Source organism: Phocoena phocoena, chromosome 11 (genome assembly GCF_963924675.1).
Source record: "Phocoena phocoena chromosome 11, mPhoPho1.1, whole genome shotgun sequence".
In the NCBI taxonomy this organism is placed as follows: Eukaryota; Metazoa; Chordata; class Mammalia; order Artiodactyla; family Phocoenidae; genus Phocoena; species Phocoena phocoena.
The window spans coordinates 22,733,653-22,851,616 of NC_089229.1; the positions used below are offsets into that span (position 1 = coordinate 22,733,653).

The 117,964-nt window shown below is 39.2% G+C and overlaps 2 protein-coding genes and 1 pseudogene across 7 annotated transcripts; 1 reads left to right on the forward strand and 2 right to left on the reverse strand.

Annotated features, from left to right (window-relative positions):
* Positions 1–9,416: 9,416 nt before the first annotated feature.
* On the reverse strand, positions 9,417–95,123 carry APAF1 (apoptotic peptidase activating factor 1). Of its 5 annotated transcripts, XM_065887180.1 has the most exons (27): positions 94,971–95,123; positions 91,939–92,112; positions 91,619–91,805; positions 90,765–90,962; positions 77,077–77,260; positions 74,786–74,898; positions 74,563–74,694; positions 72,567–72,805; positions 71,647–71,814; positions 70,268–70,399; positions 66,425–66,538; positions 65,794–65,978; positions 61,620–61,746; positions 60,226–60,351; positions 58,151–58,282; positions 54,793–54,918; positions 45,981–46,142; positions 42,282–42,410; positions 39,539–39,664; positions 35,181–35,300; positions 33,031–33,147; positions 31,251–31,376; positions 19,001–19,120; positions 18,562–18,687; positions 16,566–16,691; positions 14,226–14,372; positions 9,761–9,942 (listed from the first exon to the last, which is right to left on the reverse strand). In XM_065887180.1, the coding sequence occupies exons 2-27, from the start codon at positions 92,074–92,076 to the stop codon at positions 9,796–9,798; spliced, it is 3,747 nt and encodes a 1,248-aa protein (XP_065743252.1). In that variant the 5' UTR covers positions 92,077–92,112; positions 94,971–95,123; the 3' UTR covers positions 9,761–9,795. The 5 variants fall into 5 exon arrangements, with proteins under 5 accessions (XP_065743253.1, XP_065743252.1, XP_065743255.1 ...); XM_065887181.1 differs by lacking the exon at positions 94,971–95,123 and having other exon boundaries at positions 9,417–9,942; positions 91,649–91,805; positions 91,939–92,076; XM_065887183.1 differs by lacking the exons at positions 42,282–42,410; positions 94,971–95,123 and having other exon boundaries at positions 9,796–9,942; positions 91,649–91,805; positions 91,939–92,076.
* On the reverse strand, positions 85,441–85,554 carry LOC136131704 (U6 spliceosomal RNA; annotated as a pseudogene).
* A 348-nt stretch (positions 95,124–95,471) lies between the features above and the next one.
* Positions 95,472–114,113, forward strand: IKBIP (IKBKB interacting protein). 2 transcript variants are annotated; one of them, XM_065887609.1, is made up of 3 exons: positions 95,472–96,015; positions 102,105–102,222; positions 106,567–107,606. In XM_065887609.1, the coding sequence occupies exons 1-3, from the start codon at positions 95,840–95,842 to the stop codon at positions 107,401–107,403; spliced, it is 1,131 nt and encodes a 376-aa protein (XP_065743681.1). In that variant the 5' UTR covers positions 95,472–95,839; the 3' UTR covers positions 107,404–107,606. The 2 variants fall into 2 exon arrangements, with proteins under 2 accessions (XP_065743681.1, XP_065743682.1); XM_065887610.1 differs by lacking the exon at positions 106,567–107,606 and adding an exon at positions 113,167–114,113 and having other exon boundaries at positions 95,762–96,015.
* The last annotated feature ends 3,851 nt before the right edge of the window (positions 114,114–117,964 follow it).

A 117,964-nucleotide genomic window follows, 5' to 3' on the forward strand; every position in this document is an offset into this window, starting at 1 on the left:
TCCCCAGGGAGCGTGCAGTTCTCCCTCTTGTTGCCTCTCGTCAATAAGACATATGAGGGACTTGCCTGGTAGTGCAGTGGTTAAGAATCTGCCTGCCAATGCAGGGGACACGGGTTCGAGCCCTGGTTTGGGAAGATCCCACATGCCGCAGAGCAACTAAGCCCGTGCACCACAACTACTGAGCCTGCACTCTAGAGCCTGTGAGCCACAATTACTGAGCCCACGCGCCCAGAGCCTGTGCTCCAGAAGAGAAGCCACTGCAATAAGAAGCCCAAGCACCGCAACGAAGAGTAGGCCCCACTCGCTACAATTAGAGAAAGCCCACGTGCAGCAATGAAGACCCAATGCAGCCCAAAATAAATAAATAAAAATAAAGACAGGGGCTTCCCTGGTGACGCAGTGGTTAAGAATCCACCTGCCATGGGCTTCCCTGGTGGCACAGTGGTTGAGAGTCCGCCTGCCGATGCAGGGGACGCGGGTTCGTGCCCCGGTCCAGGAAGATCCCACATGCCACGGAGCGGCTGGACCTGTGAGCCATGGCCGCTGAGCCTGTGCGTCCGGAGCCTGTGCTCCGCAACGGGAGAGGCCACAACAGTGAGAGGCCCGTGTACCGCAAAAAAAAAAAAAAAAAAAAAAAAAAAAAAGAATCCACCTGCCAATGCAGGGGACACAGGTTCGAGCCCTGGTCCGGGAAGATCCCACATGCTGTGGAGCAACTAAGCCCGTGCGCCGCGAATACTAAGCCTGCACTATAGAGCCCGTGAACCACAACTACTGAAGCCCGCGTGCCTAGAGCCCTTGCTCCACAACAAGAGAAGCCACCACAACGAGAAGCCCGCACATCGCAACAAAGAGTAGCCCCCACTCACCACAACTAGAGAAAGCCCGCACACAGCAACAAAGACCCAATGCAGCCAAAAATAAATAAATATTTTTTTTAAAAATGCGTGCACAGTTTTCTCAGAGAAGAACAAAAACCAAAAAGCCCAACATGCTAGTGTTGGGTCAGGGGAGACTGGGAAGGAGGAAAGGCACAGGAAATTCAGGAATCCTGTTTTAGCAGACCATCTCTGGGGTGCGCCCTTGGCAGGGAGAGGGAAGACTGCAAACTCAGATACCTTCAGGCCACACAGGTGACATGAGTGAAGGTGGACTGTGATGATCCACGCATCCACCATCTCAGGGGGCGGCCGATGCTCAGTTCCAGCTGATGGCTCCCAGGAAGAAAAGACGACCCTGGCTCAATAGATTTTCTAAGGAATCAGGATTTTTATGTGAAACCACCAGATTTTCAAATGCTGGCAACAAGTTCAGTGTTTTTTCAAAAATTAAGTGTGGGCCAAACAAAACTCCTCTGTGGACTGGGCCTGGTCCATGAATCACCTGTCTGTGCCTTTCTGAGATTCCACCAAACTTCAACAATCTTCCACCTTGGTTTCTAGTTATTAGAGGAGGTACGGTGGGTGGCTAGGGCTAGGGGATGGAAGAGACAGGGATGCAGGGGTCACTGACATTTGCTGAACTGTTCTTATATACTTGGTTTGTTTATGGGAGTATCAGGAGCTGAATTCAGGGACTAGTAGCAAAGACCAGAGATAAGAGTCTCTTAAAACAAGGGAGAGGTTGAATATTTTCTCATGTAACATGAACTTCAGAGATAAATAGTACAGGGCTGGAATGGTAGCTCCACAGTTGTCATCAAAATCCCAAGCTCCTTCTGTATTTCTGCTCTGCCACCCTTAGCTTGTGGCATCCATCTACAAGGTCACCTCATGGGCACAAAATGGCTGTTAGACCATCATTCAGCGAATCCACATTCCAGGCAGGAAAAAAGATGGTAAGGAATGAAGGGCTCCTGCCTCCCAACTGAGTAAGGCAAGCTTTTAGGAGCTTTCCTGGAAGCTTCACCCTACAAGTTCTGCTTACATCTGCTACCTCTAGATAAGCAATTGGAAAATGTAGCTGTTGTTGATTTTAGCTGAGCACACTGCAGCTCCCAACAATACAGCAGTTGTTAGTGAGGAAAAGGGAGAGACTGGATATTAGGATGGCCACCAACAGTATCTGCCACAAAACAACAACAACAAAAAAAACCAGTATCTGTCACAATGGGAATGTCACAGCACTAGGTAAAAGGTGAAAGCAAACAGACACAGGTGAGACACCTGAACAGAGAAAACAGTGACTGGAGGAGGAACTGGTAATACTGGTAATACTCCAACCTTGGCAGAGTTGCTCTATAAGCTAGCCATCAAATCCAAGCAGAAAACACCCCCCCAGCTGTGCTAATATGCACACCAGACATCTGTGCTGCTCGGGACGTTCCTGAGAGTGTCACAGCAGAGCAGGTGGACAAACCATGCTGCAAAAGCAGACATCACAGGCACAGCTGGCTGTGGCACAGGAGTGGGACTGGCAATGGCTTGGTAGGCCATCCAGGGCAAGGGCGGAGGACATGGGTTCTCAACCTCTGCTGTGCTCTGGAATCACCCGGGGAACTTTCAAACATATGGATGCCTGGGTCCCATGCCTGGCAACTCTGAGTTAATTGGTCTGGAGTGAGACCTGAGACCTCACAAAAACCTTGCAATTAGATGTTGCAGTCCCTATTTGACAAATGAGGAAACTGAGGCTCTGAGAGTTGACACCTTTTCAAATGTAGGGAAAAGGAGAAAAGGTTTGGGGTGGGGGGCGGTTTATGCAGTAAAGTGTGAGAAGCTTCACTCCTGGATGGACCAGGCCCTCCAGATCCCCTGAGAAGCTGGGTAGCCCACGTAGATCCCCACATCCGAGGCTACCACGGAAGTAGCTCCTTGAGAAGATTAAACCATTTGCTGAAGGCCACACAGCTGGGATGGTAGTGCAGCCAGGATTTGAACCTGGATCCACTTGACAGCCAAAGCAAAGCCGCTGTGGCCCAAGGTCTTTTCCCCAACGCCACTCCTAATCCTCCACCACTCAAGTCCATGCATATCCCGAAAAGAATAACGTCTGGGACAGCTTTCCTGCTGAGCAAGGTCTGTCTCCTGGGAGCCAATAGCCATGAAGACAGATCCACCATGAGGTAGAGAAGGATGCCTGGAGTGAGGTGTGTTCTATGGAGCAAAAGCCGCACAGTCCCAATTTGTAAACCAAGGAAATGTGGGCAGCAAAGGAATAGCAATTTGTAACTGGGACAAAGGTAATTCTACTATTGAGACCTGTGTCAGATGTTTGACATATTTTTCAAGCCTCACAAAAACCTTGCAATTAGATGTTGCAGTCCCTATTTGACAAATGAGGAAACTGAGGCTCTGAGAGTTGGCACCTTTTCAAATGTAAGGAAAAGGAGAAAAGGAAATGAAATCAAGATGGCAGAAGAAACACATGGATCCACTAGCCCCAGGGCTGCCACTAATTTGAAATGAACCCCCTAAAAGTTTCGAAGTAGAACAGGCTTCTCCACGGACCAGGTTGCCGTAGGGCTGCCACCTACCTTGCTCAGTGTTTGAATCATTTGTGAACTGAGACTAGGTTGAGCCGTGGCCAAGTGCTGGCAAATCCAAAGCATCCCCCAACCTCTGCTGTCTGTTTGGCTCCCATCAGAACGGCCCCTGCTGCTTTTTTTCCAAGAGCAATCCCTACGGGCACAGAGATGGGTTAGCCAGGATAACAGAAGGGGAAGCTCTTCAGCAGCAGAGACCACCTTTGACATCGTCTCTGAGAGCTCAGGACTTAAGATCGGTCATGCATGACCCATGATGTGAACAAGTGAAATGAACAATGAACTAAGTGCAGAGCTGAAACGATGCTCCCGGATCCTCCAGCCCAGGGGGCTGTGGTGGAGGCCAACAGCCACGGACCGAAACTACAGCTCCCCACCTTGCCTTTGGGGCCCTAGTGATTTAACCTCTCTACACCTGTTTCCACATCTAGACAACAGAGATAACGGCTTGCAGCCTTGTCGTTAGGATTTAATTAAATAATGTGTGGAAAGCGCCCAGCACGGGGCCTGACACATAAAAGGCCCTTAAAAAAATAGTAGCTCCTTCTTCCTTCCTCCTAAAAAGGACTTTTTATGTCTCAGAAAGTTGACAGAGTGCAGCAAATAAATCTGAAATGAGAAACACAGATCTCCAAAATCTTCCCCAGCTGCTGAAACTCACACCTTGACCCCTAGTCTGGTGTTCACTGGCCACGTTTCCAAGAGGATTCCACTTCCAACCGAAACACTCAACACATAGCCCAGTGGGTGTTTCCATAAAGAAAAGAAAATCAGATTTGGATTCTGGCCCTGGCTTTATCAGATTAACTGCCTGGGATGTAGTTCTTCCCCTGTAAGCTAGGACTGCATAGTCTGCAAACGCATCAACTACTGTGAAGATAAAATAAGGGCTCGGGAGGGGAGGAAGATTTGAATCTGATGAATGTGAAAGTTTGCTCCAACTCCTCAGAGCAGCCACCTTGGTACTAAGCAGGAGTCTTCATTCACTGCTGGATGTTTCCCAGCTGATCGGTTGCTCAGAACCACCAAACCCAAACTCAGGCCCAGAATGCTCTCTCTAGACACTCACTCTAGCCCTGGTGATGAGAAATTACAGAGACAGATTTTTCTTTTACTTCCACGTGATAAGCAGTTCTGAGGGCCTGACCTCATAAATGAAGTTACAATTAACACCAGCGACTCATTTTCCTGAATCATAACTGTAACGAAAATGTCCCAAGTTTTGGTCTGCTCACAATGCCATCTGACAGTAAGTCCCTGTTGATGCCAAATGACTTCAAAGGCCTGGTCTCTGTTGAGTCCCATGTTTGATGCAAATTCTTCTGCCCCTGCCATGTGAATATATACAACTACACAACAATTCTTCGAGGGTTAAACTCATAGCCCCACAGCAAATGATTTTCTAATTTAGGTATTTTAATAGCTGTATGGTATATCCATAGTCTTAAGGATAGAGGTTATGAGCAAGGAAATCCATTCAAGTGCTCTTAAGAGACTAAGAGTTATTAGAAAATCATTTTCTCCTTCTCTAAAGGTCGGTAAGTAAATTACAGTAATAACACAAAACATATGTAGAATAATAGACTGCCATACTTGCCAACTTAAACACTCCAGGGATATGTTTATTCATTTCATATAATTTGGAAGCAGATCTTTTTTTATCCAAGTAAAGTTTTACTTTCCCCTAACGATCCTTCACAGCAAAATGCCAAACTAAAATGGGAAGATAAAGAAAATGCTGGTAATGTGCTACATCTTAATTTGACAGCCTCGTGACATCCTAGTGCAGAGGGAGAACACAGAATGCACTATGGGCATGTGGGCATACAGGAATTCCAATCATTCAGCAAAGATTTACTGAGGCTCCAACTGGAGCCAGGCTTCCGTTGGACTCTGGTATAAAACACCTAACAGACCTGGCTTTCATTGAGCTCACAGTCTAATGGGGGACTCCATTAAATAAATGATACAGGTCAAAAAAACCACGACAGAGAAAAGAGGGGGCTACAAGAGGGCAGGGAAGCCTTCAGTAGAAGGATCATCTCAAGGAAAAAGATAAGAAGGAATCAGGGAAAAAAATTAGGTGGGGGAGGGCAGTATAGAAGAGAGAACCGCACATACGACGCCACAGAAACAAGAGAGCACAAGCAGGTCCAGGATTTTAAAGACAACTGACATGATAAGATAGGCACTTTGGAAGGATCACGCAGAGGCATGACTGCTGGGAGAGAGAGTGATCGGGGAACTGTTGCCACGCAAGAGGATGGGACCCAAATAACACCAAGGAATGTGCAGTGAGCACTTTCTTGGTCCAAGCACTGAGATAAGTAAGCACTCTGTGAGCATTATCTTATTAAATCCTTACAACAATGCCGAGAGGGAGGAACCCCTACAGATAAGCCAACTGCTGATATTTTCTGGGTTTCTTATTATCTCTTGTCCCCAGTTTCCCCCAACAACTAAAATGTGTTTGTTTATTGCCTTGGCTGCTGCTGAAAACAGTGCTAGGCATAGTAGATATTCAAGACATAGAGGACACACAGGTGGCTGCACGAATAAACCCATAAAGGAATTTTGCCCAAGAGCACACTGAGTGAAGGACCCCACACCCGCTGCACTTACCACACACTAAGCTGTAACTGTTAGTCCTTGCTGGTTCTTCTCGGTGTCCTGTGCCGGTCCCTCAGCTCACCAACCTCCACACTGCCCTGGGCTCAGTCTGGGGTCTCCTGTCTTGTCTATCTACACCCATTTGTTGCATCTGGTCCTGTGGTTTTAAATACCATCAATTCACTGATGACTCTCAGATTTTTATCTCCATCAGAGACTTTTCCTATAAAAGAACCATCTACTCAACAGTCCCAGGTGTCTTCCTAACACCTACCTCAAACCTACTTTGTCCTAAACCCCGCTCCTTTTACATAGTCTTCTCATCTCAGCTAACAGCAACTCTATTCTTCCAGTTGTTCAAGCCGGAGGCCAAAACCTTGGTATCATTTTTGACTTGTCCCTCTCACAACCTATATCCGATCCATTAGCAACCCTTATTAACTCGTACCGTCAAAGTATACCCAGAATCCAACTTGTCACAGCCTCTCCTGCCGCCACCCCAGTCTAGCCGCCTTCATTTTGCCCAGATTATTGTAAAAGCTTCTCATTGGTCTCCCTGCTTCCCTCCTCACCTGTCCTCCTTTCAGCTGATCCTCAACTGGTCCCCACCGCCAAAGTGATCAAGTTACAGCTTACGTCAGATCTCCCCACTGCTCACACTCCTGCGCTAGCTACTATCTCAGGGTAGACATCCTCGCCATGGCCTGGGAGACCCTCCACAGAGCTGGCTGCACCTCCTACTAAGCTCCCCTCGCTCAGTCTTCTCCAGCCACACCAGCCTCCATGCTGGTTCTGGAACAGACCAACCCGTCCCACTTTCCAGTCTTTGCACTTGCTGTACCCTTGCTTGGGGACTCTCTCCAGATACTTGCCTGACTCACTCCCTCCCTCACCTTTCAGGTCTGAACTCAAGTGTCACCTTCCAAACAAGCAGCTCCCTCTAGAACTGTAGCCCTCCTCCTCTCCTCACTTACATACCAACTAATCACTATAAATTTGACTGACTGACTTTTTTTCTGTCTCTCCCTAGCCCCCAACTGCAGGAGGGCAAGGACTTTGTTTTGCTCACTGCTATATCCCCAATACCTACAAAACTGCCAGGCAGTTCTCAACAAATATGTACTGAACGAAAAAATGAATAAATGAATTCTCTTCCTTACAGGATCTTCTCCATGCCAGCCACACCAGGCATCAGAGACAAACTGAGGAAAAAGAAAATTTTGATAGAATTAAATTACATATAGCTGACAAAGCATGGATAGAAGTTGATGACTTTAATTTGAAGACTCTTTCACATTCGTTTTCTGATCAACAAAGGACAAGGAAGGAGTCTGAAACAATCTGAAAATGTTTTTCAAAAATATTTTAGAAATTTTATTTTTATAAAATGTTTTAAATTCGTGTATTAAAATGTATACCAACACACACAAAAAAATTATGTAAGCTGTATCATAAATACAAAACTATCAGTTTTCAAAACATACAAGACACATCGAATGTAAAAAAAAAATCTTATATATACAAAATGCAATGTATTTCCAATACAAAAAAAAATAAAGGGGGAAATGCTTGAAAAATGCTCAACCAAAAGTACAAAACAAAACCCTCCCCTTGACTGGCCACTTAAGCTGCTATGAAAGGTTTTTCTTCTTCCTTATGTTACCTGGTCTTTCTTCTCATTTTTCTTTTTAATTTATTTGTAAGATAAGAGCCAATCAAGGTGTTTTAAAAGCTGATGTTTGTTGTTATACTTTTACAGCCAGGTGACTTTTAATTCCAAAAGTTAATACTTTATACTCTGAGTTATAAATGAGTTCCTAAACATTGTATGCAAATCAAATTATGATTTGGGTATTCTAAGGAGAACATATCATTTACAGAAATTTCTTTTTATAAAATTAAGATTTTCATGTCACATTTGCTTATATCACAGTAAGCCCCTAAATTAATTCCTCAACCCACCATAAAACAAAAAAACAAAAAAACCTCCTTAACAATGTAAAATATTTTATTCACTCTCTTTATGGTTCCCTCAAATGCTAAATAGGAACATCTAATCTAAAATACATCTGGAGGGGTCTGTTCCCTCCCTACCTACCCCACATCTACTAATATGCACCAACAACAGAAACCGGCTCAGTGCTTACCTACTGTTAATGCTAATACTCATCTGATTTAGCTGTTGTTGCAGCAACAAAAAATTTTGAATTTTGGTTGTTTTTTTTTTATGTAAGAACCACATCTATTACTAATTTATCACCATTTCCCTTAACAATATATTTTAGGGAAAATGTTTAGATTTAAGCTACAATTAAAGTTTCTAATCAGGAAATCAAAAAAGCTAGTTACTGATGCTGATATGCTTTTTCCCGGTCAAAACTATCTTTCCTGATTAAACTTAGAGGGAGGGAGGGAAGAAGAGAAGGAGGGTGAGAAGGGGAAGGAAAACAGACTGGCTGGAAGGTTAAAGGTGACATCTTGCAGTCACAATGACTCTTCCAGTACTGTGTAGAAAACCACAGAGAATTCTCTTGAAATTCGCTAAGAGAAAAGCACTGGCAATGACGTTCATCTAAAAGTAAATGGAATTAGAAGACATTTTTTTTTTTTTTTTGCGGTACGTGGACCTCTCACTGTTGTGGCCTCTCCCATTGCAGAGCACAGGCTCCAGATGCGCAGGCTCAGCGGCCATGGCTCACGGGCCCAGCCGCTCCGCGGCATGTAGGATCTTCCTGGACTGGGGCATGAACCCGTGTCCTCTGCATCGGCAGGCGGACTCTCAACCACTACGCCACCAGGGAAGCCCAGAAAATTATTTTTTACTATTTTCTATATCTTGGAAAAATTCTGTTGTTAAAAATTATGATTAAAATTGGCTCCTCGCCAATTATTCAGATTTACTAACATTTAACTGTGGAGCAATTACTTTAAAAAAAAGAGAGAAAAGTGAGGATTAAGAAAGGTTAATTTCAGTCAAGTATATAGTCTGGTATGTAAAAAACCAGAGAAAGCAGGAGAGTGCCCAGTTCAGAGACTGACTGCTAGAGTCCAGGTCCAGCCCGGGGCTGCCATCAGCTAATGAGAAAAGGTAGACCAACAAAATCTACTCACTCCAACACACGTAACTTTTGCTTCACAGAGAGTACTTTTGAAAGCTAAGACTCACTTATCAAGTGAATTAAAGGAAATTTTGCAAACTGTGCACGTAGACACAATATTTTTAAAGCAAGTTTAAGGGGTGCACATAAGTTCTGAGATATTTGTGAGAACCATACCCCCTTGGGGTAAATGTGGTTCAGAAATCAAGCCACTACTACCCTGAGGCACAGCCTGCATAATAATAATATTATTAAAATATATATTTCCTTCAAATTATTCTCATTAATTATGTCAACCAATTTGAATGCATCGAGGGAGAATTTTACCAGTGGTATAACAAGGTACATATTTACATTTTCATTTGTATCTTAAGGACAAACTGTTAAAAATGATGATGATGACTATGAAAAGTAAGATTAAAGGTGTGTTCATTTGGGAAAAGCTACATTAATAGTATTCATCCAACCACAAACACTTTCGTAATGAATGCAATACTGCAAAACAATTCACAGCTTTATAAAAAGTTGAAATACAGTTTCATTAGGATTTTTTTTTCCAATTAAAAATTAAAAGAGTTCAACTTACATCGCTGCTTAACTATTTTACTCTAAAATCTTTAAAATATATAAAATGCCAAGATTATCAACAGTCACATATGTTTTGAAGTCAGGGGACACATGTATTTTCTTAAGATTGGTTCCATTTGTGTAGAAGGTCTGTGAGGATTCCCCAGTGACAACATTCCACCACTGTTCAGAGAAAAATAAAATTCTTATTAGGTTGGCAATTATAGTGTGAGACAATCTGCAGTGCCAACTGGATCCTTCACCCCATCACCTCCCCACTCCCAAACTAAAGCAAACACCAGGAAGGATGTCTAAGGGTTAATGCTGAATATAGTATTATCAACCCAGTCCACCATTCCTGATTAACCCTGGTGACTGCCTCACAGCTACCCTACACCTAAACCCACTGTAAGGCATGCTGGAGAAACATGCAGCCTACTCAGAGCTGCAGACAGAAGGCTACACAAAGCCCATTATGGCCATGGCTGGACTGAATTCTCCTGTCCGCATATCCTTCTCAGTGGAATGGAAAGAATGACCCTCTCTTCTCTAAAAATGCCCCTTTGCAGAAATGGACAGGAATTTTGGCAGATATCAAGACTACTGATAATACGGGCTGCAGGATAGAATGTTCTCTCTACTGAATCTTCCCTTTCACCAGGAGTGATTCAAGAGCCCATGACCAAGTTTTTTATTTAAAAGTCTATACATTTATTTACTAAATAAATACTGAACATCTCAAATGTAGCAGGTGCTCTGGCCAAGTCCTTCCTTTCTCTTCCCAATTACTGAATTCACTAAGATTATAACAATATTTATATTCCTTTACTAAATGGAGATCATGAAGTTTACCTACATATCTCACAACTAAGATGAAGGCAAAAGAGACCATGTACATGAACACCTTTTGAAAAGGCCTCAGGTACATCAAGATTCTGAGTATTATGAATGCAATGATCACTTCTGTGTCCGTGGCAATGCCTAGCATTCCGCCTTGCTCGTGTGACTGGGTCAACTATTCATTAGTTATTAGTTACACTAATATTAGTCATTAGTAATGGTAACTGGTAAAAGTATACCTTGTGGACTTAAGTAAACCTCAATGAAGCAATATGTACTAACTTGAAATTTTCCAGGACTAACAATTTTGCTTTATAAAATAGCAGTCGCTAGAGGCAAATCGTAGAGGTAGTAAGGCCCTTAGAGATCACCTAGTCCAACTGCCTCACTTAACAAGTAAGGAAACCAGGGTTGAAAGAGAAGAAAGGCCTTGTCACTGTGGACAACACCACTAGCAGGTGGCAGAGGTGGAAGAGTTATCTGGCTTCCAAACCTAGTGCACCCACTGCCTTTCCCTCTATTAAAACAGACCACTCGACTTGGAAACACTACCCCAGCCACTAATGTGAATATGGACTAAAAGACAATGATATTAAATAGGACTTATGCAGGGGACTTCTGGGCAGTGAAACTACTCTGTGTAATACTACAATGGTGGACACGTGTCGTTATACATTTGTCAAAATTCACAGACTGTACAACACCAAGAGTGAACTCTAATAGAAATTACGGATTTTGGGTGATAATGACATGTCAATGAACATTCATCAGCTGTAACAAATGTACCCTCTGGTGGGGGATGTTGTCAGTGGGGGAAGCTTGCACGTGGGGAAGGGGTGGGTACATGGGAACTCTGTACTTTCCATTCAGTTTTGCTGAGAAACTAAATCTGCTTTAAGGAATAAAGTAAATTTAAAAAAAATAGCAGGGATATTTTTGGAAGGAGGGATAAATTGGGAATTTGGGATTAACAGATACAAACTACTATATATAAAATAGATAAACAACAAGGACCTACTGTATGGCCCAGGAAACTATATTCAACATCTTGTAATAACCTATAATGGAAAACAATCTGAAAAAGAATATATATATATATAATATTATAATATATATATTATATTGTAATATATATTATATATGTATATATCTGAGTCACTTTGCTGTACAACTGAAACACTGTAAATCAACTATACTTCAATTTTTAAAAGATAGATAGCTAACATTTACTCAGGGTACACTATGTGCCACCATGTATAAGTATTTTACTTGTATTAACTCCTTTAACCCTCCCAACCCTATGAGGTAGGTGTTATTATTACACCCATTTTACAGATGAGAAAGTAGAGGCTAAATCTCCTTGTGCAAGATCACAAAGCTACCGAGTGGCAGATCCAGGCTTTGAATTCAGGTAGTCTGCCCCAAGTCTCACACTCCTGACCTTTATATTCTGTCGCCTCTACGTAATGGAAAACCTGAATTTATCATCATGTATTTCATATTTCAAATCAGCCTTTCTCCTCATGAGTATGAATTAATGTGGATTTCTTGTCATTCTAACAGTATGTACTCTGTGGCATAACACAAGTAAATTACATTATTTTTTACTTATAAATAGGAATAATTTTGAAAGTTAAGAGCTTTTTAGCTACTGGATACCTACTTTATCTTACTGACATTCAATTCATACAGTTTGGATTATAAAGTAAACAGACTCAAAAGGCCTATTTTCTTGGACATTACAGCAGCTGTTCCTTTTTACTTTTAATTTGCTCTGTGCTCTTAGATAGTCTCATGAACATGCTGGGTAGATGCAGGCTGGGCTATATCACAACCAGTTTAACCATGCTAGTAATCAAACCAGAAGGAAGAACAGCCTGATTGCCACTGAAATATACAGACTGAATATATAGGCTATAGGCTCTTTCACCCTGAAGATATAACTTCAACAGTACAGACATCGATTCTGCTGTTTATTTTTCAAGGTTCTCCAGGAACTCTGGAAATCTAGTCACTGATCTCTTATCATATCTTGTAAGCCAGACTCACAATTATGTGATACCCTTCTATGGTGCCCAGAGCATCAAAAGACATGGTCTCTAGAAGCTCAGTGTCAAAGCTGAGCAGTTAAGTTTTTCAGCAGTTAATACGGCTGAAGACTCCCAGCTTCCAACACAAAGACAGCAATGTCGCTCCTCTAAGAATCATCCTCAGAACAGACTAAGAGTGCAGTTTATCTCTACACTAAAGGAGGACAAGTGGTGATAGTCTCACAATCCCCTAATAACTAAATAAAGGCGTACCTTTATTTAGGTACAGGTTAATGCAACATCTTGTAAGCAGCATTGTATTTTCAATGTAAACTTGTAAAGGAATCATAACATACATCCTCTCATAGAGCTAAAAACTGCCCTCTGATTTATCTTTTTTATAAGCTAGATTTTTACATTAAATAAAAGTGCATCTACATAGGTCCCATATAACCAAAAACTTCAATTCAGTCATTCAAATATTTTTGAACATCTATACTGTATTAGACAATTAATCAGAATCATCTCCTACAGTTGAATGTTTTCAGTAAGAAAAAACAGTATCGTAAGATCTAATTCATTAGGTTCTAATTCATTAGGGATCTATTTTAAGTGATCAGTACAATACACAGTATCATCTTCAACCCCTTTTACAAGTAAATCACTACTCAAGACTCAGCTCAAGCATTCCCCTCCAATGGAAGCCTCTGCTAACTCCCAAAGGTAGAACTGTCCTCTCCTTTGTGCCTCTACTATCCTTATGCAAATGTGTCCCAGAACCCCTCTTAGACTTAGAGACTTTATTTATTTACTGTCTGCTTCCTCCAAAGACTGTCAACCACCTGGGCAAGAACCAAGTCTTAAACATTGTGCCACGTAGCAGTGCCAGCACACAGTGGGCACTTAATACATTCTTAGTGAGTGGATGGATAAAAAGATGCAAGCACCAAAAAATGACCCTGAGGCACCACAACACGCTCAACTGTGGCCTCAGTATTTGCTAATAATAAGTTTGTATAAGGCAATCTACTAAGTAATTTTAGGAAATTCACAACCTCTGTGAACATCAGTTTCCTCACCTACAAACCAAGAATGATAAAATTTAAGCCTCACAAAGCTGGCTAATAAGATGATGTAAGTAAAGCATTTTGTAAACTATAAAGCAACATGCTGCCGCTGCTATTTTTATTATTACTACCACAACTACCACTACTATTACCACTAATACTTAAGAAAGGAAATTTCACAAATAAATTTTTTTAAAGACTCAACCAACATAGCTCACAATTAGTGAAGTAGAAAACCAAATTAAGTTAAACACCCCACTTTCTAGTCATTCTGATCGCCTAAGACTTTGTTTGGGGCAGGATGAGAGCTCTGGACTCAGAACATCCCTAACACTGTCATCAAAACTTCCAAGAGACCTGAAGAATGCAGCCTTGCAGATCTCAGTTTCATCACTCAGAACGGGATAACAGTAATCACCCTTCCTCTCTGATGGGTTGTACGAGGCCCAACTGAGACACAGGAAGTGAAAATAATTTGGAAAGTAGGATACAGGCTGTTCTTTTCTTTCAGTCTTTGAGAAACCCTTACCTTAAGATATCCTCCAGCAGAAACAAGCATTTTGCTATCTGGAGAAAAGCAAAGGTCAGTCACCCAGCCTCCGTGAGTAGCAGCTCCTTCTTCTACTGAAATCGGAGCAAACAAATGAAGAAGCTCACCATTTGAGACATTCCATATCTATAAAAACGATACACAGTTCATTAACAGGGTTACTCAGAAGTTTTATATATCTATCTCATTTGGAACATATTTGGAAATCTTTCTTAAAAATATAATTACAATTCAGTGATACCTTAGGAATTTTTTTAGATTACATTCTCTCCTGTGCAAATTTTTAAAAACTACTAATTATAATTAAAATGCATTACTTACAATATTTATCATTAACTATACTCCAAAATATATAACAAAATGACTTAGAGTGACTGATTAGAATACTGTGACTCTTCCACTGAATAAAAGGAGTATGGGGCTTCCCTGGTGGCTCACTGGTTAAGAATCCGCCTGCCAATGCAAGGGACAGGGGTTTGAGCCCTGGTCTGGGAAGATCCCACATGCAGTGGAGCAACTAAGCCCGTGCACCACAACTACTGAACCTGCGCTCTAGAGCCTGCAAGCCACAACTACTGAGCCTGCGCTCTAGAGCCCGTGAGCCACAACTACTGAGCCTGCGTGCTGCAACTACTGAAGCCCACACACCTAGAGCCCGTGCCCTGCGATGAGAGGCCACCGCAATGAGAAGCCTGCGCACCTCAATGAAGAGTAGCCCCCGCTCGCCACAACTAGAGAGAGCCCACGTGCAGCAACGAAGACCCAACGCAACCAAAAATTTTAAAAATTCAAAAAAAAAAGAGTATGATGGGAGAAGCAAGGAATAAACAAAAAAGGCCTAACAAATAAACTACCTCAAAAGAACAAAGAATTCTAGTTCAGGATCTACCACTAAGAATACTGACAGACACTATTCAAACACCTAAAGTATATATATTTTAAATAGTTAAGTCCCAGTAAGGTTATATATATGTATTTTTTATATTTTATATGTATAAAATAAACAAGCAAGCAAGCATATACACATACATTCACTAAGATTAGTTTACTAAGCTCTTAAAAACAACTCAATTACTTATAGATACTAATATTTTCATTTATTTCCAGTGATACTTAATATATGAGCAGTACTCTAATTTTTCAAAGAAATTATACATCAGAATAAGAAAAACAGAGGCATAAATAGCAAAAGAAAATAATCAAAATCATCATTTGTAAATGTCCCCTGGGAAATCCAAGAGAATCAAATGGAAAAACTGATTATAAAGAATTCAGTAAGATAGCTGGATAGAAGATATATATATAAAAAATTAATAGCTTTCCTATATTTTGAAAAATCAAGAAAAACAGAAAATTTTTTTAATGTACTAAAGAAAAATTTTTAAATAACCCTTATTTAAAGAGACAATTTTTACCTTTAGGGGTTTCTGGAAAATGAAACACTGCCTCATAACCAGTAAAAGAGCCCTTTCATCCAGAGGCGAGAACTCAGAGCAAAATGAATGTTCCCAAAGCAGTCCTGCCCCTTCAGCTGGCATGGCATTTATGAGAATGGTATACAAAAGGTTGGTTACTTAGTCCTCAAGCAAGAGAATCTTAATTTTCCTGGAAAGCCTATCTGATAATGCCCCTATTCCTGCATAATGTATACTGTCTCATTCTTCTGCATTATACACCTACCTATTCCTTGAATTTTAATTCCTGCTTCGTAAAAAACGAACAAAATAACATACAAAAAACAAGACTCTCCTGATTATGCGAGTTACCAAAGCAGCCACCCCCAATGCCCAAACTTTTTCCATCAACCGCCCAATCCTTCTAACACAACCAGAGGCAGACAATCCCACGAGGATGGCAATAGGCTCCACTCTAAATGTTGACTACCTAATGGATATAGTGCTAAAGAGACCTTTCAGTGCAGGAAACAGCAGAATTGCAATTCATTTATAATCTAGACAACAATTTACAAAAATTATTTTCCTCACATTCTGCCACTAAAAACAATCTTTGGTTCAGGTCCAAGAATTTAGATGAATCATTCTCAAGCTAACAGCACAGAACCAACTGCAAATAACTAGGGCATCTGCCTCCTCACATACATGGGAAATGCTTCACTTTAACTCTAAAATGAATTCTTTTCTGCAGTGAAGTGCAGCTGTGAACACAACGTGCATAAGAAACAGAACAAAGAATGCCTCATCCAACCAGAACCCTAGGGCCTGTGCTTCCCTGTCACATTAACAAAGGCCCCAGATATGGTACAGGGGGCTAGCCAAAGCTATAAGGAGAGCAGTGCTTTCATGTCAGCAAACACCCTACCCTGATCTCTCCGTTGTCATCTCCAGTTGCCAACAGGGTACTGTCCACAGAGAAGGCAGAGCAGCGCACGCAGCCTTTGTGGCCTCTCAATTCATGAAGAGGGGAAAGGAGTTCAAAACTCCAAATCTGGAAGGCAATTCAGATTGTTTAGGGATAGTAAATACACTCGAAATAAGCATCTATAAACCCTGCCTCGAGTGCTAGCTAGCCATAAATTCAATCATATGAAGTTCTAACATTCAACAGTTCATAAACTTTCATGAGAGGCCCAAATGCCAACTAGCAACCTGGTTCATTTTTTAGAGTTTCCCTTTAATTACTCAAGTAAACTTAAGCTCAAGGATCAAAGTCACAGCTTCCTTAACTTTAGACTTAGAAGGAAGAATAGCAAAGCAGTCTATGGAGTACAGCAGACTTGAGTGGAGTCCTGGCTCCACTATTTACTAGTTCCTTGGCCTAGGACAACCCACATAAGCTTCTCTGGCTTCAGTTTCTTCATCTGTATGATGGAGACAATAGCACCTACAGAGTGAAAATTAAATGAGATAATAGAGACTGAAATTCCTAGCAAAGGGCCTAACGTACGGCAAGAGTACTTTAAAGGTTAGTCCCTATACCATCCTACTATCTTAGCAGCCAAAGGCTGTTCTTTTCCTTCCAATATTCTCCCTGGTGGTTCTGTCATCACCATTTAACAAGCTTAAACTGAAAATGTGTTCCAGGCACTGTGAGCAAAGAACTGGTGGTGCAAAGATAACTGGATTCAGTGTCTGTCCTTGAAAAGTTTCTAGTTTAATCATAAATGTTTGAGCCAACAGTGGTATGAAGTAAATTAACATGAGTAATATGTAATAGGAACACTGAGGGTGGAGCAGCTAATCCTGCCTGAGGGCCAGGAAAGGGTTCACTGAAGGACTGACCTTAAATCTAGGTCTAGAAGAATGAGTCATAATGCTTCCAGGTAAAAAAGGATACAAGGGGGCTTCCCTGGTGGCGCAGTGGTTGAGAGTCCGCCTGCCGATGCAGGGGACGTGGGTTCGTGTCCCGGTCCGGGAGGATCCCACATGCCGCGGAGCGGCTGGGCCCGTGGGCCATGGCCGCTGAGCCTGCGCGTCCGGAGCCTGTGCTCTGCAGCGGGAGAGGCCACAGCAGCGAGAGGCCCGCATACCGCAAAAAAAAAAAAAAAAAAAAAAAAGGATACAAGGTTGTATCAAGTGAAAGTTAACAGTGCACACAAAAAGATGGAAGTAGAAGTAGTCTGGTACAGAGGGAACAATGTAGCAGAAAGAGGTGGTGATGGGCTAAGGAGTTGAGCTTATAAACCATCAGGTCACAGAGGAGTTTCAACAGGGAACTCGGGCAGCAGTAGGGAAGATAAACCAGAGGAAGTACAGACCAGTGGCAGGTCCACCAATAAAAAAGGAGAGCCTGTTCTTCAGGGTGGAGACAAGGAAGAGAACAAGGATCCAGGAGACACTGAGGAGTAATCAATAGAGCACAAAAGACAGGAGAGTCCCAGGCAACTCCAGTGTTCACAGTTTGGAAAGACGGGTAGATAATGATGCCATTAACAAAGATGGAGAAAAAAAGAAGAGAATGGAGAATGGAGTATTCAATGTCCCCAACCAGGGAGCATCATTTCACTGGAATGTGATTTTTAAAAGCATCGATTTACATCAATTACAAAAAAATTTACTGTGGGTGTACAATTAAATGTAAATCTCTTTCAATGCTTTTTATTGCCTAAAATATTCAGTAGACACTGCCTTTGATTACTAACAGACAAAAGTTATCAGTAAGGGAGAAATCAAAAATCCTCAATGTCATTCACTTAATCTATTTGACACAAACTAAATGTCAATGGGCATCCTCCAAAAATTCACAAAATGAGACATGTAGACAGAAACTTATTATTCTGTTTTACACATTAGTTGGACTCATAATACATAACAAATACCAAGGTCTTACTCATGCACCTTTCAACCGACTGGCCTACCTTTGCAGTCTTGTCAGCAGAGGTAGAAGAATACTTGGTTGCATCAGGAGAAATATCACAAGAAAGAACTGTATCCCGATGACAGACAAAGTCTTTTTCTATTCTTCCAGTAATAATATTCCATACCTTCAAAGAAAAACTCAGAAGTTGACAATTAAGAACATTTTGTCTTACTGAGCATAAACAGCCAGAAGACATCCTATAAACCAAGAGCTTTAGCACATTGGTTGTTCTGACCTCGTTAAGTGCCTTTTATTACAAATGCTCATAAACACACAGCAGATAGATGACTGCAGTAGACAGAAAACAGGCATTTCTATTTTAGAAGTTTAAAATTTTAAGTATTTACATATCAGCCACCTGCTTTTGGCTGTCATGATATAATCAATGTGATCAATATTAGAATACTTTTTTAAAAGAAATGTGTGCTTCAAATTACCTTCACTGTTCCATCAAACGACCAGGAAAGCAGTCTTGAATTTTTCAAGAGTCTAAAGTCTTTCACAGTTTCCTGATGGGCTTGCAGAAAGACATATTCCTCTGATTGCCAATTCCATACCTGAATATCAGAGAAATAAGTCTGCTATAACCCTTTCCCCATAATATCCCATTAGAGAGGTGGAGGTGTATCACTCGCTTGTCCAAAGTCTTTCATCCTCATGGCACTTCAGTAAAATAAAGAAGAGAACCAAATAAGAATACAGTATTCCCATTTTACAGACAGAGAAGAGAAAAGCTGGGGTTAATTAACTTGACTATGGGCAAAATAAAATATTTTTCCTCCTAAATAAAGTCTGTTTTCTTCAGTTGCTTGGAGAGCAGTTAATTATACCAGAAGATAGAGAAAAGTCACAATATGTTCATGAGCTCACCATCTGATTAAATTTTCCAAAGAAAATTATCCCAATTACATATTCACAGATTTCTAAACTTCACAAGTTAGGCCAAGTGTCCAGATTCTGGCTCCACTGAAGCTACTGAATCCTACTGGCCCTACTGCCTGGGAAGGTCAGTTGACCAGAGCAGCTTCAAACCAGGTCGTGGAATTTCTGAGCTTCAGAGATCTTACCTAGCCCCTAATGCAATCCTCAAAATGACAAAAGTGATATAGTACATTATTTTTCACATGGCACTCCAGGAAGAACTCCTCAGATACAAGAGAAAGAGAAGAGATTGCAATGTTGGAGACAATGCGTTCAAAGTAGACTTGAGAAATGAGCTGGAACTATGATTCACAAACTGAGAAGGGCACTTCAAACAAAGAGAATGAATGCTAGAGTTAAAGCACAGGAGCAGGAAAATGTAGAAAGATTACAGGTACCTGTTCATAGTTCAATCCGACTGGAACAGGATACACAGAAAGAACAGTAGGGAAAAAAGTTTAGAAAGATATTCAAAGAAACAGCCCAGAGAGCCAGAGAGCCTGAAGCTAGACTTCTGAGCTGTGGGCAATCAGGGAGTCTCCCACAGAATTTTCTTCTATTTTTTAATATTAGGAATAAAAAGATAATGAAAAAGCAGCCACCATCTCAGGTATGCACATTAGTAATATTCTGGATCTCCTTTTTGACTGGTGAAGGTTAAACAGTAGAAATGCCTTTAAGGCTTTTCTTACTGGGCTTAGGCAAAATTGTAAAAGAAATTCACCTCTCTTACCCCCTTTCTTTACTCCTCTGTCCTCCACATTTAGCAATCACCCTCCCAGCTCCACCAAGCCCTGGCTCTCAGATATCTCCATCTTTTCTGTCTGAGTGTTCATTCACAGAAGCAGGGTATCTTGTATGAGAGCAAGGGACCTTAGAAGAGGAGCTGGAAGTGAGAGTAGTTCTAAAGAGGATGAAATGGGAACTTCAGTATTTTAAGAGCGCAATAAGATATGCTGAGGTAGGGGGAAGAAACAGAAGCTTTCTGGCTCCCCAAATCATATCAGGAAAAATGGCATCCTGTGTGACTAAACATAAAATACACTGGACCGCTACCACTAGGAAACTTCTGGCTCCCTCCTCCTACTGTCTGGGCTTTACTGGACTAGAGGATCAGTGGCTGTTATTAACAGCTCTTCCAGGTTGACTGGCACTGCCATTCCCAGCTGTGTCTGATTCAATGTTCACTCCTGACTGAGGTTCTTATTGCTACCCTCCACACACCAAGAAGTCAGAGAGCCTTCCTGAGCAGATATAACAAAGAATTTGACAATCACTGAGGGGAAATGAAGACTAGCCTCTTAGCAGCTTTTGTTGCAGATGCTTTCTGATAAGGCAATGATGACAAGGATACCTTTTTTGTTGACCTCAAACATACTGTGCTAGTTGAATCACCTTATATAATAGCTAAACTTCCACTAGCATTATCAGTCACATGTATAAAGGTTAAGTTTGGGTATGTCTCTACAATTAGCTATAATTTTTGCAATGTATGCACACTGGAACTTTTTCAGCTATATAAATTTAAATTTTAAAAAATGCTAAAGAATCTTTTTATACTTCTAAGAATCAATATATTCTCATTCATTGGCTCAGGTAAACACAGCTACTACTTGGGCTTTATTTACATCAAGGTAAAAGATCAAAAACTACCACAACAGGGCTTCCCTGGTGGCACAGTGGTTGAGAATCTGCCTGCCAATGCAGGGGACACGGGTTCAAGCCCTGGTCTGGGAAGATCCCACATGCCGTGGAGCAACTAAGCCCGTGAGCCACAACAACTGAGCCTGTACGTCTGAAGCCTGTGCTCCTCAACAAGAGAGGCCGCGACAGTGAGAGGGCCGCGCATGGTGATGAAGAGTGGCCCCCGCTTGCCACAACTAAAGAAAGCCCTCGCACAGAAACGAAGACCCAACACAGCCAAAAATAAATAAATAAATAAAATTTTTAAGAAAAATTACCAAAACAGACCTCAACTTTCACAACTCTAGGTGCTATAATCAAGAGAGCTGATTCTTCAAATTTTGGCAATAACTTTAATTGAGCTTGACAAAGATTTACCAAACCCCTACTACATTCCAGGCACTGGGGATACAAAGATGATTAAAATAAACCTCTAAAATGGCAACTATGTGAGGGTTTTCAGATCTGTTAATTAACTTGATTGTGGTAATTATTTCACAATGTGTACATATATCAAATCATCACATTATGTGTCTTAAACATAATACAATTTTGCCAATTATACCTCAGTAAAGCTGCGGGGAAAAAAAACAAACCTCCAATTAATTATTTATTAAAACATTAAAAAACTATAAAACAAAAACCCAACCAGTCAATTCTTGGAAATACCTACCAAGAATTTTGTTGCATGAATGTACACGCATTAAAACATTTACAATGTAAAAAGTATTCTGAGTAGAGCAGAAAAAGAGGATGAAACACAACTCATTTCTACAAATAATCTAACTTGGATCCTAAAAATATTCCTAGAAATTATTTCTCCCTCTGGCTAAGAATATCTGATCTTCAAGGAGGTCATAAAACCTGTGAATTTAGCTGTTGACAGAAAGACTATACCGTATACAATGTCTCAGCAGAATTTCATCAGATGTAGCTTAGTTTTCAAAGCCATCTAGAGAGGAAGAAAGGTGAATATTACACTGAGTTTCAGAGCTAATACACTAGTACCACGGGAGCCTATAAGAAGTAAGTTTCTGTACTAAAGGCAAATTTCATTCCAATCATATAGGACTCATAGAGACATAACATAAAAAGATTTTTTCCAAAACAGTTTTTAACAGTGTAGTTAAACATTGCCACTGTAGGAAATATATACATATGTATAAAATAAGAGAATACATACTAACTCCTGTTTGAACATATGCGTTTATCTCCTTCTCCTTCACTTCTAAAACCCCACTAAAATGACAAAGTCAAGAATGAGAAAGAAGGTAACAACAAAACATTGGAGACTGTATCGCAGGAGAATGGTAACCAAGAAAACCAAATCTTAAAAGCATTAGAAAGACAAAAGCAACAAAACTGACACTACAGAACTCCCAAAATGCTCAGAAACTGAGGTCACAAAGGACACCCAGAGGTGGGAATGAGGGTGGGGCTAAAAAAAGATGTATCAGGAGTTGTGGGAAGATGGCAGTGATGCAGGCATCTCCTTGAAGCCTCCGTAAGAGTAGCAAAGCAACTAAAATAGCAAATCCAAAAATGCACAGACAATATCAACAAGACTAATATCAACAAGACTTAATATCAACATGTTAAGTGACATAGTATCCCCCAAAACCACAAGATACAAGTAAGTGGGGACAAACTGAGAGCTGCAAGATTTGCACAGTAACAGCATCTGTATGGGTGGAAGCAGAGGGAAGCATAATGAGTCTGACAAACCTAAAAACAGGAGAATCCCAAAAGAGCCAAGTACCATCCACTGAAAAGCGCAAAGGACCAACAGGGAACAGCAGCAGAAACTGAGTGCAAGACTGACTGTACTGTGTGGCACAGTCTGGAAGGGCTAAAGCAGTCTAGACCCTATGAACTCTCAAAAATAACCAGGACAATCCTACAATGAGGAGACACTGTTGGGAATAGAATCTAAAGTAAGAAAAACAAGGATGATGGCAGCAAAGGAAAGGGAAGGTCTCCATAAAAATGAGGGAAGGGGATAGAACAAAGGGATCTCATCAGAACAATGCCATATTTTTAACACTTCATGAAAACAACAGAACATGGAACCGCAGAGCTGTGAAGAAAGAAATGTTGTCCTTCCCAATCCCTTCAAAAAGTTCAGGAAAACTAATTTCCTGTAGAAAGAAAAGAATCACTATTGAATCCCAAACAATGTTATTATGAGAAAAAAAAAGAATAAAGTGCTGAATAATACTGCTAAAACAAACCAGAAAGAAGAATCTCTGGATTAAAGGCCACCAGGACAACTGAGGGTAGGATAGCAATTTTGAGAACAGGGGGATCAGTGAAGGTTTACACACTAAACGCTGAGACATTATACGATCCACACCCCCCTTCCCGCTCTCTTCCCCCACTTAGCTCTAAGAACCTATCTGCCAGGTTTATAACCTCCAGGAGAAGACCAGAGATTCCTCTCTAGGAATCTGACAAGACCAAGACAAAGACCTAAAGACACTGACAACAAAGTTTCCCCATCCAGATCACCTTTCAGAGGAGGTCTCAGTCAATACACAGAGCTCCCAGTCAGCCTTTTAGTATCCATCTCTGGGTAGTGAATGATCACCACACAGCTGAGGAAGGCCTTTAAAATAAGAGGCCAAAACATCCAAATAGAAAAAAAAAAAATTGGAGGGAAGAGCAACTATGCAGGAAAATGAGATTTTGAGGGAAAAAATATATGTAATGTATATGACAAAATTTATACATTATTTATATACCCATCTATCCTCAGAGAAGTAAGATATTTCATCTACAAAACAAGAACACATGCTCTACAGAAAAATTAAACAAACATTAGAAAGGACTCTCCAGCATTAAAAATATAATGGTAGAAATGAAAAACTCAATGAAAGGGTTGGAAGATAAAACTGAGGAAAACTCCCAGAAAATAGAGCATGGTACAGAAAGATGAAACATAGAAAAAGAAAACTAGATGATCAGTCCAGGAGATCCAATATCTGAATAAGGGATGTTACCAGAAAAAGGAAGCATATGGGGAGCATGGGGGGCGGGAGTGAATCAAAGAAATAATTCAAGTAAATTTCAGTGAATTGAAAAACATAAGTTTCCAAACTGAGAAGGGACAGTGAAAGTTAAAAACAAGGGATGAAGCAAACACACAAAGGCACATCATCATGAAATTTCAAAATTCTGGGGACAAAGAAAAGATCCTAAAATCTTCCAGAGAGAAAGATTAGGAATCAAAATGGCTTCAGACTTCTCAACATGAGCTTTGAAACTTGGAAAAAAAAAAAACACAAAGTCTTCAAGGATTTAGGGTAAAATAATTTCCAACTATTACCAAAGGTAGACTTTTCCTAAATTGCACTAAGGCAGAAAAGGCATTCATAGTGCACTTCATCTACTTAGTCATAACAATGACACTAATGACCTAAACAAACTGTCATTGTGACTGTGTCAGGATGACAGGGATCCACAAAAGGGTGTGTGCATATGTTGGAGGTAGGACAGGTGGGAGGAGAAAAAGAGCTAAATTTTCATCTTAATATAAGCAATTCAGTAGATAAACCCTCAAACCTAAAAAAATCAAGAATTAGCACTACAAGCATGCAGTATAGGGTCATGAAGGTAAAGAGCAAAAGAAACACCTAAAAGCTAAAAGTGGTGCTTTTAAGAGAAAGAGAAATGGGGGAGTCTATTTTTTATAATGAGCCTTGTAATACTATGACTTTTAAAAGTATGTGCACTGGAACTTTGATAAATATAAAGTAAGTTTTAAAAGAATGTACATACACACAAGTGCTTCCTCACGGAGGGGTTGCAGCTGCGGCAGACGCAGCCCTGGGCAGCCCCTTCTCTGCCACCTCCTTCTCTTCCTGAGGGCTCCCCACTCCTCTTGCCCTCCGACGCTACCCAGATAACACTGAAGAAAACCTCTGTGCATAAATATTTCTCCATACTTGATTATTTTCTTAAGACAGGAATAAAAATGCTCAGTCAAAAGCCACGTGGCTAACAGGGTCTTGGTGCTCCGGCCAGGTGTCAGGCCTGTGCCTCCGAGGTGGGAGAGCCAAGCTCAGGACACTGGTCCACCAGAGATCTCCCAGCTCCACGTAATATCAAACGGCAAAAGCTCTCCCAGAGATCTCCATCTCAATGCTAAGACCCAGATCCACTCAACAACCAGCAAGTTACAAAAAACTAGCAAGACAGGAACACAACCCCACCCATTATAAGAGAGGCTGCCTAAAACCATAATAAGGTCACAGACACCCCAAAACACACCACTGGACGCGGTCCTGCCCACCAGAAAGACAAGATCCAGCCTCATCCACCAGAACACAGGCACCAGTCTCCTCCACCAGGAAGCCTACACAACCCAATGAACCAACCTTAGACACTGGGGACAGATGCCAAAAACAACGAAAACTACGAACCTGCAGCCAGCGAAAAGGAGACCCCAAACACAGTAAGTTAAGCAAAATAAGAACACAGAGAAACACACAGCAGATGAAGGAGCAAGGTAAAAACCCACCAACCAAACAAATGTAGAGGAAATAGGCAGTCTACCTGAAAAAGATTTCAGAGTAATGATAGTAAAGGTGATCCAAAATCTTGGAAATAGAATGGAGAAAATACAAGAAATGTTTAACAAGGACATAGAAGAACAAAAAGCAAACAAGCAATGATAAACAACAAAGTAAATGAAATTAAAATTTCTCTAGAAGGAATCAATAGCAGAATAACTGAGGCAGAAGAACTGATAAGTGACCTGGAAGATTAAATAATGGAAATAACTACCACAGAGCAGAATAAAGAAAAAAAAATGAAAAGAATTGAGGACAGTCTCAGAGACCTCTGGGAAAACATTAAATGCACCAATATTTGAATTCCAGGGGACCCAGAAGAAGAAGAGAAAAAGAAAGGGACTGAGAAAATATTTGAAGAGATTATAGTTGAAAACTTCCCTAATATGGGAAAGGAAATACTCAATCAAGTCCAGGAAGCACAGACAGTCCCATACAGGATAAATCCAAAGAGAAACATGCCAAGACACATATTAATCAAACTATCAAAAATTAAATACAAAGAAAAAATATTAAAAACAGCAAGGAAAAACCAACAAATAACATACAAGGGAATCCCCATAAGGTTAACAGCTGATCTTTCAGCAGAAACTCTGCAAGCCAGAAGGGAGTGGCAGGACATATTTAAAATGATGAAAGGGAAAAACCTACAACCAAGATTACTCTACCCAGGAAGAATCTCATTCAGATTCAAGAGAGAAATTAAAACCTTTATAGACAAGCAAAAGCTAAGAGAATTCAGCACCACCAAACCAGCTTTACAACAAACGCTAAAGGAACCTCTCTAGGCAGGAAACTTAAGAGAAGGAAAAGACCTACAATAACAAACCCAAAACAATTAAGAAAATGGTAACAGGAACATACATATTGATAATTACCTTAAATATAAATGGATTAAATGCTCCAACCAAAAGACATAGACTGGCTGAATGGATACAAAAACAAGACCCGTATATATGCTGTCTACAAGAGACCCACTTCAGACCTACGGACACATACAGAGTGAAAGTGAGGGAAAAAGATATTCCATGCAAATGGAAATCAAAATAAAGCTGGAGTAGCAATTCTCATATTAGACAAATTAGACTTTAAAACAAAGACTATTAGAAGAGACAAAGAACGACACTACATAATGATCAAGGGATCAATCCAAGAAGAAGATATAACAATTGTAAATATTTATGCACCGAACATAGGAGCACCTCAGTACATACGGCAGATACTAACAGTCATAAAAGGGGAAATCAACAGTAACACAGTCATAGTAGGGGACTTTAACACCCCAATTTCACCAATGGACAGATCATTCAAAGTGAAAATAAATAAGGAAACACAAGCTTTAAATGATAAAATAAACAAGATGGACTTAACTGATATCTATAGGACATTCCATCCAAAAACAACAGAATACACTTTCTTCCAAGTGCTCATGGAACATTCTCCGAGACAGATCATATCTTGGGTCACAAATCAAGCCTTGGTAAATTTAAGAAAATTGAAATTGTATCAATATCTTCTCCAACCACAACACTATGAGACTAGGTATCAATTACAGGAAAAAATCTGTAAGAAATACAAACACATGGAGGCTAAACAATACACTACTTAATAATCAAGAGATCACTGAAGAAATCAAAGAGGAAATCAAAAAATACCTAGCAACAAATGACAAAGAAAACACGATGACCCAAAACCTATGGGATGCAGCAAAAGCAGTTCTAAGAGGGAAGTTTAGAGCAATACAATCCTACCTCAAGAAACAAGAAATATCTCAAATAAACAACCTAACCTTACACCTAAAGCAATTCGAGAAAGAAGAACAAAAAAACCCCAAAGTTAGCAGAAGAAAAGAAATCATAAAGATCAGATCAGAAATAAATGAAAAAGGCAAGAAGGAAACAACAGCAAAGATCAATAAAACTCAAAGCTGGTTCTTTGAGAAGATACACAAAATTGATAAACCATTAGCCAGACTCATCAAGAAAAAAAGAGAGAAAACTCAAATCAACAGAATTAGAAATGAAAACGGAGAAGTAACAACGGACACTGTAGAAATACAAAGGATCATGAGAGATTACTACAAGGAACTATATGTCAATAGAATGGACAACCTGGAAGAAATGGACAAATTCTTAGAAAAGCACAACCTTCTGAGACTGAAACAGGAAGAAATAGGAAATATAAACAGACCAGTCACAAACACTGAAATTGAAACTGTGATTAAAAATCTTCCAACAAACAAAAGCCAAGGACCAGATGGCTTCACAGGCGAATTCTATCAAAAATTTACAGAAGAGCTAACACCTAACCTTCTCAAACTCTTCCAAAATATAGTAGAGGGAGAAACACTCCCAATCTCATTCTATGAGGCTACCATCACCCTGATACCAAAACCAGACAAAGATGTCATAAAAAAAGAAAACTACAGGCCAATGTCACTGATGAACATAGATGCAAACATCCTCAACAAAATACTAGCACACAGAATCCAACAGCACATTAAAAGGATCATACACCATGATCAAGTGGGGTTTATCCCAGGAATACAAGGATTCTTCAATATATGCATATGAATCAATGTGATATACCATATTAACAAATTGAAGGAGGAAAACCATATGATCATCTCAATAGATGCAGAAAAAGCTTTTAACAAAATTCAACACCCATTTATGATAAAAACCCTCCAGAAAGTAGGCATAGAGGGAACCTACCTCAACATAATAAAGGCCATATATGACAAACCCACAGCCAACATCGTTCTCAATGGTGGAAAACTGAAACCATTTCCATTAAAATCAGGAACAAGACAAGGTTGTCCACTCTCACCACTATTATTCAACATAGTTTTGGAAGTTTTAGCCACAGCAATCAGAGAAGAAAAATAAATAAAAGGAATCCAAATCAGAAAGAAGTAAAGTTATCACTGTTTGCAGATGACATGATACTATACATAGAGCATCCCAAAGATGCTACCAGAAAACTACTAGAGCTAATCAGTGAATCTGGTAAAGTTGCAGGATACAACATTAATGCACAGAAATCTCTTGCATTTCTATACACTAATGATGAAAAATCTGAAAGAGAAATTAAGGAAACACTCCCATTTACCACTGCAACAAAAAGAATAAAATACCTAGGAATAAACCTACCAAAGGAGACAAAAGACTTGTATGCAGAAAACTGTAAGACACTGATGAAAGAAATTAAAGATGATACAAACAGATGGAGATATACACCATGTTCCTGGATTGGAAGAATCAATGTTGTGAAAATGACTATACTACCCAAAGCAATTTACAGATTCAATGCTAACCCTCTCAAACTACCAATGGCATTTTTCACAGAACTAGAACAAAAAATTTCACAATTTGTATGGAAACACAAAAGACCCCGAATAGCCAAAGCAATCTTGAGAAAGAAAAACGGAGCTGGAGGAATCAGGCTCCTGGACTTCAGACTATACTACAAAGCTACAGTAATCAAGACAGTATGGTACTGGAACAAAAACAGAAATATAGATCAACGGAACAGGATAGAAAGCCCAGAGATAAACCCACGCACAGATGGTCACCTTATTTTTGATAAAGGAGGCAAGGATATACAATGGAGAAAAGATAGCCTCCTCAGTAAGTGGTGCTGGGAAAACTGGACAGATACATGTAAAAGAATGAAATTAGAACACTCTCTAACACCATACACAAAAATAAACTCAAAATGTATTAAAGATCTCAATGTAAGGCCAGACACTATAAAACTCTTAGAGGAAAACATAGGCAGAACATTCTATGACATAAATCACAGCAAGATCCTTTTTGACCCACCTCCTAGAGAAAGGGAAATAAAAGCAAAAATAAACAAATGGGACCCAGTGAAACTTAAAAGCTTTTGCACAGCAAAGGAAACCATAACCAAGACGAAAAGACAACTCTCAGAATGGGAGAAAATATTTGCAAACGAAGCAACTGACAAAGGATTAATCTCCAAAATTTACAAGTAGCTCATGCAGCTCAATATCAAAAGAACAAACACCCAATCCAAAAATGGGCAGAAGACGTAAATAGACATTTCTCCAAAGAAGATATACAGATTGCCAGCAAACACATGGAAGGATGCTCAATATCATTAATCATTAGAGAAATGCAAATCAAAACTACAATGAGGTATCACCTCACCCCGCTCAGAATGGCCATCATCAAAAAATCTACAAATAATAAATGCTGGAGAGGGTGTGGAGAAAAGGGAACCCTCTTGCACTGTTGGTGGGAATGTAAACTGATACAGCCTCTATGGAAAACAGTATGGAGGTTCTTTAAAAAACTAAAAATAGAACTACCATACGACCCAGCAATCCCACTACTGGGCATATACCCTGAAAAAATCCATAATTCAAAGAGTCATGTACCACAGTGTTCATCGCAGCACTATTTACAATGGCCAGGACATGGAAGCAACCTAAGTGCCCATCGGCAGATGAATGGATAAAGAAGATATGGCACATATATACAATGGAATATTACTCAGCCATAAAAAGAAACCAAATTGAGTTACTTGTAGTGAGGTGGATGGACCTAGAGTCTGTCATACAGAGTGAAGTAAGTCAGAAAGAGAAAAACAAATACCGTATACTAACACATACATATGGAATCTAAAAAAAAAAAATGGTTCTGAAGAACCTAGGGGCAGGACAGGAATAAAGACGCAGACGTAGAGGATGGACTTGAGGACACGGGGAGGGGGAAGGGTAAGCTGCAACGAAGTGAGAGAGTGGCATGGACTTATATATGCTGCCAAACGTAAAATAGGTAGCTAGTGGGAAGCAGCCACATAGCACAGGGAGATCAGCTCGGTGCTTTGTGACCACCTAGAGGGCTGGGATAGGGAGAGTGGGAGGGAAACACAAGACAGAGGAGATATGGGGATGTGTGTATATGTATAGCTGATTCACTTTGTTATAAAGCAGAAACTAACACACCACTGTAAAAGAATTATACCTCAATAAAGATGTTAAAAAAATTAAAAAATAAAAGAACATACAGTAGGCTTAAGGCCTCTAGATCCATAATCCTTCGTTATGGTAAACTATTCTTTTTTCACAGGATTTTATCCCTGTAATAAACATCTTACTCTTAAAGAAAGAACGAAATTATTTCAATTAGATTTTACTACTGTAAAGTAAAATAGAAATTACATAAATGTGGCAAAAAGTATATTTATTGATTCAAATATGAAGGCAGGTAGGAGAATTCAAATGAATGCTTCATTTTCAAAATAAAGAATCTCCCACTAGAGGGTTCTGAGTCAAACTGCCTGCCTCACTCACAGAAAAATATGGGTTTCATTTATGCCCATGTGCATAATCTAAAGGGAAGCCCAAAATAATCTGATCTGAAAGTTTAAAATACATATCAGATTTGAAGCATAATCGAAGTGTCCCTTCATTAGAGTCAGCATTATGTATGTTAGAAGTTCAACCTCCCTCTCACCTGAAGAAGTTCAACCTCCCTCTCACCTGAATTGCAGAGTCATCAGAGCTTGAGATAAGAGTCTTTGCATCAGCTGTGAACTGGATGTGCCGTACAGTGTTCTTGTGCCCAATCCTGGATTGGAAGATTCTGTTGTTTAGGAGTTCTAAAATCTTCAAAGTAAAAAACCAGAGAAAATTAATACGACGAAATTCAGCAACACCCAGGCATTACAACCCCAAAATATTAAATCGAAACTAGACTACAGAAGGGTATAGAATTTCCATCTCAGTGCTTTCAGTTTAACTAAAGATACACAAATGAACGGCACAAATACAGACATGCACATCTAGGCACGCACACACATACACACCCTAAAATAAAACATTCACTGGAATGACCAGATGGCAGTAGGAACCAGTGGTCCTTCTTGAGAATTCAACTACCCAATTCATCAAACAAGTAGCAGTCTGAGCTCAGCCTCCAAAAAGAAAATGACGTTTAAGATGGATGAGAAGAAGAAAGAAAAAAATCCTGGATGAGAGACAAGGCAAGCTCTTTATAAAACAACACAGAGACAATGCAAGATAAAGGATGATGAGGGAGACAGGTAAAGGAAAAGAGCATACGAGCAGGCTGGGAGGCAGTACACTGAGGAGACTTGAAAGGGCTAAAGATTAATATGCCAAATACAGAGAATAAGAAAGTAGAAAAGAACTCAAAAAATAACAACTATGTCAAAAAGGCTTTCAAATAAACTCACACCAAAAAAAGTAAATATGTACTAAGTAAGCACTAGGGATGTAATGTACAACACGATAAATATAATTAACACTGCTGTATACTCTACATGAAAGTTGAGAGTAAATCCTAAGTGTTCTCATCAAAAGGAAAAACATTTCTCTGTTTCTTTGATTTTGTGTCTACGTGAGATGGTGGATGTTCACTAAACTTACTATGATAACCATTTCATGATGTAAGTCAAATAATTATGCTGTATACCTTGAACTTATACAGTGCTGTATGTCAATTATACCTCAATAAAGCTGAAAGGTAAAAAAAACTCCTCTTTGTAGGGCAATATGGACTGGAGAACATTTGTGTAATTCCTTACGACAATGAATCCAAAGTAAAATAAATGTGGCCAGTGGCATAATTAATAAATTAAGAAACAATTCCAAAAAGCTCAAGTGAGAAAAGGAGTCAATATTCTTTTAAAAACTATTATGTAGCTACAGAAAATGTGCTTTTGTGATGAATTTCACTTGTGATGAAATCACTTTTTTCCAAAATGATTTTTATTATACTGTCTTTTTTTCCTTACAAGCTGATTTTATTTTTATTTATTTGATAAATTAAGGATTTCAGGTGGTAAACTGGTGTACTTCTAATACCAAAAGTAGAACAGCAAGGACTGGTGAAATAGGTAAACATAAGGCACCGGCACTGATATTCCCGATGAACCTGATCAGAACCAACATGGAAACAACTTACACCCCTAAATGGCCAAGTTTCTAAGAAGAGAAAAAATGCTCTTTGCATAGTTAGCTAAATCTCTGAGAGTGTTTGATATATTTGGAGAACAGCAAGACAACTGGGCAGAGAATAAGGAATACAAAAAGACAAAAAGTATGAGAAAGAATAATAAAAACAATATGAAAAATATACAACTAATAGGATTGTAAGATTATTTTTAATCTAACAGAGGAATAACTAATTATCATAGAAAGATTTATTTAGTATATAAGTCTACAATGCCAGGTGTATCATTAATTTTAAATAAAAACTATACTGCACAGAATGCCTCTTCAGAAGAGAACTGAATACCTGAATGGCTCCATCTTCGCCTCCAAATGCAAGGTACTGAAGATGTGGACTTAAGCAACAGCAACTCACTTGGGCTTCAGTCAGATAATCAATCTGACCTGTGTTTCCATTAATGAGCTAATGAAAAATAAGTCACAATCAAGTATTAGACTGTAAGAGCAGTTTTTCTTCTTTAAAACTGAGACTTCAACTGAAAAAATTAAAATGAATACAACCAATGAGAGCTCCCAGGGGGAACAACAAAACCCTATTCTATTCTCAGCAGCTGCATTTAGCACTTCACACTTTCGTTTCATTTCACTTTTGTGGTTCATATACATTTTCGTAAAATAAAACAAGCTTTAAAAGGTTTAAAAAGCAGCTGCTGTGCCCACCACCTGAGACACATCTGTCTGATTTGCAATCCCACAGCTAGCTCCACACTGTTTCCCATTTCTTCACAAAGCCCATTTTAATAGGGCTATCGTTTATTAAAAAACATTTCCCTGATATTTTTCAAGGGGTTTGGTGAAACACGACTGAGACAGACATTACATAAAAAGACAAATTAAAATTAAAATGGGTTTTATATCCTCCAAATTACTCACCAAACAGTATAAATTAAGATTTTTTTCCGCTTTTTCTTTTGGGAGGAGGAAGCATTGGAGAACAACCCATTAGCACAATTTGGGTTGTAATGCATAGACTAAGAGTACCAAGTTTCATAACCTGTACCCAAACTAATAATTATTCTTTAAAATCCCACTAATAAAAACACCTTATCACTCAACTAAAACATGTGACCTGGGAAAATATTTCTCAATCTTAAATAAACTGTCAGATCTATCTCTCTAACTTCAATTACAACCTAAAAGTCTTGAATTATTTTTCAATACGAAATAAGCAGTCACCTTCATTTCAGGTACAAAGATTATAGGGTCAATCAATCAAGATAGCTTTTCCTTTACAATATTTTACCCGGCATGTTCTGATCTATTAGACATTCAAAATGAAGACTGAATTACTAAAAGGTGATTATCTTCTTTCCCTCAAAAATCAATTTCCATACTTTTTAAAGCAGTGACTAAAAAATGTATGTTCACTTAAATGGAACTATTACTTGTCAGTTTAATTGTCCTCTAAACTCTCCCACAATCAATGACATAGAATAAAATACTTTTATAGTCAGATGACTTCTTGAAGTCTCAGTTATGACAACTATTAAAGAAAGGTTGCACAAATTTAATAAAGGTAATATAAGCATTGAACCTGACAAGAAAACTGTAGTGGAAAAAACCCCAAGTGGAAGAATCAGTCTGCTAAAAATCAGTAATGAGGAAATCACATTCAATTCCACATCCCAATTCATCCCAGAAATACAGGGCATTAGGAGTTCCTCATCGACACATTCAGGACAATAGTATAACTTGTAAAATACAAAACAAGCCATATTTAGAGGAGTCTCACAGCTTGACTCTGACCCACACAGCAGACGAGAAGAAATTACCACACGCCATAGACAATTTATTCCCAGATCTCTGCTTCCTGAGTTTGGATTCCACCTTGACCCTATAAAGCAGCTTACAGATTTTTGAAAATGAAGAGGACCTTACAGGTGAAGAAAGTGAGTTTCAGAGAAGTGATGCTATTTACTCAACATCACAGAACTGGCTGATGATAAAGCTTGAACTTGTACCTTGGTCTCCTCAGTGAACAGTCACTATTCCCTCTACTACATCAAGCTGAGCTTTGCAGCTTTAGAACTTGTTAAGCTCCATCCTACCCTGTCAGTCTGTCTCAAGCTCTTGCTACATTTCACACCTTTCATGTGCGTGCTCCATTTCCCTCTCCTCTTCTCTATTCCATTTCTCTCTTCACTCTAGTTCCATTCCATTATCTCATCTCATTCTCTCACATGTTCTTGCTCCCTGTCTTCCAGTTACTAACAGGAGAGGAATGAGGTAAAGCAAGGTATCACCTTGTTTAATTCTAAATACTAGCATATGTGAGCCTCAGCTCAAGACCCACATATTTATAAAACTGATACCTACTGATCATCTGTTAGATACTATACAATTACGCATGATCAAGTCCAAAAACAAACAAGAAAAATTTTGAATTGAGAGTTCAATCAAAACACTTTTTCCAACTATTTTCTAAAAAATACTCACTTGCAGACGTTTTATATCATCAACTGCAAGAACCATCACTTCATTTTCTTGAAACACAACATCTATTTCTTGCTTTAACGCTATAGCAGAGTTCTTACATACTTTCTTTGTCTCCCAGAGCTGATTGAGAAATTAAAATACTAAAGTAAGATAACTGCATTCTCTGAAATAATGCAAAGACAAGTCTTAGTCTTAAAAACAATATACAATCATACTTCACTCTCCAAATGCCTATAATGCTAGAAAATTTTCAATTAGATTATAATTCAACAATAAAAATTTATTAATTACATAGTATAGGAAGAAGCAGTTATTATTAAGAGTAATGAATGCTAGAATCAAAATGCCTTAGTATGAATTCTAGTTCTACTGAAAGTTGTGACTTTGGGCAGATTACTTAACCTGGTGCTGCTCAAAGATAAGGACCTCCTGCTGTTTCTCACTGCCTGATACCAAGATAAGGAGCAAATCAGCTATATCACTAAACACACTGTTAACAGTATGCTTATGATACAGTTGATTTTTTTAAACAAGACTTTCTTGATGAAGGAAGCAGTGCATTGATTTACATTCTGGCTCAACCTTATTGAGACTGGCACTTTAAACAGCACTGACTTAACCTTTCTGTGACTGTTTCCTCAGCTGCAAAAAAGGATTGCTATGAGAATTAGCAAATTAACACAGGCACAGTACTTTGCCCAATGTCTGGCATACAGTAAACACTAAATAAATTTTAGCTAAACACAAATTTGTACAAAACACTGTATTAGATGCTACAGGGACAAACCAGGGTCTCAGGCCTCAAAGGGCTTATAATTTAAGATGTGTGAACAAGTCTGAGGGGCAGTGAAGCATTAGTGGTAAAGAGTTTTAAAATAACTCTGTGCTGGGAGATCAGCTGGGTGCTTTGTGACCACCTAGAGGGGTGGGATAGGGAGGGTGGGAGAGAGACGCAAAAGGGAGGGGATATGGGGATATATGTATACATATAGCTGATTCACTTTGTTATACAGCAGAAACTAACACACCACTGTAAAGCAACTATACTCCAATAAAGATGTTAAAAAAAAAAATAACTCTGTGCTTAAATTCAAGGCACAATTTGATAAGTATCATAAGAAAATGACACACAGTCACATAGCATTAAAGGAGAAAGACATTTCCCCAAATGAAATACTAGGAAAGGCTTCACTGAAAGCTTGAGGGGACTTGTAGGGCTGTTAGGTTTTCGACAAGGAGAGATACAGAGAAGTAGGTTATTCCAAACATAAGAAAACACATAGGGCTCCCCTGGTGGCACAGTGGTTGGGAATCCGCCTGCCAATGCAGGGGACACGGGTTCGAGCCCTGGTCCGGGAGGATCCCACATGCCGCAGAGCGCTGAGCCTGCATTCTGGAGCCTGCAAGCCACAGCTCCTGAAGCCCAAGCACCTGGAGCCTGTGCTCTGCAACAAAAGAAGCCACCGCAATGAGAAGCCCGTGCACTGCAACAAAGAGCAGCCCCCGCTCACCACAACTAGAGAAAGCCCCTGCACAGCAACAAAAACTCAACGCAGCCAAAAATAAACAAATAAAATAAATATTTTTTTAAATACCTTTTAAAAAAAAAAAAACATAAACAAAAGTACAGAAGCAGGGAAGTACAGGGTGTTTGGGGAAATGTGAGCAATTCAGTGTAGGTTACTTGTAGGAATAAAACAGAAGACAGACTGGTACAGAATAGGCTGTACTGTAGAGAAGTTTAGTGGCAGACTCTGGAGTACGTATTTGTTGGGTTGGCCAAAAGGTTCATTCAGTTTTTTCTGTAATATGGCTCTAGTAGCACCTAGTTGTCTTTAACTTCATTCGAAACAATTTTATTAGACTATATGTGACAACTGCCATATCAGCATGCATTTAAAAAAAAGACTTATAAAATTGGTGAATTTTTGTGTAGCTATTTTAATATTGAAGATGGAAGAAAAAAGCAACATTTTGGGCATATTATGCTTTATCATTTCAAAAAAGGTAAAAACGCAACCAAGGGCTTCCCTGGTGGCGCAGTGGTTGAGAATCTACCTGCCAATGCAGGGGACACAGGTTCGAGCCCTTGTCCGGAAAGATCCCACATTCCGCGGAGCAACTAAGCCCATGCACCACAACTACTGAACCTGTGCTCTAGAGCCTGTGAGCCACAACTACTGAGCCCGTGTGCTGCAACTACTGAAGACCACGTGCCTAGAGCCCACGCTCCGCAACAAGAGAAGCCACCACAATGAGAAGCCCAAGCACCACAACAAAGAGTAGCTCCTGCTCGCCGCAATTAGAGAAAGCCTGTGCACAGCAAGGAAGACCCAACACAGCCAAAAATAAATAAATAAATTTATTTTTAAAAAAAAGAACGCAACCGAAACACAAAAGAAAAGCTTTGTGCAGTGTATGGAGGAGGTGCTGTGACAGACCAAACATGTGAAAAATGGTTTGCGAAGTATCGTGTTGGAGATTTCTTGCTGCATGATGCTCCACAGTTGGGTAGACCAGTTGAAGTTCATAACGATCAAATCGAGATATTAATTGACAACAATCAACGTTATACCATGCGGGAGATAGCCGACATACTCAAAATATCCAAATCAAGCACTGAAAATCACCTGCACCAGCTTGAATATGTTCACTGCTTTATGTTTGGGTTCCACATAAGTGAAAAAAACCTTCTTGATCATATTTCCACATGCAATTCTCTACTGAAACGTTCCATTTGGGACGAAGTGAGAGAGTAGCATTGACATATATACACTACCAAATGTAAAATAGCTAGTGGGAAGCAGCTGCATGGCACAGGGAGATCATCTCTGTGCTTTGTGACCACCTAGAGCGGTGGAATAGGGAGGGTGGGAGGGAGACGCAAGAGGGAGGGGATATGGGGATATATGTATACGTATAGCTGATTCACTTTGTTATACAGCAGAAACTAACACAACATTGTAATGCAATTATACTCCAATAAAGATGTTAATTAATTAATTAATAAAGCAAATTGTGACAGGCGATGAAAAGTGGATACTGTACAATAACGTGAAACAGAAGAGATCGTGGGGCAAATGAAATGAACCGCCAACAACCACACCAAAGGCTGGTCTTCATCCAAAGAAGGTGATGTTGCATATATGGTGGGATTGGAAGGGAGTTCTCTATTATAAGCTCCTTCCGGAAAACCAAACAATTAATTCTAAGAATTACTGCTCCCAATTAGACGGACTGAAAGCAGCACTCGACGAAAAGCGTCCAGAATTAGTCAACAGAAAACACATAATTTGCCCTGAGGATAATGCAAGACCACGTTTCTTTGATGACCAGGCAAACACTGTTACAGCTTGGCTGGGAAGTTCTGATTCATCTGCGTATTCACCAGATGTTGCACCTTCGGATTTCCATTTACTTAGGTCTTTACAAAATTCTCTTAATGGAAAAAATTTCAATTCCCTGGAAGACTGTAAAAGGCACCTGGAACAATTCTCTGCTCAAAAAGATAAAAAGTTTTGGGAAGATGCAATTATGAAGTTGCCTGGAAAAATGGCAGACGGTAGTGGAACGAAAGGGTGAATAAGTTGTTCAACAAAGTTCTTGATGAAAATGAAAAATATGCCTTATTTTTACTCAAAAACCAAAGGCACTTTTTGGCCAACCCAATACTTTGGTAGACAAGGGAGCTACTATCTGTTTTGAGCAAAAATGACATGACTGGGGGCTTCCCTGGCGGTCCAGGGGTTAAGACTCTACACTTCCACTGCAGGGGACACGGGTTCGATCCCTGGTTAGGGAACTAAGGTCCTGCAAGCCACTTGGCAAAAAAAAAAAAAAAAAAAAAAAATTACATGACTATATTGTACATGAGGAATATACCTTGCAAGCAGCATGTAAAAAACCAAGAAAGAAAAGACTTGTAGCAGAGGCTAATACAAGAAAGGCAACAGCTAATGAGCACCTAAACTTGAAATGGAAAAGTAGAAAGAAATGATAGAAAATGGAAAGGTATCAATAGAATCCATTAGAATTGGCAAGTAATTGGATTTGGGAATTCAAGGTAATGGAAAGAGTCAAAAGTTACTCTGAGGACTCAAATGTAATATATTTAAATTAACCAAAATACAGTTTAATCATTGGACTTCTCCAGCACCTGGACCATGGTAACACTCAATTAACATGTACTGAATGAATGAGACTGCTATAGTCCACGTAATAGCTCTTTTCAAGGATAAATATGAAACCAGCAGTTTCCTGTTTTACTTCCCTCAACACTGCTGCCCATCAATTTCTTAACTAGGAGATTTAGCTTACCATCATTAAATGTCTAAAATGAAAATCTCAATATATCTCACCCTGATTGTCTGGTCATCAGAAGACGTCAAAAATGATGATCCATCAGGAGAAAACATCACACAATGGACCCAACTTAAATGTCCTCTACAATCAGCTACTTTTAAACATGAGTCCATATTCCACAACTACAGAATAAACACAACAAATAGGAAATCACATTCATAAGCATTTTGAATAGATCAAGAATATTAAAAATAGCAAGAATGATCCAGCAATTCCACTTCCATGAATATAGCCCAAAAATACACTAGCAAAAATACAAAATAACTTGTGTGGATTATTCACTGCATTGTTATTTTTAACAGCAAAAAACTGGAAACAACTCAAATGACCATCAATAGGGAACTAACTGAATAAACTGCATTAATCACAAAATGGGATAATATGCAATCTTAAGAAAGTAATGAGAAAAACACCCTGATAATGACTAGTCTCTGGGATATGTTGTTTACACCAAAAAAGCAAAGAATGGTATATACATTTCTGCAGAAGGGTATATATGTTTCTCTCTCTCTCTCTCTCTCTCTCTCTCTCTCTCTGTGTGTATATATATATATATATATATATATATATATATGCAAGCTATACTAAATGAGATAAAAAATGTGACTCTAGAGATGTGATATATATATAGATGGATATATAAGGCTATATATTATACATATAGATATCTGTTTATACATGCAAAAAGAAACATTAGGATGTTAAGACAAAAACGGTTACCTTCAGAAGGTAGGGAGGGAGAGTGGCAGGGAAGGGATAGGGATGAAAGTCAGACTTCCCTGAATAAAATTTATTATAAAGCTTTGATTTGGAGTCATACAAACGTTTTATCCATTTTTTAAAAATCAATCTAAAAAAATAATAGGATGAACATAAGTGGTTTCCATATTTTACTTTCCACTGTCATCTAATCCTCATTTCAAATGACTGCAAAACCCTAAAACAAATGAATGTGCTAAGTGTACATGTATATACTTCTCCTGTTATTCATGCTTATTATAAATTGTCAATGTCTATCACTAGCCTGGCTGTATTTTGTCCTGAGTTCTGCTGCAAATTACTCAAATATATTCCAGTCTAATGAAGTACCATATGTGCCTGAGTTCCTCTCATTACATTCTGAATTACAGACCTACTTTATGATTTCAGAACTAGCATGGACAAAACAAGTACTTCATCACATGCCCAGTAGTTTTCAATCAGTGAGTTCTATGGTTACCAATTCGTTATGTGAAATTTTCTCTGCCTTATCTCTGGAGTCCAATCTGGGACATACAGAGCTAAAGGCCAGAAATGAAAGTGGTTCCACAACTGAAAAATCTCCCTTGAAAATCTTTCTTTCTCCTCCCTTCTTGCTCTCTCTCATCATTTCTTTGTCACTCACAGCCTCCAAAACTAAGTCCCTATATTTCAAGAAGAAAGATAATGTTTCCAGGAGATTTTTAAGAATAGCAAGGGGTAAGGATTTTAGAAGTGACAGGAAAGGCCACAAGAAGGGCTGCTCCTCCACTCCTCCTAAAATCCAGACAAAACCCAGGAAGGGGAAATTTCCAAGCACGCCTACCTTGAGGATCTACGGGTGAGGTGTGAGATCTCCTAGTAGCTCTGAATCTTTCGATTCAAGGCCTCTGCTGAAGAGAACACTGCCCACAGCACCTACTCTCTCCCATTGTTGCAAACAGGACTGGAGCTCATTCACACTCATTGCCTCTGCTTCCAATGGGAAGATTCTCACAGGGAAGTTATTCAGTGTTAGTTGCACTGCTGTACTCAGAATTAGGAGGAGCTTACAGAGCTTATCCACTCACTCTCATCTTGCTTGTACCTCCACGCTGAAGGGCTATATAGCTCAGCCACTCTCCAGCCATACCTTCATGTATAGGGCAAGGTTGGTGAACTCACTAAAAAGTCACTGAAACAGGCTCAGAACACTGAAGAAGTGCTTGCCATAGTCAAGCTTCCTTTGAAGGTAGCCTGTGAACCAAATGAATTTCCCTATTTTCCAAATAAAGGCCCAAACCCATCTTCTTGGACTGTAATCACAAGGGGCTTCAAATTACTTGGTGGTAAGATAAACTCAAGGAATGAGTAGTAACAAAGCTTGGTAAAACTAATCCATCTATGGAGAAAAAATATCAGGGAATTCATTGCTTTTGAAAAAATTAATACAGCAACTCACTGGGTAGAATTCTTCTAGGTATAGACACTGAGTATAAAATCCATCAGGTTAAGGGCAAAATTATAAATATAAACAAGAAATCATTTTATTCATTAGTGCTTAGCAATGAAAATTCTAGGTTAACCAATTCTAATTTTAACTTCCATCTTACCTTTCTCAATGATCTAAGAAATGTGAACTGGACTCATTTCTCATCGTTTCTTTTACAGAAGAGTCTGTGCCCATATTTAAGAGATGCCATGTTTCTGCCTAGGAAACCAATGGTCATGCCATTGTTTCCCCAGACCTTGGCACATACTGACTGTTCGATAAATGCCTGGTGAATGATGCTGTCTGTCATTCTCTGTTTACTGTCAAACCAATTCTTCAATCACTGCTAAAGTATTAAAGCTGTTAATGCGGCTTAATATCCTAAAGCTAAAGGTCATTATGCTATGAAGAAAACACTCTATAATTTCTCAAGCAAACATCCTCAGCAGTTAATGCTTTAAGCAACACATTCTTTGTCATCCTTGTACCTCTGAAGACCCAGACTTCACAGAGTAAATTCAACTACTCACCTCCACGCAGTACTGGGGCAAAGCCACCACTGCCAAATGGTTATGGGGGGAGAAGTCACAGTACTGGACAGTGCTATGATGGCCTGTGTGGATTTCTGCCAACAGGCCACTGGTGTGAATGTCAAACAGCTGTCAACATAAAATAGAGAGATATCTATAAAAGTAAATATGTTAAAAGATAAGCTATACCCAAAGTGAATCTAAATTTATTTCTAAAAGAATACCCTCCCATTTCAAACATAGTATAAGTCCTAAAAAAATACAATTACTGATAATTGGCAAAATTATTAACTCATTAAAAAGATATAAATTAATATACATATACTTTTTAAATACTGCTCATCCTGAAACATGTTTCCTATAAAGGAAAACTTATCACAGATGATCATGCTAGCCTAGGGAGAAATAAAACCTTTGTGAATACATGAATGGACTAGCCAAATGAATATACAGAACAGTTCTCCCTAATGCTCGTTTATTCAAAAGAGAAAATGCCTACTCATAAATGAAGATAATCAAAATAATATAGGGCAGAGGCTTACTAAAATGAAATTAGTTCAATCATTTCTATTTCTCTTCAGAGCCTAAATTACTCCATTATCAATCATTTTCCCATTTTTGAACCAAAAAAAGCTATTTTTGAGTAATTCAAACTTCATTTCAATTTTTGAAAGATGTTTACATGATGAATATACTCTTCCAAAGTTTTTGCCAAATGATAAAAACGTTTATACCAATATACAGTATAACGATTTAAGGCCAAGCCATAGTCTTCAGGAAGGAAAAAAAAAAAGTTTCCAGTGGAAGCCATGAAAATGTTTTGTGAATGCACAGCCCTGTGAGCACACATAGACGGTAAGCAGCATCAGGGGCCAACAATAAATGAAAGGAAATCATACTTAAAATGCTTCCCAGGACAAGCTGTTCTTAAAAATTAGTGGCTGACAGTCATAGAGGAAACTTGGCAAGTACAGAATAGGCAGCTGTCCCAATTATTGGGTAGCAAAAAGACCTAATAATAGGAGTGGGCTAATAACACAAGAGAATTGGAAAGAAATAGAGCAGAAGAATAGAGAGACCAAAGAGTAAGAACTGGAATCTGTATGTAGTAAAGGGTAATCTTAGGGTAGCTTTATTTTAGCATGGTAAAATAAAGAGTTGGCCTATAGATTTTTAAAACAGGAAACCATTTCACACAATATAAAATTATTTTCCTCTCTCACTGGACAGATAATTTTAAACATTCAAATTTTGCTCAACACCATTAGTCATTAGGGGAATGCAAACCAAACCATAATGAGATGTCACTTTACACCTAATATGACAGTTACAATTTTTAATAATGGAAAAAAGCAAGTGTTGGCAGGATGTAAAGAAATTGGAATCCTTGTACACTACTAGTGGGAATAGAAAATGGTATAGCCACTATGGAAAGGTCTGGTGGTTCCTCAAAAAGCCCAGTATAAAATTACCATACGACCCAGAAATTCTACTCCTAGGTATATACACAGAAGAACTGAAAGCAGGGACTCAAACAGATACTTGTACACTAGTTCTTGTGGCATTATTCACAATAGCCAAAAGGTGAAAACAACCCAACAACAGATGAATGGATAAACAACATACAGTATATCCATATAAGATTATTACTCAGCCATAAAAAGAAATGAAGTTCTAACACATGCTACAACATGAATGAACCTTGAAAATGTTATGCTAAATGAAATGAGCCATACCCAAAAGGATCAATATTGTACGACTCCACTTATATGAAATATCTGGAAAAGGCAAATTCATAGTTTAGATTAGAGGTACCAGGGGCTGAAGAGAGAGAATAGGGAGTTACTGCTTATTGGTTACAGTGTTTCTGTTTGGGACAATGAAAAAATTTTGTAAAAGTAGTGATATCTGCACAAGATTGTGAATGTAATTAATGCCACTGAATTGTGTATTTTAAAATGGTTAAAATGGCAAATTTTACAAATCTTCACATCTTGTAAATGTAGTGGTTCCTTTCTGTTCTTACAGACTTTAACATACTTAAAGACAAAAGGAGATATTTTTCTTTGGTTTCCTGCTAAAGGGGTAAAAACCTATAAGCAACCAAGATCCAAGGGTCATAACTACTAGATCAATAATAATAATATAAATGGCCCCTCAGTTTTTATACAACTATATGTATATATTTTTTCGATTTATTTTATTAATTTATTTATTTTTGGCTGCACTGGGTCTTGGTTGCTGTGCACAGGCTTTCTCTAGTTGTGGTGTGCAGGCTTCTCATTGTGATGGCTTCTCTTGTTACAGAGCATGGACTCTAGGTGCACAGGCTTCAGTAGTTGTGGCGCACAGGCTTCAGCAGTTGTGGATCGCGGGCTGTAGAGTGCAGGCTCAGTCGTTGTGGCGCACGGGCTTAGTTGCTCTGCAGCATGTGGGATCTTCCTGGACCAGGGCTCAAACCCGTGTCCCCTGCATTGGCAGGTGGATTCTTAACCACTGTGCCACCAGGGAAGGCCCCAACTATATGTATATTTCAACTGTGTTCTTTAAAACTGTAATCTCTTGGGTGGGGGAAATAGGGAGAGGTTGATAAAAGGATACAAACTTTTAGTTATAAGATAAATAAGGTCTGAGGATCTAATGTATAAAATGGTGACTATAGTTGATAACATTGCATAGTATAGGAGAGTAGAACTTAAATATTTTCAACAAAAAAAAAAGAAAGAAAAAGAAAAAAAAGGCAAATACATGAGCAGACACGTGTTAATTGGTTTGATGGGAGGAATCTCTTCACAGTATACGTTTATCAAATCATCACGTTATACACTTTAAATATTTTATAATATGTCGATTATACCTCAATAAAGCTTAAAATGAAACAGAACAAACTTGTAATATCTCTTATTTAAGTCTTTAAAATTACCATCAGAATGGAATGGCACTGTGCCCTAAATTAGAAGAGCCGGCTCTCCAAATCACTGTGTAACTTTGGATACATTATTTGGCTGCTCTGAACCTCAGCTGCCTCATTATTATCATAGGGCTATTGCAATCTGCTGTGCCCTTTGTATATTTATATCAAAAGAAATTATACGTAAGAGCACTCTGAATACTACAAATGTAAACTATCACTTGTATAAAGAAGAAACATTTCTTTGCCATTTACCTTTCTTTGCATATCTTCCTCATTTACTTCATAGAAATTTCACAAACTTCTTCAGTTGTTAAGTATTTCTCTCAGTCACCAAATCATAAAATTTTACAGCTAAGAAATAACTTCGAAAATCAATGTATTTCAAATGGGAGAAAGGGGGGAGAGTAGTGCAGAAAGCATTCCATCCATATTTTAGATAAATTTGAGAAACACTGGTTAAACAACATAAATTGTTTCTTTATTGCAGGACTCCGGAGTCCTTAAATATGTTTGTACACACTGAAGTACCTCTAATAGCGGAAAGTAATACATAATATTTCCCAAACCTATGACCATGGAGACCTTTCCTCACAAGGCCTATGGACATTCCCTGAAGCATAGTTCTGAGAACTATGGGAGGTTAGAGCATCTGCCCAAACTCGTTCAGCTATACTTTATATCAATAAACAGTATAAAATGCAAAAATCAATTAGATGTTTCAATTTTCTTTAAATTAGACTAAATTTGGCTTTTTAATTTTGGCTTTTTAAAATACTGGTACTTACAAAGACTTTATTTTTTGCTGCCACCATTATCCTAGCACCATCAGCAGACCATGAACAGCATTTCACTATCACTTCCATATCCTCTTGAGGCTCCTCTGAATTTAGGAAGAACTGCTTCACATTAATGCTCTTCCTCTCGTTTGCTGATTTCACATCCCAAAGCTTCAAATTACAAAAAGAAAAAAACGTTTAAGTTTGTTTTGATCTCAAATCACACCTCTAGAATTCTACCTGGCCTAAATATCACACAAATTATTCAGTTCATCTAATGACTTATTTTTAATTATGCATAACTTTTCATAAGGCTTTTAAATTAAATATTCCAGTTTTATTCAGCACCTTCCTAAAAAGAAAAAACTTAAGAGCACTGTCCAAAATGCAGAATGTAAAACGACACAAAATGTTAAAAGAGCCTTGCATGGTGTGGAGGAGGCTAAAGATCAGATGTTGACAGCAAGAATGAGCGTGGAAGAAAGAAGAGACTCACGACTTGCCACGGCTGCCCTCTGCTGGGCCAGGCATGAGGTTTGCTTCACATGCACAGCACAGACACTACACACAGGACGCAGCCCAAGCTGAGTTATAACCTAGCAGAGCATCAGAGACATAAGGAAGTCCCTGAAAATAGAAAACAAAAATATGCTGAAAGGAAGCAAGCCACCTTGTGTGCTTGGTGGGGTCAGACAGGGCTCTAAAACAACTGGATCCTGAGGAATGGGATACGAAAGACCAAACCTCACTCACTAACAGAGCCACCTGAGCAGCCCAAATGACAAAGGCCTTCAAGAAGATCCATCTTCACTCCCCTGGGCCTTGAGCAGTGTCCCAGTTCCACAGAATGATAATGGCTGCCATACACAGACCAAGGGTTGGCCAAGGAAAAGGATTTAAAAACAAAAAAAAAGCTGCTTCTCAGGCTTTAACTCAGCTTCCAAATCACAGCTCCCAGGGTAAAACCCGATTTGACTGGCCAGGCACACGTTTAAATCTCTCTTGAGTTTAAAGATTATGTACACTAGAAATACAGCCAAAACCAAAACCCTTCCCCTTGCAATAACTATAGGTAAACTGGATGAACCAAAAGAGACATCTAAAGTAGTTAGCCCTCCTTGACACTGAAGAGAGAAAATCTGAACATCAGTGCCAGAAGCTTCAGTCACATCAGTCAGATTATATGAGAAATCACACTCTGTTTCCTCTTAATACTAAAAACAAAGCAATCATTGCCTGGATTTAAGAAAGAAAAAGAAAACTAACACAATCCAATTTCACTACATCTATCTAAACTACATCTTCTGCATGTGGACCTGACATTAGCCACTATCCAAGGAGTGATGAAATTCCACATACTGAGGGACCAAGTAAATACCAGCATTTCATTTTGAGCAAGTCACTGCACTGTATCCAAGGCCCATGTGCACCCTGGTCCTTGTGTGGTTCAAATGGCAATTTTTAAATAAAACTCACATTTTGAAACAGTTTATCATCAAGGCCTTAAAAACACATGCTTATCAACATGATATGCTATAAAACACTTAGAAGATTACAGAGCCATTTGGGACAGGAAATAATTTTATGGTTCTTCATCCTCTCGGAAAATAAAAGCTTTACAAGACTTTGACCTTGAAATGCTCTTATCCAGAATCATTTTGCAAGACCTCTGCTTAGTAAACGTCACTGTATCAGTGCGAACCAGCCAACGATACTGGCTTAACAGTAAAAGCTGCCACAAACACGGCAGTTCTTACCAAGAGTGCAGCAATGTCTGTCCCCTGCTATTAGTGCTCTACAATCATATTCTGATACCCATACCTGAAATCAAAATCCTGTCCCTGAAGACTTTTAAATTGTTTTTCTTTTGAGTTTTGAGAAGTCTTAATTCAATTTGAAGGGACACAGCAAAGGTTTATCATCTTGAACACATTTATTAACCACGATGCTAGTCACTTCGAGATTATATAAGTGAATCAGATACAGACACTACTCTCAAGGAGTTTATAGGCCAGTAAAGGAGGTAAGACAAACATATAAATGACTCTAACACAAGATATGCCAGATGTGTCATTTGAGAGGAAAAGATACAGCACAGTGGGAGTGCTTTACCAGAGCCATGGGCTTGAGGAAACACTTGTTACAGAGGGGGCCACCTCACTCTCCTCCCAGAAGATCAGCCTACTTTATACCAACTTAAGATGAACAACTTAAGATGGACTTAAGATGGATTTCAATACCAAAAAATACCAGAGAGTCTAGGCTAAGGGGTCACCACAAGCTAAAGAACAAAATGGAAAAGCACAGACAATGAAAAGGGAGAACAAGTGCAGTCTGGGTGCAGCAGCAGGAGCCTACACACTCCCCAACAGAGCCACTGCCTGCTCTGAGCCCCCTCCACATACTTTTACTGTTTTCATGGTTTGCCTATTCACTTACCTTTCTCCCCAGCTAGACCCTGAACAACTTCAAGCCAGGAACTATACTTTTTTTTTTTTAAGTGTTTAAAAACCAAATGCCTAGGGCTTCCCTGGTGGCACAGTGGTTGAGAGTCCGCCTGCCGATGCAGGGGACACGGGTTCGTGCCCCGGTCCGGGGAGATCCCACATGCCGCAGAGCGGCTGGGCCCGTGAGCAACGGCCGCTGGGCCTGCGCGTCCGGAGTCTGTGCTCCGTAATGGGAGAGGCCACAACAGTGAGAGGCCTGCGTACAGCAAAAAAAAAAAAAAACCAGATGCCTAGTACAGAATCTGGCAAATAGTAAGTACTCAATAAATGATCAATAAATATATTTTAAGTGAAAAGACAAATTATTCCCATGTTTCAAGCACGAGTAGAGACAATAGCGTTACTGAAAGAAACAGGGTTCTGAAGATAGAACACATACATTCATCTCCACACCCTCCCAAAACCCATGTAAAACAACAGTAAAGAGAATTTTTCTCTCTAGGCATAATTCACAAAGTAAAGGAGAATGGAGGAAGATATTAGAGCGACAAAACTATAAAGGCTAGAAAGAAAAAAGACAAGTGATAAGGGGACTCCTTAAAATTGAATCCTAAAAAAAAAAAAAAAAATTGAATCCTGAGCTCACAGTGGAGAAAGCCAAGAAGTAGCCCAATTCACACCAGAGAACCCCCAAAAGGCTCAGGAAGTGTTGGGCCTAGCACCTTCCAGTAAAGATGGAGCTAACACAGGAGGAATCATCGAAAGTCCCTTGAAATCCCTTCCCCTACTCTGCCATCCATATTGCCCTACTCTGGCTGAAGAAAAGAGGGTTAATCTACACCCAACACAGTTGAGAGCAGGGTCACCATTCTGAAAACAGGGAATTTAAGAGAAAGTCTATATTCCAAGCGTTGAGATCTCTGCCTAGATATCTTCGTAGAACTTGCCAGCCAGCCTTATACCCTACAGGAAGGGGACTGAAGATTTTTCTCTGAATACCCCACCAGATCAAGACAAAAAGAGTCTGACATTAGGAGTTCACCATCAAAATATGACAGCCAGATAACACTACAGGGAAACCCACTATAAATAAGTTCACAATTTCCTATCAGTTTTTTGGTGCTGCACTCTTTAAATGTGTTTGTTTGTCTGTTTCTTATTATTTATTTTTGGCTGTGTTGGGGCTTCATTGTTGTGCACAGTCTTTCTCTAGTTGCAGCAAGCAGGGGCTACTCTTCATTGTGGTACACGGGCTTCTCATTGTAGTGGCTGCCCTTTGTTGCAGAGCACCACCAGCTCTAGGGCATGTGGGCTTCAGTAGCTGTGGTACACGGACTCAGTAGTTGTGGCTCATGGGCTCTAGAGCGCAAGCTCAGTAGTTATAGCACACACGCTTAGTTGCTCTGCGGCATGTGGAATCTTCCCGGACCAGGGCTCGAACCCGCGTCGCCTGCACTGGCAGGAGGATTCTTAACCACTGCGCCACCAGGGAAGTCCCAGTACTGCACTCTTTAAGCATGAGCACATATCCAAGGATCAGGCAAGTAAGATATAGCTCTCAAGTGCAGACAGAAACCAAAACCAACAAACAGAAAAAATAGCAACTATAAAAGAATATGAAAACTTAAAAAAAAACTATTACTAATACCCACAAAAAGATAAAAGATACTGTACCCACGAAAAAAGAATAACATTATAAAGGAAACTGACCATAAAAATGGGTACACTTAAAAATATGATAGCAGAAATTAAAAACACAATAGAAGGAGTGAAAAATAAAGCTAAATAAATCTTCCAAAAAGTAGGACAAATGGACGAAGAAAAAAGAAAAATAAGAAAACATCCTTAATAGACATTCTAGAAAGAGAAACTAGAGAAGAATAAGTCAGATAATTAAAGGAAACCTCCAGAACTGAAGGACATGAATTTCCAAATTGAAAGAGGCTATCGAGTGCCAAGCACAATAAATGAAGACAAACCCACACCAAGGCACATTATCATTAATTTTTTAAAATACTGGGAATAAAAAAAGATCTTAAAAGTTTCAAGACAGGAAAATAGATCACATACGAATCAGAATGGCATCAAACATCTCAAGAGAAACTTTGGAAGCTAGAAGACAAGAGACCAAGCAATGTCTCCAAAATTCTAAGGAAAAATTGCTTTCTTCTGTATGCAGTCAAAAATATAAATTAATCGGTTTCCTTGGTGGCGCAGTGGTTGAGAATCCGCCTGCTGATGCAGGGGACACGGGTTTGTGCCCCGGTCCAGGAAGATCCCACATGCCGCGGAGCGGCTGGGCCCATGAGCCATGGCTGCTGAGCCTGCACGTCTGGAGCCTGTGCTCCGCAATGGGAGAGGCCACAACAGTGAGAGGCCCACGTACCGCAAAAAAAAAAAAAATATATATATATATATATAAATTAAGTATGAAGCTAGAAGAAAGACACTTTTAGACAGACAAGTTCTCAAAAATTTACATCCCAGAGATTCTTTCTTAGAAACCTAGAGGAGACTTTCCACCAAGCGAAGAGTGTAAACCAAGAAATTCAGGAAACAAGGGTTTCAACTCAAGAAAAAAGCAAAAGGAACTCCCAGGATGGCAGCTGAACACTGGGAATAGTACCACCAATCATAATGGAGCAAGGTAGAACCCTCTAAGAAAGTTATTTCTAAGAAGAGAAAATGTCAAATCAAATACCTGATACATTTAAATTATTTAAGAAAGAACTTAGGCAAGGGATAGTTTGAAGGTGAATTAGTGGTATGCACATTTAAAAAATAATAGGGGGACTTCCCTGGTGGTCCAGTGGGAAGATTCCACACTCCCAATGTAGGGGGTCCGAGTTCAATCCCTGGTTGGGGAACTAGATCCCGCATGCCTGTCGCAATTAAGAGTTCGCATGCACAACAAATAAGTCCGTGTGCTGCAACTAAGACCTGGCTCAGCCAAAATAAATAAATTTAAATAAATAAATGTCAACCTTTGGGCTTCCCTGGTGGCGCAGTGGTTAAGAATCCGCCTGCCAATGCAGGGGAAACGGGTTCGAGCCCTGGTCCGGGAAGATCTCACATGCCACGGAGCAACTAAGCCCATGAGCCACAACTCCTGAGCCTGCGCTCTAGAGCCCGCAAGCCACAACTACTGAAGCCCGCACCCAGAGCCCGTGCTCCACAACACGAGAAGCCACTGCAGTGAGAAGCCGGCGCTTCACAACAAAGAGTAGCCCCCGCTGGCCACAACTAGAGAAAGCCTGTGCGCAGCAATGAAGACCCAATGCAGCCAAAAATAAATAAATAAATAAATTTTAAAAATTAAAAAATAAATGTCAACCTTTAAAAAAAATAAACGAATGAAAAAAACAAAGCTTCACTGTTAAATATACAACATCTTTAATCCCAAAGAAAACAAAGTGTTGTACAGGAAAGGGGGAAAAAATCATCATATACTACATGGCCCAACTGTGATCAGTCACAATGATGTAAAAATCCTGAACACTGATCTAATCAAAATCCTGAAACATATAGGAAGTTTGGGGAAGAAAAAATGAAGAGTTCAGTTTGGAGCACAGTAAGTTTGAGGTCCAGCATATTACCTAAGTGACAGCAGTGAGCAGGCAGTTAAAGATGCAGGACACAGCACATAAGAGAAATGAGGGCTGGAGAGAACACATCTGAAAGTCACTCACAGAAGGGAGAAGAACTGAAGCCACAAGACCAGCTGAACTGGGATAGAAGAAAGGTGATGGAGGTAGGTAGTCAAGACTAGAATCTTGAGGAAACAGCTATATTTTAATGGGCAGGAAAAAGAGTTAAAGAAGAGGTTAGAGACACAGAAAGAGAAAGAAGAAAACATTGATGTCAAACAAGTAGAGTTTCAAAAAGGAAACAGAAGGGGGTGTAATACAACCAAAAGAATAAGGACCGGATAAAGAAAAATACCGGATTCCACACTCATCCAAAGAGCATTAGATTTTACAACAAAAATAATGAAAACAAAATAAAACTGGATTTTACTCTTCAAGGGAATACAGGGAAGACAGGACCAGGCTAAAAAAGGGTTAAGTAGTGAATAAGTAGTCAGAAGGTTGAGGCAAGTATAGGTGACTTAACAAGTCTAGTCATAAAGGTCTAGTCAAAAAGAAAAACTAAATGACTCTGTCAGAGGATAACACAATCAAGGAAGAATCAAAGGTTTTTCATTTTTTGGTTTTATAATGCTTAGGAAGGGCCAAGAACATCTGTAGGCTGTGGGAAAGGATTCAAAAGAGAAAAAAAACTAAAACTGCAACATCGAGAGGAAATAACCAATGAGGCAAGGTCTCAGGGGAAGAAGGAATAAAAGGAACAGTAGGCACAAGCAGAGGACTTCCTGGGCACTGAGATGAGGAAAAAAAGGGGAGTAGAGACTTTTTATGGCAATTTTTGAGAGGGCACATGGCAGGGAGCTCTTGGGTGCTGTCAACCTTCTGAATAGGTATGAGGTAAGGTTATCTCCATAGAATGAAAGAACAGCAGAAAAGGTTTGGAACAGGCACTATGGTGAATTCAGTTCGGGAAACAAATGGCAGCAAAGAAGGCCCAGTAGAGTTACACAGCTCAAACTTGTAGAACAGATAAATGGCCTGGTTTCACAACTTTCTTCAACATTAAGCAAACTAATAATAATGGAATCTTCCCAGAACTTGCATTAGCAATGGAGATAAGGTAAAAGGAGAACCTTCCTTGAGATATAAAATGCCTTCTAAAGTCATTCACTTAGTAAAAACCAAGAAATAACAAGCTCATAGGACTAGAAGAATCTTTCAAAAGAGGGTTGCCTTCACTGAGCCTCCAAAAAATCCTCTGATACGGTCATCCCAAAGAAGAGACAGATATTTGATATTTGTAGAGAATATGTCATAGAGGCCAGATCCATTTGGCTGAATATTCTAAGAATGCTCCAACATCTACTAGATGTCAGGAAATTATATCAAGTAGAATTCTACCGATAAAATTCCTATAACAAATGTATAAGTGGAAATTAGAAGACCAAGCAGCTTCCATCTATCGATATATATAGATACAGGTATATAGTAGATATGTATATATTTGTTCTCAGAACCAGATGGATGGATGTCATAAGAGAACACCTTCTGAAGAAGGCTTTGCATTTATTTTTTAAATTTATAAAGTTTTGAGGGTCATTAAAAACTACAGACAAGTGAATTGAAGGCAAAAAAAATTCCAAAAAAGACTAATGAAACATATATAGGGACAGTAGCTGAAATAAGCCCCCAAAATTATCTTGCCCAGAAGTGACAATTAATGTACTGGACAGGATCAGAGGTAGCAGAATGATGGAAAGTGAAGAGCCTTAGAGGTGTGCCTGATGAGCCTGGGTTTACCACAGTTTAGAATTTGGTACATTTGTGTTCCAGCTAAAAACGGCAAGATGAAAACAGAGGTAGAGAGTTAATCTAGCAGCTACATATTGGGATAAGGAAGGATGAGGAGTATATCTTAGAAGGCTGCTATCACACATGAGGGTATAACAGCATGAACCAGAGCAAACGCTACAGAATGGGAGGGGAAAAGGTAGACCAAGAGATGAGGAAGTCAAAGATGGATTGGATTTAACACCAAAGAAAGGAGAATCAATAAACAGGAGACCAGAATGACAGGAGAGAGGAATAAGAAAGTGGCATAGGGGGCTTCCCTGGTGGCGCAGAGGTTGAGAGTCCACCTGCCGATGCAGGGGACACGGGTTCGTGCCCCGGTCCGGGAAGATCCCACATGCTGCAGAGCAGCTGGGCCCATGAGCCATGGCCGCTGAGCCTGCGCATCCAGAGCCTGTTTTCCACAACGGGAGAGGCCTGCGTACTGCAAAAAAAAAAAAAAACAAAGAAAGAAAAAGAAAGTGGCAAAGTGGCATAGGTTCTTATTGAGAAGTAAGGTGGAGATTTAAGGAAGAAGAATTCAGTTTTTTTAAAGACTATAAATTTCAGGAGGCTGAATAAGCTTTTTTCCCTAGCTCTGAGTTTTCCCCCATAAGATTTCGCAAAAACAGGAATACAGGAACATAAAAGGCAGAATAAATGAATGATAAATAAAAGCAGGACCTTTACAAATTTGATCCCATAGATCTCAAAAGATTTTATGAAACCGTAAACGAAATACATGCTTAAAAATTAAGAATTAAAATTATATGAACTTTAAAGCATAAGGTAGTAAACCATTAATAAGCAATCATTATGACAACCAATTAGTTATATTAAATATGCTCCTGGAAGTTGAAGGAAGAAGCTTTCTGTAGAAATGTGAAAAACAGAAACCTCTTTCCATAAAACAATGAAATTATTTACAACCCATTTTAACAATGAACAAAAGCATACCTTTAATGTTCCATCAGCTGAACAACTAGCCAAAAGCTTATCATCTGGTGAAAATCTGCAGTGATTGACTGAATTTGTATGGCCAAACATGGTATTTCGACATTCTTTTTGATTCAGAGCCCAGAGCTATTTGAGAAAGATAAAAAGATAACTGAAAAACTAGCACTGAATAGGGAAAAGTTAGAAATCATGTGAAGTTCTTCCTTCCCTCCCAATTAAGCTTTTTCAGTTACAGGAAGCGTTCCATTCACAGTTTGACAAAGGTGTCAAACACAAAGGTGAACTTGTGATTAACAAGTAATGGGGCAGCCCTTAGATCAGCACCTAAATCTACTAAGGGACTTGAAGGTTTATCTAGGCTTCAGCCTGAGCACTAAACTAGCTAAACAATTACTGCTTATTTTAACAAAGTAGTTTGAAATCATTATTATTTTACTCAGCTGTATAACAAGTAATATGTAAAATAAACTGCCCAATTTTTTTAGATGCTAAGTTATCCAACTCCAAAAATAGTCATTTCTAAGATTTCCCTATGCAAACCTAGAGTCTACTAACTAGGATAAAATCTATTAACGCTCTTAAAAAATGACTCAAAAATACAAAGACTGCAAAAATAGATATAAATACATTTGACGGGAAACATAAGGGATTAGAAGAGCAAGTTAAACAAACCTTCCTGGAAACAATCAACCAAATCCAGAAGGTGGGACATTCCACAGGATAAATGACTCAATTTTTCTAACAAATCAATGGCATAAAAAAAGAGATAGACGGGAAGGGGAAACATTTAAAGAATAAAAGATTTAAGAGACATATCAACCAAATGCCACTTGAAGTTTGGATTCTGACTCCAATAAATATATGGTAGAAAGATATGCTTTGAGACTAATAAGGAAAAAAGAACATGGACGAGGTATATTACAAAATTACTGTTTATTATGTTAGGTATGATAATGGCATGGTATTTATGTTTTAGACCTCAGAGATTCATGCTGAAGTATTCTGGGTGAAATGATATGTTACCTGGGATTTGCTATAAAATGCTCTAATCCAAAAAAGTGGGAGGTGGTGGGGGAATAAAATACAACTGGCAAATGTTGACAATTGTTGGAGCTAGACGATGGACACCACGAGAGTTACTATTCTCTCTCCTTTGGGGTATGTTTGAAGAGTATAAAAAATGTAAATAAAATGGGCAAGGGGGATTTATGCAAATTAGATTAAACACAGAAGAAATCATTTACCTCCCAAAATTAATCTTAAAAATCCTTTGGAAATGATCAGTGAGTTAAGTCCTGTTCTTTATGTCCAACTCCATCCCTAGTTTCTTTTATCCCAGTCCCAGATAAACCCCATTCTGCAGATAATGCAAATTACATGGGAGCAGCATCAAATTTACATCTTTTCATTGGCTTCTCTCAGTTCAAAAAGCACAAGAAGGGCTTCCCTGGAGGCGCAGTGGTTAAGAATCCGCCTGCCAATGCAGGGGACACGGGTTCAAGCCCTGGTCCAGGAAGATCCCACATGCCACACAGCAACTAAGCCTGTACGCCACAACTACTGAGCCTGGGCTCTAGAGCCCGCAAGCCACAACTACCAAGCCCATGCACTGCAACTACTGAAGCCCACACACCTAGAGCCTGTGCTCTGCAAGGAGAGAAGCCACCGCAATGAGAAGCCCGCACATGCACTAAAGAACAGCCCCCGCCCTCTGCAACTAGATAAAGCCCATGCACAGCAACAAGGACCCAATGCAGCCAAAAAAAAAAAAAAAAAAAAAAAGCACAAAAAGTGTGACTTTCCTGGTGGCGCAGTAGTTAAGAATCCATCTGCCAATGTCAGGGACACGGGTTCAAGCCCTGGTCCTGGAAGATCCCACATGCCACGAACCAAGTAAGCCTGTACATCACAACTACTGAGCCTGCACTCTAGAGCCCACGAGCCACAAATACTGAAGCCCACGCACCCTAGAGCCCATGCTCTGCAACAAGAGAAGCCACCGCAATGAGAAGCCCGCGCACCTCGATGAAGAGTAGCCCCTGCTCGCCGTAACTGGAGAAAGCCCACGCACAGCAACAAAGACCCAACACAGCCAAAGAAATAATTTTTTTTAAAAAAAGAACTTAAAGTTTATAAAAATAAGAGAATAGAACCCTTGCATAGGACATAGGATCCAGGACTTGAAAGAATACAATAAAATCAGATTTTTTAAAAAAAAAAAAAAGCACAAGAAGTCAGTCCTAATAGTCCTCATGGAAATGCAAGTGTGGAATGACCGGTCTTAAAGTAAAACTTGTCCTTATTCAAAACTGTTGACCAGGTTTCCCTGGTGGTACAGTGGTTAAGAATCCGCCTGCCAATGCAGGGGACACAAGTTCAAGCCCTGGTCCGGGAAGATCCCACATGCCGCAAAGCAACTAAGCCTGTGCGCCACAACTACTGAGCTTGCACTCTAGAGCCCACAAGCCACAACTACTGAGCCTGCGTGCCACAACTACTGAAGCCCGTACGCCTAGAGCCTGTGCTCCGCAACAAGAGAAGCCACCGCAATGAGAAGCCCACAGACTGCAATGAAGAGTAGCCCCCACATGCAGCAACGAAAACCCAACACAGACAAAAATAAATAAATAAAATAAATAAATTTATCTTTAAAAAATTATCAAACATATGTGGAACGAATATCTATTTCTGGTTTTAGTTTGGTTTAAATTTTTTTCTTTTCCTATCAGTACATTTTTTCCCTCCTCTTTCTGATAACAGACCCTCTCTTTCGAATCTTGAATCAAGCCCCAGTCATAATTCAAGTGGAGCTGACCTCACCTATTCGTCCCATTTCTACATGGCTAAAACCTGTGACCCCTGGCCAATTGAAGGATTCCATCCTACGGACCGCTAGGGTTATTCCGAAATGCGCATGTAACCCAAACCATGTCAACTAGAGTTTTCTCTATGAGAAAACTATGGGACCTGGGAAAGAGTGAGTTTCCCTTCCTCTGTGATTATGAGCTGTAATATCCATGTAAGCCTGGAGCTAAGGATAGCCAAATCTGCTGCACAGAAAGAGTAATGCCTGAATCAACAAAAAAGGGAAACAGAGTCTAGAGATGGAGGGCGGGGGTTAGAGCCTGAGAACGTATTTTAGGCATCTGGAATCAGCTATGCCTGAAGCCACACTCCTAGACTTTTCAGTTCCAAGAGCCAATAATATATTTGTTGTTGTTGTTGTTGCTTAAGCTAATATGAAAGTTTCTACCCCTGCAACCAAAAGATCCCTGATTAATACAATATATGGGGAAAAAAAAGGAGATGTGGTGTATCTATCAAATTTATCTACATAATTCTCATTATCCACACTTACTTTGAGGAAGCAGTCATCTGAACCAGTGGCTAAGAGAAGGTGATTACTGTTGTTGGTGAAGTGGCAGCAATTGACTTGCTCTGAGTGCTCGTCATAGGTATGTACTAGTTCCCCAGACGTAGAATTCCAAATCTAGAGAGAACAGAGAAAATAAAATTTGCAAGTACCCCTTAGTTTCAAAGAGAAAACAGAGAGGCAAAGCAAATGTGAGCTGCTTTGCAGATTTTCCCAGACATGATACTAACGAATACCTCCCCCTTCCCTAAATTATGTCAGCATTTTGCCAGAATGTTTTTTTTTTTTAATTACCTGCAAGTCTACCTGCAAGTAATGTAAAACATTACATTTTTCAATGGCAAGATTTCACATGTTCATATGATTTGACAGCAGGCAGAAAAGTGCTATAAAAGGGATGGAATAATGGACTTCAGATCAGAAAAATTAATCAGAGCCAATCTAAGACCGGGCTCTACCACTTATAAGTTGTGTATCCCTAGTCAAGTCCTTAATTTACCTGCATTTCAGTTCCCCCCTCTGTAAAATGGGGATACTTGTACCCATCTTACACAATGCATGGTGTCAAATGACAAAGAATTTGATAAGTGTTCTGCTGACTTCAAGGTACTAATAAATAAGTAAAGGCAAATGGCTCAGTGAAAAAAAATAAAGGCTTTAGATTCTGAGGGAAACCTAGCTTTCAACCCTGGTGCCATCAGGCATTAGTTAATATGAGCCTGGGCAAATGACTTCATCTCTGAACCTGTTTCCTCATCTCTAAAATGGTATCAACACTTACTTTGCAATTGTAGTGAGAAATTGATAATGTAATATAAAAAAGTGTGTAGTATAAAGCCTCATGCAGTGTTCTCAGTAAAAAGTAATCATTTTCCTAGTTACTATGTAAGTAGTCTGTTTCATCAAACAAACACAAGAAATAAATTACCTAATGAATTTTCACTGGGCTTTTGGACTTTTAGACATACTAATGTCCCTCCCATAGCATTTTCTTTTATCTTATCAAAGCACTCTCCAGAGATCCAAAGAGTTTATTTTATTTTAAAGTTCTGTAATAAGTATTTCTGCCTCTTGCTTTAAATTTCTTACAAATAGAAACTTGAGCCACATAGCTCTAACTCTGGAACACCACAGAATGGCCAGCTCCAAGTCTGACTCAGAATAGAGGTTATAGAGTGAATTAACTGGTTGGTTGTAAAGCCACGCAGAGAGTCCAATCTATCAAGATTTTTCCAAAGTCTCAATTTAGTCTGGACACTCCGGGGTCCTCTTCAAGTAGATGCAAACTCCACAAAAACTCTCAAGCCAACTTTCTTGCTCCCAGGTCCACTAAGGTCCACCCCACCTAAACAGATTCAGCATTCCACACCCCTTTTGAAAAAAGCCCAAAATGAGGTCTCCCCTCCATTTATCAAATAAAATATTCTCCTAGACTTCACTTTCTCTTAAATTCCATAAATATACTCTGGCTAAAAGCCAAATTTAGGGACAAGAAACAAAAAAAAGAATAATTAACAAAGATAAAAATTACCCTGTGAGTTTTCTCTTCTCTGTTTACTTTGTAGACTAGTAACCTGATGGTTAGTATGTTTATTCATCTAGTTTTGCATTGAATGTAAGCCAGCTCATAAAGGTAAAAAAAAATCTGGGTTGCATTTCACAAATTATATATTTTACAACAGGAATCGATCTCAGACAATAATTTTGTGCAGCAACACTTCCGACCACAGTACACTTAGAGATTTCAACTGATATTTAACCCACAGACCTGTCAATAAGTGTCAGGCAAATTCATTAATCTGAAATTGTGTTTCCCAGCTGCCTGAGAAATATAAATATCAGCTGTGTTTCCTAGGCTAATCAACCTAGGCATTTTTGCTTGTGCTTAAATATAAAAAGTTTTAGACAGAATTAATTTACAATGGATAAAACTGGTTTGCCTCAAGTTAGTAGATCAATAGGCAAGAGTCCTTTAACTCTACTTACTCTAGTCCCTCTATTACAGAAAAAGAAAATAAATTCTGTGGTGATTACAACTCAAGAGGAAAATATTTCCCTACCTTCACTTTTTTATCCACTGAGCAGGTTGCTATAAATCTGTCATCTGCAGAGAATGCACAGCAAAGCACTTCATCCTCATGAGCCTTGATTTCTAGAAGTTTCTCTCCTGTTTCAGCTTTGAAAACCTATATAAGCAAAAATAAAATCTTTTTACTATACCTATTTAACCATGGGCCATCATTCAATAAAAATATTTCTTTAAAAGATCTTTATCACTGTTATTTTGCAACAGAAATGAACCTTGGCAATATCACTGCAAAAATGAGAATTTCTGTCAGAATTCGTATGCCTTAACATAAAAAGAAAATCATCCTGCCCCCCCCCAAAAAAAAAAGAAAAAAGGAACTTCCTTGGTGGTCCAGTGGTTAAGACTCCGCGCTCCCACTGCAGGGGGCCCGGGATCAATCCCTGGTCAGAGAAGTAAGATCCCGCCTGCCGCATAGTGCAGCAATCAATCAATAGAGCTGACAGTAGCTTCAGTTCTTGAGAACAGTTTGGCAAATTCTTAACAATCAGTAGAAAACACTTCATTCAATATGCTTTCTGTGCTCACAAGCCAAAATTAATAAAAGTAGTAATAAAGTACACATATAGAAATAAGGCTTACAATCATAATCTTGCAATCTTAAATTTAAATGTTTTAACTAGTTTTTGTTTCCTTCAAAATCAAAAGGTTGAGTACCAATTTAAAGAAAAGCACTCATTCATGTTTTCTGAAAACAAATGAGAAATTAAAATTCCTTCAAACGCCTAAGGAAATAATCTAGTCCAATTCCTATTTACAGTCAGAAATCTATGCCCGAGCCTATGATAAAATAGGTATTTTACACAGTCACTGTTTTGTTTTTGTTTTTTTGCGGTACGCGGGCCTCTCACTGTTGTGGCCTCTCCCATTGAGGAACAACAAGGTCTGGACGCACAGGCTCAGCGGCCATGGCTCACGGGCACAGCTGCTCCGCGGCATGTGGGATCTTCCCGGACCGGGGCACGAACCCGTGTCCCCTGCATCGGCAGAAGGAATCTCAACCACTGCGCCACCAGGGAAGCCCCACAGTCACTGTGTTTTAATCAGAGTCCTGTTCACTGTGCTATGAAGTCCTTATGTCTTTTAACAGTTATCATTTCCTCATTACCCTTAGCTGTCACATGGATGACAAGAACTGACTGCTAGGGTAAAAGGCACTTCTATGTCACTTGGCAAGTTTAGAATTATGAAAATACACCGCCATATCTTTTAAATCTATAGAGAAAGCGTTCATAAAATGTTCAAGAGATCTGAACATTTCTCTATTCCTAATGTGCAATTTCCTTGAATTTTAGAATTTAAATATATTCTAATATGCACAGTATTAGGTGCATGACTCTTTGAATTTTTCTCAAGAGATAGGTTTACCTGCAAGTTTTTATCAGCTCCACAAGAAGCTATTCTTTGGCCATCCTCAGAAAAGCAAGCATGGTACACAGCATCTGTATGGGGGCGGACGACCAAGCGGGAGAGATTCTTGATGTTTTCTTTGTTTCTAAATATACGGGAAAAAATGAACAGAAATCCAATAAACAGGAGTAAAAGTAATTATTTTCTTTCAGTAATAAACTGTCTGTTAACATAGTTATGTTCCAAAAAACACAAAACTCTTAAAATTAAATTACCAATATGTAAATGACAGCACACATCACCTGAGGAAAAAAAGCATAATATAACAAGAGCAGCATTTTAAGATAAATGCTACGCTATATCAAGCAACCTGTCATGTACTACAAATATCACTGAGTTGGAAGAAATCTAGTTAATCAAATACATGTCAGTTTTTATTTTCCTCTAATACATTAATAACAACATGTGCAGAGAAAACATAAGAGGATAACCTCAAAAAAATCTCCATCTTTTTCAAAAGGAAAGAGCTATAGCAAAATGAAGCTCATTTTCTAACTAAAGTATGACACTACACCCACCATTATGATGTGCACTTTAAAACCATTCTTCTCTAACTACAATTATTCAGATATAGAGAAAAAAGTAATGTCATTTTCTTTGTAACTTAATCTACTAAATACTAAGTATTGCACTAGTAAAGATATTATTTCACAAAGGCAAAAGGGTAAAGGAATGTGATGTATACTTAAAATGGGGAAAGTATTAGAACAGTGTCAGAATTCCACATACATACACCCCAGTCACTGTGAGTAAATATGTTAAGTGGTATCATGCTTATCTTAAGAGGAAAAGGTTAGGCGTCAGATAAACCTAAAGGGCAACCCTGCTTCTACTACTTATTAGGTGTGTAAACTTATGCAAATTACTTAACCTAGTAAGTTTCCTTTTCCTCATATGTAAAATGTGAGCAATGATACCTGCTCTGAACAGGTATCACACACAAAACAGACCAAATGAAAAAAGGGAACACAAAGGTAGATCAGACTTAAACCTTGCCTAGAAAGTATTAAACTTCACTAGAATTGATAAAACGAACAACTATAAAAACTAGAGTGATGAGAATCTGGAGGATAAACAGGTAAGCTACTGGCAAAGTTTAGAGAATCAGATTAAGAAAATATGTCCCCCGATCTGTCTACTCAATTCCTCAAAGCTCGGAACGTGACCTGTCACAATGATGGGCATGTGGCCAAAAAGTATTAGATAAATAACAAACGAATGCATGAATGATTTCTTTAAAAGATGAAACTCAAATTACGTTTATACCAACCTAAACTTTCTACAGAAGAAAAAAAAAGCTTTCTAGTACTGAAAAATAAAGCATTCTTTGAATATGACCTGGTCAAACCCAGTTAAAAAGATACAGCTATTAATGACTAACCATCCTATGAGAGAACATCACAGGTTGAAATGCAGTTGATGAAGCGGAAAAAAAAAAAAACAGCAAGAAAAAGTAAAAATAACAAACTCAACGTTCAAAAGAGAACAAGAACTAAACCAATGCCCATCTGATTATCAGACCAAGTATCACAATTCTATTTTAGTCACTAACTAAAACATGAATTCAGTCGATCTTCTACAAATTTCTCTTGAATATCAACTACATGGACCAGGCAAAATGCTAAATGCTATTTATCCTTATCTTTTTTTTAAATAAATTTATTTATTTTTTATCTATTTTTATTTTATTTTTGGCTGCATTGGGTCTTCGCTGCTGCATGCGGGCTTTCTCTAGTTGTGGCGAGCAGGGGCTACTCTTCGTTGTGGTGTGCAGGCTTCTCATCGCAGTAGCTTCTCTTGTTGTGGCGCACAGGCTCTAGATGCACGGGCTTCAGTAGTTGTGGCACGCGGGTTTCAGCAGTTGTGGCTCACGGACTCTAGAGCACAGGCTCAGTGCTGTGGCGCACAGGCTTAGTCGTTCCGCAGCATGTGGGATCTTCCCAGACCAGGGCTAGAACCCGTGTCCCCTGCATTGGCAGGCAGATCCTTAACCACTGCACCAAGGAAGCCCTATCCTTTTCTTTTTTAATCTTTTTTTTTTTTTTTTGGCCACACCACATGGCTTGCAGGATCTTAGTTCCCCAAACAGGAATAGAACCCAGGCCCTCAGCAGTGAAAGCACAGAATCCTAACCACTGGACCACCAGGGAATTCCCTAAATGCTATTTATTCTTAAAAACAACAGCTAACATTCATTGAGCACTTTCTATGATCTAGGTACTGTTCTAAGCAACCTATGTAGGTGTGTATGTTTGTGTATACACACACACTCATTTAATCCTCACAACAATGCTATGAATAGTACCACTAGGCAAGATAAGTTGAGTAACTTTCTCCTGATGATACACAACTAAAAAACAGCAGAGCTGGGATTCAAGCCCAAGCGGTCTAGAGCCAGAGTCTGTTATTTTAACCTCCAGACGTTCTATACTACAGAATGGATAGAAATTATGGAAAAAAACAAGTAAACAGAAAACCACCGTAAAATGACACAATGCTATGATATTGAGTAAACAAGTATTCTAGAAGACAGACAGATCTCAATTAATTAGGTGGCTGCTTCCAGGGAGAGTGAAACCTCTTCCCAAAAAAATGTTAAAGAATGGTGAACTCTGGGAAGTGAGAAGGTAGGGGAACATGAAGAGTCTCTGACTTTTCATTTTACATACCTCTAACACTGATTTAAAAAAAAAAAATCAGGAACATGGATTGCTTTAAAACAAAAATAAAATCAATGAAAAATTAAAATTTAATTTTTTGAGGAATTCCCTGGTGGTCCAGTGTTTAGGACTTGGCACTTTCACTGCCGTGGGCCCGGGTTCAATGCTTGGTCAGGGAACTAAGATCCCACAGGTTGCACGGTGCGGCCAAAAAGTAAAATAAAATAAAATTTAAACTTTTTAAATTTAATTTTTAATTAAAAAAAATTTTTTTAACTCTCTCCTTTACGGAACCTTACCAGAATCCCTCATCCATCCAAGCTAACTTACCCACTTCTCAGTTTTACCTCTATTTTATACATTACTTCTGTTGCATTTATCACATGATAATTATCTGTTTAAACTTCTTTCTTCACTAGTAGATTGTAAGCTCCTTGGGGAGAGCCTTAGCACCTAGTAACAGTGCTTTAGCACAGTAGAGAAACTCAAATATTTATTGAACTAAACTGAATTAGGGAAACCACCTATGGCAACCTGAATTATTTGGAAAGAAGGTCCAGGGCTATATAGATCACCGACGATATCAACCAGGAGGTCAATTTAGATATAAATTATACATGTGAAAAGACGACCATTCATACTTATTACCAAAAGGAGCATGAAAATAAAGCCAGACCCACAGTTTAAATCACATTCAGCAAGCCACATGAGTTCAGTCAAGTCTCAACCTCTCTGTGCCTCAATTTTCTCATTTGTAAAGTAGGGCAAATAATATTTACGTTATAAGGTTGTTTTGAAGATAAAATGAACAACGTATGTGAGCATACAGTATATAATAGGCATTAAAAAGATAGCAACCAAAAAAAAAAAAAAAAAAGATAGCAGTCTTACCCTTTCCTTTTACAAATTGATAAGATTAAGATAACACAACTGAATGGCCTCTTAGGAGCTAGAAGAATCAGGATTCAGTGGAAGTTTAATATGCGCTATATGCAAGGCAAAGTGCTCATCACTTTATATCCAATATCTGATTTAAATCTTCACAAAAACAGCACTTACCTCAAAGGATTGTTATCTCTATTTCACGTATGAGAAAGAAGAGTAACCTGTAACTTGTTCAAAATCACAAAACTCTTAGGTTTTAGAACTGAGTCTCAAACCTAGGTTTGTAGCTTCAAAAACAATCATCTTTGCTACTATACTGTATTACAATAAGTGAAGCATTTATATTAGTATTTAGGATGACTTGTCAAAAGTCATCTTATAGGCAAGCATCTATTTTTATGGACTCTGAAAATATGTATTTCTCCTATGGTTACTTCTCTAGAACTTTTCAATAAGTAAGAATGCTTATTAAAAGTTTAAGCCCTATCCAAAGTAGTTAAGTCTTCCTGGAGTGAACTTATTCACTACCTGAAAAATAATGACACAGTTAGTGCTGTTCCCTTTGGTTTCTCTCCTAACCTACTTACATCCATTCCACGTAAAGCATTCCGTTATCGACCTCCTGCTTGGCTTTCAGCTTAGCTTGCTGATAAACTTCTGAAGTTTCCAGTTCACAGAGGCCCAGTTGTACAATATTAGGAAATGGCTGTCGTCCAAGAAGATGTCCATTTAAAGATAAAAACTCCTGGAAATTCTCACAGACTGTACCATCCTATGAACAAAATGAAATCTCTTAGAAATGTAACCAGAGCCCAAATCTGACATTTTTTTGTTTCTGTGATTTTGTCACTTTAAAGGCTTAAATATTCTCTATACGAGCTAAAATTAAATAGCCAACCATTACATAACAAATACATAGTGATCCTCTTCAGACTTTTAAACATAGGGTAAAAAAAAAAAATCTCATTATCTAAGTGCTATCTTCTTAACACATTCCCTTACCCTAAAAAAAACACTGAACACTTTACTTCCCCAGCTTTCAAACCTCAATCCTATCCACAGCAGGAGAGGAAGCAAAATAATTAGAATAATCAAAGATTAAGTAAGGAAATTAGCGCTCTTCACCTCTGCTATTTTGTTCATCCCCACTATTAAACCTAGAATTAAATGTCAAAATGAGATGTCCTTTAAGGACTTATTTTTCATAATAATATATACCTTTTCATCCAACATATGCCTGTATTCCACAAATTCATGAATCAGATGAGCAGGACCTACGAGCTCTGTTTTTGCTTTAATCCAATCCAGGGAAAACATTAAACCACACAGTTCCTTAAAAAAAAAAAAAAAAAGATCAGGAGCACTGTTAAAGAGATCAAAGAATTTTAAATCTACCATTATTATCCTAACAGTAATGAGAGAAACTTAGCAGATGCCTAGAATTTAAGGACAAAAAGGAACATATCATTAATAGTTCCAAAGAAACAAAAAATGGACCTCACACCTTAATTCAAAATAAATTTCAGATGGATTTTTCAGACTTAAATATAAAATAGAAACTTCAAAAAATACTAGAAGAGGGCTGCCCTGTTGGCACAATGGTTAAGAATCCACCTGCCAATGCAGGGGACACAGGTTCAAGCCCTGGTCCAGGAAGATCCCACATGCCACAGAACAACTAAGCCCATGCGCCACAACTACTGAGCCTGCGCTCTAGAGCCCGCGAGCCACAACTACTGAAGCCCACGTGCCTAGAGCCTGTGCTCCCAACAAGAGAAGCCACTGCAATGCGAAGCCCACGCATACGAAGAGTAGCCCCCGCTCACCGCAACTAGAAAAAGCCCTCATACAGCAAGGAAGACCCAAAAAAAAGCAGCCAAAAATAAAATAAATAAATTTAATTTAATTTAAAAAAAATACTAGAAGATACAGATATCTACTATTTTTGTAACCCTGGGGTTAAGGAAATTTTTATAAACATGACCCCAAAGCAAAATACCAAAAAGAAAAATAGTGGTGCATTTAACTACATAAAAACTCAAATGTTCAATATAGTAAAAAACAATATAAATAACATTTAAGACAAAAAATAAACCAGGAAAAAAATTTATTTACAAATGTATGATAGATGAAGGCTTAATATTTTTATAAAAAATTTTAATAAAAGAGTAAGAAACAGATAAACACTCCAATAGAAAAACAGGCAAAGGCAATCAATGGATGAGAGCCAATTCACAAAATAAAAAGCACAAATAGCCAAAACTCTCACCAGTAATCAAAGAGAAACAACGAAGATTTACTATCTTTTAACATCAGATTTCTGAAGACTAAAAGGAATGATAAAAATGTTAGCTAGAATCAGAGGAAATGAACACCCTCATACACTGCTGGTAGTGATGTAAATCAGAGCACCCTTCTAGAGGACACTTTAGCAATCTGTATTAAAATTCGGACTGTACACATCATTGACCCAGAATTACACATATGTGCCCTAAAAAAATAAGTCAGACAAGTGTGCTTAAGCAATCTGACCATCCACCAACCAACTGACCAATCATAATGTACCTATACAATTAAATAGTATGCAGCTTTAAAAATTATGTCAATCTATTATATATAAACTGACATAGAAAGATAACCCTGAACTACAATTAAGTAGAAAAAACAAGATATAAGACTATATCTCTATCATGATCCCATTCTGGTTTTAAAGAACAGGTGTGTGTATCTGAGCAGCAAAATGATCTGGAAAACTACACATAAAAGCATTAGCGGGCTTCCCTGGTGGCGCAGTGGTTGAGAGTCCACCTGCCGATGCAGGGGACACGGGTTTGTGCCCTGGTCTGGGAAGATCCCACACGCCGCAGAGCGGCTGGGCCCGTGAGCCATGGCCGCTGAGCCTGCACGTCCGGAGCCTGTGCTCCACAACAGGAGAGGCCACAACAGTGAGAGGCCCACGTACCAAAAAAAAAAAAAAAAAAGCATTAGCAATAGTCGTGATCTTCATTTTCTTCACTTAGTGTTTTCCTCAATTTTTCCAATGAAAGTAAACTATTATCTTTAAAAATCAGGAAAAAGAAGGTTAAAAAAAATGAAAGGAACTGAATCCTGTCACACTACCATACATATCAAAAGTTTTTAAAAGATGCATTGACCCAATAATTCCACTTCAAGAAATTTCCAAAGGAAATAATACAGGTGTGAAGACAAACAAGAATTTCATTACAGCATCATAAGAGTAAAAAAAAAAAAAAAAATGAAAACCACCTAAGTGTTCAACAATTAAAGTTCAGCTAAGTAAATCAGAGCACAGATATTTATTGGAATACTGTCATTCCAATGTAGATTATTAAACGTAAACTGTATGTAACCAAGAGATTAAAGTACATAAGACTGAAAAATTATTCAAAGTATATATGGGTTTCTTTTAACATCTTTATTGGAGTATAACTGCTTTACAATGGTGTATTTCTGCTTTACAACAAAGTCAATCAGCTATACATATGCATATATCCCCATATCTCTTCCCATTTGCGTCTCTCTCCCTCCCACCCTCCCTATCCCACCCAAGTGGTCACAAAGCACAGAGCTGATTTCCCTGTGCTATGCGGCTGCTTCCCACTAGCTATCTATTTTGCATTTGGTAGTATATATATGTCCATGCCACTCTCTCACTTTGTCCCAGCTTACCCTTCCCCCTCCCCATGTCCTCAAGTCCATTCTCTAGTAGGTCTGCATCTTTATTCCCATCTTGCCCCTAGGTTCTTCATGACCTTTTTTTTTTTTTCTTAGATTCCATATATATGTGTTAGTATACGGTATTTGTTTTTCTCTTTCTGACTTACTTCACTCTGTATGACAGACTCTAGGTCTGTCCACCTCACTAAAAATAACTCAATTTTGTTTCTTTTTATGGCTGAGTAATATTCCATTGTATATATGTGCCACATCTTCTTTATCCATTCATCTGTCAATGGACACTTAGGTTGCTTCCATGTCCTGGCTATTGTAAATAGAACTGCAATGAACATTGTGGTGCATGACTCTTTTTGAATTATGGTTTTCTCAGGGTATATGCCCAGTAGTGGGATTGCTGGGTCGTATGGTAGTTCTATTTTTCGTTTTTTAAGGAACCTCCATACTGTTCTCCATAGTGGCTGTATCAATTTACATTCCCACCAGCAGTGCAAGAGGGGGCTCCCTTTTCTCAAAGTATATACGGTTTTCTAAAATGTTAACATTGTGAGTAGTTAATTGGTAGTCATAACTTCAAATACCTATGTGCTGATGATTCCCAAATTTTATCTTTAGTCCATAGTTTTCCCCAGAAATCCAGATTCATATATCCAACTATATGCTAAATATATCCAGTCAGATGTCTTAATGTGTACACCAGACTTAATATATTCCAAATGAGTTCCTAACCTTCCCTTCACTCCTGGTAAAATACTTGTTTGACCCACACCTATCCCAAACTCAGTTCATGGCAACTCCAATCTTTGAACTGCACAAGCTTGGAGTCATCTTTGACTCTTCTCTTTTTCTTACAATGTACATCAAATCCATCAGCAAATCATGATGACTCAATGCCAAATCATCACTTTCTTTCTCCTTGCACACTTTTTTCTTCTTCTGAGCACTTACTACCCCGGTAACATATGATAAATTTATTTGTCCCGTGTCAATCTCCCCCCAGAATGTAAGCTCAATGAGAGCAGGGACTTTGTGCCTGTGGTATATCCTTCATAATGAAGAACACCACCAGTACACAACAGGCACTCCATAAATATTTGCTGAATGAATGAATATACTTTCCCACTCTCCATTTCCTCTCAGAACTTAAAAACAAATCCATATTGTCCACAAAGGATAGCTACTGGTATGAAGAGACTGAATTTTTAGGTGGTTCATTTACTGCAGTTACTAAGGTACCTGCAGGTAAAAACAGTTAACAAAATTACTTACACAGGTTATAACCCTATTTTTACTAATAAAATTCTAAACATAGGACAAAATAAAAGTGAGATAAAAGAAAATAGTTTTTTAAATGAGTAATCTTACTTTGTGCATTTTAGCACTAGCCATGTGATAGGCCAGAAAATTGTACCAATACATGCAGTCCTCCTGATCTGGTGAAAGACAATGTAGCCGGAAATGTCTCTGGAACTGAGCGATTAGTTTCTTGTGTAGATCCTGAAACCCAAATGAAACATTTCAGAGGACAGAAACAATTTCATAACCTAAGCATCACAGAAACTCCAGCTTCCAAAGCTATTTAAGAATGTACAGAGAATCTCCCCACAAGATACTTATTAACTACCAAAGAAAAAAACAGTAACTTTACAGTTGAGAAACTTTAACCAAGTAATCAATGTTAATATCACTGATTAGACGTGTCAACACCCTGATATGATGCACTGAGAAGGACACAACAGCACTTCTGTGGTGTTATTGCCAAAAATATATAACCTTACTCTAGTCAAGAGAAAACATCAGACAAACCCAAACTAAGAGGGGCTTCCCTGGTGGCGCAGTGATTGGGAGTCCGCCTGCTGATGCAGGGGACATGGGTTCGTGCCCCGGTCCGGGAAGATCCCACATGCCGTGGAGCAGCTGGGCCCGTGAGCCATGGCTGCTGAGCCTGCGCGTCCGGAGCCTGTGCTCCACAACGGGAGAGGCCACACAGTGAGAGGCCCGCGTACCGCAAAAAATAATAATAATAAAAAATAAAAGAATCTGCCTGACAATGCAGGGGACATGGGTTCAAGCCCTGGTCTGGGAAGGTCCCACATGCTGCAGAGCAACAAAGCCCATGCGCCACAACTACTGACCCTGAGCTCTAGAGCCCACGGGCCACAACTACTGAAACTCACGTGCCTAGAACCTGTGCTCCACCACAAGAGAAGCCACTGCAATGGGAAGCCCATGCACCACAACAAAGAGTAGCCCCCTCTCCACAACTAGAGAAAGCCCCTGCACAGCAAAGAAGACCCAAAACAGCCAAAAATAAATAAATTAATTAATTTTAAAAAAAAAACCAAACTAAGGGACACTGTGCAAAATAACTAGTGAGTACTCTTCAAAAGTGATCATGAAAGAAAGAAAATCAAGGAATTTTCCTAGATTTGAGGAAACTAAGGAAACATGATGATATTATGCAATATAGAATACAGAATCGGATCTGAACCACAAAAAAGGACATTAGTGGGAAAGCTGGCAAAATTCAAATAAAGTCTGTGTATTAGTTAACAGTACTGTATCAATGTTAATTTTCTGGCTCTCGTAACTGTATTATAGTTATGTAAGATGTTAACATTGGGGGAAGCTAGATGAAAGTATATGCATAGAAACTGTATTATTTTGCAACTTTTCTGTAAGTCTAAAATAATTTCAAAATTAAAAGTTAAAAAAAAAAAAAGAACGTACAGAGATGCAAGTACCTGAAGCTGGCTGTGATTCTTCTGTGTAAGGAAATCTACTTGAAGATCATGTAAATAATAAAGAAATGATTTTCCATTTCGATCACAGAACAAGAGAGACTTATTAACAAACTCCTGCAGTATGTCTTCAACTTCTTCAGTTTCCATATCCCAGAGGATACACAACACCTAGGAATCATTTTAAACATTTAATGTGCCACAATATACAATGACCAGGATTGCACACAGGAGGTTAACAGACAAAAAATCATGTGTTAGGGCTTCCCTGGTGGCACAGTGGTTAAGAATCCGCCTGCCAATGCAGGGGACACAGGTTCGAGCCCTGGTCCGGGAAGATCCCACATGCCCCAGAGCAACTAAGCCCGTGCGCCACAACAACTGAGCCTGCGCTCTAGAGCCCACGAGCCACAACTACTGAGCCTGCGCACCTAGAGCCCGTGCTCCAAAACAAGAGAAGCCACCACAATGAGAAGCCCGCACACCACAACAAAGCGTAGCCCCCACTCACCGCAACTAGACAAAGCCCACGCAAAGCAACGAAGACCCAACACAGCCAAAAATAAACAAAACAAATAATTTTTTAATTGTATTAAAAACATCATGTATTAAAGCCCTGAATAATATCTCCATTTCATAAGAAGCTCAAATACTCATCAAGATAGAAAAGAAAAGAGTTCTAAAGAAGTCATATGCTTCTCCAGGTTCACTAGAACCACTGAGAACTAGGTAACTCATCTGAGTTCAACACCAAAGCCCATGATGGAAACTAAGAACAGTGGGATTTCTACACCCTCCAGCCCACCACCCTCAGGTACACAGGTTTTATCCTCCCAGTATCCTCTGTAACAATATCCTCAGGACTAAACCAAAGGTTATATGCCACAATACCCAATGATAAAGATTGTTGGTCCTTCTATTACCTTCGTAGGCACCTTAACATCTTTCTGAAGGATGGAAAGATCTGTGTAATAATCTTTGATGTCTTCTCTGAGCATTTCAACACTTATAGACATGGCTTCATCCAAAGCCTCATAATCATAAGATGAAGATTTCCTTATCTTCTTAAATTGCTTATTCTGAAGTTGCCTGAGGTAGTACTCCCAGCGGTTGGGAAAATCTCGTAAAAGTGCACCAATTAAAGACACTACAAGAGGTGAACCTAAAAAATAAAAAAAGTCAGTGTTATTACGGTATCATTTCCAAATTACCACTAAGAATCAATTTATCCTCAAGAAAGAATTTCTGCCACATGCTATCCAAAGCTTTAAAATATTTATAACTCTTGGATTCACTTCAGGTACTTATTCTAAAGAAGCCATTAGAAATAAATATTTCACTTAAGGATATTCATTACAGTATTTAAAATAGTGAAAAATCTTAAACAATAACAGGGAAATGACTGAATAAAGTATATCATAATATTATGCCACTGGTAAATTTTCAAAAGATATTTAATAACATGGGAAAATGCTCAAGATTTGCTATTAAAAAGGGTAAGATTGAAAATTATATATACCATTATAATCTCAGTATTTTTTTTCAAGGTTTTATATGTCCTGAAAGACTAGGAGAAATACTCTCATGATGCTAGTAATTATCAGATTATGGATAATTTCTATTTTTTAAGTGTTTCAAAATGCACATGTATCACCTTCATAATGAATACAAATCAAGTATTTTTTCCTAAGGTTGAGATACTTTTTAAAAGTCAATTAACTCAAAAGCAAGTTTGATGGAAGAAGGAAAAACAAGAAACTATTTGCAAGCATTAACAATGATGGAAAAAATAATCTTAAGAGCTGATAGATTTGACTATATAAAATTTTAAATTTCTGTGTGTCAAAAAAATACTACAAATGAAATTAAAAGGCAGACACAACTAGAAGAAAAACAGTTGGAAAAAATATGACAAAAGGTTAATAGTTTCCATAGTTAGTGTCAAAAAATCAATGAAAAATACTTATATCACAAAAGTGAGTCAAGGATAATTTTTTTTTAATAAATTTATTTATTTATTTTTGGCTGCACTGGGTCTTCATTGCTGCACACAGGCTTTTCTCTAGTTGCTTCGAGCAGGGGCTACTCTTCGTTTGGTGCGCAGGCTTCTCATTGCGGTGGCTTCTCTTGCTGTGGAGCACAGGCTCTAGGGGCATAGGGGCACGGGCTTCAATAGTCGTGGCATACGGGCTCAGTAATTGTGGCTAGCAGGCTATACAGCCCAGGCTCAGTAGTTGTGGCACACGGGCTTAGTTGCTCCACAGCATGTGGAACCTTCCCACACCAGGGTTCGAACCCGTGTTCCCTGCACTGGCAGGTAGATTCTTAACTACTGCGCCACCAGGGAAGTCCAGGATAATTTCTTAAAATGCAATATTCAATAAAAAAGTTTAACTTCACTATTTAAAAATGCAAATTAAGAAGACAGCACCAGTTTTTACTTATCAAATTAGAACATTATTTTTATAAAATCCCAACCAGGGAATTCCCTGGCAGTCCCTGGCAGTGGTTAGGACTCCATGCTTTCATTGTGGTGGCCCAAATTCAATCCCTGGTCAGGAAACTAAGATCCCAAAAGCCACACAGCACAGCCAAAAAATAAAAAATAAAATCCCAACCAAAAAAATTTTAAACTGTGACTCTCACTACATTTTTTATTCTTTGACAACAGAGGTCATGTCTTCATCTTACCCCTTTCATAACATATTGTGGGTGTTTGTTAAATATTATTTTAACTAAAGAATGAATACCAAAATATCACTATCCATGTAGGGTATCAGAGAAGAACCTAAAATACTAAATATTCTAGTAAAGTTTTTGGATGTTCATGTGTTAAATTGTTATGTTCATTAGCTTAACTTACAAAAGGGTAAATTAATATCTCTATAACCCCCTCATACACAAAATAAATAACTATACCTTTACATTCTTTTATAATACTGTGAGCTTGTTCTGGCAAATCTGCTTTCTTCATATTAACAAAAAGGGATAAAATTTCAAGTCCTTTTTCTTTTTCTAAACCACTCTCCACAGGGACTACATATTTAGGACCTGTGAAATCACAAGACATAGTAAGCAATTTGGTATGCCACATATTTAAATGTAACTGAATTATTATAAAAAGCAAATTAATAATCCTTACCCATTACTGAATCTGTAACACTCTTGTCTCTGGTTGTAAGAAGAATCTGACACTGATTGTCAAAAGCTTTTAACACCCAAGGATCCCAAACATCATCCAAAATCAACAGAGACCTTAATAAGAAAAAACTGTATTGAGTCACTAATGACATTTATTTTAAACTTCCTTTAAAAAAAAAAGAGAATGCCACCAGTGTTTTCTCAAAATTTACAAAATTAAAAAAAAAATAGATGTCTATTTCATGGTTCTTTCTCTTTTCTTTGGTATCCCTTTCACAATACACCAATAAGGAAAAGAAAATTAGAGACTTTCCCTTCCTTCCACCCCAAATTACTGCATATTAAAGTTAAAGGACTTATAAAAAGAGAACTGTGTATACTTTATTATAAGTATTAGAAATAAGCCTCCTAGTGCCTAAAAAGAACTATCCAAGTAATGAGATTTTTCCAATTCAGTCTTTAAGTGCCCAAACCAAGCAAGAACTGGGCTTAGGTTAGCATTAGAAAGGATCACAGAACAATGACAATATTTGACCATTTTACCTACAAAACTAGCAATTTCATATGTCCCAACCTAATCGAATGCACCAGCAAATAATATTACTTTTCACTTGGTACACTAGTGGGCTTTTTTTCCATCCAAGAAATCAATTTGTTTACGCATAATGACAAAGAATCTGTGTGCTAATTCCTAATCAGTCCCTCCAAAAAACTTTTTCAAACTCATCAGAACAAATGGAGAAAATAATACAACTAAAACCTGACAGCGTAATTATACACTAGCGTTATTATCTGAATGGCACACTACTTCTGTACACTACAAAAAAAGACTCTAGGAATATACACAGGCTGGAAAATTACAAAAACATAAACCAAAATGATGCTGAGAGAGAAACAAAATGACTTTATATGCCATGATCTGATACATCTGAGAGTGGTTACAATATTTTCCTAAACAGGAATCATTTTTATTTTTGCAAAGGAAGTAGAACTAAGGAGAAGTTACTGATCAAGAAAAGAGGAAGTGGTTAGTGGTCTCAATCCCATTTCTCCAGGAAAATGGATACTAGTGACTATCAAGGGGAGGGGGAGATAACAGAGGAATCTGGAAGAGAAAGAAGCCAGAGAGAAGGGAGCTTGCCCTCCATAATGAGTGTCCATCGTAATCACTAGGAGGCTTTTTCCCAAAATTATTCCTCTCACCCAATATTCTGATATGAATCCCCTTACCAATTTGGGGAAGCACTACCATATGCAGCCACTACTACACATGAAAGTATACAGCATCATCAGGTGCATGGGGGCAATAAAAAAAAATTCAGAGCCATTACCTAATTCTCACCCAATTTACTGTTATACTCACAAGGAATGCTTTATTAATCTTTGTACTCGTAGCACTTGACCCAGAACCTGGCACGACACTCAATGTTTGTTAAATGAACAAATAAAATAGCTGCTAGGGGCTTCCCTGGTGGCGCTGTGGTGGAGAGTCCGCCTGCCGATGCAGGGGACACGGGTTCGTGCCCCGGTCCGGGAAGATCCCACATGCCGCGGAGCGGCTGGGCCCGTGAGCCATGGCCGCTGGGCCTGTACATCCGGAGCCTGTGCTCCGCAACGGGAGAGGCCACAACAGTGAGAGGCCCACGTACCACAAAAAAAAATAGCTGCTAGGTGGCAGAAATCAAATTGTTGACTAAATCCCTTAGCTCTTAACAAAGATAGCAACTAAGTTGCTGCCTCCCTTTGGCTAATGAAAACTGTGATATAGCTGAAAACAGTGCCTGGCACATAATTATAATGGCATTTATTTAATAAATTAATTATTGAAATAAACAAAACAAACTCTTAAAGTACTTGGAAGTAGAAGAGTTACATGTATACCCAAAAAGTAAGAGAACACAGCAGAAGGGTCCCTTTAAATAAATAATCCTTCCTGACTCAGTCTTTTACAAGTTGCCTGCATTTATTCTGTCTCTTGTTCTGTGTTAATCTATTAGAGATAATGTATTCAAGGTAAAAAGTCTGCATCTTTTAACAAAGACCATTCACCAACTCACCTACTTAAATATTTCTTGAGAGCCTACAATGGCACACAACAGAGAATCGGCAGGTACGATGCAAAGGTCAGTGGCAGACACTTTTTTTTAATACAAGAGAGAGGAAGAGCAGGAAAGCAATGGTTCTTTCTTAGACCCTCTACCCAACAGCAAGAAAAGGCTATGATGTTCTCAAGATGTCAGGAGTTAAGTCTCACTGGGACTTCATACACCAAATAAGTATAACCATCTGTACCTCGGATGTTTGCGCAGCATCAGAATGCGGAGACGGTCTTTAGCCTCTTCAATGTTAAGTGGAAGCCTCTGGGAGAAATTCTCATCCTGATCCAACCGTGTGCAAAGATTCTGCAGTTTCATCAGAAGCCCAGATTTGTCTTGTTTCCCAACTGAAACCCAATGCACACCCCCTGGGAAAAAAGCTGGTGAGGAAAAGAATAATAAATTTAAGCCCTTTGAACAGCTGCCCTCCTTTGAAAGAGGAGGAAAGATTTGTTCCAATCTTCAATCTCATCACATCTTCAAACTTCTCTTGATTCAGAGTGTATATGTTGCTTGTAGGGTTATTATTGAACTTTATAGCCCAAATCTAAGAAAAGTTGCAGATGTGAAGAAACTGAAGGATGGAGTTAATCTGCTGCTTATCAGTAAAATCTTACCAAACAAAAGTTCACAATCTTTATCTTATGTCATCAATGATCACTGTACAACAGTTTCTCAACGTAAGCACTCTGCACATTTGGGGCCAGATAATTCTTTGTTGTGAGGGACTGTCCTGTGCATTATAGGATATTTAACAGCCTCCCTGGCCTCTATCCACTAGATGCTAGTAGCATTTTCCCTCCCCAGTTACAACAACCACAAATGTCTCTAAACTCTGTCACATGTCCCCTGAGGGGCTAAATCACCTCTGAGAACCACTCATGTCCAGGAACACATAAGTCACTCATTATGGTTCCCATACACTGACTTAAAAGTAAGAAGTTAGGTTCAAGTCTGGCTCTACTGCTTACTAGCTCTTATATCTTTAGCAAATAACCTGTCTCATTTATTATACCAGAATAAGACTGCTTACCCCCACCTATTTCAGAGTTACTGTGAGAAATTAATAATATAAAACATGTGGTTTTGCTATGCTAAATGTAAAGGGTCATAACAGACAGGATTATTGGTGATATGGATCTGAGAGCACCTTACAAATATTAAGCTTTGAACTAGTAAGCATTATGTAACAACAGACATTATTATTACTGTTACTGTCAACTTTCATCATCATTTTTGTTAATCAAGCCACAGCATATAGCATATCTTAAAATACATATTTTTACATACATATTATCGGAACCAAAAATCTTAAGCTTTCATAGACTATACGTAATCAGCTCTATATAGATATAAAAAAAGTAAGAGGGGTCCCTATGTATAAAATATGGGGAGGGACTTCCCTGGTGGTGCAGTGGTCAAGAATCCACCTGCCAATGTAGGGGACAGGGGTTCGAGCCCTGGTCCAGGAAGATCCCATATGCCACAGAGCAACTAAGCCCATGCACCACAACTACTGAGCCTGCACGCCACAACTACTGAAGCCCGTGTGCCACAACTACTGAAGCCCACGCACCTAGAGCCCATGCTCTGCAACAAGAGAAGCCACTGCAACAAAAAGCCTGCGCACCCCAATGAAGAGTAGCCCCCGCTTGCCACAACCAAAGAGCCTGCGCGCAGCAACGAAGACCCAATGCAGCCAAAAAAATTAAGGAATAAAAATTTAAAAATAAATAAAATATGGGGAACAGCAGCATTAGATCAGACCAGTGGCATTAACCATAAAGATTTATATTATATGATCATAAATGTATAAGAAAAAGCAAAAAATAGATACAAAGATAAATGAGTTTTATTACACCAAAGGGCAACTTATTTACTGACATTCACAAATAATTAAGTACAAAAAGAAATCACTATTTTAAAAATGTAATCATCTAAAAGAAATATTTGTATATATGCACAAAGATCTTTTTATGACAGACATTTATTGAACACTTTCCTAAGAGTTCTACATATTAATCTACATTTAATCCTCAGAGTAGACTATCAAGCAGATACCATTATCATCCCCATATTACAGATGAGGAAACTGAGGTCCAGAAAGGTTGAATCCCAGAGCTGGGATTCAAACATCCAGTGTCAATGCTCTACTTCTAAACTATTCTGCCTCCACAGGATATTCACCACAGCACTGTCTACAACAGGAAAAAACTGGAAATAACCTGCAATGTCCGTCTTAATCTCTTCTTCCACTGCAGGCTTCCAAAGCCTAAGGCAGGCTCAACTGAGGAAGAGGAGAACATTATATATAAGTGAAATTTAGCGTATTAAATAGAACTTGACTTTTTTTTTCCTTTGGCCACACCACGCAGCTTGTGGTATCTTAGCTCCCCGACCAAGGATCGAATTCGGGTCCACAGTAGTGAAAGCCCAAGTCTTAACCACTGGACCCCCAGGGAATTCCCAGGACCTGACGTTTTAATTAGTGAAATGACCTGGATACTCTGAACCTGTACAAGGCCAGGGAAAGAATCAGGCCCAGAGAAGAGTTCAGAACAGGCAACGAAGGAAAAGAGTAAAGTTGTTTTCTTTTTTTTTTTTGCGGTACACGGGCCTCTCACTGTTGTGGCCTCTCCCGTTGCGAAGTACAGACTCCGGACGCGCAGGCTCAGCGGCCATGGCTCACGGGCCCAGCCGCTCCGCGGCATGTGGGATCTTCCCGGACCGGGGCACGAACCCATGTCCCCTACATCGGCAGGCGGACTCTCAACCACTGCGCCACCAAGGAAGCCCTAAAGTTGTTTTCTGATTACACCCTACAAACCCCAATGCAATGGTTACACATCCACTAAATGAACCTAGTAAAATTGCCAAGGTTTATGATCATGAATTTAAATTGGAACTCAACTGGGTGATTTCTTCAGCAAGGAGAAAGGAAGTAATGTCTGGATGAAGCAATGGGGATCAAGAAGAATACCTATTCCATCTCCTAGCAATAGAGAAGGAATCACCTTTCACCCAAGATAAGGAGAGACCTAAAGAGTGAAGAATATACGCTGAGGAGCAATTAAATAATGGGCAATAAAAATCTAGGCCCAAACCTAAGAGGGGGCTGATGGGATAAACAGTGAGGATATGAGGGAATTAAGGGATAAGCCCTGACAGGTCAGAAAACTGCAGTGAACTCAAAAAATAGAATAGATGGAGGTAGGCAAAGAGTGGTATAGAATGTTTAACATCAAGATTTCAAAACTGGTATTGTTTCTGGTAATGCCATGGGCCAGGATCCAGCCTGTGATCAGTGAGTTATATGGCTGAAGGGGAGTGAAGAAAATGGTCACTGCAGATAAAGAAGTCAAGAAACTGAGAGGCCAAGTTTTTGGATGACGCATCCACATAGATATCAAAATTACTAAGAGTGCCAACAGGGGAAGGCCTTAAATTTATAACTAAGAATTCCAATCATCAATGAATGAGAGGGCAATAACATAACAGGGAAAGATTAGAAAAATGAACCTCAAAGGACAAAGAATTTAGCTGGAGAAGGAAGTATTAATGGCCTGGACGAGGCAACAGAGAGCAAGGACAGCATCCACCCATTTCCTGGTGCTGAAATATGTGGAACAGAAAGGGAAAAAAGTTGCCACACCACTGAAGGAGGCTATGGAGAAGGTGGTATCCTCAAGGAACTGCCCAGTTTCACGTAAGGCAAGGAGGCAAATATTCTAAGAAGGGCTGATGATATAGAGGAGCTTCCTGATCACAGAGGAGTCTAGAAGGTATAGCAAAGGCTTGGGAATGAGGGGAGGGGACCTAGATCAGAATTTGGCAATGAACTGAGTAGTAACTACAAGAGAATCTAAAAGATAACAAATGACCAAGAACTTCCCTGTGGTCCAGTGGGTAAGACCCCGCGCTCCCAATGCAGAGGGCCTGGGTTCGATCCCTGGTTGGGGAACTAGAGCCCGCATGCATGCCACAACTAAGAAGCCTGTGTGCCACAACAAAGACCCAGCACAGCCAAAATAAATAGATAAATATTATTTAAAAACACAAATGACCAGAAGAAATAGAACTCTACAGTAAGTGACGTAAGGCAAGGCTGTGAAGCATGGTTTGATTACCAGTGCCAATGTCTTAGAAGAAGGTAAACAACAAGTCCTACTCTATTCCTGAAAGCTTCCTGACATTCTCTAGGCTTGCTTCAGCTTGAGTCAACACTTATGAAACAGTAAATCCATGAGGCTTCACTTACTTTTACTATGTTACTTTTAGCTATGTTCTCTGTGTATACATGATTGTAAATGCACGGGAAAAAGTTTGGAAAAACTCACTCTAAACTGTTAACCATGACTACCACTGGTGACGAATTTAGGAGAAAGAACAGAAGGGCAAATGGAAAGAACTTTACTTCTTTTTAAATGAAGATACTACAACTGTTATGTTAAAAACACAGTTTTAAAATACCTGTTGCTCCTGAAGTGTTATTTTTTAATTTGCACTTTCTATTTAAGATTTTCTAAAATCATCCCAGGATTAAAGACAAGGCAAAGAAAGTATCCTGATACAACTAGCTAATGAATTTTTCAGATTTAAATTTAAGTATCAAGCGAGGAACCAAGATGGTGGAGTAGAAGGACGTACTCTCACTCCCTCTTGTGAGAACACCAGAATCACAACTAGCTGCTGGACAATGATCGACAGGAAGACACTGGAACTCACCAAAAAAGATACCTCACATCCAAAGACAAAGGAGAAGCCACAATGAGATGGTAGGAGGGGCACAATCACAGTAAAATCAAATGCCGTAACTGGTGGGTGGGTGACTCACAGACTGGAGAAGACTTACACCACAGAAGTCCACCCACAGAAGTCCACGCACTACAGTGAAGATTCTGAGCCCCACGTCAGGCTTCCCAACCTGGGGGTCCAGCAATGGGAGGAGGAATTCCCAGAGAATCAGACTTTGAAGCCTAGCGGGATTTGATTGCAGGTCTTTGACAGGACTGGGGGAAACAGACACTCCACGCTTGGGGGGCACACACAAAGTAGTGTGCACATCAGGACCCAGGGGAAGGAGCAGTGACCCCAGGGGAGACTGAACCAGACCTACCTGCTAGTGTTGGAGGGTCTCCTGCAGAGGTCGGGGGGTGGCTGTGGCTCACCGTGAGGACAAGGACACTGGTAGCAGAAGTTCTGTGAAGTACTCCTTGGCTTGCGACCTCCCAGAGTCTGCCATTAGCCCCACCAAAAAGCCCAGGTAGGCTCCAGTGTTGGGATGCCTCAGGCCAAACAACCAACAGGGAGGGAACCCAGCCCCACCCATCAGCAGACAAGTGGATTAAAGTTTTACTGAGCTCTGCCCACCAGAGCAACAGCCAGCTCTACCCACCACAGGTCCCTCCCACCAGGAAATTTACACAAGACTCTTAGATAGCCTCATCCACGACAGGGCAGACAGCAGAAGCAAGAAGAACTACAATCCTGCAGCCTGTGGAACAAAAACCACATTCACAGAAAGATACACAAGATGAAAAGGCAGAGGGCTATGTACCAGATGAAGGAACAAGATAAAATCCCAGAAAAACAACTAAATGAAGTGGAGATAAGCAACATTACAGAAAAAGAATTCAGAATAATGATAGTGAAGATGATCCAGGACCTCAGAAAAAGAATGGAGGCAAAGATCGAGAAGAGGCAAGAAATGTTTAACAAAGACCTAGAAGAATTAAAGAACAAACAAACAGAGATGAACAATGCAATAAATGAAATGAAAGATACACTAGAAGGAATCAATAGCAGAATAACTGAGGCAGAAAAATGGTTAAGTGACCTGGAAGACAAAATGGTGGAATTCACTGCTGAAGAACAGAATAAAGAAAAAAGAATGAAAAGAAATGAAGACAGCCTAAGAGACCTCTGGGACAACATTAAACACAACAACATTTGCATTATAGGGGTCCCAGAAGGAGAAGAGAGAGAGAAAGGACGAGAGAAAATATTTGAAGAGATGATAGGCAAAAACTTCCCTAACATGGGAAAGGAAATAGCCACCCAAGTCCAGGAAGCGCAGCAAGTCCCGTACAGGATAAACCCATGGAGAAACATGCTGAGACACACAGCAATCAAATTGGCAAAAATTAAAGACAAAGAAAAATTCTTGAAAACAGCAAGGGAAAAATGACAAATAACAAACAAGAGAACTCCCATAAGGTTAACAGCTGAATTCTCAGCAGAAACTCTACAAGCCAGAAGGGAGTGGCATGATATACTTAAACTGATGAAAGGGAAGAACCTACAACCAAGATTACTCTACCCAGCAAGGATCTCATTCAGATTCAATGGAGAAATCAAAAGCTTTACAGACAAACAAAAGATAAGAGAATTCAGCACCACCAAACCAACTCTACAACAAATGCTAAAGGAGCTTCTCTAAGTGGGAAACAAAAGAGAAGAAAAGGACCTACAAAAACAAACTGAAAACAATTAAGAAAATGGTCATAGGAACATACATATCAATCAATAATTACCTTAAACGTGAATGGATTAAATGCTCCAACCAAAAGACACAGGCTTGTTGAATGGATATAAAAACAAGAACCAGGGCTTCCCTGGTGGCGCAGTGGTGGAGAGTCCGCCTGCCAATGCAGGGGACACAGGTTTGTGCCCCAGTCCGGGAAGATCCCACATACTGCGGAGCGGCTGGGCCCGTGAGCCATGGCCACTGAGCCTGTGCATCCGGAGCCTGTGCTCCGCAACTGGAGAGGCCACAACAGTGAGAGGCCCGCATACCACAAAAGAGAAAAAAAAAAAAAAAGAAAGGGCATCATCAGAAAATTTACAAACAACAAATGCTGGAGAGGGTGTGGAGAAAAGGGAACCCTCTTGCACTTCTGGTGGGAATGTAAATTGATACAGCCACTATGGAGAACAGTATGGAGGTTCCTTAAAAAACTAAAAATAGAATTACCATATGATCCAGCAATCCCACTACTGGGCATATACCCAGAGAAAACCGTATTTCAAAAAGACACATGCACCCCAATGTTCATTGCAGCACTATTTACAATAGCCAGGTCATGGAAGCAACCTAAATGCCCATCGACAGACGAATGGAGAAAGAAGATGTGGTACATACATACAGTGGAATATTACTCAGCCATAAAAAGGAACAAAGTTGAGTCATTTGTTGAGACGTGGATGGACCTAGAGACTGTCATACAGAGTGAAGTAAGTCAGAAAGAGAAAAACAAATATCGTATATTAACGCATGTACATGGAACCCAGAAAAATGGTACAGATGAACCAGTTTGCCGGGCAGAAGTTCAGACACAGATGTAGAGAACAAACGTATGGACACCAAGGGGGGGAAAGCCGTGGGGGGATGGGGATGGTGGTGTGCTGAATTGGGAGAATGGGATTGACATGTATACACTGATGTGTATAAAACTGATGACTAATAAGGACCTGCTGTATAAAAAAAATAAAAACAAAATTCAAAAATTCAAAAAATAAATAAAAATAAATTTAAGTACCTATTATCTACAGTATCAAAGGTCTTTCTCTCCTAAATTTAAAACTAAATTAGGGCATTATTAACATACACAAGAAAAATGAAACACTATTAGCTTTAAAAAGAAAGCCCAAAAGACCAACTGATCTGCAAATCTCCTACCATCACAGTAAGACAGTTAAATACAGAAGCATTAATTTCGCATTTCAGAAAGAATCTAAACATCTTGACTATGGGCACAAGAGGGAGCAATTTAGCCTTGAATGAGGCTTGTACCTATAATTTCATTCAGAGAAACTTAATCAGAGGAAAATTGCCTTTATTCAGAGAAAATTAACCCCTCCTACTTTCACATGAGGTTTATGCAGGTAGCAATTAATAATCTAACAGCATCAAGGAAATCTTGGGAAAGAAGGAAGCAAATAGCTAGACAGTCTCTGAAGAAAACTTTCATACTTTAAAAACTCAGCACTTAGGGCTTCCCTGGTGGCGCAGTGGTTGAGAGTCTGCCTGCCAAGGCAGGGGACACAGGTTCAAGCCTTGGTCTGGGAAGATCCCACGTGCCACAGAGCAGCTGGGCCCGTGAGCTATAAATACTGAGCTCTGCGCGTCTGGAGCCTGTGCTCCGCAGCAAGAGAGGCCGCAACAGTGAGAGGCCCGCGCACCGCGATGAAGAGTGGCCCCCACTTGCCACAACTAGAGAAAGCCCTCACACAGAAACGAAGACCCAACACAGCCAAAAATAAATAAATGAATAAATAAATTTATAAAAAAAGAAAAAAAAAAAAAAAAAACTCAGCACTTAAATAAAATTGTATGAATGGTTTAAAAATACATCAACTCTTTATAATTTCCCTAAATAAATAAAGGGTTGAACTTTCAAAAGGAAAGTGGGTTTCCTAAAAATGTATAGGCATAAGTAGTTAAGAACTTAATAGTATTTTTTTTTTTTTTTTTGCTGTAGGTATGTGATTTATTTTATTCTTGAAGAATCCTTCCAAAAATGTTAATCAAAATAAGAACAAAAAGCCTCGGGCATGAAAAAAAAATATGGAACGCTTCACAAATTTGCATGTCATCCTTGCGCAAGGATTAGGGGCCATGCTAATCTTCTCTGTATCGTTCCAATTTTAATATATGTGCTGCCAAAGCAAGCACTTAATAGTATTAATTTACACCAAACACCGCTCTAAGATAACAAAATTTCTGTAGGAACACAGTTTTAATGAAGTTTGTAACCCATACAGTTACCCACTTACAAAAGAAAAAAAAAAGGTTTTATACTACAATTAAACAGCAAAAATCTAATATTCCTATATTTTAGAATGGAAATGAACTCCAGAGATTAAAATTCATCTTTAGGGGGACTTCCCAGGCAGTCCAATAGTTAAGACTCCACGCTTCCACTGCAGGGGGCACGGGTTCAATCCCTGGTCAGGGAACTAAGATCCTGCAGGCCACGCAGCACGGCCAAAAAAAAAAAAAAAAATGTTTTTCTTTAGGAAAGTAGCTACTCTTGAACTAGTGGATATACAAAAGCAGACTCCAAATAGATTAAAAAGCTAAATATGGGGCTTCCCTGGTGGTGCAGTGGTTAAGAATCTGCCTGCCAATTCAGGGGACACAGGTTTGAGCCCTGGTCCGGAAAGATCCCACATGCCGCGGAGCAACTAAGTCTGTGCGCCACAACTACTGAGCCTGCACTCTAGAGCCTGCGAGCCACAACTACTGAAGCCCACATGCCTAGAGCCCATGCTCTGCAACAACAGAAGCCACTGCAGTGAGAAGCCCACGCACGGCAGCCAAGAGTAGTCCCCGCTCGCCACAACTAGAGAAAGCCTGAGTGCAGGAACCAAGACCCAACGCAGCCAAAAATAAAATAAATAAATTTATTTTTTAAAAAAGCTAAATATGAATGGTAAGACTATAATAGGAGTACTTAAGAAAATTCAGGAAATACAAATTAGAAGGCAAAAAAATTAATTTGACTACATCAGAATTAAAGATTTCTATCAAGGACATCCAGGACAAAATTAATACAGATAATATAAGGAGAAAGTATTTACAAAGTCTAAAAGCAACAAGCCCTACTATCTAGAATATATAAGAAACTCCTAAAAAGCAACAAAATGGAAAAACCAACAAATGTTATCAACAAAATTTATAAACAAGGAAACCCAAAAGCCTAAAAAGCTTATGAAGAAATGGTCAAATTATCAGAGAAATGCAAATTAAAAGATATCACTTTACACCTGCTGGCCTGGCAAAAATTACAAAGCTGGATGATACCTAGTGTCACTAAAGAAGTGAGGATACAGGAGCCCTCACATGCTATTGATGGGAATGCACAGATTGGAGGGCAATCAAATTTGATATTTATATATCCTGTAACTTAGAGATTCTGGTCCTAGCTACATATACTCAAGAAATTCTCATTTCTGTAAAAGTTCAACCAAGCTTTGCCGGGCAGCAAGCTTTGCCGGGAGACAATCTATATATCTATTAACTAGGGAATGAACAATAAAATGTATTGGAGATACCCCATGGAGGGTAGCAATCAGGTGTAACAAATAATATGTACATACAACAAGGATAAATCTTAAAAACATAGTGTCAAGTGAGATAAGAAACAGAAGAAAATAATTAACTTTAACATGTATGCAAATTTAAAATATTTACATATAAACAAACATTTTACAAAAAAACGTACATTACACATACATTTACAAAGAATATACAATAAATACATTAGAAAGATCACCTATGGGGAGGTGTGATTCTGTGATTAAATATATATTTGGTTTTCATCACTCTTCCTGGCACACAGCTCTAAGATCCTTGTAATTTCCCATATAAGAGCCTTAGGGGCATCTTTTGTTATACTATTTAGTTTTGTTCCTGAAATAGCTCCAGGGTATAAAAGTGAAATGGTGTCTTACATTATTCATATAACAAGCCCCTTTTAACCACACCTGAGTTTCTGTTAATAAAGTGATTTCTGCAAAGCCCCTAGATAACCTAAGGACGGGGGCTGGTTACCAGAGGAACCAACCCCTTGATTAGAGTTGGAACTTTCAGCCCCACCCTCCAGACCTCCAGAGGAGAGGGGAGTGAGTGGCTGGAGATTGAGTTCAATCACAAACGGCCAATGATTTAATCAATCATACTTACATAATGAATGAAGACTCCATAAAAAAACCAAAAGGGCGAGATTCACAGAGCACCTGGGTTGCTGAACACAAGGAGATGTAGGAAGAGTGATACACCCAAGTTGGGCACGGAAGCTCTACACCCCTTCCCACATACCGTGCCCCATGCATCTCTTCCATCTGGCTGTTCCAGAGTTTTATCCTCGTATAATAAACCAGTAATCTAATAAGTATAGTTGTCAGAAGCACAGGTAACAACCAACCTGGACTGGCAATTGGCATATGAAGGGGTTAGGGGGCAGTCTTGTAGGACTGAACCCTTAACCTATGGGATCTGATGCTATCTCCAGGTAGATAGTTTCAGAAGTGAGTTAAATCATAGGACACCCAGCTCGTGTTGAAGAATTGCTGGATGTGTGGAAAACTCACACATCTGGTGTCAGAAATGAAGTAGTGTAGTTGTGTAAAGGAAACACATAGGAGGAGTGTGTTTTCCTTTAGAGAAGGGAAATGAGAATGGGAAATTTTTAAAAGGAAATAAACACAGCAAGAAGCTAAGTCTTAGATAGACCTAATAGGATAATGGGCTATAAACTAAATATGATTTACTCAATCTTCTGCACTTGAGATCTCACAAAAGCTTATAAGGGATATGAATTAAGCTCATTATGCACTGGACAACTGCTAATATCTCTGGCATTTTCTCAAAACAAAGTGGTGAAAATCTATTCCGAGACCACAATTTATACAATATGATTCCTGGCTAGTTAATTCCATAAGTTGTTGGTCAATTTTAACCCCTAAAATTGAAAATTCACCCCAATAATATAGAGCGATTAGAACTGATTTAAAGAGCACATTTTAACCCTATAAATTGGTATATTATAAATACATAGTTTAAAGGAAATTCATCACTATATTGAAAGGAAGACCATTTCTTCACACTAAAGAAATTTAAGCCAATTTTATCCTGAAATATCCTTGGTGATCAACTTTGCAGAAGAGGGGGGAAAAAAAAAGTGAATAAATAAATAAATCCTTAGCCCTGAAATGTGCATGGCTCTGAGTCTCATGAAACTTCTCTACAATGACAAAGGAGAAAAACCAGGGCTTAGGAATTAGGCCTACTTCTGACAAGAGTATGATCAATACTGTTAACAAGGGCTGTGAAGTATTAACTAAAACCAGGTGTGTACAATAGATGTGCCCTAGCCTCCATTTTTCTAAATCTCTCAGGTGCTGACTATTTATTCTATTCATTTTTGTCATCTTGTCATAACTATCTTCTTTTTCTTTTTTTTTGGCGGGCCTCTCACTGTTGTGGCCTCTCCTGCTGTGGAGCACAGGCTCCAGACACACAGGCTCAGTGGCCATGGCTCACAGGCCTAGCCGCTACGCGGCCTGTGGGATCTTCTCGGACTGGGTCACAGACCCGTGTCCCCTGCATCGGCAGGCAGACTCTCAACCGCTGCGCCACCAGGGAAGCCCGTCATAAACTATCTTAATTGGTGATTATATATTGCAAACAAAAAAAAGTTATTAAGCACTAGAAGTCAGGAACTATCTTTTTAAGTTCCCCGGAAAATGGATGGAGGCAACGAAAGACTGAGGAAGCTATATAATATTCCTGATAGGGAATACCCTGAGAACCTACCAGACTCATTAGGGTCAACAGTGCACCTGCCAAATGTCCTAAATCCTCTTCTGCACCATATGTCCTTCCCCACTCCAGTAACTACGCAATACCCTTCCCACCTTCTCTACTCTCCCATCCTTGCCTAGTCGGCCTTGCAAACTTCTTTCTATTCTTCCTTCAAACTCCAGCTAAAATGTCATTTCAGGAAGCCTGTCTTGTTCATTTTCTTCCCCCAGACAGAAAGCTTCCTTCCTTTGTTCTAACTTTGCACCTTATACTTGCTTCTACTGTTCAATTTATCACACATGACGTAATTTGTTTCTATGTCTGCCTCCCTTACCAGACCGTAAGTAAATTCCTTAGATGCACAGGCTTCTTTTTGAATCCCTTTTGCCCCAAAACAGTGCCAAGATCCATAATAGGTTCTCAAGTGTTTATTGAATACATGAATAATATCTGAAGCAAGGGAAATCAGTTGCCAGATGTCAAATGAATCTATAAAGCCTGCCTGCAAAAACCCATTGGTTGTTACAGTCAACTCCCAATTTTTCTTTTTCTTGAGATTACACATAAGATAAACAAGTTACTAAAGATTTTTATTTTTAAAGATAAATAACTGATAGAATTAATTGTGGAAATGGAATTAATAGTTTATTTAATACAGATGCCAAATACATGGGAGAATCTCCCACTGGGATGGTCCTTATTGGAACCGACTTTCCAACAATCTCCTTCCCTACAGCACTCTGTGCCAAAACAGACACTCAACTGACAGGAAGCTGTAAGTCTAGTACTGTTGAAAGTCAGGGATACAAGCTGGACAACCTTTCAAGATACTTTCTCAACCCTACAATTCCCCCAATTATTAAGATACAAGGGAACTAGCTTCATTCCATTGATAATAAGTGCCATCTGGTAACACATGAATTTATTGGCCTGGCTAGTCAAGCCTGATTGTGACAGGCAGGGCAGAAAATAAAATTCAAATTCAATCACCTGCGGTAGGCAGAAAAATGCCCCCCCCACACTGCTCCCCCGCACCAGCCAATGATCTCCACAACATATGCCACAGAATTTGTAAATATACCACCTAACACAGCAAAAGGGACTTTGTAAATGCGATTAAATTAAGGATTTTGAGATGAGATAATCCTTGATTATCCAGTGGGCCCCATGTAATCACAAGGGCCCCTGTAAGAGGGAGGCAAGAAAGTCAGGGGAGGAGATGTGATGAGAGAAGCAAAGACCAGAGAAGAGAGAAAGATGTGAAGATGCTATGCACTGTCAGCTTTGAAAATGGGGAAATGGACCATGAGTCAAGGAATGCAGGCCACCTCTAGAAGCTGGGAAATGCAAGGAAAAGGATTCTCCCTAGAGCCTCCAAAAGGAACTAAGCACTGCTGACACTTGGATTTTAGCTCAGTAAGAGCTATTTTTGTCTTCTGACCTCCAGAACTTCAAGATAATAAATTTGTGTTGTTTTAAGCCCCCAAAAGTTTTGGTAATTTATTACAGCAGCAACAGGAAACTAATGCAATGCCTAAACAATATCTTCTTAGCCAGCAATGGTAATCAAAACTTACCTTCTAAGAAAGAATGATCTCGAACAGCTTCTGCAGCTAATACAGACTTCCCACAACCTGCCATTCCGTATATGGTGACCCATCCCGGTTCACCACTCAGTTTAAAGAGCTTCTGCTGAATTGCTTTCACTAGCTTCTTCCTAGTAACAAAAACAACGGGCCTCTGTGGTACTCCACCTTCACACAGGACTGTCCTTACTGAAATCCAAAACAAAACAAGCATGAATGAAGAGAACTGAAATGGTTACTCAAGTAATACCATAAAAACCAAAGAGAGCAAGGCTGAGGTCTCAGCCTCAGAATTTCCAAGAGAAATAAGAAAATGTGGCTAGCATATTAACTTCAACTTTGATTTCTCAGAACACCCAGAACGAAAGCAAACATGTACCTCTCAAGATGACTAAAGACAATGAAAATCTCCATCTGTATCTGCCCTTACTCACCCTATTCCTCCCTGACTCTCCAATCTTTTTCTCATACTAAAAACTGAGAAGAGAGTGTAAAGGAAAGAATATGGAATTGCTTTCAAGAACACAGATTTCTAAAGATTCTTATTCTTTCCTATGCTTGAACTTGATAAACACAAAACTGAAGAACTTAAATAAAGGACTATAAATTGCCATATTATCTCTAAAAATTATGGTATGTATATTATTACCTCAGCAGTAGATAGTTCACTGGGCAAGGAAATGAGAGAGGTAACATAGATGCAAATAAAAATATTTGAATTGGAAAACAATAATTTTTTCACATGCATGATTCAGTGAACTGATCAGTCTCTCTAGATTTCATCTACAATAAGACAAAACTGCAGCAACGGAGCCTTTATGATAGAAAGTATCATGGATACAAACCATATGAAGTTATTCCACCTGAATCTTTGCCATTGGAAGAAGATAGGATAGGAATGCCACCATGGAGAAGGTAGGCAAGATCTTTATACCCTTCGTGTAGCAGAGCATTGTAGAATGATATATAGGAATAATTATCTTTTTCAAGTATCGTTTTAATTAGCATAGCTGCTCGTTGCCGTTGGGTGGGCTAAAAAAAAAAAAAGTAGTTTAGTATACTACAAAGAATATATTTGCAACATAAATTAGTGGAGACCAGTACAAGTTTTGAAATAAATTCTAAAAATTTTTAAGAAAGCATAGACTGCCTCAGAGGGCTTTACCTCATTTTTTACTTTTTCCTCCTCCGACACTGTTAAAACTCCATCACTAATCATGTGATCCATGATGTAGGATGTTTTGACGTCCCTTTCCAGGGCTTCTCTATGTTGAAGCAAACAATTTCGAGCTTTTGTATCCATCCTCCCTCAAATTTTTCCTTCTCCGTCAACCATGAGCTACAGGCAAACATCAAAATATTTGTCAAGCCAATAAAGATATGAAAAGACGTATAACCTCACTGGTAATGAAAAATGTAAAGAAAATAAGACTTCTTTTGCAAAGTTTTTTTTTTTCCTATTTATTTAAACAGAGTTTATTTAAACTCTCCTACGTGTCCGCCCACAGAAAGGAGGACGGAAGGGGGACGCCGAAAAGAAAACGAGCAGGCTGTCTGCACCGCCAGTCACTCTGTCCTCCCCTGGGCTTCATCTATGTCCTGGCTTTCCCCAGTGGACTTTCATCAGCCAGACATGCAAAGATTTTTTTTAAATAAACAAAATCTAATGCTTTCAAAGGTGTGAGGTAATGGTTATTCTTTTAAGATACCTGAGGAGAGTACAAAGTGGATGCAACTTTTCTGGAAGGCTATATAAGTTAAGATGTGTTTAAAGTAAGCATTCTCTTTAACCCAGAAAGCCCACTTCTAGGAATTTACCTCAGAGAGATACTCATATATGTATGCAAAAATATCCACAAAAAGGGTTGATAGAGAGTGCTTAGGTAAGATAAAATATTAGAACAACCTAAATGCCCATCATTCGGAGTATGGATTAAAAAAATTAGAGTATGGGGCTTCCCTGGTGGCGCGGTGGTTGAGAGTCCACCTGCTGATGTAGGGGACACGGGTTCGTGCCCCGGTCCGGGAAGATCCCACATGCCGCGGAGCAGCTGGGCCCGTGAGCCATGGCCACTGGGCCTGCGCGTCAGGAGCCTGTGCTCCGCAACGGGAGAGGCCACAACAGTGAGAGGCCCACGTACCGAAAAAAAAAAAAAAAGACTATGTACATGAGATGGAATATTATATAGCCATTTAAAATAAGACATCTCCATGTACTGACATGGAAAGGTGCTCATGACACATCACTGATTGAAAAAAATTTAAATATGATACCATGTATAGCACAGAATATGTGTTGGTCTCATATAAATGCATAGAGAGATGTTTAGAAGTCTGTTCAACAAAATGTTTGGGTTACTTCCAAGTAGCAAGATTTGGGGGGAATTTTCCCCCGTTCTTTTTTCTTCTTTTCTATACTGTCTTAATATTTTTTCAATACACATTATCATTTGTACAATTTTAAAACTTCCTTTAAGATTTTATAAACAATGGTCATACTAAAGTCCTAATATTTATAAACTACTTGATTTCTTTACCATCATTAAGACTAAATAGAGCATTCTTGGTATTATTAGTTCTCACTCAAGATGAGTGTCAGCTGGTAGGTCTTCATTGGTAAACACATTTCTCATGTGCTTACTCCACTAATTTTTCAGCTGAGCTGCTAACTATGACAAAGCAACAGAAAATATCCTCTGATGTCATTTCTTAGACTAGGAGGACACAAAGAATAATATTCTTCACAGTATAATACTCTAAGTTCCTACCGACTTTATTTCAAATATGATGCAAATTTTTCAATAGGTATAAAACCCAGATCAGAACATTTTTAAGTTTTTAAACAGAATCTATCCAATGTAATACAGTGAGAGTCTAAATGTGTTTATTTATATACTCATTCAATAAACATTTGAGCCCCTCCTGTGTGTCAGGCCCTCAATCTACAGAGATTAAATCATACCCCTGAAGGAATTCACAATCTGGTAGGAGAGTAAAATACAGATAATTATAATGTGATGTACTAAGCGCCAAGGGATAAGCACAAGTAATTTTGAGCACACAGAAGAGGAGCAATAATCATTAAGCTTCATTAATCAGTAATCAATAATGACTATAAAAAGTACCACCGAATGTGTCACTTTCAAACACAGGTAAGTAGAGAATTTGCCTATGCTTGTTAAGGTTCACAAAATGCCCAGAACTGGCATGAAACTGATTGATAAAAGAAAAAGTTATGGTTAGGATCAAGGCTACATTTTTAAATGTTAGTGTTTTTATGATCTCAAGTTAAACATAAAACGTCCCGGGCTTCCCTGGTGGTGCAGTAGTTAAGAACCCCCCTGCCAGTGCAGGGGACACGGGTTCGAGCCCTGGTCCGGGGGGAATTCCACATGCCGCGGAGCAACTAAGCCCGTGCGACGCAACTACTGAGCCTGTGCTCTAGAGCCCGTAAGCCACAACTACCCTGCCCGTGTTCCACAAGAGAAGCCACCGCAATGAGACGCCCACGCACAGCAACAAAGACCCAATGCAACCAAAAATAAATAATAAACTACTTTTTAAAAAATCATATTAAAACATAAAATGTCCCTTAATTTTTCAGTAATAAAACTCTATTTAACAAAACAAAAATGAACTTTTTAGCTTTTGTCCAATAGCTAAGGCAAGAGACACACTCTGACCACCTGAAACTAATTTCCAACTTTACCTAGCCCTATTAAAACTAAAGACGTTAAGTTTTATACGTTTTTTAACTCTGTACACATTTAGATATTCTGAACAAATTCTCAGTGTCCCACCTTCCGTAACCACATCAACGTGTAAAGTCAGTACTCTCCAAGCTTGTGAAATATAAAGAACAGCTTCATCCAGGAAAACCGTAATAGTTGACCATTTCCTCTTTAGATAATTTCACTTCCTGGTACAGTATCAGAATGATTAATAATAATTCCTTGACCCAGAATTCTGAGTCTCTAAAATCGACTACTGAACCTCCGAAGAACCGGGCTCGGGGAGAAAAGCGAGGCGCAAAGTTACCCAAACCTTCGCACCTGGGTCTTCACTGGGAAGAGAAGCCCTGAAGGGACAGACCGGAAAATCAAGGTAGGGGTGAGTGGAGGCAACCGGACTTCCAAAAGGAAATTCGGGGCTCGGGCCACAGCCCGGGGGCAGGTCGGGGCCTCACAGGTGTCTCACCTGGGCCTCCGCAGCCGGGGGTGCTCCTGAAGACCCCCGGGAATCTCCGACCTGCGGAGGAGGCGTCACCCCCGCAGGCGGCCCACGCAGTGCCGGGGCGCCAAGGTGAGTATTCCAACCCAGACACAAAGGAAGGAGCGCCACTCGGACTGTCGTTCCTTCCCTCCCGCTGCAGCTGCACCCGGGCGGGAGCCCGGAGCCACTGCGGACGCCGCCGCGTCTACTTCAAGTCCTCGCGGGTCGCTGACAGCCCAGACGCCTCACCTCCGGCTCCCTCACCCCTTCTGCCCAGGAATAACGCCAGCCTCTCCGCCTCAGGACCGTGGATCAGTGAAAACCCGCCAGCCCGCCTCCCTGGGACGACGCCGGCCCGCGCACGCCAAGAAACACACCCGGAACCCCTCCAGGCGTCCGTCGCCGCGCGCGCTCCGGTTCCGACTACTGCCCGCGCGCGCAGAAAAAAGCCTCCGCCGCACCAACGGGGGCGCGCCGCGCTCCAACGAAGGGCGGACCGAGGCGGCGGCGCGCTCGACGCGCGCTGCCCCGCCCCGCCCCGCCCCCCCCCGCGTCCCGGCGGCTTGCAGAAGCCCGGGTGCCACGGTTTCCTCGCTTTTGCAGCGTTAACGCAGAAGCTTGGGGAAGTAGGATTGCCGCTTACCCCAGCTGGAGGAGCTAGAAAGCGGGTGGCTGGGAGACGCTGTGGAGCAGGGAGGATGGCCGGGAGAGGAAGGGGGCTGGTTTCTGGGCGGTGACAAGTCTGAAACGGGGCGCGGTCACCGCCGAGCCTTCCCGCGGAGGCTCAGGACCACGTCTAGCTACCCCAGGGTGAAGAGGCAGCCCCGGGTTTGTCATCCTCAGGACCTCCAGACATGTCTGAGGGGAAGAGCCGGAAGAGGTCGGCGCCCAAGGGAGCCCCAGCGGAGCCTGGGAAGCGAAGCGAGGACGGGAAGAGCCTCGAGGGTCGGGGCGGTGGAGGCGGAGGCTGGGCGGATCCCCGGACCGGCTTGAGCCTTCTGTCGCTGGGGACGTGCCTGGGCCTGGCCTGGTAAGTGGTCCGAGGCCGCCCGGGTGTCAGGCCTCCCGTGGTCGCCCTCTCTTCTCTGGGTCCCGCGTCTGCCCCGGCCCCGCCCGGCTCGGCGTCCCGCTAACCTCTAGCCGCCACGCTTGCGGCTTCTGTTCCTCAGCATCGACCCCAAGGAAGGGACGGCCCAACTTTTATTTTAACTTTAGCTCGTTTCTCGTAATTTATTTTTGTACTGCTGGCGTGCCTCGATCGCCCAGCTGGAGCTGAGGCCAAGGTTTGGGAACGTCAACCATTAAGAAATGCAGATTCGGCCAAATTTCATTAAGCGCCTGTACAGGACAGAAGCTTTCCCGTTTTTAGAACCCGTTACTTCCTGTCCGCTGTGCATTTGGGACAAATTTGCCCCACCCCATAAATGCCTAGTGGCAACGTTTGCAACCTTAAAAGAATTCATTATGATCTTAAAGCAACAAACGTGCATGATAATATAAAGTTTTGGAAGATAGCTCTTATTTTGGTTATTGTGCATGCGTTAAGTCTGTTCCTAAATTACAGACGGAGTTTTAGTATAACACTTTTGGTCACCTGAAACTAAAAACTTATAGTTTTTAAACCAAGCAAATAGCGATATATTGATGTCATAGGAAAGATGAATATTAAGAAATAACCTTAAAACCAACTTATTTTGTTTTCCTCAATCATATTCTTTAGGATTAACCTATGTCGTTTTAATAACAAGACTGACTCTTTAGAGTTCCCCTCCATTTTCACTGATTTTTGAAGTATTTAGAAGATAGCTATTTATCTTCAAGAATAATTGGATTCTAGAAGCAACCCTGGATGTCCTCTCATCTAGAACATTTTTTCCTTTTTTTTTTTTTGCTGCGTTGGGTCTTCGTTACTGCGCGGGCTTTCTCTAGTTGCGGTGAGCGGGGGCTACTCTTCATTGTGGTGCGCGGGCTTCTCATTGCCCTGGCTTCTCTTGTGGAGCACGGGCTTTAGGCACACGGGCTTCAGTAGCTGCGGCATGCAGGCTCAGTAGTTGTGGCTCGCGGACTCTAGAGCGCAGGCTCAGGAGTTGTGGCTCACGGGCTTAGTTGCTCCGCGGCATGTGGGATCTTGCCGGACCAGGGCTCGAACCCGTGTGTCCCCTGCATTGGCAGGTGGATTCTTAACCACTGCGCCACCAGGGAAGGTCTAGAACATTTTTGATGCTAGTAAATTTTGAAGTATACTGATGACTCATCCTTAGTCAGTCAATAAAAGATTTGTTACAATAAAGTGAAATGTTGATTATTAAATATTCTCTCCAAAAAGAGATAAATTGTTATTTTACTAATATATTTGTTTATGGAATATTTTGATGTTAAAAGAATAAATGTACAGAACTTACTGTCTTAAATAAACTGCTTTTATGTCTTATATTGCATGACCTTCAGGTAAATCAAAAACTTTGTGCTGGGAAAGTTATTCAGTACTAGAACTTAGTAGGCTAAAATATATATGTTGCTTCTTTCTAGAACCTAATACAACTGGTTTTAGTTACTGAATTTGTTAATTCTCATCCAAAGATTCATATTCATATGAGATAAATTACATCAGAAAATGCTCAACTTTTAAATAATTTAGTTACTGTCCTGGGAAAACACACTAACAGGAATCTATAAAGGAAAACAACTGTTGAAAAGCAGACACTTCAGCTCAGGAATTTACTGTTAGTGCCTGCAGTAAAGATACAAACAAGTTATATTCCAGTAGGAAGATTTTATTTGAACTGTGTCTTTGCAAAATAATAAAACAATGCTCAAAGATTATTTCTAAAATGGGCAGATTCAATGATTGTTATTAAATGACTGTTAATTGCTCTTGTGAAATCTTTTGCGACAAGAGTTGAAGTATAAATACTTTGGCCACAATAGCACGTATGTATTTGTGGTAAATTTGGGAATTTTCTAAACAAAATGCAAACATTGGGCTTCCCTGGTGGCGCAGTGGTTGAGAGTCTGCCTGCCGATGTAGGGGACGCGGGTTCGTGCCCCGGTCCGGGAAGATCCCACATGCCGCAGAGCGGCTGGGCCCGTGAGCCATGGCCGCTGAGCCTGCATGTCCGGAGCCTGTGCTCCGCAACGGGAGAGGCCACAACAGTGAGAGGCCCGTGTACCGCAAAAAAAAAAGAAAATGCAAACATTTAGCATCTCAGCACACTGGAATTATAACTAAGCCACTGACATTTTTACCACTAGGATTAGCACCTAAAGATTGGTCTATCAAATCTTTATTGCATGCTATTGTACTGACACTGTTCTGGTTGTTAAAATACAAAATCGAATATATGTGCCTAAATACAGCTTAGGAGTACTCTAATTTTGTCTGATTAAGTTAGGGCAGAGATTTGAACCCTTGCACTGTCTGAGGTTGATTTCAAGGCATCACTATTTCAGTATCTTCAAACCATTAGTCTTTGGATCCTTGTTTGGAAAATAAACAGAGATAATGCAACAAAAGGGTGGTACTTGAACATCTCTCTATTAAACAAAGTCCTGATAATCATCTTCTGTCAGCCTGACAATAAGATGTTGGAGATAACAGTTGCCCAGAACTATAGGGCCTGAGTGTTGATTTGCATATGTCATTTATAAACTCTTTAAGGAAATTTTCCACATAAGAGATTGAAGACATTCTGCTTTCAAAAAGTTTTTAAAAGTTATGAAGGTACTAAACAAGACAAAACCTTAAAAGCTTATTACACAGAAATTTAGTCAACTAGAAGTTCCACTGTAAAACTTTTAAGTTTCTTCTGGAAATTTCAACAGATTTTTTAATTCTTTATAAAAGTTTGTCATAGCATTTGTGATAATTATGTATCAGAAGTCAAAAGCTCTTTCAACCATCAGATAATTCAGGGTTTTTTTTTCTCTAATACAACTTTCTCTATAAATCGTTTATACAGTAAAATCTTGGCTAACCCCATTTTTCAGCTTTTGTTGTTAGTGGAGTTTAATCTGAAACACAGTTATCCTTTAATTACCTTGAGTTTTAAAAATGGAATATGGTCTGTGTGTTCCTGAACTTTCAGTATTATGCTGAAAATGAAGTTGCTGTATGAAACATACAGCTAAATGGATACTGACTCTTTCTCATTACTAAGTTGAAACAGAGCCAGAGAAAAATCCTGTAAATATAAATCCTCCATCAGCTGTCTGACATCTAGGCCTCCTAAAGGAACTATGCAGAGACAAGACTCCAAGGAACTGCATGGTTTATTCCCACAGGGCCCTGAATCTATTTGAGTTCTCTGTAAACTGCAATGGATTATGAAGAAGTCAGGAAGATTCCCTTTGTAAAGCCTACACTAAGGTGGCCAATTAATCCCGGTGCTTTTCTCCTACATCCATACCTTAAAGATCTTTACCTATGATAGTGAAAAGAGGCCCCAAAACAGAGTAAGAGAATGCTTCTTTTCCTATTAGTGGGTCTCATCCATTCACTTCATCCTTTGTTTGCTATAAACCCAACCCTGGTTCAAAGTGTGACAGGCCTGGGGCTTCTATCAAGTGTTAAGCAGAAGGGAGCCCTGATCCATTTTACCACTCTAGGCTTGTCAGAGGGATGGGAAAAGCAGCTGTGCAAAACAATTCAAAAGAAAGGGCCAAGGTACGTAAAGAGAATAGTTGACGTTTTATGTTCAAGGCACTTTAAGAGCTTTATTAATATGAGCCTGTTTAATCTCTACAACACCCTATGAACTAAGTAGTTTTATCCCCACTTTGCAGATGAGGAAACTAGCAAAGGTAAGTTAAATAACTTGCCCAAGGTGCTTGTACAGCTAGTAAATGGCAGAGCCAAAGTTGCCTAGCTTCACATTCAACCAGTGTGATATGCTGTCTACCTTTGATATTAATCCAAAAAGAGGCCAAGACCCTAGAAATAGAAATCCCTAATCCAGAATTGTTTATAATCCTTTCTTCTCCTAGAAGCTGTAGCCTTTAGCAGACCCTAATTGTTGTCTCATCTAAATGAAGGAAGATAGGGAGTAAGGAGGTCTTGAACTGCTCCTGTTAGAAAATGCCTCTGACTCATAAAAAGGAAACAAAGCACCTTGGGCATAATCTGGATGCCAGTTTCAAAAATTAGTGTTTCACAATTGAAAGCACCTTCTCTAGTGTACATTTTTGGCTTCTAGAAAAATCATTCTCTTCCTTAATGTTAAATGAGTTAAGATTTATAATGCACTTAGAATAGTGTCTGGCACTTGTAAGTGAAAATAAAACAAATGTATTTTAACTCAGCATCATACAGACCACTGTTGATTATTTTCATTACTAGCACTAAGTAAACTTTATACTTGTTTTTTCTTTTATGCACTATTCATATATAGAAATAGTGAATTTTATTTTTTTATTTTGGTGAGAAGCTAACCATGAAAAAGACTCTACAAACTATCATCAGAGATGGTCACTAATATGATAGTTTTCTTCAAGCTTTTGCTTAATATTTGAATTTTGAAGAGAAGTGTGGAGATAACATTAAAAACATTAAATAAAACAGAAAGTTCTGTAATGAATTTTTGTGGATCAACCTTCATAAGAAATCCCTCTTATAATAATGATTTTATTCTAAATGAACACACTGATCTATAGGATAAATCCATGAGGTTAACACTGGAGTAATGGATAATAAAACTAGTTCCTGAAATTAGACATTTCTTTAGACCGTCTTTCTCCTTCATCTCTGTCTGCTGGTCCCTAAAAGCCAAGAATGAAATAGCCAATCAGAAAAGAATTGTCTACACATCCTTCTTTGAAATTAGGATAATTGTGTTTTCTAATAACGAGAAGTTTTGTTTAAAAGTTCATATTAACACACAGGAGAAGTCAGTCTGTACTAATTATGTAACCTGGGCTTACTTAATTCACTGTTATCTCATAGAATAAACATTAGCCATCATCAAAAGAAATTTATTTCATCCGACATTGTAAACATTTGTTTAAAATGCAAAAACTCCATTTTAGTTTTGGACAGATTTATAAGCAACAGTTAGCCTAATGATATATATGAGTTTGATTCAATCATCTCTCCATTGAGTTTTGAATCTTTAAATGTTTGTCTTGCAGTGGAAGTCATTTTTACAATAAAGTGTCAACTTGTCGTTGTCATCTTGGCTAGGAGATTTGAAAATTTACCATATCTAAGTCACATCCCAAACCAGTTAAGTCAGAATTTCTGTGGTAAGACCCAAGCATTACACTTTTTTAAAGCTGCCAGGTGAGGGTTTCCCTGGTGGCGTAGTGGTTAAGAATCCGCCTGCCGGTGCAGGGGACACGGGTTTGTGCCCCGATCCAGGAAGATCCCACAAGCCACGGAGCAACTAAGCCCGTGCACCACAACTACTGAGCCTGCGCTCTAGAGACCACGTGCCACAACTACTGAGCCTCTGTCCCACAACTACTGAGCCTGCGCTCTAGAGCCCACGTGCCACAACTACTGAGCCTGTGTCCCACAGCTACTGAAGCCTGCGCGCCTAGAGCCCGTGTTCCACAACAAAAGAAGCCATGGCAATGAGAAACCTGCGCACCGCAACAGAGTACACCCCGCTCGCCGCCAACTAGAGAAAGCCCGGGCGAAGCAACGAAGACCCAACGCAGACAAATATATAAATAAATAAATTTTAAAAATTTAAAAAGTAAAGCTGGGGCTTCCCTGGTGGCGCAGTGGTTGAGAGTTCGCCTGCCGGTGCGGGGGACACGGGTTCGTGCCCCTGTCTGGGAGGATCCCACATGCCGTGGAGCGGCTGGGCCCGTGAGCCATGGCCGCTGGGCCTGCGCGTCCGGAGCCTGTGCTCTGCAGCGGGAGAGGCCGCAACAGTGAGAGGCCTGCGTACCGCAAAAAAAAAAAAAAAAAAAAGTAAAGCTGCCAGGCGACTCCAATATGCAGTGCAGCTGTTGAACCACTGGACTGCGTACTCACTCCTCCCTTCTTATAAAAGCTGCCACTACCTATACCAGAATTTATGTTGTCCTTACCAGAAGTGGGCATAAAATACTGCTTTAACATCCGAACTTAAATGGGTTTGAGTTAGGAAGTAGTGATTTTTTTTTTCCCTTTTTCAGGTTTGTATTTCAGCAGTCGGAGAAGTTTGCAAAGGTGGAAAACCAATACCAGTTACTGAAAATGGAAACCAACGAATTCCAAGGGCTTCAAAGTAAAATCAGTTTAATTTCAGAAAAGGTAATTATTAATTGGCATATTTGGGGAGATTTTACCGTTTTTCTTCCCCATTGCCACCCTTCTACCCCAGTTGATAAATTCTTTTTTCCTGCCTTTTAGACCATTACTACTTTAACTCTCACTGGTTTTCCTACTTCTTCACATTCTCCCTTTAATCCAACTTAGTCTTAGCTTACATTTCAAAAGGACAAGAATTTTCTAATATATGACAAATGTTATTGTTTAAAAAGACCAATATTGTCATATTGACGTGACCTCAATTTTCTATTTAAATATCAAGTATCTAGAGCACTGAAAATATTATTGATTTTTAGATATAAAATTAAAATAGGAGTAGCACTTTTTGGACTAAGATCCATCAGGTTTTTTTTCTTTATTTCCACTTGGTAAGCATATATATTCATTTGCATATAAGAATGACTAACCTAAAATAAATATTGATTTTTATAGACAAATGAAAATTAAAATCCATGTCTATTTTGTGTTTCTTCAAGCTGCAAATACAAGTGCATTACTACTGTGATTCTTAGAAATGTGAGACAGATAAAAAATTTTTAACTACCACATGTCTCAGGAGAAGGTCAGCTGCAACCAATAAGTCATCATGTGGGCCTTGTCTGGCTACCAGAGACCAAACTATCATTGGGAAACATGGCTTGTTTGTTCCTTTGTTCATCACTGAGCCTTTACTCAGTGATAAGGTAGAAAAGGATTTGTGCTTGGCCCCAGGGTAAGCAAAGATGTTGCAAAAATAGAAATGAAATAGACGGCCTAAGTCCCTGCAGCCTGATGCACAGAATAAGCCTGTAGTCCTCAAGAAGATAAGAGTCATGGATTAAAATTATCCCTTCCACATGCCAGTGAATTCCATGGAGGGTGAGTTTAGAGGCCTCTGGGAAGGTGCTGCAAGAGTTGGTATTTTGACCTAGGGCTCAGGTTGGAAACTGTAGTTATCGAAAGCCCTCTAATCAGAGCAAACGTAATGATAGAAAAAATTCCAGGAGATAGAAACTTCATGTACTTAAATGCTATTGAAAACAAATTTTGAAGAAAGATTTCCTTTTTAAATGAAAAATTTGGCAGCAATTAATATGCTTTTAGTGAATCTCTGCCTTGCAAGCTTGGAACCCGGTAAGGAGGACAAAGATTTAACATATGATTAGAATTTGAAGTCAAACATTACAGGAGATTAGAGCCTGGCCTGTCGGCTATCACTCTCAGTATCTCTCCCCAGTAGCCCTCTAGTTTCTCTCTTCTAATATCTAATTACTCCTAAGCAGCTGTAAGGTGGAACACTGCCCTAAGGGTTTTTTTTAAATGTATTTATTTTTGGCTGCATTGGGCGTTTGTTGCTGTGCACAGGCTTTTCTCTAGTTGCTGCTAGTGGGGGCTACTCTTCATTGTGGTGCGCGAGCTTCTCACTGTGGTGGCTTCTTGTTGCAGAGCTCAGGCTCTAGGCGAGTGGGCTTCAGTAGTTGTGGCACACGGGCTCAGTAGTTGTGGCTCACGGGCTTAGTTGCTCCGCGGCATGTGGGATCTTCCCAGACCAGGGCTCAAACCCGTGTCCCCTGCATTGGCAGGCGGATTCTCGACCACTGTGCCACCAGGGAAGTCGTGTCCTAAATTTTTGTATTAAATCTACAGTTTGGTAGACTGAGAATGTAAACCTAAGGGCTTCTCCATGCAAAAATTTAAATATTCATTTTTTTCTTACTTTCCACTACGTGGCCAATTTTATAATGGGCAATGTTTTTAATAAAACTCATGTAGATTAAAAAAATGCTTTTGTAAGCAACAAGGATGTATTTTATGGCACAGGCAAATATAGCCATTTGTTTGCAATAACTTTAAATGGAGTATAATCTGTAAATCTATGTTGTACACTTGAAACTAATATAAGATTGTTAATCAACTATACTTCAATTAAAAGTAAATAAATAAATGCCTTTGAAGCAGATATTTAAAATATCATCCTAGGATCCAAGAAATATTGTCTTCACATAGTTCATTCTCTCCCAGTCTGCCCTAGGAGTAGTTTAACAATAGCTGCCTCTTTACAAAGCTGGCCCTAAAGGCCAGCTTAATGCAGTAGGAGGGGAAAACAACTAGACATGGGCTCTCATCATAACTGTGTGACTTTGGAAAAATCACTTTAACTTCTCTTGGCCTCTATTTCATCATTTATTAAATGAGAATATCAAGATTTGTGTAAGGATCAGATGAGATACAATATATATGCAAGCTCTTTGAAAACATCCAAGCAGTAATAAATTTAAGATATTAACTTTTGTAAAAAATGAAAAACTATTAGACTATAATGGCAGCCCATAAATGCTAGCTATTGTGGTGTACTAGTCACTTACTGCTTGCAGATTAAGCCTTGAGACCTTTGTTATCCTGAAAAGTTGATCTTATAATTGGAGTCTCCTGGGTTATACTGCCTCCAGGTTATGGTGATGCTCTGGTGAACAGCCTAAACAAGAAATTACCTTGGATTACGATAAGCTTGTCTCTGCAAAATGCTGCTAATAAGACAACTAAACCTAACACTATTACCAATGTACAAGTATTTCTCATAGTTGGTGTTTTTAAAGGAACTTGTATTATAGCTACATGTATACATTAAAAATAATTTTTAAACAAGGTTTCAGAGTGATACTGTTATGCATTGTTCCCAGCTATCACCTGGAACTGCTTCAGGTCCTGATTGGGGTGGACCCAGGAGGTTTCTGGCCATTCTTCTTCCTAAATATCAAGAAACATGTTCTTTATACCCTGAGATACGGGGACTACAAAAAGGCATAAAACATGGTTTCTTCCCCTAAGGAATTTAGAAGCTCTCATAGCTTCTCCTGGCTAATTCATCAGTATAGGGACTATACTGTATCTTTGTTTTTATATCCAGTGTCTAGCACAAGGTCTGGCACAGAGCGAACACTCAAGAATTCTTGAATTATATGCGCTAAATGCCAAATAAGTGGCAAATGTGTAATATGATAGATTCTACAGGAGTTCAGGCTCTCATGGCTAGGGTCATGGAAGAATGCTGCACTGAAAACCTGAGACCTGGAAGGAGGCTTGACCTGAGCCTTGAAGGAAGGACAGAACTTAGCTAGACAAAGAAGGAAGGCTAACATATAGAGAAGTTATGGAATTTGGGACTTCCTCCTAGAAGTGTTAGGAAACGTTAAGGGGTTTTTAATGTTCTACCATGATGTTCATAGCAGTTTTTAAAACTTTAAATCTGGCTGTAGTGTATAGGATGATTTAGAGGAAGTAACTAGAAGCAGCTGTTAGATAATATTTCTATAGTATTTTCCTTGATCATCGAAGATCGGTTTGGATGCCCTATGTAAGTGCTTCCATAGCTCTTTCCCTGTCACAGTGCATGTAGACTTCGCATTCTCCCCAAGTAAACTAAGCTGCTTAAGGGCAGAACTGTGTCTTGTACAGTATTATGTCTTCAACATAATGCTGCAAACATCTGATAAATTAATGATCATTTCTAGGCCTTCCTGTAGTCTCTAAGGCTGTTATCTTTGTGTGAGTATAGGCTAAGAAAGAGGTCCACAACCTGGTCCTTCTATATTCTAGACATTTTAGGAGATGCTAGGAGCTTACCATAATTTATAGATACTTAGAACACTTTACTGTTTGACATCAGTTGTCTCTGTAAACTGATTTTTTATTCACTTTTTGCCTTTGTGATAGTTATAAGATCTGATCTGGTACCTTTTCTGCAAGAGGTCAGTCAACAAATTTTTTTTTTCAGGCAGAAAGTCTTCCAGAATCATAGAACTTAGGAAAGTTAACAAATTTTATAACTAAGTCAGTTTCTAAAAAGCCAAATAACTATTAAAATGACAGCTAAGTTGCTTTCCATTGGAATAAAAAAAGAAGGAAATGTGATATACTTCAGGCTTCTTTAACATTATTTTTCTTTTGAATATCCCTCCATGAAAATGCAAAAATATTTAGGATTATAAGTTCAGGTGTATACAGTTGGCCCTCTGTATCTGTGGGTTCCCCATCCAAATAGTACATGAGGGACTTGAGCACCCATGGATTTTGGTATCCACAGGAATAGCAGTGCCCCACAGGTGGATACCTAGGGATGAGGGACAACCGTATTTTTCTACCATAGTGCTAATCTATTAAATGTGTTTAAAACATATTTTTAACAACTTAAATATGTAACAGTTGTTTTTGTCTGTATGAGTCTTATGTATTTGGATATTTTAGACATCTTCAGAATTTGAACTTGGCAAGTGATTGTTAAAGTGTGTTTCCCTAATATAAAAGTTATTAAGTAGCCTTGGGAATTGTTTTGTGTTATAAATGCAGCTTGCAACTACTGAAAGTATCCTGCAGGAAGCTACATCATCCATGTCTTTGGTGACCCAGTTTGAGCAGGAAGTATCCAGCCTCCAAAGTATCATGCATGACATTCAGAATAGTGAAGAGATGCTCACTCAAAAGATGCAAAGCCTTAATGAGAAATTCCAGAACGTTACAGATTTCTGGAAGAGAAGCCTAGAAGAAATGAATGTTAATACAGACATTTTCAAATCAGAATCAAAACATATACATTCTCAAGTTACTGTCCAAATTAACTCAGCTGAACAAGAAATAAAATTGCTCACTGAAAGGCTAAAAGATTTGGAAGATAGCACACTAAGAAATATTAGAACTATAAAAAGACAAGAAGAAGAGGATCTTCTGCGAGTAGAGAAGCAGCTTGGCTCCGACACGGAAGCACTTGAAAAGTTAGAGGAGGAACAGCATGCTCTCTTTGCCAGAGATGAAGACCTGACTAATAAACTTTCCAGCTACGAACCCAAAGCTGAAGAATGCAAGACACATTTGCCAACAATTGAAAGTGCTATTCGCTCTGTTCTCAGAGTCTCTCAGGATCTGATAGGGACAGAAAAGAAAATGGAAGACTTGACTCTTCAGATGTTTAATATGGAAGATGATATGCTGAAAGCAGTATCTGAAATAATGGAGATGCAGAAAACCCTTGAAGGAATTCAGTATGATAATAGCATATTAAAGATGCAGAATGAACTGGATGTTCTAAAAGGAAAAGTTCATGATTTTATAGTATATTCAAGTACAAGAGAAAAGGGGACTCCAGAAGAATATAATCTAGAAAATAAAGGAATTGATAGTGATTTTTGAATGCACTACATTTATCCTGATGAACCACATTATTATACATAACCTGATTAGTTCCATGCTTTTGAGTTATTTTGATATGCCTCACTTTACCCTACATTACTGGAAAATAAGTGAGGTGTCCACACAAATGTGTTATCCAGAGAGTCAAAGCTTATCTTTTTAAGCAATAAAACTTATTTCATTTTCACCATTTTAAATAGAAACATTTCTAAAATATATATTTCTCTTTTTTGAAGCAATATACTTAATATTTTTTAATGTTTTTCTAATAATTAATGGACATTATTGTGAATTTCATCTGTCATATTGGACCCAAATATATTAATGTCCCTAGGAGCTATTGAGGGATGTTTACCTCCTCACTCGACCCCAGTTTGCTATTTTTCAAACCTTCTGTCTATTTCTTATACCTTTTCTGTCACCTGAAAAAGTGACCCACTGACCTGATCTTACTGTCAGGTTGATCAGTAATGTTTTCACCTCAGCCAGTTTTTCATTTCCTTTGCAATTTACTGCAGGCTAAGAATCCAGACAACCAAGTTTATAGGAATTTTGTCCTATAACATGCCTGAGGGAGAGCCTGGAATGCTTTGCTATGAATTAATATGCACTTTTTGAAAACTATGGAGACTGGGAAACATTTTTACTTTTTGTTAAGGTTCTAAACTGTTATAGATACTTGTAAGAAATTTTTTTAAAGAGTAAATGTGTTCTTTTTGAAAGTTTTCCCTATGAATTAAGTGTGCATCCTGTGAAGTATGGACTTTGGGAATATCTTTGTATACCTGGGCGTTTTTTGTTTTGTTTTTTTTTTAAGGTTCTAACTGTGTTACAGACTCTTGTGTTTGCTAGGTACATGATCACTAGATAAATTTTCTACTTACAATAAAAATACACTAATAAGCCTGTGGCCTATTTTAAAGAAGAAAAAGCAGCATAATAAGATATGATGTGATAATTACTGTAACTAAAATATGTCATTATTTTAGAGTCCCCAGACTAATCACCCAACCAAATTTGTTTTACATAGTGATTTTATTTTACACAAAATTATATAATAGAGTCACAAAGAATAAGACATGGACATATTGAGATGAAATTAAGGGGAGGTCTAGACAGATTTTTGCAATAATGATAATCGGAAATGTGCAAGTTTGGGGAAACACATAACACTTTTATTGGTAAACTGATGTATCAAGGGTGTCCCAGGTTGGTGTTGAAAAAACTGAGTTAACTGCATTTGAAAGTACTGTTCTAACAACATGTTTCTTCTTGCCAATAACCAACTATAGTCCCAGTTTTATAATGCAATTTCAGTGGAATTAAACGCAAAGAACTTGAAAGAAGCCAGTTACAAAAGATAGTTGTGGTCAGGTGGTTTTATCATGTAAATCTGTACATTTTTTGAAAAATCCCAAATAAGTTCTACTTTGGGGTTAGGAAGGCCTATGGTAGACAGCCGTGGGTCATAGGCATAGCATTAATGTCTGTGTGTACTAACAAAATTGTATTTGTTTGCTTTTATTTTCACGCTAATAAAATAGGTTATAAAGTTAACTGGAACTTTGTCGTTTTAACCTCCATCCTGCCAGGGCTTATGTGATCTCTTGTACTCTTTACTTTTTTTTTTTTTTTTTTTTTTTTTTATTTATTTATTGGTGTGTCACCAGATTTGACACATTATTATTATTAACTACGGTATGTACCACAGTAATGGTTACAGAAAATAAATGGAAATAAGGTGGCCACTGTGCTCTATGGTGACAATTACAAGGGAAACAAAAACTGCCCTTCTACAAGTATTTCATGAGAAAATATTGTGTACATGTATGTACACATGTATATATTCCTTTATTCAGGGGTTTTCCTATAAAAAATTGTCACTAGAGAGATTTAGATGTACCTAGTTTGTCTTCCTCTGTTTCTTAAATTCATTTATTTAACAAAGATACTTGAAATTTCAAAAACTTTCCTGTGTATCAAATATTAAATTACATTGTTAGTTTTCCCTTTAAGGAAGATTACCATATCCTAAGACACATTTTTGTATCTTTGTAATTAATAATAAATTTTACATTAAGTTTCTGATAGAGAGTAGTGTCCATTTTTTTAATTAGCACATATAAATCACTTTTACAAAACAACCACCTAATTTTCTTAACCCTTCAGTGTAAAGTTAAAAAGTATATTTGTAGTAATATTTCCTTAAATTTTGCCTAAAGATGAGAAGCTGTTGACTAAGTGTATTTTTATATTTTATAATGAAAAATGTTGATTTATTAGCCTGTATGGATTGATAGAAAACTAAATTTGTAAGATACAAAGTTAATGGCTTTTTTTTTTTTGGCTGCACCACGCGGCTTACAGAATCTTAGTTCCCGGACCAGGGATTGAACCCACACCCTTGGCAGTGAAAGCGTGAAGTCCTAACCACTGGACTGCCAGGGAATCTCCAATGGCATTATTTTAATTTTAATCTAATTGTAGGTCTTTGTGTGAACCTATAATCTTGGCCAAAGATTAACGTGATGTCATATTCACCAAACATAATTTTTTTTAATGTATTTCTCTGTAGATTTACCTCATATTTGCACAGTTGGCAAAAGCTCTGCAAATTCACCCAGTATCTGTGTCATTTCAGCTATGAACTACTAATTTAACACAAATCAAAATGCTCCATCCCAGCTTTACAGAGCAGGGAAGGATAGAACCGACATTTTGGAGCCTATTATGTGTCACACTGCTAGGAGGCCTACATTCTTCATCATCCTAACAGCTCCATGTATTGAGTATGTATCTACCCTGTCCCAGTCATTGTGCTAGGCACTTTGCATGTGTTATCACAGATTCTCACCACCACTTTGCTAGCTATGAGACCCCTTTTACAAATGAGGAAATTGAGGCTCAGCAAGATTAGGAATCTTACAATCACACTGCTGAGTCTGTCCAATTCCAGAGGCCACTGACCTCCCACTATACAGTGCAAACTGCTGCTGTTCAACCAGGGAGGGGAAAAAAAAAAATCACAAGAAATCAGCTGTCAGTAGAACTATCTTGAGAATTCAGAAAGCTATAATTCAGTCAAATGCGCCCACTACTATGTTGCCATTAAACTAGACTATAAGTCCCTCAAAAGTTGTAACTGTGACCTAAAATTATTTGGGCCTTGGGCATAAGAAAGAATCAATAAATGTTTAGGGAAGAGTGAGAAAGCAGTGGAGGAGAAAAAAACTCTAGACTGGAATCTTCTAATCTAGGCTTTGCCACTGACTCTGTGTTCTTGGGCACTTTATTTTGGGGCTCAGTTTTTTAATTTGTAAAATGAAGGAATTGTACCAAATAATTTCTAAAATCTCTCCTGGCTTTAAGTGGTTTTAAACTTTAGAGATCAATAAAATTTCCAGGTCCCTTAGTACAGTCCAAAGATCCTTTAGCAAAGTTTCTGGAAGGCTGATTGGACCCACAAATCATTCCCTTGACTCACGTTGTTTTGCTTGTAGATCCAGACAACATTTAACATTGCAGGGCAGCATCTAGCTTAGTACCTTGCTCATATGATAGGAACAGGAATATTAGTAAGTATTCAAATTACTGGGTGAATCTTTTGAGCTACCAATAGACTCCAACTCTTCTGTTCATCTTAAGCAAATAGCTTAAACAAGCCATTATGTAATCTTTAAACATAATTCAGTGATACAGTTTCTAGGCTATTCCTATATTGTACTGAGTTTCTATTTTAGTGAAGACTAATAGAAGTTAGTAATAAATTGCTTTTATAGCCTACCAAGTGTGACAAAGAGGCTTACTAACAGTTTCTTAATGATCTTATACTTCTAAGAATAAATTTAGCCTTTTCTGAGATGTCTTGTTTAATGCTGTTAAGCTATCTCAACTCTACCAGATTAGATACATTAATAAATGATAATCTAGTAATGAAATAGATGAAAGTAAGCCCTCTCCTTTCACCTTTGAAAATCTCTTTCAGCAAATATAATTTATTGCAAAACTTTCCCCTAAAAAATAAAATTTAAGGTTTTGCACTCACTGCTTGATTTCCTTCCTATTTGTGCACAGTAAACGTTGTTGAATCAAGATGGTTTTGATTATTAGTAGAAAGCTACAGACAATCTCCACTTTAAAACAATGCTTTCCGGGCTTCCCTAGCAGCGCAGTGATTGAGAGTCCGCCTGCCGATGCAGGGGACACGGGTTCGTGTCCCGGTCCGGGAGGATCCCACGTGCCGTGGAGCGGCTGGGCCCGTGAGCCATGGCAGCTGAGCCTGCTCATCCGGAGCCTGTGCTCCGCAGCGGGAGAGGCCACAACAGTGAGAGGCCCGCGTACCGCAAAAAAATAAAGATAGATAAATAAATCAATGCTTTCCTAGAAAATAAGCTGAACGTTAAATGTGGAACAACTGACTTACATGTTATAAATGGGATTTCTTTTTTCAATGTAATCATAATGTACATCAGTGTTACAACACAGGCTTTGACAATATATTTTACATTTGTTCTTTAATTTTTTTTCTTCATAGTTTAGCATACAGCGCACAGGCTTAAGTTAATCTTCTGATTGAAACTTAATTGAAACCTGACAATTCCTATGTGTTTTATTTTTTTTAATTAAATAAATTTGACATATATCATTGTGTAAATTTAAAGTGTACATGATTCTGTGATACATTGATATATTTATTCAGCCTTGAGAAAGGATATCCTGCCATTTGTGACAACATGGATAGACCTCATGCATGTGTTTTAATTTTCAATTTTGTATTGTTTATGATACTTACCCATCTTATCACTATAATCAACACTTTAATATTCCCCTTTCCCTCTTAACTTTATTAACTGATGGTACAATGCAATAAAAATTCAAATACTAAAAATACAATAAAATAACTCAATTTCCCCAAAACTGCTGTATAAACACACATACACATGCACACAACAACAAAAATAACAACTTGAAATGTTGCCAGGCAGTTGTGTGGCTCAAAATGTTCATCAGCTGATTTGTCCGAGTTAAACCAAAACAATTTAGAGACATCAGTATTCAATGGATGCTGGGGAAGGAGGATGGCATTGAAACATCCAAAAGTTGAGAATCACTTGTATTTGGAATCTTGGAATTTTAGAACCTTGGAGATAGTGCTTTGTTTGTTTGTTGTTTTGTTTTTTACATATCTATCATCTCTATTAAACTACTGAACTGAGTTGAAGCCACAACCGAAGCTGTACTCATCTTTATGTTCCTCAGACTTCACATGCCTGACAACACACTAGGAACTTAAGGATTACTAATTGAATGGAATTAGTTCAATACCCCAGGAAAGTATTCATAAAAGTAATAGGACAATAAAGTCCCTTCATTCTAGCACTTGTACCTACAAACAAACTTGCATTTCAGAAGTCATGTTGTCTTGTTTGACCCCCCAAATTTAGCGAAACTCATCTAGAGGGGGCTTCCTCCTCCCTTCTCCAGCAACTGAAGATACACCATTTCCCCTCATTTAGCTCATTTTGTCACCATGCAGAGGACTGGTGGTGCCAAAATAACTGGAAAATGCCATTTGCAGTCACATGAAATTTCCTCAATGTTTCCCTTCCTATTCATTAGCAATACACTTGATGCATCTTTTACCAAATGCTTTCCAGAAGAGCAGTAACTTTATAGTTTAAAATAACACCTAAAATTTAAGTTGAATTTTAAATGTTAAGCTTTTACTCAATTTAATTATTCTGGTACTATATTTTCTTACAGTGTCAGAAGTCTGAAGCTATCATAGAACAATTGAAGTCTTTTCAAATAATTACTCATCTAAAGCGTCTACAGGAGGAGATTTATGAAGTGAAAACTTGGTCCAACAGAATAACTGAAAAGCAGGATATATTGAACAACAATTTGACCACTGTTTCTGAAGATGTTACAAAAGTAGACCAAAGTACAACTTCCATGGCAAAAGATGTCGGTCTCAAGATTACAACTATAAAAACAGATATGCGACGTATTTCAGGTGTAGTAACTGATGTGACATCATTGACAGATTCTGTTCAAGAACTAGAAAATAAAATAGAAAAAGTAGAAAAAAATACAGTAAAAAACATAGGTGATCTTCTTTCAAGTAGCATTGACCGAACAACAATGCTCCGAAAGACAGCATCTGACAATTCACAAAGAATTAACTCTGTTAAGAAGATACTTTCTGAGCTACAGAGTGATTTCAGCAAGCACACAGATAGATTTTTAAGCTTAGAAAGTGACAGAGCTAAAGTTCTGAAGACAGTGACTTTTGCAAATGATCTAAAACCAAAGGTGTATAATCTAAAGAAGGACTTTTCCCGCTTGGAACCCTTGGTAAATGATTTAACAGTACGCATTGGGAGATTGGTTACTGACTTACTACAAAGAGAGAAAGAAATTGCTTTCTTAAAAGAGAAAATATCTAACTTAACAATAGTCCGAGCTGAGATTAAGGATATGAAAGATGAAATAAAACACATTTCAGATATGGATTAGCTTGAAATTATTTAGATTAGACTGAAGAAACTTTTTAATGGGACCTCTGTCATGTTATAAAAAGACTGACAAGTCAGAAATAATGAAATTTTGGAGTAAATACTATTTTGTAGTTGATTCTATTTTGTACAGTAAAAATAAAAGTTTTTGAAGGACTGAGCACTGGATTTTCCAAAATAAATATGCTCAAATGTATTTAAAACTTTATATAAAACATGTTTGCAACTTTATATGGTAAAAACCTTATGCATCCCCCTTACATATACATGCATATGTTCGCACGCACGCGCGCACGTGCACACACACATACACACTCAGGGTCTGCCAGTCTAGCGCTGGGAAATCTAGATGGGGCAGGATCTGAATCCCCACTTGCCCTCACTAACTGCCAAGGAGCATAGTACGTGTGGTTGGGGCCCAGCTGAAGAACTGCCCATCAGGATCAGGGCTGTAACATATATTATCCATTTAGAGTAAGAGAAACTAGAAAGGTCACAACCAGGGAGCTGCAGGAAAAGAATCATGTAAGAATTCCTGGGTCCTTTATGGCTTTAGGAAACAAGGAAAGGTCACCTAAAATGAGGTAGGGAAGTGGCATCTAGAGCAGGGTTTGCGGGGTGGGGGGCAGCACAGATTACAGGGGGCTTGCCAAGCCTCAGATGGAGGCTGCCCCAAAGCAGCACAACTCATGTGTGGTGTTGATGTGACCAGAAGCAGCCAAAGCAAAGAAGTTCTAACATTTAAAACAGCATCACATTAGCAATTCCACTTATATACAATTCTAGAAAATCCAATCTCATATGTAGGGGCAGAAAATAAATCAGTGGTTGCCTGGGAAGTATAACTTTTAAAGAAGCACAAAGAAATCTTGAGAGGTGAAGGATGTTTATTATGTTGATTGTCTTGATGGTTTCACGGGTATAGACTTGTGTCAAACTCATCAAATTGTACTCTTTAAATATGTGCAGTTTATTGTACATCAACTATTCCTCAATAAAGTCATTTAAAAAGTACAATATAATAATCTAAAAAAAACCCACCCACAAACATTAGCCCTAGTTTCAAATGCCTAGCATCAACAGTATCCAGATGCATAGAACTAGTTACCTCAAAAAGAAGAGTTTATTAATTTTTTTCTTCCCGTTTTACTGAGATGTAATCGACATACAGCACTGTAGAAGTTTAAGGTGTGCAACATCATAATTTGACTTACATACATCATGCAGTGATTATCACAATAAGTTTAGTGAACATCCATCATCTCCTATAGATACAAAATAAAAGAAATAGAAAATACATATTTTTCTTTGTGATGAGAACTCAGGATTTACTTTTTTTTTTTTTTTTAGGATTTACTCTTAACCTTCATATAAAACATACACCAGTGTTAATTATATTTATCATGTTGTATATTATATCCCTAGTATTTCTTTATCTTGTAAATTTGTACCTTTTGACTACCTAATCCAATCCCTCTCCCCCACCCCCCACCTCTGATAACCACAAATCTGATCTCTTTTTCTATGAATTTGTCTGTCTGTTTTTGAAGTATAACTGACCTGCAACACTACAACACTACATTAGTTTCAGGTACACAACATAGTGATTTGATTTTTTTTTTTTGTCACACCAAGTGGCTTGCAGGATAGTTCCCCCACCAGGGACTGAACCCAGGCACTCGGCAGTGAAATCGCGGAGTCCTTACCACTGGACCGCCAGGGAATTTTCACTGATTTGATTTTTTTATACATTTCAAAATGAATGATCACCATGGTAAGTCTAGTTGCTTCTGTCACCATGAAAATATATTACATAATTATTAACCCTATTCCCCACACTACATTTCATCCCCATGACTCATTTATTTTGTAACTGGAAGTTTGTACCTCTTAATCTCCCCACCTATTTCTCTCCCCTCCCACCCCCCTCCGCTCTGGCAACCACCTGTTTGTTCTCTATCTCCGAGTCTGTTTCTGTTTAGTTACGTTCGTTCATTTGTTTTGTTTTTTAGATCCCACATATAAGTGAAATCATACAGTATTTTTGTCTTTCTCTATTTCACTTGGTGTAATACCCTCTAGGTCCATCCATATTGTCACAAATGGCAAGATTTCATTCCTTTTCATGACTTAATATTCCATTGTGATATATACCTCACTGTGATATGTGATATATATCCCATTGTGATATATGGTATACCCCATATCTACCCCATCTTCTTTATCCATTCATCTACTGATGGGCACTTAGGTTGCTTCTATATGTTGGCAGTTGTGAATAATGCTGTAATGAACATTGGAGGTGCATGTATTTTTTCAAATTAGCGTTTTTATTTTCTTTGGTTAAACACCCAGCAGTGGAATTGCTGATGGGCAGAGCCAGGTCTCAGGGTCTCTGGTGGCAGTGCCCTGGGTGTTCCAGAGTTGGTGTCAACCCACAGGTGGGTAGAGCCAGCATCCATGGGGTCCTGGGGCTGGTGACCACCTCCTATTGGGTGAGGCCAGTTCCCGGGGCCAGTGCTGGCCCACTGGTGGACGCGGGTTGGAGACAGATCCTGGGCTCTCTGGTGGGCCAGGCTGGGTTCCAGGGCAGCTGAATCCCAGGGAAGCTGGCCTGTTGTGTCCCCACCTAGCTAGCTGTGTGGCTTGCAGTGTCCCAGTTCTGGTCCCTAGCAGCTGGCAGACAGGGCCAGGTCCAGACCCTATAAGCTAGAAGGAGGATTCCAAAATGACACTTGGCAGCACCAGTGTTCTCGTGGGGGAGCTCCCCAAAATGGCTGCTGCCGGTGTCTACGTTGCCAGTGAGTCTCAATTGCCTCCTGCCTCTCCAGGAGGCTCTCCAAGATCAGCCAGTGGGTCTGACCCAGGTTCCTTTAAAACTACTGCTTCTGCACTGGGTCTTGGAACATATGAGATTTTGTGTGTACTGTAAGAGTGGAGTCTATATCTCCCAACCCTCCAAGTTTCCCAAAAGTAAGCCCTACTGGCCTTCAAAGCCAAATGTTCTGGGGGCTTGTCTCCTCAGAGCAGGACCCCTGGGTCTGGGGAGCAGGAAGTGGAGCTCACACCCCTCACTTTTTGGGGAGAAACTCTGCAGTTGTAATTATCCTCCCACTTGTGGGTCACCTACTCTGGTGTATGGGTGTTTAGTATACCTCATCTCTGACCCTCCTAATTGTATCATTGTGCTTCCTTCTTTATATCTTCAGTTGTACAATATCTTTTCTGCTAGCCTTCAGGTGGTTCTCATCAATAATTGCGCTTTAGATAGTTGTAATTTTTGTATGTCTGTGGGAGGAGGAAAGCTCAGGGCCTTCCTACTCCACCTTCTTGGCCGCTTCTAGGATGAGTCTCAAGTTTATGAATTCTTACACCAGAATGGCTCATCACTAAGACTTGGGCTTTTTGCCATTAAAGAGTTAGCATTAAAATTGATTCACATACGGCTTCCCTGGTGGCGCAGTGGTTGAGGGTCCGCCTGCCGATGCAGGGGACACAGGTTCGTGCCCCGGTCCGCAAAGATCCCACATGCCACGGAGCGACTGGGACCATGAGCCATGGCCGCTGGGCCTGCGCGTCCGGAGCCTGTGCTCCGCAACAGGAGAGGCCACAACAGTGAGAGGCCCGCGTAACGCAAAAAAAATAAATTAAAAAAATTGATTCACATAGTTCTAAGTTGAACCCCAAGAAACTTTCTCCCTGCTTCTATGACTCCATATTATTTTCTCTTTCCTGAAATGCTGTAGCACTTGAAGTCTCCCTCACAATTTTATTGCTAAAACTTTATTTAAGCACTAAGTGTCCATCGTTCTTTGCAAATGGTTTCATGGGTGTCTGAAACGAGATCATGAGTTTCTTGATTCCTCATATCACGTATTCTGTTTTTAAAAGTGATATCCTGGGACTTCCCTGGTGGCTCAGTGGTTAACAATCCACCTGCCAATGCAGGGGACACAGGTTTGATCCCTGGTTCAGGAAGATTCCACATGCCGCAGAGCAACTAAGCCTGTGCGCCACAACTACTGAACCTGCGCTCTAGGGTC

What these genes read in the sequence shown, in the direction of transcription:
- APAF1 (XM_065887180.1), bottom strand. Translation starts at nt 92,076, where the DNA reads ATGGATACAAAAGCTCGAAATTGTTTGCTTCAACATAGAGAAGCCCTG. An exon ending in AGGAAAAAGTAAAAAATGAG is followed by an intron (nt 91,806 to 91,938) that starts GTAAAGCCCTCT and finishes TTTTTTTTTTAG; the next exon opens with CCCACCCAACGGCAACGAGC. An exon ending in TGCCCCAGTACTGCGTGGAG is followed by an intron (nt 39,665 to 42,281) that starts GTGAGTAGTTGA and finishes TTTATTCTGTAG; the next exon opens with TTGTGGAATATGGACTCATG.
- IKBIP (XM_065887609.1), top strand. Translation starts at nt 95,840, where the DNA reads ATGTCTGAGGGGAAGAGCCGGAAGAGGTCGGCGCCCAAGGGAGCCCCA. An exon ending in ACGTGCCTGGGCCTGGCCTG is followed by an intron (nt 96,016 to 102,104) that starts GTAAGTGGTCCG and finishes TCCCTTTTTCAG; the next exon opens with GTTTGTATTTCAGCAGTCGG. An exon ending in TCAGTTTAATTTCAGAAAAG is followed by an intron (nt 102,223 to 106,566) that starts GTAATTATTAAT and finishes TTATAAATGCAG; the next exon opens with CTTGCAACTACTGAAAGTAT.